Below are 144,179 nucleotides of genomic sequence, written 5' to 3'. Positions count from 1 at the left end.
GTATGTTTCCTCAACTGTCATAACAACTTAGGTTTGTTATAAAATGTATAATCCGTGGTGTGATTGATGAGCTCAGCAATAGGGGATTATCAGTTTATCCAATTTAATGAATTAATATATTTATAAATATTGTTACAAATTATAAAATAGCTTAGATGCCTTGAATTACAAGCCACAAATAATAGAACATCTAATAATGAAAAGTAGGAATTAATAATAGAAAACTGCAACATTTGAATATTATAACCTATAAGGAAACACAGTTTATTTATTTGTTTGTTTGTTTCTTTATTGGAGAAACATGGTCTCCTTATGTTGCCCAGGCTGGTCTTGAACTTCTGGGCTTTATTTAATTTTTACAATAAATGATTTGCATTTAGAAAATTAGAATTAATTACAGTTGAGTCTTGAGTAACATGAGAGTTAGGGTGCTGATCCCCCCATGCAGCTGAAAATCTGCTTTATATGAAAATCTGTTTCTTTTGACTCCTCCAAAACTCTACTAATATTCTACTGTTGACCTGGAGCCTGAGAAAAGGTGAAAGCATAAGCAGTCAATTAACACATAGCTTCTATTTTATATGTACTATATACTGTATTCTTAGAATAAAGTGAGCTGGAGAAAAGAAACTGTTATAAAGAGGAATAAATATGTTCACTATTTATTAGATGGAAGTGAATTATTATATGTAAAGGACTTCATTCTCATTGCCTTCACGTTGAGTAGGCTGATATGGAGGAGGCAGAGGAGAGATTTGTCTTGCTACCTTGCAGTGGCAAAGGAAAATAAAAATCTGTCTATTAGTGGGCTCCTAGACTGAAAACCCTTATTCAAGGATCAACTGTGTGACACAGTGACTTGTGTCACTAAAAAAGTAACTATCTTTAGAATTTGGAACTCAATAATACTTTTCTTGCACCATAAATGAATGTCAATAAGAATTAACATAACTTAGCCAGGGTGCGTCAGTACCAATAGGAGATTGTTTTTCAAAGATACCTACTGAGTGCAGAAGTCAGAAAAGCAATTCTTTGTTGAGAAGCGCAGGTTATGTTACATAGTCTTGTACCAACAAGGTCTCACAATTATCAACTTCATTCCCTCTAAGTTGAAACCAAATAAGATATATTTACTTCATTAGAACAAGATGTGTTGTTCTATCTGCTGGATAATTAGTGTGTTAATAGTAATTTTGTTACAACAAGATACTCTGTTCCTACTAGCCAAAATATTATCATTATAAATATTCAAATAGCTCAACTCTAGGCTCAACAAATTATAATAAAAGTGGAAAAAATTTACACAATAACAAAAGTGCTACTGTGATACCTAAATGTAACACAATACATTGTACAATATGAACTATATGAGCACATTATATATATTATAAATATATAATAAATTAAATTATTATATATTTATCAAAGGACTTCTATAAGTTAGATTTTGCAAGCTGCAGGAGACCAAGATGGAATACACATAGTCTGGGTCTTTAAGGTGCTCATAAAACAGTAGAGCCGTCTCTATTCAATTTCTGCATTTTTCCAACAGAATTTCCTAAATATGTTCTTTATTCATTTATCTACTTGTCCACTTAACAAATAACTGTCAGGTATCTTTAAGGTACTAAGCATCTTTCTTGTTATTATCATTGTCATTTTTTATTATTTACTACTTTATTAAGATATTAAGCATTTTTCTTGTTATTATCATCTTTTTTATTATTTACTACTTTATTTAGTGCTTACTCTGTGCCAGAACCCCTTTGGGAGCTTATAATTGTCACTTATTATGTTGTTACCATATTCAGTATGTGTCAGACATTTTATATCCAACGTGAAGAATTAAAGCTTTAAAAAGTCTGGTAGTGTCCAGGAGCGGTGGCTCACTCCTGTAATCCTAGAACTTTGGGAGGCCAAGTCGGACGGATTGCTTGAGCTCAGGAGTATGGGACCACCCTGACTAACATGGTGAAATCCCATCTCTACTAAATTCAAAAAATTATCTGGGCCTGGGTAGCGTGCATATGTAATCCCAGCTACATGGAAGGCTGAGGTAGGAGAATCTCGTGAACCCAGGAGGTGGATGTTGCAGTGATCTGCTGAGATCGTGCCACTACACTCCAGCTTGGATGACAGAATGAGACGCCGTCTCAAAAAAAAAAAAAAAAAAAAAAGGAGAATTAACAAAAGTTTGGTAGTATTTAAGGAAGGCAAACTGAATGAGTAGAAGTTTGCCAGGTAAAGAGTCAGAAGGATGATATTTAGCAGAAGGAAAATTTATCCAGACTGTTTTTAGCAGAAGGAACATCTGAAGGAACACCTGAGGAGGCTGCATCCTTGGCGGAAAGAACACCTGACAAGGCTGAATGCTCGGTGGAAAGAACACCTGACGAATAGGATACAGTAAATTCCTCTTCAAAGATTTTAGCCTGTAAACATCCTTTAAAATTCAAGAGGGGGAAGATTAAGTACAACGAGTTCTGAGTTCCCCTTCAAAGAACAAATATGTCAGTATGTTCAGCTTCTCTGTTCTTTATTCTCCATTTTAAAGTTTAACTTCCTTGTTCTTTATGCCTCCTTGCCCCTAGTTTCATTAAACAACCCCCTTCTAGCCTCTAACACCTGCTCTGTCTTTAGTCATTCTTAGTCACCTGCTCTGTCCTTAGTCATCCTTAGATACCTGCTCTATAACTGTCTTTCCCTCTGAAACTACTCACCTGGCCACCCCAGCTCATACCCCTGCCCTCTTTGAAACAGCCAATCTGAATTAGCTTAGAGTGTGCAGTCCAACCCTATCCAGTACGGGAAAGACACAACAGTAGGGACTAGCTGCATTAGGAATAAGAACCCTTTCCCCTCCCTTGTCCAGTGTGATCTTGCCCATTGCTCCATCTGAAAGACCACTCTTCTATAGAAGTAAATTTGCCTTGCTGACAAAACTTGTTGTCAGAGTGCTGACTCTTCTTTGCGGCACCAAAAATTTATTTTTCACGAATTTGGGGGCCCACCCAGCATTCCCATTCTCCTCTGGGGAAGGGTCCAGTTCTATCCCATGAGGAGGCGCACCCCGCTGCCTCGTTGCAGTGGCCATAAAGGTAAGGAATTGAGACTTACCTGATGCAATTAATAAACCTGGGCTCTCAGCAACGTGGAAAGAAACAGGCCAGCAACTTGGGGGACAGGATCTTCACATACCGTGGCAACCAGGTAACTGTGCACAGACTGAGGTAAGAAACGTCGTAGGGGTGACAAAGTGTTTCCTTGGTGGTCACAATATTCTGGAGGTTAAAAGTGTGTGTGAATGATCACAAGTACTACTGCTTGTGGTGCTGTTTGTGTGGATGATACTAGGCATTACTGCTATAAGCACTGAGTGGGTCCTATCTGCGGTTTTTTATTTGAATAAAAAACCTCTGAAGAGGAATTAACTGTATCCTCATATGGCTTAAGGTCGATCCTGCTGTGGGGTTTATACCATGATGCTAATGCTAAGAGGGACCTAAAATTCCTGGGAGGGAAGTAGTCAGAGTGATGAAGCGAAAGAAGGGTGCAAGGAGCCTCCAGCAGGTGGGGCTAAAGGATAGGAAAGAAATCTCTAGCACGCGGGATTGAGCCATAGCAAAGCCTCCAGGGAAGGAAAGGCAAGATATTCTCTAGCATGAAGGATTAAGCCTAACCAGGACCTAACATGAGAAATGCCCCAAGTAAGACAGGGAGCAAAAAGGAAGAGGATAGTAAAAAGGATATTCCCGCTGATAGTCCCCTGGGTCTCATGTTAAAATATTAGAAGGATAATGAGAGGACTAAACATAAGAAAAAGCATTAGATGAACAGTAGAAATACTGCTGTTTCACTTGGAACCAAGGTCCCACCCTCAAAACCCTCAATCTTCTGGTCAAAGTTTGCGTTGAATGAGCATGTAATGTGTCAACTTCTAATTCAATATGTTAATGATAAAAATCTGGTTTCTCAAGAAGAACTAGACTATGCTCTTTGTTGGAGACAGGGACCTGTCCTTATTCCCTTAAAGGCAACTAGGGAAGAACACAATCCAGTATCTCAAATTGGAAAGTCAGACAAGCTGACTCCAACACCTAAAGCCAGCACATGGGATCCCCTATACCATTTTCCCCCACTCAGTGCCTCTGATCCTTCCCCTCAGGGTGTTGCTGCCACCCCAGATCCCACCCCAGATCCTTCTCCTGCTCATGTTGTTCCTTCTCCTTACAACTCTAATTCTTGGGAGTTATCATCCCATGAGCCTGTCCCCTGTCAGCCTAAATACCTCTCCCTAAAGGGACTCCAGCATGAGGTACAGCAATGTAAAAAGGACATTCAGAACTTCCCTTTTCCCTCCACACCTAAGGAGTCAGCCGCAACTCTCTTCCCCTTAAAAGACATGCCACAAGGAGGAGGAGCTATTGTATTTGTGAATGCTCCCTTGACCAGTTCAGAAGTCTGAAGTTTGAAAAAGGAATTTAAGCCATTGTTAGACGACCCTTATGAGGTGGCAGAACAGATTGATCAGTTCTTGGGACCTCAGTTACACACTTGGTTTGAGTTTATGTCCATCCTAGGCATTCCCTTTTCAGAGGAGGAAAGAAGCAGGATCTGATCCATAGGGCTGCTATGGCAATTTGGGAATGTGAACACCCTCTTTGTCAAAACATTCCTACCATGGACCAAAAATTCCCCACCCAAGATCCCCAGTAGGACAATAATACAGCTCACCAAGAAAACATGCAAGACATAAGGGAAATGATAATGAAAGAAACTAGGGAATCAGCACCCCAAACTCAAAATCTCTCTAAAGCATCTGACACTTGGGAGAGAGATGAGGGATACCTAAGTTGTTCAGGATGGGATAATTTGACCCTGGACGAGGAATGTTAAAAACTCCATTTGTCACTAAAGTTGTCCATATGTTTTTATTTTTGAGATGAGTCGCTCTATCACCAGTTGGGAGGCAATGGTCGCGATCTTAGCTCCACCGCCAAACTTCACCTCGGGTTAACCATGCTCCTGCCTTAGCCTCCGAAAAGGTAGCTAAAGTTCGTTTACCATGCCGCTATTTTCAATATTTTAAAGTAGAACCAGGTTTCATTATGGATCTCGATCTCAACCTTCGCAATGGACTCAAAGTGCCAGGTGGGACTAAATTGAACTTCAATTCGAAAATTCCGTCCAGAGATTGGAAAACTGATTTCCAAGACTTCTCAGAGCAAAAGTATATGTGTGAGAGAGACAGAGAAAAGTGAAAGCAAAAGACAAAGCTTATGTTGTCTGTAACAGATGGCCAAACCTGCTCACCCCTAAAGCAGAGCTTTCAGGTGGAAACTATAAAGGGTTCCTTTAAAGGACACAGGCATACTCAGGGGATCAAGGCTGTTGTCTGCCAGGCCCTCTAAATAAGTATGGGGAGTAAAATCCAAAGGATACAGGCTGAGGGGGCAGGGAGGACTGAGTGGGCACTACAAATGGAAGAACAGTGACCACTTCAAGAGAATGTGTCCAAAAGATTAGAAAGAGGAAAAGGCATGTCATGACTTTGAGAAGAGAAGAATAAGGGTCAGGGACTCTGCTATCTTGAGTCCTACAGGAGCTGATAAGCCTAGAAGTGGGACCTAAGCATGAGATTGCCAACAGCACACTTTAATCTGATTGCAGGTAGCTCAGTCCTCTATTTTGTTTCCCCCATCTAATGGCTGTTCAGCTAAGGATCTTTTGGTCTCAGTTGAAAGGAAGGATTTAAGAAAAGCAAAATTTTGAGAAAGCACAGAAGTCAAGATACCGGGCTCAATCAGCCCATATTCGTTTGTTAAATCCCTAAAGCGGGACAGGGAGGTTTGGCAGAGCAGGCATGCAAACAAGCCCAAGAGATTTCTCCACCTCATTCAGCTTCTACTGCCAGATGAAAAATATGGCTGTCCTGGTATGCAGTCAAAGAGGGAGATCCAGGGAAACTCACCGATTCCTCCATTACATCAGCTGAGACTTGGGGAGTAGTAGGAAGAAGCCATTCTCCATTTCTAGAGGGCAGGATAGGATTTGGAAACCTATACTTGAAGTTCTTATTAGGAGATGGGCTTCTTGAGCCCTGTATGTCCCCCTTATAGCACCCCAAATGCGCAGTCAAGAAATCAGAAGGGTGGCCATACCCAAAACGATAGGACCTTAGGAGCTATTAACCGACTAGTCAAACTACCCCTCCATTTGTCCTCCAATCCTTACACCATTTCTCAGCAGGAGGATTCCATATAATCATCAGTTTTCTATTTATAGATTTACGGAAGATGCTTTGGGTATGTCTCCTGGATAGAAGATAACCAAGATATATTTTACTTTTTGGTGGGAGGTCCCCATTCAGAGATTGGAAACAGCTTAGTATTGAGAGGACAGGAAGAGCTGCCCCCCAGGGTTCCTGCAGACTCCCCAGCACTTTTCAGTCGTTGATTTTTGGTATTAGAAAAATTGTGGTAGAGAAGTATACTGCTCAATATGGTGGGGCTGAAGATATAGAAAGTGGCTGGCTCTCTACCATATTCTTAAATATTACGGTTTGGGGGTTGCTGAGTCACTAGAGCTAAGTGAACCTGAATTAATGTTTGAACCACGCCAGTACGGTATGACGACAGAAGAGTGAGACAGGCAGGGGAATCGATGGCCGCTGCACCGCGCTTCAAACCTAAACAGGAACTCTGCAGGAATTTTTTGCAGGTTGACGTAGGATACTGCTGCTTATGGATTAACTCGACTTAAGCCGGTGACTTCTATATCCAGCGCCAGGGGAGGGGCGACATCTCCTGTGGCTGGACTTTGCAGGGAAGTCGATCAGGGTTAGCTGAGAAAAAGGCTTATAACCACCCCTGTCCTTAGCCTTGCAACCCCTAAAAAAAAGCCATTCTACTTTTCGTCAACGTGGATAAGCTTTAGGGTGCTCATAGAACATAAACCGAATCCAGCAACACATCAAAAGTTTATACCATGAACCAGTGGCTTCATCCCTGGGATACAGGAGCTGGTTCCGCGCGTGCAATTCAATAAACATAATCCAGCATATGGCGAACCAAAGACAAAAACCACGGAACATCTCAATATAGATGCAGGGCCTTTGACGGTTCCGGCACTATGAAAACTCAGTAAATTGATATTGATGGAGGCATTATCTCAAAATAATAAAGACTGTTATGACAAACCCACGGCCAATATCATACTGAATGGGCAAAAACTGGAAAATTCCCTTTGAAAACTGGCACAAGACAGGGATGCCCTCTCTCACCACACGTATTCAACATAGTGTTGGAAGTTCTGGCTAGGGCAATTAGGCAAGAGAAAGAAATCAAGGGTATTCAGTTAGGAAAAGAAGACATCAAATGTCCCTGTTTGCAGACGACATGATTGTATATTTGGAAAAGCCCATTGTCTCAGCCTAAAATCTCCTTAAGCTGATAAGCAACTTCAACAAAGTCTCAGGATACAAAATCAATGTGCAAAAATCACAAGCATTCTTATACACCAGTAACAGACAAACAGAGAGCCAAATCATGAATGAACTCCCATTCACAATAGCTTCAAAGAGAATAAAATACCTAGGAATCCAACTCACAAGGGATGTAAAGGACCCCTTCAAGGAGAACTACAAACCACTGCTCAGTGAAATAAAAGAGGACACAAACAAAGGGAAGAACATACCATCCTCATGGATAGGAAGAATCAATATCGTGAAAATGGCCATAATACTCAAGGTAACTAATAGATTCAATGCTATCCACATTAAGCTACCAATGACTTTCTTCACAGAATTGGGAAAAACTGCTTTAAAGTTCATATGGAACCAAAATACCCTACATTGCCAAGACAATCCTAAGTCAGAAGAACAAAGCTGGAGGCATCACGCTACCTGACTTCAAACTATACTACAAGGCTACAATAACCAAAACAGCATGGTACTGGTACCAAAACGGAGATATAGACCAATGGAGCAGAACAGAGCCCTCAGAAATAATACCACACATCTACAGCCATCTGATCTTTGACAAACCTGAGAGAAACAAGAAATGGGGAAAGGATTCCCTATTTAATAAATGGTGCTGGGAAAATTGGCTAGCCATATGCAGAAAGCTGAAACTGGATCCTTTCCTTACTCCTTATACAAATTTCATTCAAGATGGATTAGAGACTTAAATGTTAGACCTAAAACCATAAAAAAACCGAGAAGAAAACCTAGGTAATACCATTCAGGACATAAGCATGGGCAAAGACTTCATGTCTAAAACACCAAAAGCAACGGCAGCAAAAGCCAAAATTGACAAATGGGATCTAATTAAACTAAAGAACTTCTGCACAGCAAAAGAAACTACCATCAGAGTGAACAGGCAACCTACAGAATGGGAGAAAATGTTTACAATCTACTCTTCTGACAAAGGGCCAATATCCAGAACCTATAAAGAACTCAATCAAATTTACAAGAAAAAAACAAACAACCCCATCAAAAAGTGGGCAAAGGATATGAACAGACACTTCTCAAAAGAAGACATTCATACAGCCAACATGAAAATGTGCTCATCATGAAAAAAAATGTGTTCAACATGAAAAAATGCTCATCATCACTCACCATCAGAGAAATACAAATCAAAACCACAAGAGATACCATCTCACACCAGTTAAAATGGCAATCATTAAAAAATCAGGAAACAACAGGTGCTGGAGAAGATGTGGAGAAATAGAAACACTTTTACACTGTTGGTGGGACAGTAAACTAGTTCAACCATTGTGGAAAACAGTGTGGCGATTCTTCAAGGATCTAGAACTAGAAATACCATATGACCCAGGCATCCCATTACTGGGGATATACTCACAGGATTATCAATCATGCTGCTGTAAAGACACACGACATGTATGTTTATTGCGGCACTATTCACAATAGCAAAGATTTGGAATCAACCCAAATGTCCATCAGTGAGAGACTGGATTAAGAAAATGTGGCACATATACACCATGAAATACTATGCAGCCACAAAAAAAGGATGAGTTCGTGTCCTTTGTAGGGACATGGATGCAGCTGGAAACCATCATTCTCAGCAAACTATTGTAAGAACAAGAAACCAAATATCGCATGTTCTCACTCATAGATGGGAACTGAACAATGAGATCACTTGGACACAGGAAGGGGAGCATCACACACCAGGTCCTATTGTGGGGAGGGGTAGGGGGGAAGGATAGCATTAGGAGATACCTAACGTAAATGATGAGTTAATGGGTGTAGCACACCAACATGGCAGATGTATACATATGTAACAAACCTGCATGTTGTGCACATGTACCCTAGAACTTAAAGTATGAAAAAAAAAAAAAAAAAAAAAAAAAGAAAGAACACAGAGGCCATAGGCAGCCCATGGTGGCCTTCCTGTCAAGAGTCTTAGATCCAGTTACTTGTGGGTGGCCTCAATGCATCCAATCAATTGTGACTACAGCACTAATGGTCAAAGAGAGCAGAAAGTTAAACTTTGGAGGAAAATTGACAGTAAGAACGCCCCACCAAGTTAGTTCTATCTTAAACCAGAAAGCAGGGAGGTGGCTTACTGACTCAAGAATCTTAAAGTGTGAGGCTATTCTGTTAGAAAAAGATGATTTAACATTAACCACTGATAATTCGCTTAACCCAGCAGGTTTCCTAATAGGGGATCCAAATCTAAAGAGAGAGCGCACATGTTTAGATTTAAGTGATTACCATGCAAAGGTCTAACCAGACCTAGGAGAAACCCCCTTCAGGACGGGATGACACTTATTTATAGATGGTTGCTGTGAGGTGATTGAGGCAAAAACATGCAATGGGTATTCAGTAATTGACGGAGAAACTCTTGAAGAAATAGAGGCAGGAAAATTGCCTAAGAATTGGTCTGCCGAAACTTGTGAGCTATTTGCACTCAGCCAAGCCTTAAAGTACTTGCAGAAACAGGATGGAGACACCTATACCAATTCTGAGTACGCTTTGGAGTGGCTGATACATGTGGAGAAATTTGTACTGAACGAGGTCTCATTAATAATAAACGTCAAGATCTTGTTCATAAGGAGCTAATCACCCAAGTATTGAATAACCTTCAATTGCCAGAAGAAATAGTGATTGTCCATGTCCCCAGACACCAGAAAAGTCTTTCTTTTGAAAGTCGAGGAAATAACCTAGCAGATAAGATAGCTAAACAGGCTGCCATTTCTTTTATTATTATTATTATTATTATTATTATTATTATTATACTTTAAGTTCTAGAATTTTTGTGTGCATAACATGCAGGTTGTGCATATGTATACTTGTGCTATGTTGGTGTGCTACACCCATCAACTCGTCATTTACATCAGGTGCTCTGATGCAATCCCTCCCCTCCCCGCTCTCCATGATAGGCCCCGATGTGTGATGTTCCCCTTCCCAAGTCCAAGTGATTTCATTATTCAGTTCCCACATTTGAGTGAGAATATGTGGTGTTTGGTTTTCTGTTCTTGCTATAGTTTGCTGAGAATGATGGTTTCCAGCTGCATCCATGTCCCTACAAAGGGACACAAACTCATCCTTTTTTATGGCTACATAGTATTCCATGGTGTATATTGCCACATTTTTCTTATCCAACCTGTCAGTGATGGACATTTGGGTTGATTCAAGTCTTTGCTGTGAATAGTGCATAATAAACATGCGTGTGCATGTCTTTATGCAGCAGCATGATTTATAATCCTTTGGGTATATGCCCAGTGGGATGGCTGGGTCAAATGGTATTTCTAGTTCGTCCTTGAGGTGCCACACTGTTTTCCACAATTATTGAACTGGTTTACAGTCCCACCAACAGTGTAAAGTGTTCCTATTTCTCCACATCCTCTCCAGCACCTGTTGTTTCCTGACTTTTAATGATTGCCATTCCAACAGGTGTGAGATGGTATCTCATTGTGGTTTTGATTTGCATTTCTCTGATGGCCAGTGATGATGAGCATTTTTTCATGTGTCTGTTGACTTGTATGAGATGTCTTCTTTTGAGGAGCACAATCTGTTCATATCCTTTGCCCACTCTTTGATGGGGTTGTTTGTTTTCTTGTAAATTTGTTTTTGAGTGCTTTGTAAAGTTCCTGGATAATCCAGCCCTTTGTCAGATGAGTACATTGCACCAAAAATTTTCACCCATTCTGTAGGTTGCCTGTTCCTCTGATGGTAATTTCTTTTTGCTGTGCAGAATCTCTTTAGTTTAATGAGATCTGTTTGTCAATTTTGGCTTTGTTGTCATTGCTTTAATTGAACTTTAGACATGAAGTCCTTGCCCATGCCACCTACGTCCTGAATGGTATTACCACTAAGGTTTCTTCTAGGAGTTTTAATAATTATTAGGTCCTAACATTTAAGTCTCTAATCCATCTTGAATTAATATTCATATAAGGAGTGAGGAAAGGATCCAGTTTCAGCTTTCTACTTATGGCTAGCCAATTTTCCCAGCACCATTTATTAAATGGGAATCCTTTTACATTTCTTGTTTTTCTGAGGGTTTGTCAAAGATCAGATGGCTGTAGATGTGTGAGGTATTATTTCTGAGGGCTCTGTTCTGTTCCATTGGTCTATATCTCTGTTTGGTACCAGTACCATGCTGTTTTTAGTTATTGTAGCCTTGCAGTATAGTTTGAAGTCAGGTAAGCGTGATGCCTCCAGCTTTGCTCTTTTGACTTAGGATTGTCTTGGCAATGCAGGCTCTTTTGGCTCCATATGAATTTTAAAGCAGTTTTTCCAATTCTGTGAAGAAACTCAAGATTCCTACAAAATTGACACTCTAACATCACAATTGAAAGAACTAGAGAAACAAGAGCAAACACATTCAAAGCTAGCAGAAGGCAAGAAATAGCTAAGATCAGAACGGAGACTGAAGGGAGATAGAGGGCACAAAAACCCTCCAAAATCAATGAATCTTGGGAGTTGGTTTTTGAAAAGATCAACAAAATTGATAGACAGCTAGCAAGAGATAATAAAGAAGAAAGAGGAAAGAATCAAATAGATGCAATAAAATGATAAAGAAGATATCACCACCAACCCACAGAAATACAGAAACTACCATCAGAGAATACTATAAACACCTCTATGCAAAATAAACTAGAAATCTAGAGAAGAAATGGATAATTTCCTGGACATAGACTCTCCCAAGCCCTAAACCAGGAAGAAACTGAATTCCTGAATAGACCAATAGCAGGCTCTGAAATTGGGGGCAACAATTAATAGCCACCAACCGAGAAAAAAGTCCAGGACAGATGGATTCACAGCTGAATTCTACCAGAGTACAAGGAGGGAGCTGGTACCGTGCAAGCTGAAACTATTTCAGTAATAGAAAAAGAGGAATCATCCCTAACTCATTTTATGAGGCCAACATCATCCTGATACCAAAAGCCTGGCAGAAGACACAACAAAAAGATAATTTTAGACCAATATCCCTGATGAACATCGATGCAAAATCCTCAATAAAAATACTGCCGAAAGCGGATCCAGCAGCATCAAAAACATCCACACGTGATCAAGTAGGCTTCATCCCTGGGATGCAAGGCTGGTTCAACATATGCAAGTCAATAAAAGTAAGCATATAAAACAGAGACAGAAGACAAAACCACATGATTATCTCCAATAGATGCAGAAAAAGGCCCAGCTGACAAAGTTCAGCACTTCATGCTAAAAGCAGCTCAATAAATTCGATATTGATGGGCGATATCACAAAATAATAGAGCTATTTATGACAAACCCACAGCAATATCATACTGAATAGGCAAAAACTGGAAAAATTCCCTTTGAAAACTGGCACAAGACGAGATGCCCTCTCTCACGACTTCGTATTCGCGTGTTGGAAGTTGGCATTTGGGGCAATCAGGCAAGAGAAATCAAAAGAATTATTCAGTTTAGGAAAAAGAAGAAGTCAAATTGTCCCTGTTTGCAGATGACATGATTGTATATTTAGAAACCCCATTGTCTCAGCCCAAAATCTCCTTAAGCTGATAAACAGCTTCAACAAAGTCTCAGGATACAAAATCAATGTGCAAAAATCACAAGCATTCTTATACACCAGTAACAGACAAACAGAGAGCCAAATCATGAATGAACTCCCATTCTAGCCAAGCTTCAAAGAGAATAAAATACCTAGGAATCAACTTACAAAGGGATGTAAGGACCTCTTCAGGAGAACACAAACCACTGCTCAGTGAAATAAAAGAGGACACAAATAAATGGAAGAACATGCCATGTGCTCATGGATGGGAAGAATCAATATAAATTGAAATGGCCATACATTAGAGTAGTTATAGATTCAATGCCATTCCCATGAAGCTGCCATTTCTTTTAAAACATCTATTTTTCACTGAACTCTTTACCTTCCTCCTCCTACCATAATCTCCATTTTCTCTTCCACTGAAAACAGAAACGAATAAAAATAGGTGCTAAAGAGAATTCAGAAGAAAAATGGATATTGCCAGACCAGAGGGAAATGTTCAAATCTCTTATGAGGGAAAACAACTGCATCAAGGGACCCTTTGGGGACCCCACACCATGTGTGACACAGTTCTGAAAGTTTTTGTGTGTATAGGAATTTATACTCTGGCCAAACAGGTTACAGACAGTTGCTTAGTATGTAAGAAAACTAATAAACAAACTATAAAAAGATTACCCCTTGGGAGAAGGAATCCAGGCTTAAGGCCATTTCAAAGTATCCAGATTGATTACACAGCAATGCCTCCAATAGGTCATCTAAAATATTTACTAGTGATAGTAGATCACCTTACTCACTGGGTCAAAGCTATTCCTTTTTCAAGTGTGATGGCTAATAATGTAGTTAAGTCCTTAATTGAAAATATAGTGCCCAGGTTTAGGCTAATAGAAAATATTGACTCAGACAATGGAACCCATTTCGCCTCAAACTATTATATTTGGTGCTTGTCTTGTTATACCTTCTGGAGACTTGTCAAGTCAAAGACAGCTCTCCACTTCAGAAAAGTACCTCTGTACTTCATGGCTCTCCTCAGACTGGATATTAATGAATTGGGATCATTTAGTCTGGGAAAGTTTCGATGAAGACCCCAGTGTTAACCGGGAGTCTTGCCCCCCTGACACAGAGCTTTTACGCCATAGTTGGTCCAACTACATGCAAGTGAGAGCAAGGATGGACTGCTCCAGCCAGTAGTTGTAATTCCTAAAACCACACATTCATTTCACTAAAGATACAACTGTCCCTAACTTTCAGCTAAACCAGTGCGACCCAATACAGGTTATTACCTCAAACCCTCAAAGTTCTTCTTCTCTAAGCCGAATCCCTTCTTTAACCTGGTTTTATGATATGGGGGCTGAGTTTTCAGAAACGGACCCTATTGGATCTTTTGAAATATGCTTCATCACTCCCCTAGTGCCTACACCTTCCCCTAAGCCTTCTTCCAAAAACTCTCACAATGAAACTATTGTTCCTCTTCCGTCTAATGACAAGAGCAAGGTAGCTATTGTAGAAGAAGTTAAAGACCTAAAACAAACTTTGGCAATTGAGACAGGACATCAAGATGCAAATGCCTGGTTGGAATGGATCAAATATTCTGTTCACACTTTAAGCAAAAGCAATTGATTTTGTGCACACGATAGACCAGAGGCCCAGATTGTCCCCTTTCCACTAGGATGGTCCTTCAGTCAACCAGGCATGCACTGTATCGTAGCTCTTTTCTAGGGTTCCACAGCCTAGGGTAACAAGTTGTGTCAATCTCTCTCTCTCTCTGCTATATCCTAAAGTTCAACACCCTGCAGGTCAGCCCCCGAGAGCCATCCAGCTTCCATCTCCCAACACCAAGTTCACTTCATGTCTCTCACAAGGAGGAAACTTAGCATTGTTTGGAGACCTAAAAGGATGCAGTAAGCTTAAGACTTTCCAAGAGCTTACCAATCAGTCAGCCCTTATACATGCCCAAGCAGATGTATGGCAGTATTGTGGTGGACCTTTACTGGACACTCTGCCAAGTAACTGGAGCAGCACTTGTGCTGTAGTCCAGTTGGCTATCCCTTTCACTCTGGCATTTCAAAAACCAGAAAAAGGAGAAACACAACATTGTAAAGCAAGGAAAGCCCCTTATGGGTCTTTTGCCTCCCACATTTATTTAGAGGCTATTGGAATCCCACGAGGAGTACCAGATAAATTTAAGCCTAAGATCAAATAGCTACAGGATTTGAATGTTTTAAAATAGATGTTTTAAAAGAAATGGCAGCTTCATGGGGATGGCATTGAATCTATAAATTACCTTGGGCCGTATGGCCATTTTCACGATATTGATTCTTCCTATCCATGAGCATGGTATGTTCTTCCATTTATTTGTGTCCTCTTTTATTTCACTGAGCATTGGTTTGTAGTTCTCCTTGAAGAGGTCCTTTACATCCCTTGTAAGTTGGATTCCTAGAGTATTTTATTCTCTTTGAAGCTATTGTGAATGGGAGTTCATTCATGATTTAGCTCTCTGTTTGTCTGTTACTGGTGTATAGAATGCTTGTGATTTTTTGCACATTGATTTTTGTATCCTGAGACTTTGTTGAAGTTGCTTATCAGCTTAAGGAGATTTTGGGCTGAGACAATGCAGTTTTTCTAAATATACAATCATGTCATCTACTGAAACAGGGAGACAATTTGACTTCTTCTTTTCTAAACTGAATACCCTTGGAACACCTTTCTCTTGCCCTGGTGCCTAGCCAGAACTGCTTACTATGTTGAATACGAGTATTGAGAGAGGAGCATCTCTGTCTTGTGCCAGTTTTCAAAGGGAATTTTTCAGTTTTGCCCATTCAGTATGATATTGGCTGTGGGTTTTGTCATAAATAGCTCTTATTATTTTTTGTGATCACGTTCCATCAATGCTCGAATTTATTGGCGTTTTAGCATGAAGGGGTGTTAGCGGAACTTTGTCAAAAGGCCTTTTCTGCGGCTATTAGAGATAATCGTATGGTTTTGTCTTTGGTTCTGTTTATTATGCTGGATTACGTTTATTATTTGCATATATTTGAATAGCCTTGCATCCCAGGGATGAAATTAGCGATGCGGTGGATGGCGGTGGCAACGGGTCGTTTTGCGGCGGTATTTTTGTTGAGGATTTTTTGCATGCATTGATGCAAAATATTAGTCATTTCAGGTATCAGATGATAAAATAGTTGAGATTCATCAGTAAGGTGGTTTTGGAATGGTATTCCTCTAGTCATTCATCGTCCCATCTGATTTTCAGACGTTGATGGTAAAATTGTTATTTCAAAATCTGTATTAATCTATTCCATCATTCAAATTTCTAAAATCTAAAGTCAAATATATTCTGGTTTTGTTGCATATAGAGTGTTTGTAGTATTCTCTGATGGTAGTTTGTATTTCTGTAGGGTTGGGTGGTGATATCCCTTATCATTTTTATTGCATCTATTTGGTCTTCTCTATTTTCTTCCTTATTAATCTTGCTAGCCCGGTCTATCAATTTTGTTGATCTTTTCAAAAACCAACTCCTGGATTCATTGATTTTTTGGAGGGTTTTGTGTCTCCTATCTCCCCTTCAGTTCTGCTCTGATCTTAGTTATTTCTTGCCTTCTGCTAGCTTTTGAATGTGTTTGCTCTTGTTTCTCGTTCAACAGTGTGTTGGGAGTGTCAATTTTTAGATCTTTCCAGCTTTCTCTTGTGGGCATTTGAGTGCTCATTTCCCCTACACTGCTTTAAATGTGTCCCAGGATTCTGGTATGTTGTATCTTTGTTCTCATTGGTTTCAAAGAAATCTTTTTTTCTGCCTTCATTTGTTATGTACCCAGTAGTCATTCAGGAGCAGGTTATTCGGTTTCCATGTAGTTGAGGCGGTTTTTGATTGGTTTTCATTCCTGAGTTCTAGTTTGATTGCATATGGTCACAGAGAGACACTGCGTTATAATTTCTGTTCTTGTACCTTTGCTGGGGAGTGCTTTGCTTCAGTATGTCGTCAATTTTTGGAATAAGTGTGATGTAGTGCTGAGAGAAGGGATGTATATTTTGTTGATTTGGGGTGGAGAGTTCTGTAGATGTCTAATAGGTCTGCTTGCTGCAGAGATGGAGTTCAATTCCTGGATATCCTTGTTAACTTTCTGTCGTTGAATCTGTCATAATGTTGACAGTGGGGTGTTGAGGTCTCCCATTATTGTGTATGGAGTCTAGAATCTCTTGTAAGTCTCTAGGACTTGCTTTATGAATCTAGATTGCTCCTGTATTGGAGTGCATATATATTTAGGATAGTTAGCTCTTCCTGATGAATTGATCCCTTTACCATTGTGTAATGGCCTTCTTTGTCTCTTTTGATCTTTGATGGTTTAAAGTCTCTGTTTTATCAGAGACTAGTAATATTGCAACCCCTGCTTTTTGTTCTCCATTTGCTTGGTAAATCTTCCTCCACTTCCCTTTATTTTGAGTCTATGTATGTCTCTGCATGTGAGATGGGTCTCCTGAATACAGCAAACTGATGGGTCTTGAGTCTTTATCAGTTTGCCAGTCTGTCAATCTTTTAATTGGAACATTTAGTCCATTTACATTTTAAGGTTAATATTGTTATGTGAACTTAATCCTACCATTATGATATTAACTGGTTATTTTTGCTCATTAGTTGATGCGGTTTCTTCCCACCAGCCTCGATGGTCTTTACATTTTGGCATGTTTTGCAATGAAATGGTACTGGATTTGTTCCTTTCCATGTTTAGTGCTTCCTTCAGGGTCTCTTGTAAGGCAGGCCTGGTGGTGACAAAATCTCTAAGCATTTGCTTATCTGTAAAGGATTTTATTTCTCCTTCACTTGTGAAATTTAGTTTGACTGGATATGAAATTCTGTGTTTAAATTATTTTTTCTTCTTTAAGAATGCTGAATGTGGCCCCCCTCTCTTCTGACATGAGTTTCTGCTGAGAGATCTGCTGTTAGTCTGATAGGCTTCCCTTTGTGGTGCTTGACCTTTCTCTCTGGCTGCCCTTAAGATTTTTCCTTCATTTTCTTTGGTGAATCTAGCAATTATGTGTCCTTTGGAGTTGCTCTTCTCAGGAGTATCTTTGTGAAATTCTCTGTATTTTCCTGAATTTGAATGTTAGCCTGCCCTAGTAGGTTAGGGAAGTTCTCCTGGATGATATCCTGAAGAGTGTTTTCCAACTTGGTTCCATTTTCCCCCTCACTTTCAGGTGCCCCAATCAGACGTAGATTTGGTCTTTTTACATAATCCCATACTTCTTGTTCATTTCTTTTTCTTCTTTTTTCTTTAGATTTCTCTTCTCGCTTCATTTCGTTCATTTGATCCTCAATCGCTGATACTTTCTTCCAGTTGATCGAGTCGGTTACTGAAGCTTGTGCATTTGTCACGTATTTCTCGTGTTATGGTTTTCATCTCTGTCAGTTCGTTTATGGCCTTCTCTGCATTAATTATTCTAGTTATCAATTCTTCCACTCTTTTTTCAAAATCTTTAGTTTCTTTGCGCTGGGTACGTAATTCCTCCTTTAGTTCTGAGAAGTTTGATGGACTGGAGCCTTCTTCTCTCATCTCGTCAAAGTCATTCTCCATCCAGCTTTGATCCGTTGCTGGCGATGAGCTGCGTTCCTTTGCAGGGGGAGATGCGCTCTTATTTTTTGAATTTCCAGCTTTTCTGCCCTGCTTTTTCCCCATCTTTGTGGTTTTATCTGCCTCTGGTCTTTGATGATGGTGACGTACTGATGGGGTTTTGGTGTGGGTGTCCTTCCTGTTTGTTAGTTTTCCTTCTAACAGTCAGGACTCTCAGCTCTAGGTCTGTTGGAGATTGCTTGAGGTCCACTCCAGATCCTGTTTGCCTGGGTATCAGCAGCAGAGGCTGCAGAAGATAGAATATTGCTGAATAGCGAGTGTACCTGTCTGATTCTTGCTTTGGAAGCTTCCTCTCAGGGGTGTACTCCACCGTGTGAAGTGTGGGGTGTTGATCTGCCCCTAGTTGGGGATGTCTCCCAGTTAGGCTACTCAGGGGTCAGGGACCCACTTGAGCAGGCAGTCTGTCCATTCTCAGATCTCAACCTCCATGTTGGGAGATCCACTGCTCTCTTCAAAGCTGTCAGACAGAGTCATTTGTGTCTTCAGAGGTTTCAGCTGCCTTTTTGTTGTTGTTGTTGTTGTTGTTGTTGTTTAGCTGTGCCCTATCCCCAGAGGTGGAGTCTACAGAGACTGGCAGGTTTCCTTGAACTGCTGTGAGCTCCACCCAGTTCAAGCTTCCCAGAGGCTTTGTTTACCTTCTTAAGCCTCAGCAATGGCAGGCACCCCTCCCCCAGCCTCACTGCTGCCTTGCTGGTAGATCACAGACTGCTGTGCTAGCAATGAGGGAGGCTCCATGGGCCTGGGACGCTCCCTGCCAGGTGTGGGATATAATCTGCTGGTGTGCCTATTTGCTAAGATCCTTGGTAAAGCGCAGTATTGGGGTGGGAGTTACCCAATTTTCTAGGTGTTGTGTGTCTCAGTTCCCCTGGCTAGGAAAAGCGATTCCCTTCCCCCTTGCACTTTCCAGGTGAGGCAATACCTGTCCCTGCTTCAGCTCTCGCTCAACAGGCTGCAGCAGCTGACCAGCACCGATTGTCCCACACTCCCTAGTGAGATGAACCCAGTACCTCAGTTGAAAATCCAGAAATCACCAGTCTTCTATGTTGCTGGTGCTGGGAGTTGGAGACTGGAGCTATTCGGCCATCTTGCTCTGCCCCCGGTTTAGTGATTATTGAGTTTAAAAAGCTAGGGGACAGATACCCTCTCAGGTCATTCATAAATTTTCAGATTGTGCACAAGCATTTACAATGCTCATGGGGAAGGAGTAGGAAATTGTCAGGTTAACAGAGAAGAGCAAACAGTCATGGGACAGCCCAACAGTTTTCTTTACATATTGAGTTCAATGAAACATTCATGTGGGTTACTTTCAGTAGGTAATGGGATTATAGGCATTTCTAGCTGGAGATAGAACTCTGGTTGAAGATGCAGGTTTAGAATAATTTTATTACAATTATTAGGCAAAGCCATAGATCTCAATGAGCTTTTCCATGATGTAGTAGATGTAGACTAAAAAGAAAGTCATTGACAAAACTCTGGGAATATCAAAATTTCACAAGAGTCAAAGGACTTGGTAAAGGAGACTGAGCAGTGGCTAAAGAAATGTAGGAGAGGAGTCAGAGAAAGTGATGTTGCAAATATCTTTTAAGTTTGAGAATTTCAAGCAGTAAAATTACTGAAAGGTCTACTGGATTTAACTTACAAGTTCTTTACTGGTAATCTGTTCAAAAGAATTATTTTAGAGTTATTAGGTATAGTGTTGATGTGGTTGATATTTCTGGTATCCAAGAAGAAATCTCCCGATATCCTACCTAACTTTTTGTAACTAAAGCAGCATACAAACACAGGGGTGGGAAAATGTCTAGACTGGTGAGTACACATGCCAACATTTTTCCAGAATTTTCTGCCTCATTATTCTACCACTTGAGTAAGGGGTTTAGAAATTTTAGACTATATTTGGGAATTTGTCCATTTCTTTTGCAGTTCTATTTTTGTATCATGTATTTTGAAGCATTTATGTTATTATGTACAGAAATATTTAGGACTGTTATGTTTTCTTGATTAAGTGAACCCTTTGTCACTATAAAATGAGTTTGTTTATTGCTGGTAATAGTTTTGCTATGAAATGTACTTTGGTATTAATACAACCACTCTTCCTCAGCCTTCTTTTGTCAAGTGGTAGTGTGGTATATCTTGTTTCATCTTTAACCAATTTTTGTCTTTATATTTAAAGTTTATTTATTATAGGCATTATACATGTAAGTCTTGCTTTTATATCCATTCTAACAATCTGCCTTTGAACAGTGGTTTTTAGACCAGTTTAATTTATTATGTAATTATTGATATGATAAAAGTTGTCTGTCATCATGCTGTTTGATTTCTATTAGTCCCAGATCTTCTTTGTTTTGCTTTTGTTCTTTATCTGCTTCCTTCAGACTAGTTTAGTAATTTTTATGATTTAGTTACATATCTATACATGTATAACATTTTTAGTTATTGGTCTAGTTTTATATTTCTTTATGATTTAGTCATATCTTTTTGTGGTATAAGTTTATTTGGTTATTAGGTATAACTCTTTGCTGTCTTAGTGGTTTTTTTAGGATTTATAGTGTATGGATTTACCTCATCACAACCCACCTTCAAGTAATATTATATCATATCATAGATGGTATAAGAAATTACAATTGTATATTTTCATTTCTTCACTTCCAGCCAGATTCCAGCCTGGATCTGTGGGATTGTAGCTTTCATTAAGTTTAGAATATGTTTAGCCAATTTTTCCTCAAATGTTTTATTCTGTCTCTCCTCCTATCTGTTTGGGGACTTATATATTACCTGCTGGGAGTTTGCTCGTAGTTCTCTAGTGTCTGAAATTTGTGAATCTTTTCTTTCGTGATGGCAAATCAATCTATGCTCATATCTACTCAGTGTAGCTTTCATCTCTGGCATTGTAACTTGTATCTATACAAGTGCAATTTAGTTTTTGAAAGTATCTTCTATTGCTCTACTTATCTTATTGATTTTTATTGTAGAATAGAGTTGAGTTACTTATAAACAACTTGATCCTTTTCATTTTTGCTTTTTATAGTATGAGCTAACTCCCCACACCTGAGGCAAGGCCTTTCTGACTATTCATTTTCCTGTGAAGTCTGGGTTTTCCCAGGCAAATCTATAAAAATAGACACTCTTCTTGGCACTGTGCAAGCACCAGGTGTGATTTCCTCTAATTTTATAAGCCACCCCCCACCCCCTTAGGTAGTTTTCTAGCTCACATGCAATGTTCAAAATTTTGCTGAATACTGACAGGGGGTTTACAGGGATTTCTTGCCATTGCCTCTGTACCTCTGGCTCCTCCTCAGTGTTTATTCTATAATGTCTGTCTGTTTTGGTTTTACCAGACACTAAGCTTCATCAATGTAACCAAGAGAGTCTGGTAGATCCCACCTCAGTTTTTTCTTCCTGTGTCATGTCTTGGAATCTCTGTCAAGGTAGGAAGCTGAAACTTCATAAAACCTTTCTTTTTTTTCTGTTTTTCAGGGATTATTATCTTCTTTGCCTAATGTCCAGTGTCTAAAAAATTGTTTAATGTATTTTGTGGGTTTCGATTTTATTTATTTTAGCTACAAAGAAAAATCAATACCCGTTGTTCTCTCTTGGCTGGAGGCAGACTACTCTAGAGCTTCAGCACATGCCACACACTGGATAAAATGCTTTTCTTCCCCCTTTGCTCAACTGCCTCCTTTTCAGTCTTCATTCCTCAGTGTAGCTATACATTCCTCAGGGGAATTTTCCATGAGCCTAGTATAGATCTAATTCTTAGCAATCTGTTTTGTTATAGTATCTATCTGAATTTATAATTGTCACTTTTCTGGGGCTTTGTCTTTCAGCACATTTTAAGTTAAGGAAGGGCAGAGTTTTTTTTCTTTTTTCTTTTTTTTCTGTTTAATCTGCAGAGCTTAGTATAATGCTTTCCACATGGTAGGCAATCAATATATATTTGTTCAGTGTATGAATTAGTGATTGTTGAAATATGCGGTTCTTTATGTCCCAAAAGTACTAATATATTTTATTTCTATCTCCTCCTTGAGACAGATTCAACTAGCCTATCAAAAATCTTGGATGCAGTTCTTTCTTGTGAAAAAGCAAGGGAACTTAAAAAATATCCCTGTGGGCCAGGCGCCTTGGCTCACACCTGTAATCCCATCACTTTGGGAGGCTGAGGCGGGAGGATCATGAGGTCAGGAGATCAAGACCATCTTGGCTAACACAGTGAAACCCCGTCTCTACTAAAAATGTAAAAACAAAATTAGTCAGTCGTGGTGGTGTGTGCCTGTAGTCCCGGCTACTCGGGAGGCTGAGGCAGGAGAATGGCGTGAACCCAGAAGGCGGAGCTTGCAGTTAGAGGAAATCGCACCACTGCACTCCAGCCTGGGCGACAGAGCGAGACTCTGTCAAAAAAAAAAAAAAAAAGTCCCTGTGAACAACTTACAGCAAAAATGAAACAAATGAAAAAGAAGCTTTGTGTACTACAAAAGGAACGATCAGAAGCAAAAGAAAGAAAATCACAGAGAATCAAAAAATTAAATGGAAACAAGAGCTCTGTAGGGTGAGGTATAACATACTAGTATATAGGATACTTTTTGTACTAGCTGACTTACCTTCTGAGGTTTAACTGGAGAAAAATATATCTGTCTTATAGAGTGTCAAATTCTTTTAAATAATACAAGTTTTTAACTGTGAATACTTCTCCTGATAATTAAATGCATATTTATTTTATTTTTTTTTTTTTTTGAGACGGAGTCTCGCTCTGTAGCCCAGGCTGGAGTGCAGTGGCCGGATCTCAGCTCACTGCAAGCTCCGCCTCCCGGGTTCACGCCATTCTCCGGCCTCAGCCTCCCGAGTAGCTGGGACTACAGGCGCCCGCCATCTCGCCCAGCTATTTTTTTTATTTCTTAGTAGAGACGGGGTTTCACTGTGTTCGCCAGGATGGTCTCGATCTCCTGACCTCGTGATCCGCCCATCTCGGCCTCCCAAAGTGCTGGGATTACAGGCTTGAGCCACCGCGCCCGGCCTTAAATGCATATTTATTTAAATCACAATTTTAATGGCTATATAGAAGGCCATTATTTGGAAACCCCATTATTTACTTAACAAGTTAAATTTTCTTATTTTTATTTTTTTGTGTGTTATAATAAGTGTTGCAAGGCATAACTGCATGTAAGTCTTTTTCTACCATTCTAATTATTGACTTGGAATAAATTCTTCAATGTAAAAATATTTGGTTAAGTTATAGGAAGTTTTTAAGAAGTTCTTTGCTCATTACTTCTTAATTGTTCTCACGAAAATTTATATTCATTCATAGTTCAACAAAGAGAGTGTGAAATGGCCATTCCTCTACCCCCAATAATCATTTTCTTTTAATTATACACTTGTAATCTTAATATGCATGGAGTATAAAGAAAAATATAGAGTAATTTATGATTAGCATATTCAATATCTCTCTCTCCTACATAAATAAAATTAATTCAGAGTTCATGTTAAAAATACATATTATTTTTGTTGTTTAATTAAATATTATGTTCTGTCTTATTCTAAAAGAGATTTAAAATTTGTTGATAAAATATATAATAATCAGCAAGATACATTTAAATTATTACTAAAAAAAGAAACAAAAGATATATGGGATAATAGATGTTAGATTATTTAGCCTAGTCTCAGATTTTAATATTATAATTATTTTTAGGGATACTTGCCTTATTTTATAAAGATGAATATTTATATCTAATAATTCTGTAAACCTGTTTACAAAAGTAATGTCATTTTAATTGGTTAACTCTAAATGATCTGTCCACATTGAGGAGTAATTTTGACAGTTTAATATTTTTAAAAAATACTTTTCAGCTTATAAATTTACTGGATAGCTTCCTGTATTCTTTTCCATAACAGTTGTTGAAGTTACTAGTAACAGAACGTTTTTAACTAGAAGATGTTCTTTTCTCATTATTTTTCAGGTATGTGTGTCATTTGGAAGAGAGTCTAGTAATAAAGTAAATACCTCAGAACTAGAAAAGAAAAAAAATATTCAAGAATATAGGAAATTTTTTGGAATAATAAACCAATATAGGAAGAAGTAGATCTCAAAGTGAATTCTATTTTCTAACAAAATGAATTTTAATATAAGTATATTTAATGGCAGATTGACTTTAAACCAAGAAGAAGAGAAGAAATGCCAATATATTAAATGAAAAAATTAGGCAAGAATTAGGAAGAATCGAAGAGCAACGTAAGAAAAAGTTACAAGTGAAGCAACTTGAACTGGCTCTCTGAATATACAAAATATGAAATTGAAGACTGTAAGAAGTAATTTGAATCAGGTAAATCAGTCTCTGGTAAAAATTTTATATTTTTAACTTTATTTCTACAATATTACTTTTAATATCCCTTCGATTTAGTGTGTATTATTCAGAATTATGATAATACTGCTATAATATTTAGAAACAAGCTTTCGTACGTTTCATTCATAAGTTTTCATTTATCTTGGGTATGTACGTAGGAATGGAATTGCTGGGTCATAAAGTACCTATGCATAACCTTTTCAGAAATCACCTCACAGTTTTTCAAAGTGTGTGCTATTTTACTTTCCCACCGGCAATGTATGAAAGATCTAATTTCTCTACGGCCTCACCAGGCTGGAGTCCAGTGGCGTGATCTCAGTTCAGTGCAAGCTCCGCCTCTCGGGTTCACGCCATCCTCCAGCATCAACCTCCCAAGTAGCTGAGACTACAGGCACCCACCACCACGTCCGGTTAATTTTTTTGTATTTTTTAGTAGAGACGGGGTTTCACCATGTTACCCAGGATGGTCTCAATCTCCTGACCTCGTGATCTGCCCGCCTCAGCCTCCCAAAGTGCTGGGATTACAGGCGTGAGCCACCGCATCCAGCTGTTTGTCATTTTTTATTGTGGGTACACTAGTGGGTGTTAAGTGGTATCTCCTTGTGGTTTTGATTTTGTATTTTCTTGATGGCTTGTGATGTTACGCTTTTCTTCATGCACTTATTGGACACTCATATCTTCTTCACAAAAAATGCCTATTTAAATATTTTGCCTATTTTTATGTATTTTTTCTGTTTACTGTTGAGTTGTAAAAGTTTTTTGTGCATTTTGGATACAGATTTCTAATCAAATATATATGTTGCAAAAATTTTCTCCACTTTTCTGGCTGTCCTTTTATTTTCTTCGTTATGTCCTTTGAAACACAAATGTTTCTCATTTTGATGAAGCCCAGTACATTTTCTTTTATCACTGTGCTTTTGGTGCCATATCTAAGAAACTATTGCCAAATCCAAGGCCATGAAGATTTATTGCTATTTTTTATTCTAAGAGTTTTATAGTTTTGCAATTCAGAAACATAAAATCAAATACTGCATGTTCTTACTTAAAAATGGGAAATATATAATGTGTACACATGAACAAAGAGTGTAAAATGATAAGACACTGTAGACTCAGAAGGGTGAGAGGGTGGGAGGGGAAAGGATGATGAGAAATTACTTAGTGGATTCAGTGTACATTGTTCCAGTGATAAACACACTAAAAGCCCAGACTTCACTCCTACCCAATATACCCACATAACAAAATTGCACTTGGACTCCTTAAATTTATACAATTTTTAAGAATGGTTTTAGAGTTTTGGTTCTGTGATTAATTTTATAATGTTTTATTGTGGTAAAGCATATGTAATAAGCTTTGCCATTTTAAACATAAAATTCAGATGCATTAATTACATTCAGAATGTTGTGCAATCATCAAAACTATGTATTTCCAAAAAAATTTTCACCCCAAACTGAAACTCTGTACTCATTAAGCAATAACTCCTCATTCTCCCTTTCCTCCCAAGCCCCCGGTAGGGATAAATTTTATGGTATTTTAATTAATTTAAATGTAAACAACTAAATGCAGCTGGTGGCTGTCATACTGGACCTCACAGTTCTAACACCACCAGTATCAACCCCTGGACAGATATAATCATTTCTAACTTGCTTTTGCATTTATTATTATTCTATTTATGGCAATCCGTAATCCGTTCTCCCATAAGGCTGGACTATTCCTGTAAGAACATATTTTACACCATTTCATTCCCAGCTCTGAATCCTCCAGTGGTTACCTATCACAATTAACAAAGAAATCCAAGCTGTTTATTACGGTCTGTGTTTATCTGCTCCTCGGATTGTGTGCATTCTCCTTTCCTCCTCCCAGTGCCTGTAGCCTGACTGGTCTTTGTAGTGGTCTTTGAGCTCATCAAGTGCTGTCTGCATTCAGACTTTGCACAGTGTTTCTTCTCTCTGCCCTCTAGACATTTGCTTAACTCACTCCATCATAGCTGACCTGCTCAAGTGTCATCTCCTCAAAAAGATTGTTCCAGAGCTCCCTATCTAAAGTAGCAGCCCCTGACCCCTGAATGTGATTACCCTACCTTATTTTCTTTGTATTATTATACTTTTTATTTAGAAAGTGACTCACTCTGTCACCAAGGGTGGGGTGCAGTAGCACAATCATGGATCACTGAAGCCTCAAACTCTGGGGCTCAAGCAGTCCTCCTGTCTCAGCCTCACAAGTTGCTGGGACCACAGGTGAGCACCACCACACTTGGCTAATATATTTCTTCATAGCACTTAGTACATCCATCACTTTAATGTGGAACTGTTTATGCATTTATGTTCTACCTCTGTCACTATACTGTAAACTCCATAAAGACAGACCTTCTCTCTCCAGTTCCCATAATACTACCCAGCATAAAATAGGCTGTAAGTAAACATCTGTTGAGTACATAAAAGAAGAATCTTATTCATTTCAAGGCTATAATCTATGTTAGATTTAAAGAGATAGTCTCCTGACTAAATGGAAGTGTTTATTGAAGCATGACTCTTTAAAAAAAGTGTTGCACTTAGTGGATAAGCTTTTGTATGTGCTGCTGGATTCATTTTGCCAGTCTTCTATTGAGGATTTTCACATCAATATTCATAAGGGATATTGGCCTTAAATTTTCTTTTTTTGTTGTGTCTCTGCCAGGTTTTGGTATCAGGATGATGCCAGCCTCATAAAATGAGTTAGGGAGGAGTCCCTCTTTTTCCATTGTTAGGAATAGTTTCAGAAGGAATGGTACCAGCTTCTCTTTATATCTCCAGTGTAATTCAGCTATGAATCCATCTGGTCCTGGGTTTTTTTTGGTTGGTAGGCTATTAATTACTGCCTCAATTTCAGAACTTGTTATGGGTCTATTTAGGGATTCGACTTCTTCCTGATTTTGTGGTGGGAGGGTGTATGTGCCAGGAATGTATCCATATCTTCTAGATTTTCAAGTTTATTTGCAGAGAGGTGTTTATAGTATTCTCTGAGGGTAGTTTGTATTTCTGTGGGATCAACAGGGATACCCCCTTTATCTTTTTTTTTTTTTTGAGATGGAGTCTCACTCTGTCACCCAAGCTGGAATGCAGTGGTGCAATCTCAGCTCACTGAAACCTCCACCTCTGGGGTTCAAGCAATTCTTCTGCCTCAGCCTCCCCAGTAGCTGGGACTACAGGCACGCACCACCACACCCAGTTAATTTTTGTATTTTTAGTACAGATGGGATTCACCATATTGGCCAGGCTGGTCTCGAACTCCTGACCTTGTGATCCACCCACTTTGGCCTCCCAAAGTGCTGGGATTACAGGCATGAGCCACCATACCAAGTCCCCTTTATCATTTGTTATTATGTCTACTTGATTCTTCTCTTTTTTCTCTATTAGTCTAGCTAGTGGTCCATTTATTTTGTTAATCTCCTGGATTCATTGATATTTTGAAGTGTTTTTCATGTCTCTATCTCTTTTGTTTCTACCCTGAACTTTGTTATTTCTTGTCTTCTGGTGGCTTTTGAATTTGTTTATTCTTCTCTAGTTTTTTAAATTGTGATATTAGGGGGTCGATTTTAGGTCTTTCCAGCTTTCAGTTGTGGGCATTTAGCATTATAAATTTCCCTCTTAACACTACTTCAGCTGTGTCTCAGAGATTCTGGTACATTGTCTCTTTGTTCTCACTGGTTTCAAAGAACTTTGTTATTTCTGCCTTAATTTTGTTATTTACTCCATAGTCATTCAGGGGCAGGTTGCTCAATTTCCATGTAATTGTGTGGTTTTGAGTGAATTTCTTAATCCTGAGTTCTAATTTGTACATGTACAAATTAGAGTACACCATGGAATGTTATGCAGCCATAAAAAAGAATGAGTTCATGTTCTTTGCAGGGACATGGATGAAACTGGAATGTAGAGGACTATGTGCTCGCAAACGAGATGTTCCCAATAACTCCTGCTCTTGCAAACGAAGCAGGGCGTTCCTTCCCTGCAAACAGGGAGGACAAAGGAGCCAGCTGCTAACAGCAGACCCTGGGGGCTTGTTTATGTATAAACATCTTGAAAATCCAGAAAGTCAGGGAAAGGTCAGAAAAACAACAATGTGTCTTGTGAGTTGGCAACATTCCACAAACGACTGTATAAAATAAAGCAGAGCACGCCATTCGAGGCAGCCACCATGTTTGTCTTGTCTTGTGTTGTCTTGTGTGTTCATTCCTTTGTTTAGGAAACACGCGGACCCCAACACTGTAAGCCATCATTCTCAGCAAACTAACACAGGAACAGAAAACTAAACAGTGCATGTTCTCACTCATAAATGAGAGTTGAACAATGAGAACACATGGACACAGGGAGGGGAACATCATACACAGAGGCCTGTCAGGGGTTGGAGGGGAAGAAGAGGGAGAGCATTAGGACAAATACCTCATGCATGTGGTGCTTAAAACCTAGATTACAGGTTGATAGGTGGAGCAAACCACCACAGCACATGTATACCTATGTAACAAACCTGTACATTCTGCGCATGTATCCTAGAACTTAAAGTACAATTTTAAAAACAGATATAAATATTGTATACATAAAAAAAGATGCACAATGTTTATGAATAGAAAGATTTTTTATTGTAAATAAGTCATTTCTACTCATTAAATTATGGTTGAATGCAATCCTACTCAAAATCCTATCAAGTAATTTGAAAACTGACAAGCTGGCTTAAAATTTTTTTGAAAATTTAAAAGGACAAGAAGAACCAAGAAAATTCTGAAGAAGAACAGAGCTCAAGAATGTATACCATCAGATGTTTCCATCTTTACTACAATTAAAATAAGATAGTATTAGGAGAAGGACATACAAATAGAGAAACCAAAAACAAACTCATACTTATACCATTACCTGATTTATGACAAAGGTGAAACTGCAGTGCAGTGAGGAAATAATAATCTTCTCAATAAATGGTAGTAGATAATTTGGATATCAATATGGGGGAATAAAAGAATTTGACCCCATCTTACATCATAAAGGTCAATTGTAAGTAGGTTATAAAGCTCAATCTGAAAGATTAAAATTTTTTTTTAAAAAAAGCTATAACATAGACGAATACCTTTATGACAATGAGGTAGACAAAATTTCTTAAGCAAGACTAAATAAGCATTAACTACACAGAAAAAGTGATAAATTGGACCACATTAAAATTAAGAACTTGGTATTAACAAAGTCACCATTAAAAGAAAGAAAAACAAGTTGAAGTGGGAGAAGATATCTGCAATGTTTATGTCCAATCAAAAATTTATATCCAGAATGTATAAAAATATCCTACAAATCTTTATATATTCTGGATATAAATTTTTGATTGGACATAAACCAAAAAAGTCCAGGACCAGATGGATTCACAGCTGAATTCTACCAGAGGTACAAAGAGAAGCTGGTACCATTCCTTCTGAAACTATTCCAATCAATGGAAAAAGAGGGAATCCTCCCTAACTCATTTTATGAGGCCAGCATCATCCCGATACCAAAGCCTAGCAGAGACACAACAAAAAAAGGGAAATTTAAGCCGATATCCCTGATAACATTGATGCAAAAATCCTCAATAAAATCCTGGCAAACTGAATCCAGCAGCACATCAAAAAGCTTATCCACCATGATCAAGTGGGCTTCATCTCTGGGATACAAGGCTGGTTGAACATATGCAAATCAATAAACGTAATCCAGCATATAAACAGAACCAAAGACAAAAACCACATGATTATCTCAATAGATGCAGAAAAGGCCTTTGACAAAATTCAACAGCCCTTCACGCTAAAAACTCTCAATAAATTCGGTATTGATAGAATGTATCACAAAATAATAAGAGCTATTTATGACAAACCCACAGCCAATATCATACTGAATGGGCAAAAACTGGAAAAATTCCCTTTGAAAACTGGCACAAGACAGGGATGCCCTCTCTCACGACTCGTATTCAACATAGTGTTGGAAGTTCTGGCTAGGGCAATCAGGCAAGAGAAAGAAATCAAGGGTATTCAGTTAGGAAAAGAAGAAGTCAAATGTCCCTGTTTGCAGACGACATGATTGTATATTTAGAAAACCCCATTGTCTCAGCCTAAAATCTCCTTAAGCTGATAAGCAACTTCAACAAAGTCTCAGGATACAAAATCAATGTGCAAAAATCACAAGCATTCCTATGCACCAATAACAGAAAAACAGAGAGCCAAATCCTGAGTGAACTCCCATTTACAATTGCTTCAAAGAGAATACCTAGGAATGCAACTTACAAGGGATGTGAAGGACCTCTTCAAGGACAGCTACAAACCACTGCTCAATGAAATAAAAGAGGACACAAACAAATGGAAAAACACCCCATGCTCATGAATAGGAATAATCAATATTGTGAAAATGGCCATAATGCCCAAGGTAATTTATAGATTCAATGCCATCCCCATTAAGCTACCCATGACTTTCTTCACGGAATTGGAAAAAAACTACTTTAAAGTTCATGTGGAACCAAAAAAGAGCCCACATTGCCAAGACAATCCTAAGTCAAAAGAAAAAAGCTGGAGGCATCACGCTACCTGACTTCAAACTACACTACAAGGCTACAGTAACCAAAACAGCATGGTACTGGTACCATGACAGAGATATAGACCAATGGAACAGAACAGAGCCCTCAGAAATAATACAACATATATACAACCATCTGATCTTTGACAAACCTGACAAAAACAAGAAACGGGGAAAGGATTCCCTATTTAATAAATGGTGCTGGGAAAACTGGCTAGCCATATGTAGAAAGCTGAAACTTGATCCCTTCCTTACACCTTACACAAAAATTCATTCAAGATGGATTAAAGACTTAAATGTTAGATCTAAAACCATAAAAACCCTAAGAAGAAAACCTAGGTAATACCATTCAGGACATAGGCATGGGCAGGACTTCATGTCTAAAACACCAAAAGCAATAATGGCATGGCCAAAATTGACAAATGGAAGGATCTAATTAAACTAAAGAGCTTCTGCACAACGGCTATCAGAGTGAATAGGCAACCTATAGAACAGGAGAAATTTTTGCAATCTCTCATCTGACAAAAGACTAATATCCAGAATCTATAAAGAACTTAAATTTACAAGAAAAATCAAAACAACACATCAAAAAGTAGGTGAGATATGAACAGACACTTCTCAAAAGAGAACTTGCGACACAGACACATGAAAATGCTCATCATCACTGGCCATCAGAGAGAAGTAAAATCAAAACCTACAATGGGATACCATCTCTCACACCAGTTAGAATGGCAATCATTAAAAGTCCGAGGAAACAACAGGTGCTGGAGAGGGATGTGGATTAATAGGAACACTTTTACACTGTTGGTGGGACTGTAAGTAGTTCAATCATTGTGGAGAACAGTGTGTTGATTCCTCAAGGATTTAAACTAGAAATACCATTTGACTCAGCCATCTATTACTGGATATATACACAAGGATTATAAATCATGCTGCTATAAAGATACGTGCACATGTATGTTTATTGCAGCACTATTCACAATAGCAAAGACTTGGAACCAACCCAAATGTCCATCAATGATAGACTGGATTAAGAAAATGTGGTATACACCATGGAATAGTATGCAGCCATAAAAAAGGATGAGTTCATGTCCTTTGTAGGGACATGGATGAAGGTGGAAACCATCATTCCGAGCAAACTATTGCAAGGACTGAAAACCAAACACCACATATTCTCACTCATAGGTGGGAATTGAACAATGAGAACACTTGGACACAGATTGGGGAACATCACACACCGAGGCCTGTAGTGGGATAGGGGGTGGGGGGAGAGATAGAATTAGGAGATATACCTAATGCAAATGATGAGTTAATTGGTGCAACACACCAACATGGCACATGTATACATATGTAACAAACCTGCACGTTGTGCACATGTACCCTAGAACTTAAAGTATAATAAAATAAATAAATAAATAAATAATAATCTCCTACGAATCAGTTACAGAATATATTCAAAGAGCCAATTAAGCATCAGAAAATGTGTTCATCAAGCACATGCAACTTAAAGTGACAATGGGATACCATGACACACAGACCAGATTGGTCAAAATGAAAAATACAGACAATGCCAAGTGACAGCAAAGATATGGAGCAACTAGAACTGGTGAAGGTAAAATAGCACAACCACCTTGAAAAATTCTTAGGCAGCATTTAATAAAGTTAATATATACATTTCCTAAGACCCAATAATTCCATTCTTGTTATATAGCCAACAGAAATGCATACAAGTGTACCAAATGACATGTATAAGAATGTTCATAGAAGCATTATTTGTAATAGCCAAGAGCTGGAAACAACCCAATTGTACATCAATGGTAGAATGAACGCATAAATTGTAGTGATTGTAGTGTATTCTTACAATGAAATACTATAGCGCAATGAAAATAAATAAACTGGGGATACCTGAGATAAGATGGCCGAATAGGAACAGCTCCAGTCTCCAACTCCCAGTGCCAGCGACACAGAAGAACGGTGATTTCTGCATTTTCAACTGAGGTACTGGGTTCATCTCACTGGGGAGTGCCGGAGGATCGTGCTGGTCAGCTGCTGCAGCCCGATCCGAGAGAGCTTAAGCAGGGCTGACATGTCGCCTCACCTGGGAAGCGCAGGGAAAGAATCCCTTTCCTAGCCAGGGGAACTGAGACCCGCTAACTTACCCTGGAAAATCGGAACTCCACCCCAATATTGCGCTTTAAGCAAATGACACACCAGGGAGATCATATCCACACACACCTGGCGGGAGAAGTCCCACCCCTTGGAGCCCTCCCTCGTACTAACACAGCAGTCTGTGATCTACCAAGAGCCTTGGCGAGAATCACAGGGGGCTTCCGCCATTGCTGAGGCTTAAGTAGGTGGCAAGCTGCTGGGAAGCTCCAACTGGGTGGGCCAGCATCAGGAAACCTGCCTGTCTCTGTAGACTCCACCTCTGGGGACGGGGCACAGCTACACAACAACAACAACAGCAACAACAAAGCAGCAGAAACCTCTATGACGCAAAACTCTGTCTGACAGCTTTGAGAGGCGAGTGGATCTCCCAACACGGAGGCTGAGATCTGAGGAACGGACAGACTGCCTGCTCAAGTGGGTCCCTGACCCTGGTAGCCTAACTGGGAGACATCCCCACTAGGGGCAGTCTGACACCCCACACCTCACAGGGTGGAGTACACCCCTGAGAGAGCTTTCAAAGCAAAATCAGACAGGTACTGCTCGCTGTTCAGAAATATTCCTCTTCTGCAGCCTCTGCTGCTGATACCCAGAGCAAACAGGATCTGGAGTGGACCTCAAGCAATCTCCAGCCAGACCTACAGCTGAGGTCCTGACTGTTAGAAGGAAAACTATCAAATATGGGAAGGACACCTACCTAAAACCCATCAGTACATCACCATCATCAAAGACCAGAGGCAGATAAAACCACAAGATGGGAAAAGCAGGGCAGAAGAAAGCTGGAAATTCAAAAATAAGAGCACATCTCCCCAGCAAGGGGCATGGCTCATGTCGCCAGCAGCGGATCAAAGCTGGACAGGAGAATGACTTTGGCCGAGATGAGGAGAAGAGGCACCAGTCCCATCAAATTTCTCAGAGCTAAAGGAGGTACATTATCCAGCGCCAAAGAAACTAAAATCTTGAAAAAATTGGAAGAATTGTGGCTAGAGTAATTAATGCAAGAGAAGGTCATAAGCGAGGAAATGAAAGAGATAAAAACCATGACCGCGAAAAAATAAACGACAAATGCGAGAAAGCCAGTAATGACGATCAACTGGAAGAAAAGAGTATCAGCGATTGAGGATCAAATGAATGAAATGAAGCCGAGAAAACAAAAGAAAAGAAAAGAAATGAACCACGAAACCTGCAAGAAGTATGGGATTATGTAAAGACAAAATCTACGTCTGATTAGGGTGCACAAGTGAGAGAGGAAAAATGGAACCAAGTTGGAAGACATAACAGGATATCATCAGGAGAACTTCCACAACCCTGAGTAGGGCGAACAACATTTAAAATCAGGAAATACAGAGAGAAACTTCTACAAAGATACTCCTCGAGAACTCGAGACACGCAATTGTGAATTCGCAAAGTTGAAATAGAGAAAAATCTTTAAGAACCAGAGAGAAAGGTCGGGTTACCCACAAAGGAAGCCCATCAGACTCACAGCAGATCTCGGCAGAAACTCTCAAGCCAGAAGAGGTGGGGGCCAATATTCGAAACATTCTTAAAGAGAAAGAATTTAGATTTCATATCCAATGACTAAGTTCATAAGTGAAGGGAAAATAAAATCCTTTTCAGATAAGCAAATGCTTAGAGATTTTGTCACCACTAGGCCTGCCTTACAGAGACCGAAGGAAGCACTCAACATGGAAGGAACAACTGGTACCAGTCATTGCAAAAACATGCAAAATGTAAAAAGAAGACCATGTCCAGTAGGAAGAAACTGCATCAACTAGCGAGCAAATAACCGGTTAATATCATAATGGCAGGATCAAGTTCACACACACCAACAATCTTAACCTTAAATATGGATTAAATGCTCCAATGAGGCACAGACTGGCAAACTGGATAAAGAGTCAAGACCCACATCAGTCTGCTGTATTGGGAGACCCATCTCTCCTGCATGAGAGACATACATAGACTCAAAATAAAGGGATGGAGGAAGATTTACCAAGCAAATGGAGAACAAAAAGAAGCAGGGGTTTACCAGTCTAGTCTCTGATAAAACAGACTTTAAACCATCAAAGATCAAAGAGACAAAGAAGGCCATTACATAATGGTAAAGGGATCAATTCAACAGGAAGAGCTAACTATCCTAAATATATATGCACCCAATACAGAGCACCCAGATTCATAAAAGCAGTCTTAGAGACTTACAAAGAGACTTAGACTCCCTTACAATAATGGGAGACTTCCCAGCACTCCACTGTCAACATTAGACAGATCAACAAGACAGAAAGTTAACAAAGGATATCCAGGGTGAACTCATCCTGCAGCAAGCGAAGACCTAATGAACATCTATAGAACTCTCCACCCCAATCAACCCAGAATATACATTCTTCTCAGCACCATCGTACTTACTCCAAATTGACCATATAATTGGAAGTAAAACACTCCTCTCAGTAAATGTACAAGAATTGAGAAATTATAACAAACTGTCTCTCAGACCACAGTGCAATCAAATAGAACTCAGGACTAGAAACTCAATCAAAACCGCTCAACTACATGGAAACTAGACAAGCAACCTGCTCTATAGTTATTTCACTGGGTACATAACAGAAATGAAGGCAGAAATAAAGATGTTCTTTGAAACCAGTAAGGAACAAAAGATACAACATACCAGAATCTGGGACACATTTAAAAGCAGTGTGAGGAAATTTATATACTAAATGCCCACAAGAGAAAGCAGGAAAGATAAAAATTGACACTCGAACATACATGATTAAAAGAACTAGAGAGAAGCAAGAGCAAACACATTCCAGCTAGCAAGAAGGCAAAAAATAACTAAAGATCAGAGAGCAGAACTGAAGGAGATAGAACCTAAAACCCTCCAAAAATCAATGAATCAGTTGGTTTTGAAAAAGATCAACAAATTGACAGACCACTAGCAAGACTAATAAGAAGAAAGAAGAAGTCGGCCCTTAATTAAAATGATAAAGGGATATCACCACAGACCCCCACCAAATACAAACTACCATGAGAGAATACTATATAAACACCTCTCACATGCAAATAAACTGGAAAACCTAGAAGAAATGGATAATTTCTGGACACTTACACTCTTCAAGACTAAACCAGGAAGAATTTGAGTCCCTGAATAATAGACCAATAGTAGGCTCAGAAATTGAGGCAATAATTAATAGCCTACCAACCAAAGAGTCAGGACCAGATGGATTCACAGCTGGGTCTACCAGAGGTATAAGGAGTTGGTACCATTCCTTCTGAAACTATTCCAATCAATAGAAAAGGGAATCCTCCTAACTCATTTTATGAGGCCAACATCATCCTATTGCAAAGCCTGGCAGAACACAACAAAAGAAAGGTACTAGATAATGTCCTGATGAACATCGATGCAAAAATCCTCAATAAAATACTGGCAAACCCGATTCAACAACACATCAAAAGCTTATCACCATGATCAAGTGAATGCATCCCTGGGATGAGCTGGTTCAACATTATAAATCAATAAACATAATCCAGCATATAAACAGAACAAAGACAAGAACCACATGATTATCTCAATAGATGCAGAAAAGGCTTTTGACAAAATTCAACAGCCCTTCATGCTAAAAGCTCAATAAATTATTGATGGAACATACCTCAAAATAATAAGAGCTATTTATGACAAACCACAGCCAATATCATACTGAATGGTAAAAAAACTGGAAAAATTCCCTTTGAAAACTGGCACAAGACAGGGATGACCTCTCTCACCACTCTGATTCAACGTAGTGTTGGAAGTTCTGGCCTTCAGGGCAATCAGGCAAAGAGAAAGAAATCAGGGGTATTCAGTTTAGGAAAAGAAGAAGTCAAATTGTCCCTGTTTGCAGATGACATGATTGTATATTTAAACCCATTGTCTCAGCTACAAAATCTCAGCTGATAAGCAACTTCAGCAAAGTCTCAGGATACAAAATTAATGTGTGCAAAATGCAACATTCTTATACACCAATAACAGACACAGAGCCAAATCATGAATGAACCATTCACAATTGCTTCAAGAGAATAAAATACCTAGGAATCAACTTACAAGGGATGTAAAGGACCTCTTCAAGGAGAACTACAAACCACTGCTCAGTGAAATAAAAGAGAGGACACAAACAAATGGAAGAACATACCATGTGCTCATGGATGGGAAAAGAGAATCAATATCGTGAAAATGGCCATACTGCCCAAGGTAATTTACAATTCAATGCCATCCCCATCAAGCTACAATGAGTTTCTTCACAGAATTGGAAAAACTGCTTTAAAGTTCATATGGAACCAAAAAGAAACCCGCATCTACAAGACAATCCTAAGTCAAAGAACAAAGCTGGAGCATCACGTACCTGACTTCAAACTACCTACTGCGGCTACAGTAACCAAAACAGCGTACTGTTGCAAAACAGAGATATAGACCAATGGAACAGAACAGGTCCTCAGAAATAATACCACACATCACAGCCATCTGATCTTTGACAAACCTCAGAAAAACAAGAAATGGGAAAAGGATTCCTATTTAATAAATGAATTGCTAGGAAAATTGGCTAGCCATAAGAGTAAAGCTGAAACTGGATAGCTTTCCTTACTCATATATGAGAAATTAATTCAAGATGGATTAGAGACTTAAATGTTAGACTAATACCATAAAAATCTAGAGGAAAACTTCATTAGTACCATTCAGGACATAGGCATGGGCAAAACTTCATGTCTAAAACACCAGCAGCAAAAAGCTAAAATTGACAAATGGGATCTAATTAAACTAAAGAGCTTCTGCACAGCAAAACTACCATCCAAGAGTGAACAAGCAACCTACAGAATGGGAGAAATTTTTGCAATCTACTCATCTGACAAAGGGCTAATATCCAGAACCTACAAAGAACTCAAACAAATTTACAAGAAAAAAAACAAACCGCCATAAAAATTAAGACAAAAGGATAGACGGGCATTTCTCAAAGAAGATTCGCCACAGCCAACAGACATATGAAAAAAAATGCTCATCATCACTGGCCATCAGAGAAATGCAAATCAAAACCACAATGGGGTCATCCACACCAGTTAGAATGGCGATCATTAAAAGTCAAGGAACAGGTGCTGGAGGGATGTGGAGAAATAGAACCTTTACTGTTGGTGGGATTGTAAACTAAGTTCAACCATTATGGGAGAAACAATTATGGCGATTCACATCAGGATCACAGAACTAAGATGTGCCATATATTGGCCATCCCGATACTGGGGATATACCAAAGGATTATAAATTATGCTGCTATAAAGACATGCACCGCATTATGTTTATTGCAAAGCACTATTCTAAAAAGACTTGGAATCAATGAAATGTCCATCAGTGACAGATTGGATTAAGAAAATGTGGCACATATACACCATGGAATACTATGCAGCCATAAAAAAAGGATGAGTTTGCGTCCTTTGTAGCAGGGACATGGATGCAGCTGGAAACAACAGCAAACTATCACAAGAACGAAAACCAAACTGCATGTTCTCACTCATAGGGGTGGGAACTGAACAATGAGATCACTTGGACTCAGGAGAGAACATCCGCACACGGGGCCTATCATGGGGGAGGGAGGGAGGATTGCATTGGGAGTTATACCTGATGTAAATAATGAGTTGATGGGTGCAGCAGACCAACATGGCACAAGTATACATATGTATAAACCTGCATGTTATGCATGTACCCTACAACAGAGTATAATAATAATAAATAAATTGCAAAAAAAGAAAGAAAATAAATAAACTATGGCTATATACAACAAGATGGATAAATCTTACCAACAATGCTAGACAAATGAAGCCAAACCAGAAAATGCACATATTCTATGAATCCATATATGCAAAGTTCACAATAGGTGATAGTGGCTACTCCTTTGGGAAGGAGTGAGGAAAGGACTAAGAGAATACTACAGAGGGGGCTCTGAGTGTTTGTAATTTCTATTTCCCAATCCAGGTGGGGTTTACATGAGCATGCTAACTTTGTGGAAATTCATTGAACTGTAACTAAACATACGGAATTATTTACGAATAAAATGATACATAATTCAATGGGAAGCTGGGAGGATAGGGAGGAGGTGTGGGGGCACTAAAGAAACATGAGTGACCAAATGCTTACAATTGTTACTGTTGGGTTATGGAAACCTGGGGGTTTGTGTAATATTCTTTCCATTTTGTGTACGTTTAAAATTTTCCATTATAAAAGGGACAAAAAAAAAAGAGAGAGAAAACAAACAAAAAAAGTGTTGCACTCGTTAGTAAAAATAATCTTAAGGCCAGTTACTAAAAAGTAAACCCCTACAATTTTGAATAGCTATTTGCTAATATATTGATTTGCTGCCTTCTTGGGGTTAGCTTAGCTTCCTTTTTTAACTTGCTCCCTTCCTTCCCTGTAATAAAAGTCCATTCATTTTTTAACTTGCTCCATTCCTTCCCTTTAAATAAAGTCCTGCCTAAGCCCCAGACTCTATTTACCACCTCTCCCTTAAGATTTGAGATTGTTCCTTTTTAAGTCAGTGATAATGTCTCTCCCTGTTCTCTTGGTGTAACACTTACATTACCCAGCAGCAGGCCCTCTGTTTGAGGTAGCCCATGATGTTGCTTTTCTGATTAATCTTCCCTTATCCATAAACTTACCTGTCTAGAATCAGGAGAAAGTGTGTGCCCTGGAGCTGGATTCAGAGATCCATGATTACTTAATTCCACTTATGACTCCATCATTACACTATTTTAGGAAAATAAACAGATCTTGATTCTTTCATAAGAGCGGGATTACTCAGCAAGCAAATGGGAAAATCAGCAGGCCCAAATATGCGTGCATAGCAACTACTAGTTGGAAATTTGAACACAAAAATCTTTATCTACCCCAGTCTGTGGGCCACAAATCTGGACTGAGTATAAAAAAGAATAAAACCAAATACCACATGTTCTCACTTATTAGTGGGAACTAAATATTGAGTACACATAAACATAAAGATGTGAACAATAGACACTGGGGAACATGAGAAGGGAGGGAGGCAGTAAAGGGTTGAAAAACTATGAATTGTGTGCTATGCTCACTACCTGGATGATGGATTTATTTGTATTCCAGACCTCAACATTACACAATATATTTTTGTAACAAACCTGCACTTGTACCCCCAAATTTAAAATAAAAGTTGAAAAAATAAAAAGAATAGTTGATAGGTGCTGACGAGTTGATGGGTGCAGCACACCAACATGGCACAAGTATACATATGTAACAAACCTGCACGTTATGCACATGTACCCTAGAACTTAAAGTATAATAATAATAAATAAATTTTTAAAAAAAGAATTAAAAAAAAAGGTGATTGGCTGTGTCATACAAAAATACTATGACTTATCTTAAAATTAGTCTCTGACCCATGAGGAAAAAAATCAGACATCTTTGTGCAGATCTAGTTGACATTATTAGACAACTCTACTAGAGTTCTGCCTTAGTGGTTGTCATATACGTTGTTATAGCCATCCTTGAAAAGAAAAAAACAAGACAGGAAAACTGAAGCTTCAAAATCCTTCCTGTATTTTCTAAATATCTCTCATTGTATTGCTTGCATTCCTCCAACTGATAGATTCCAGAAGCTCACATAGTTGCAAATGAAAACATGAGTAGTAAATATACCCCCAAATTATTTCAGAACTCAGCAATTATAAATTGATTTTTATTCATATAGTTATCTTTTTATTGATCCATAATTCAAATTTAGCAATAAATGAAAGATAAATCATAAATGAACACTTGGAAAAAGGTTCAATGTTGGCATTTAATAAAAATAGTTTAATATGTTCTTATTCCTTTCTCATAAAAAAACTGGATGAAGAGAAATTTTAATCTTCATAAAAATGTAAATTCCAATGTAGATCAAATATTTGGTTGTTTTGTTTGTTGTAAGCGTGACTTTGTTTGCTTCATTTAGAGAGACTATAAGATGAAAAAGTTTAGCACTAGCAAGAGAATTAAGCACTAGAATCACAGAGAATGGGATTTTGAAATGCCCCTGTGAGTTTATAGACGTTCCTAAAGTTCCATGTTTAATATTCTGAATAAAATAGGTGGCTATGCTCAGGACCTTGGAAGTTAATAGTAACTTCTTTCTTTTTCAGATACTGTGTTGACCAGTGGTCATGCCACTGCCTATTTATTTGTTGAAAATATTGTTTACACAGTAAGTTTGCCTCTGTTTATTGAGCCATTCTTAGCTCATGTGTGGCTTGTACTTCTCTGAACCCTTTATATAAGAACTCTCCTTGTTACTATTCCTTATTTTAAATCTTCACAATGTATTTGATAGATCCTTTAAAGGCCTGAATGGTTATGAAATGTTTACATTATTGTTTTTGAAGATTACATAAAATCAGAATTTTTTGACAGGTGGTTAGCTGATTACCCCATTCTTCAAATGACCATTTCACATTTACCTGCAAAGGAGAACAACACTCAGAAAGGTGATGTCTCCCAAACCATCCAAGCTAAGAGAAAGTCTTTCTCTACTATTAATGAGAAGGTCCATCATAGATTGAGAGCTCTTCTGGAAGTGAATCTGCCTGTATGTTCCCTACAAACAACCCCTAGAGAGTTAGCTACTGAGATGGCTATATTTTCAAACTTAGCTGCCTTGGTGAAAGCAGTTCTGGAGTGGAGACATGGGATTTCTCATGGAAAGTGAAAATAACTCACTAAGAATAAGGTTTTTTCATACTCTTCTGTCTTTTCACAGTATATTCTTGTCGCTGATTGTCAGAATCTGGTTTTGAGACTACAGCTTGGACTAAAGTTTTGTCTAGAATTGTTTCTTTATTCAGTATAGACATTTTCATGCTATGATTTATTTTTAAGCCTAGGGGAAACAATAAGCAATGTCTGGCTATCTTATTTCAAATTTGATATGTAAAAATTGTGGATTGATTTTTATTGGAGCAAATTTGCAATGGAAAGTCTTTAGGTGATTTATTTGTTTGGCACCTAATACAGCTCTAAGTTCACAATAGTCATCTCATTTCAAATGTAAAGCCTCACCGTAAAAACAAAAACCATATACATACCCAAATGTATAGAAAATAAAGAAAGACTAAAAAAATTTGATTTTTGTAATTTTATCACCAAAGAGACAGTCACTACTAATGCTTTGCTGGGAATCCTTTGAAACGTTGTTCTATGTCCGTGTGTGTGTGTGTGTGTGTGTGTGTGTGTGTATTTTTAAATAAGATGATGCATTATACAACAAAAGGCTTTGTTATTTAAAAAAATTAGACACATGTTCTATGCCTTAAAATGTAATTCAACAAAATTATTGTTCATGATTAAAGAGTATTAAGTTTTACAGATGTTCCGTCACTTATCTCAGCAGTCTCCTATTTTAGACATTTTGGTTATTTCCAGCATTTAAAGATTATAACTAAATTGTTATGTTTGCCTGTCATGAACTGTCATAACCTGGCTAATGTTTAAATACTCTGCTAAAAAAAAAAAAAAAACATGAGTATGAGGTGATAAGTCTATGTGGAATCAGTAATCTCCTATGATAGCAGTCCCCAACCTTTTTGGCGCCAGGGACCAGTTTCATGGAAGACAGTTACTCCATGGACAAGGGGACTTCCATGAGTCCCCTAGGAGCTGGTTTCAGGATGATCCAAAAACATTACATTTATTTTGCAGTTTATTTATATTATATATTACATCATAATATATAAGAAAATAATTATACAATTCATCATAATGCAGAGTCAGTGGGAGTCCTGAGCTTGCTTTCCTGCAACTGAACAGTCCCATCTGGGGGTGATGGGAGACAGTGAGAGATCATCAGGGATTAGATTTTCAGAAAGAGCACTCAACTTAGATCATTTTTGTGCACAGTTCTCAATAGCATTCATGCTCCTGTGAGAATCTAATGCTGCTGCTGATCTGACAGGAGGCAGAGCTTCAGGTGGGAATGCCAGTGATAGGGAATGGCTGTAAATACAGACGAAGCTTTGCTTGCCAACCTGTTGCTCACCTCCTGCTGTGGGGCATGGTTCCTAACAGGCCATGATCTGGTACCAGCTCATGGCCTGTGTTGTGGGTTGGGGCCCCCTGCCCTAAGAGACAGTGGTGATTAATCCAGGTTGGATGTGATGATGTCTTAGCCTGGGATGTTAGAGGAGAAGGCAGTGAGATGTTGTCAGAGTCTGGATTTATTTTACCTTTTTAAAATCTAACAGAACTTGCACATGGATTAGGTTGTGAGTTATGGAAGAAAGAAATAAGTCAAGATTCATGTTTTTAAGAGGACAAAGGAGGAAAAATGAACAACTCGGTAGATGCTTAAAGGAACATTGTTAAGAGGCAATATCCATTTCATATTTTAAAAAAAACTTTTTACAAAATGTACAGAACAATTGAAGTCCCAAAATGATCAATAAAAACAACTTACTGATTTTGTCCGTTCAGCTACTCTCTTAACAGATTAATGAATCCATGTTGTATATGGCCTTAGGTTGGAGCAAACACTTGCCATGAACTGAGAGGGGCCTACTGTCACCATGGGATAAATCTTAGAGGAAGGCCAGCCATGACAGCAAAAGCATGTTCATCTTCAGAGTACTTTGGGGACACTCATTACTGGAAGTCATTGTTAAAAATTCTGAGACAAGGGAGTTAGGAAGATCGAACTCCCCAGTAAGCTATGAGTCATAATAATCTTTCCATAAGGAGAGGTAACTTGGAAGCAGGGATTCTGTAGCAGGTGGAGTTTGGATGAATCTGCCAGGCCAGCTGAGAAGCCCTGTCTGAGTGACTGTCTTCCTCTTCAGTTCAGTCATCTGGCTGTCTGGGGGAGTATGCTGACCTGGCTGGTGTTTTTTGGCATCTACTCAACCATCTGGCCCGCCATTCTCATTGCCCCAAATATAAGAATACAGATAATTATGCCTAATTTGGAGTTTGCCTTCTGTGTCTTGTGACAACAATGTTTCTCTATGTGTGGGTAAACGGGCCTTCTGTGTTTTACAACTGCAATGAGGTTCAGTAGAGGCTGGTCCCCTACCTGTTTCTACCAGATCTATCAGGAGGTAAACCAAATTTTAGCACCTGGAAGATGTCACTCAGTCCACAGAAATGGCATTTTAAATTTAGTGTATTATAAAAAGTCAACTAAAATCCTCTTAGTTACCTGGCATGTCCACATTTTCATAATAAATTATGTGTTAATTGCACATAGTACTGACATGTACAGTTTGTGGCCCTTTGGAAACTGGAGTTATTTCAAGTTTTTCATAATCCAGTGATTATATTGGTTACAGTTTTGATGTTGTACTCTGATTAGTAGTTATCCTCTGCTGAGTCACCTATGGAAGATGTAAGAGCTCTATGAACCAGCATCTCTCATTGTTCATCTCTTTGAACTAGAGAGGCTGAGATTAAAGACCTTTATACTCATTTGAATGTCTCTCTATTCTTTTCTTTTATGTTACCTTTGTCTAGTGCATGAGATTGAGCCATCAACAGTGACAAACTGGATCATGGAATTTCACAGTATCAAGTTTGGATATAAAGGAGCTTGGCAATCTTGTGGTCCACAACACCTCAATTTACCAAGGAAGCTGTGCAAGCTCAGGTCTCCAGGTTCATCCCAGGAACCCACAGTGTTCCTGTCCTTAGATCCCCAAAACAGGCTGCGGGACCCTGTGCTTTAGAGACCTCTGCAATGGCCCTCCCTAGCTGGGTGTGTTCCTCTGCACAGAGTGAAAAGTTGTGATGCACACAGCCAGTCTTCCCACTTTTAATCTGTTCTCTGGTCTCCCAGGAACCCGAGTCTCTTTCTCAAACAGGAAATGCCCACTGCCCAGGCCTGCCTGGGCCTCCTTCCAGATCCAGGCCAGTTTGCACAATCCTGGGCCCTAGGGGCAGCTGTTTGCAAGGGACGTGCACTGAGTAGATTGATGTTTGCACTGGTGTTTCCACACACGTTAGAAGAGGATGTTCATGCTGGGACATGGAACCCAGGTGGGAAGGGAAGAACAGTGTGTCAGACTTTAATTGGTGTTTCTGACCCAGGAATACATATTTTAGGGGCAGGCCTGTGCATGGCACAGCTGTCTGCTATCTCTGCCTCACTCTGCAGAAGTAAACAAAATCCCCCAGGTTCACCCAAGTCTAGACCGTGTCCAGCTGCTGTTTCTTGTGAGGTACATATTGAAGGTAGTTAATACAAATTGTTGAACCAATGAATTGGTCTGTCTTGTGCACCAGTCTATGAGGTCTCAAAGGACTGGATCAAGGTCTGTTTTGCTCATTACTGTATTTCCACACACAGGAGACATACTTAATAAATATGTGCTGAATAAAAGTGAAAGAAGAATAATAAGTCAAGAGTTATAAATCCAGGAACACTCTAAAAAATCCAGGCCAGACACTTTTGACCAGATAGTGTAGTTAACTAGAGCAGTATCCTCCATATGTGTGTTCAGAGCCTGCTCTGAGGGACTAGGCAAATGCAAGTGAAATGCAAGTTTGCCAAAAGGTTTCACACACCTGTAGGTACATTCAGGGTTACATGAAGACTGCCTGATTTCAGGACTTATTTCCTTTATTTGCGTAATGCTTGTCCTCAGTCCTTAAGATGTCCCCTTCAGCATTTCTGAGAGTCCCCAGGGAGTGTCTCACTTGTGATTAAGAAAAAATCTAACTTTATTAATGCTCTCACTGCCTTGTAGACACCACATTTATCCTCCAAGGATCACTTACTCTCCTAGGTCCTGTTCCTCCATTCATACCGTTCTTCAGCAAACCCCCACTGCTGCTTCACTGACCACAAAGGACTTTACCACACTCTATGCATTTCTGAAAATTTCACAGCAATAAAGCTCGGTGGTCTATGGCAAACTCTCTGCTGTGGTTACCTCTCTCTCCCTTGTAACTTTTAATCTGAGGTGTTAAAAACAGTGCACTCTGTGTGTGTGTGCCTTAATATTTATAGTGTTCACTGAATGTTTTTTCAGTTTTTACCTGTGGCTCTCACTTTGCCTAGGACCCACACACGCATCTATGGAATTTGGCTGGGAACAGATATGAGTCACAGTCACAAAGTTACACTCAGAATCCATATTCTCCTCTGGAAAGAAACTGGGGGGCTCCTTATGACTCCCACCTTCCATCCTTAGGATGCGTTCTCTCCCAGAGGACTCTATAGCCCTCCTTCAATTAGACTGCTGTCAGGGTATCTCACAATTTATTCAAAATGCCTAGTGGCCCAAGCAGGAGACAAAGCTCAAGCTCTTTCCTAGAGGCTCTTCAGGTTCCAGGAAAACAGGCTGGCTTCACAAATTCCCCAGACATGCTTGGACAGGCCCAGATTCAAGCTGAAACTCTGCTATCTTGATACACAAGAAAATCTTCAAATGAACTCAGCTGTAACAAACCTTCAAACCACATAAAGCCATCCCAACCTTTGGCAATAAACACAGCCAACAGCAACAGAGGCCATGAGGTGACAGCAAGAGCAACTTAAAGGCCATGAAAGGGAATACAGAAGCCAAATACCTCACAGGATACTCTGCCAAGAACAAGAAGGAGTTTGAGCTTCTGACAATTCTGCTGAAATTCCTCCACGATACTCTTCAAACTAAGAACACAGGTTACTTGACATTATACAAATATATAGAAAGACAGGATATATAAATCATTAAAATAGTTGTGTTTGGATGATGAAATTGTGATGCTTTTTCTAAATAAGGTTTAATTTGTATATTTTGCTACTCTGTTTTCACAATTAAATGGCAAGGGAAAAAATGAAAAAAAAAAAAGAGTCTTTATCTTCTGTAAAGAACCTCATGATATGGTCTGTGAAACCCAACCAGACAACATATTAGAAAGTTCCAGTCGAAGTTTTTGAAATCAAAGAAGCCATGTGCATCCTTCCTGTCTTGAAAATATTCCACATTTGTGGGATCTTAAAAGGAACCCTGTTTTTCCATTTCTCTCTTCTTAAGCTTAGATCTAAGTTAAAATCTCAGATTCTGTCTATCCTGATTAATGCCAACTAAGTCTTCAGCTATGGAAAATATGCGACAATGTTTTTCTTTAGGGGACTATGTGTTTTTTCCCCCAGTAACATACCTGTGAGATTAAAGTTTCCCCATAAAGGATCATCAAGGCAAATACTTAAAGGTAGAATATGACTAAATATTTTTAGCTCACTGTCTTTCCCAAAGTTGCCTGCTGACGGAGATTTGGAGAGATGAGGAAAACTTGATCCAAAATTAGATTTGGAAATGTGTTTATATTTTCCTCATGCTTTTCCCAATAGTTTTGACTTTAGTACTGGTAGAGGGAATGCCATGTTACTTGACCTCTGTATGAAAGTCAGGAGACCTAGCAGGGTTTATGCACAGGCAGTTATATAACCTTTGGCAAATCACTTTACCTGCATTAATATCCCAATCAGCAAAGTTAGAATACCACTCACCCTAATTACCTTAGAGGAATGTGGAAACGATATAACAACCTGTGGAAAATCTAAAACAGGTATGCTCTTCTTTTTCCTGGAGTGATTAATTAATTATATTCTTTCTTCATGAATAGAAAGATTGCTGTGATTTAAACTCCAAATTCTTTTTGCCATATAATTTTAACATTTTATAGGTTCTAAATTGGATGTTTCTCAGCAAGGTCCATTGACCACCTGCATCCAGATCATCTGGATTGCTTGTTAAAATGACAACCCCTCCACCTGCAGGCAATCTCTCTCCCTCTCTCTGTCTCTCTCTCTCTCTCTCTCTCTCACACACACACACACACACACACACACACACACACACACACAATGAATAGGAACCTCTGGGTGTGGCACGCCAGCACCTAAATTTTAATAAATCTCCAGGTGATTGTTTCCTTTAAACTTTGAGAACCACTGCTCCAAAACACCTAAAATATGATGACTCCACTAGAATGTTTTAGCTCTATGGTACACTGAAGATAGTCACAGCTGAGAATGTCTCTGGAGGAGGAGAGATTAAGAGTGGGAATAGGCCTAGGGTCAGGAGAGGACTTGTTTTCACGTTAAGGTTTGTGGTCTGGGGCCATGTTTGGTTGCCCAACCATCCATTCTTCTTCACCCTTTCCTAATTGTTCCTGTATGTGCTGTGACTTTCCCCCTTACTCCTGGGGAAAACTTAATCCCATCCCCTCTTCTGTAGTGATTGATTAATGAAGCCTAGAGACATGGGGAGACACTTGTCAGGGGCTTCTGGGATAGCAGCAAGTGTGCTCCTAAAAGAAATCCATCAAAGAGATAGCTTTCTCATCCGAATGCTGTGGTTGCTGCTGTGATGCTGGGAATGGTTTGGCCAAAGGAGGAAAACCACCCTCAGAATCCTACTGCTTGCATGAATGATAAACTATAAAGACAAAAAGGCAAAAAACCCAAAAGTGTCTTTCTTACTGCTTTATTATTTGACAAGTAAATAAAACCCAAAAGTCTCTGCATGATTGTTAGATCCTATATAAAGCCAGCTTCAAAGCCCAACCCAAATGGGGCACTCAGTGTCTCCTGTGTGTGGTCTGGCATTGTGGGTAGCTCTTGTCAAGGAAGCTTCTCTTCACCCAAGTGAGGCTGTCAAGATGTTTCCTTAGCTTCATAAGCTCCTGGTCAGCCAAGGAAGTAAATGCTTTTTAAGAACAAAATCTTTAGTATAGCATGTTTAGCTGTTTTACTACACCTGAAGTTACAGATTGGTTTACGAACCTTGTAAAGAATTATTTAGTGTTGCAATTATCAGGTTTTTAGGTAATAGCATCCCAGAAAATGCCTAATAATCATATCTTAAGCTTATTTGAATTAATATCTAACACAGTATTTCATAGACTCAGTCCAGTTTTCCTCAAGTATCATATTTCAGAAACCTGAGCCCTGTCTGGTGAGGAGCAGTCAGCCTCATCAAGGAGGAAGTCCCATCAGCAGAGGCTTGCCGTTCTGTTTGAAATGACATTGTGGCATATTTTTGTACAGTTTTCTTGAATATTGAAGTTGGCTGAATTATTTGTTGAAGTGCAATTTCCATTCTGCCTTTTAAACTTGTACATTTTGCGGAATAGTAAGACTCACTAACAACAAGTGACATGCTGTTTTTCTGGATGATATTCTCATCTGAATACAAAGCACGATGAGATGAGCAAAGTTAACCTGGCACAGACTTCCTGGTTTCTCCCATACCTGTGACTCTTGTACCTGCACCCTGCAGTCCCCCATTCACGTGTATTTCTCTCCTTGAAGGCTCCTCATATCAATCCCTGTCTGAAGCAATTTCTAGAACAACAACAACAAAAAAAACTATAACAAAAAGCCATCTTCACTGATAATAAAAAAGTCAGAAACATTAACTTGACCAGTGCTAGAGAGGTGCGTTCTCACAGCCTGTAAATATTTGGGTTCTATAATCAGAAAACTCAGGCATCCATCGACAACAGTTCTGTCACAGAATTACTTTTGTCATTGTCATATGTAATGCCAACTGGTTTTTGTTTTTCTTTTCTAATTAACAATTAAAAAGAAGGTACGTGTGTGTGTATATATATATATATGTATAGGGTGTGTGTGTGTGTGTATATATATGTATATATAAAGTTGGAAGTGGTTTCAGATTCTTTTTATAGGCAGTGATGGGCACGGCACCCCCCTTTATCATAACTGGCTCTGGATTCTCTTGAATCCTTTGGATTAAAGTGACCCAAATCCAGTTTTTCCTATTCAGTTAAAATTATAACTGTGAAAGTAGGATTTGAACTAAATTAACCTAATGCCTAAATTATTTATGAAGTTAAGTCTATTGTTCATAATAGGTATACTTGTGTTATTTCTGAGCCTCAGCTTTTCAGGTGTATGAAGGAGATAATATCTATCTTTGGATTTTATATGGAAATTAAAGAAAATAAGGCATGTAAATAGGAGTTTATTGTTTATTGAACAATTACTATGTGTCAGACAATATATTTATGAAAATATGTTTTTACTATATGCAATTACATGCATAAGTTTATCATCAGCTTATTCAGTAATCTGGAACCTCAGGAAACTGAGGCTTAAAGAGGAAGAATCAGGTCCTTAACCAGGGAGGGAGCAGAGTAGCTGGGATTTCCCCTGCAGTCAGTCAAACTCCAAGCTGTGAGTTTCCTCACTTTGTGACTCTGGATAGCACCTACAGTGTTAATGAACCAGGCATCTGAGAAACGGTTAACTCTCTTTAACATTTTGCACTTAATAAATTTAATCTGAAGTGACTTACCCTGCAATGCAATCTAATTTTAAAAATACAAATGTAGAGTTATAAGGAATAAGCAGACTTTGTGTTTGAGCTGCAATCTTTTGTCCACAAGCCCAATCTTTCCTATGGTAAAGCAGGTTTCAAACAGCAGTGTTTAATTTTTATGTACATTATGAAAAGTCAAACGGTATTTCTGGTTCTAGATCCTTGAGGAATTGCCACACTGTCTTCTACAATGGTTGAACTAATTTACACTCCCACCAACAGTGTAAAAACGTTCTTATTTCTGCACAGCCTCTCCAGCACCTGTTGTTTCCAGACTTTTTAATGATCACCATTTTAACTAGTGTGAGATGGTATCTCATTGTGGTTTTGATTTGCATTTCTCTAATGACCAGTGATGATGAGATTTTTTTTTCATGTTTCTTGCCTGCATAAATGTCTTCTTTTAAGAAGTGTCTGTTTGTATCCTTTGTCCACTTTTTGGTGGAATTGTTTGATTTTTTTCTTGTAAATTTGTTTAGGCTCCTTGTAGATTCTGGATATTAGACCTTTGTCAGATGGGTAGATTGCAAAAATTTTCTCCCATTCTGTAGGTTACCTGTTCACTCTGATTTTAGTTTCTTTTGCTGTGTAGAAACTCCTTAGTTTAATTAAATCCCATTTGTCAATTTTGGCTTTTGTTACAATTGCTTTTGGTGTTTTAGTCATGAAGTATTTGCCCATGCCTATTTCCTGAATGGTATTGGCTAGGTTTTCTTCTAGGGTTTTTATAGATTTAGATTTTATATTTAAGTCTTTAATACATCTTGAGTTAATTTTTTTATAATGTGCGAGGAAGGTGTCCAGTTTCAGTTTTCTGCATATGGCTAGCCAGTTTTCCCAGCACCATTTATTAAATAGGGAATCCTTTCCCCATTGCTTGCTTTTCTCAGGTTTCTCGAATATCAGATGTTTATAGATGGGTGGTGTTATCTCTGAGACCTCTGTTCTGTTCCATTGGTCTATACATCTGTTTTGGTACCAGTACTATGCTATTTTGGTTACTGCAGATTTGTAGTATAGTTTGAAGTCAGGTAGTGTGATGCCATCAGATTTGTTCTTTTTTCTTAGGATTGCCTTGGCTATAAGGGGTCTTTTTTGGTTCCACATGAAATTAAAAGTAGTTTTTTCTGACTCTGTGGAGAAAGTCAATGGTAGCTTGATGGGAATAGCATTGAATCTATAAATTACTTTGGACTGTGTGGCCATTTTTATTGATTCTTCCTATCCATGAGCATGGAATATTTTTCCATTTGTTTGCATCCTCTCTTATTTCCTTGAGCAGTGATTTGTATTCTCCTTGAAGAGTTCCTTCACATCCCTTGCAAATTGTATTCCTAGGTACTTTATTTTCTATGTAGCAATTGTGAATGGGAGTTCATTCATGATTTGGATCTCTGCTTGTCTATTGTTGTTACTTAGGAATGCTTGTGATTTTAGCACATTGATTTTACATCCTGAGACTTTGCTGAAGTTGCTTATAAGCTTAAGAAGTTTTGGGGCTGAGACGATGGGGTTTTCTAAATATAAAATCATGTCGTCTGCAAACAGAGACAATTTGGTTTCCTCTCTTCCTATTTGAGTACAGTTTATTTCTTTCTCTTGCCTGATTGCTCTGGCCAGAACGTCCAATACTGTGTTGAATAGTAGCAATGAGAGAGGGCATTCTTGTCTTGTGCTGGTTTTCAAAGGGAATGCTTCCAGCTTTTACCCATTCAGTATGATATTGGCTATGTGCTTATAATAAATAGCTCTTATTATTTTGATATATGTTCCACCAAGGGTGCTAAATTTTATCAAAGACCTTTTCTGGATCTATTGAGATAATCATGTGGTTTTTGTCATTGGTTCTGTTTATATGATGGATTACATTTATTGACTTGCCTATGTTGAGACAGCCTTGCATCCCAGGGATGAAGCTGACTTGAATGTGATAGATAGGCTTTTTGATGTGCTACTGGATTCAGTTTGTCTGTATTTTATTGAGGATTTTCATGTAAATGTTAATCAGGGATATTGGCCTGAATTTTTCTTTTTCTGTTGTGTCTCTGTCAGGTTTTGGAATTGGGATGATGCTGGCCTCATAAAATGAGTTAGAGAGGAGTCCCTCTTTTTCTACTGTTTGGAATAGTTTCAGAAGGAATGGTACCAGCTCCTCTTCGTACCTCTGGTAGAATTCAGCTGTGAATCCATCTGGTCCTGAGCTTTTTTTGGTTGGTAGGCTATTAATTACAGCCTCAATTTCAGAACTCGTTATTGGTCTATTCAGTGATTCAACTTCTCCTTGGTTTCATCTTCGGAGGGTGTATGAGTACTGGAATTTGTCCATTTCTTCTAGATTTTCTAGTTGATTTGCATAGAGCTGTTGCAGCATTTTCTGATGGTAGTTTGTATTTCTGTGGCATCAGTGGTGATATCCCCTTTATCATTTTTTATTGTGTCTTTTTGTTTCTTCTCTCTTCTTCTTTATTAGGCTGGCTAGTGGTCTATTTATTTTGTTAATCTTTTAAAAAACAGATCCTGTATTTATTGATTTTTGAAGGGATTTTCAAGTCTATAAATCTTTCAGTTCTGCTTTGATCTTAGTTATTTCTTGTCTTCTGCTAGCTTTTGAATTTGTTTGCTCTTGCTTCTCTAGTTCTTTTAATTGTGATGTTAGGGTGTTGATTTTAGATCATTTACACTTTCTGATGTGGGCATTTAGTGCTACAAATTTCCCTCAAAACAGTGCATTAGCTGTGCCCCAGAGATTCTGGTACATTGTCTCTTTGTTCTCATTGTTTTCAAAGAACATTGTTATTTCTGCCTTAATTTCATTTACCCAGTATTCAGGAGCAGGATGTTCAGTTTCCATGTAGTTTTGCGATTTTGAGTGAGTTTCTTAATCCTGAGTCCTAATTTGATTGCACTGCAGTCTGAGAGGCTGTTTCTTATGATTTCCATTCTTTTGCATGTGCTGAAGAGTGTTTTGCTTCCAATTACGTGGTCAATTTTAAAATATGTGCTATGTGGTGCTAAGAAGAATGTATATTTTGTTGATTTGGGGTGGAGGGTTCTGTAGATGTCTATTAAGTCTCCTTGGTCCAGAGCTGAGTTTAAGTCCTGAATATCCTTGTTAATTTTCTGTCTCATTGATCTGTCTAATATTGACAGTGGAGTATTAAAGTCTCCCACTGTTATTGTGTGGGAGTCTAAGTCTCTTTGTAGGTCTCTACGAACTTGCTTTATGAATCTGGGTGCTCCTGTATTGGGTGCATATATATTTAGAATAGTTAGCTCTTCTTATTGCATTGATCACTTTACCATTACGTAATGACCTTCTTTGTCTTCTTTGATCTTTGTTGGTTTAAAGGTTTAAAGTCTGTTTTATAACAGACTAGCATTGCAACCCCTCCTTTTTTTGCTTTCCATTTGCTTGGTACATATTCCTCCAACCTTTTATTTTTAGCTTATATGCGTCTTTGCATATGAGATGTGTCTCCTGAATGCAGCACACAGATGGGTCTTACTCTATCCAATTTGCCAGTCTGTGTCTTTTAATTGGGACATTTAGCCCATTTACATTTAAGGTTAAAGTGGGTATGTGTGAATTTGATCCTGTCATCATGATGCTAACTGGTTATTTTGCACATTGGTTGATGCAGTTTCTTCATAATGTCATTGGTCTTTATATTTTGGTGTGTTTTTGCAGTGGCTGGTACTGGTTTTTCCTTTCCATATTTAGTGCTTCCTTCAGGAGCTCTTGTAAGGCAGGCCTGGTGGTAATAAAATCCCTCAGCATTTGCTTGTCTAAAAAGGATTTTATTTCTCCTTGACTTATGAAATGTAATTTGGCTGGATATGAAATTCTGGGTTGAAAATTCTTTTCCTTAAGAAAGTTGAATATTGGCTCGCATTTTCTTCTGGCTTGTAGGGTTTCTGAAGAATGATCTGGTGTTAGTCTGATGGGCTTTTCTTTGTAGGTCACCAACCTTTCTCTCTCGTTGCCATTAACATTTTTTCCTTTGTTTCAACCTTGAAGATTCTGACAATTATGTATCTTGAGGTTGCTATTCTCAAGGAGTATCTTAGTGGCGTTCTCTGTATTTCCTGAATTTGGATGTTGGCCTGTCTTGCTAGGTGGGGAAGTTCTCCTGGATAGTATCCTGAAGTGTGTTTTCCAACTTGGTTCCATTCTTCCCATTGCTTTCAGGGACCCCAATCAATTGTAAGTTTGGTCTAGTCCCACATTTATTACAGATTTTTTGTTCCTTTTCAATCTTGTTTCTCTAATCTTGTCTTCACATCTTATTTCAGTAAATTGATCTTCAATCCCTGATATCCTTTCTTCTGCTTCATCGATTCAGTTATTGATACTTGTGTATGCTTCACAATGTTCTTGTGCTGTGTTTTTCAACTCCATTAGGTCATTTATGTTCTTTTCTAAACTGGTTATTGTAGTTAGCAGTTCCTGTAACTTTTTGTCAAAGTTCTTGGCTTCCTTGCATTGGGGTAGAACATGCTCCTTTAACTCAGAGGAGTTTGTTATCACTCATCTTCTGAAGCTTTCTTCTGTCAGTTCATCAAACTCATTCTCTGTCCAGTTTTTTGCCCTTACTAGCGAGGAGTTGTGATCATTTGAAGGAGAAGAGGCATTCTGTTTTTGGAATTTTCAGCATTTTTGTGCTGGTTTTTCCTCATCTTCATGAATTTATCTACCTTTGATGTTGGAGGCTGATGACCTTTGGATGGAGTTTCTGTGTGGGGGTTTCTTTTGTTGATGTTGATGTTATTGCTTTCTGTTTGCTAGTTTTTCTTCTAACAGTCAGATCCCTCTTCTCCTGGAGTGCAGTTTGCTGGAGTTCCACTCTAGATTCTATCTGCCTGGGTACCACCAGTAGAGGCTGCAGAACAGCAAAGATGGCTGCCCACCTCTTCCTCTAGAAGCTTCATCTCAGAGGGACACCGGCCTGATGCCAGTGGAAGCTCTCCTGTATGAGGTGTCTGTCAACCCCTGTTGGGAGGTCTCTCCCAGTCAGGAGGCACGGGGGTCAGTGATCCACTTGAGGAGTCAGTCTGTCCCTTAGCAGAGCTCAAGTGTTGTACTGGTAGAACTCTACTTGTAAAAATCTGCTGCTCTCCTCAGAGCCGGCAAGCAGGAATGTTTAAGACTGCTGAAGGTGTGCCCACAGCAACCCCCTTCCCCAAGATGCTCTGTCCCAGTAAGAGGGGAGTTTTATCTATAAGCTCCTGACTCGGGCTGCTGCCTTTCTTTCAGAGATGCCCTTCCAGGTGAAGAGGAATCTAGAGAGGCAGTCTGCCACAGCTGCTTTGCTGCACTGTGTTGAGTTCTGCCCGGTCGGAACCTCTAGGCCTTTTTAGCACTGTCAGGGGAAAGCTCAGTAATGGTGGATGTACCTCAGTAATGGTGGATGCCCCTCCCCCAACCAAACTGGAACATCCTAGGTCAACTTCAGACTGCTGTGCTAGCAGCCAGAATTTCATGCCAGTAGTTCTTAGCTTGCTGGGTTCTGTGGGAGTGGGACCTGCTGAGGGAGACCACTTGTCTCTCTGGCCTCAGCCCTCTTTCCAGGGGAGTGAACGGTTCTGTCTCAATGAGATTCCAGGCGCCACTGGGGTAAGAAAAAAAAAAAAAAAAACAAACTCCTGCAGTTAGCTCAGTGTCTGCCTGAACAGCTGCCCAGTGTTGTGCTTGAAACCCAGGGTCCTGGTGGTGTAGGCACACTAGGGAATCTCCTGGTCTGCAAATTACAAAAACTGTGGGAAAAATGTAGTGTCTGGGCCAGATAGCACAGTCCATCATGGCTTCCCTTGGCTGGGAAAGGGCGCACCCCTCCACCCACTCCTTGTACTTCCTGGGTGAGGTGATGCCCTAACCTGCTCCTGCTCACCCTCTGTAGGCTGCACCTACTGCCTAACCAATTACAATGAGATAACAGGGTACCTCAGTTGGAAATGCAGAAATCACCCACCTTCTGAGTTGATCTCGCTGGGAGCTGCAGACCTAAGATGTTTCTATTCGGCAATCTTGCCAGCCCATATTTGAACTTTGAGTTACCAGCTGTCATAAGTGTTTGGCATTTCTTTGGCTAAAGGCAAAAAAGAGAAATCTAGGTTGCTTTTGTCTGTGCTCCTATGTGTTCTTAGAGTCACAATACTTCTGTAATGATTGTGGCCTGATTTCATTGAAAGATGGAAACTGAAACAAGGTCATATTTAAATGTGCAAATATTTTTCAGTGTCCTCAGATGATAAACCCTATCACTTTGCTCAGCAGTAGTGAAGACATCTCTTGTGCAGGGTGCAGTGGCATCTTGTCATCTTCTGCTTGCTCTGCATTCATTTCCCTTTCTTCTGGTCACATCCTTAATCCCTTAAGGATGTGATCCCTTGCCCTTTTTTGAACACACATTCAAATGGTGCTGGTTCCACCTCTATGCCACCTCTGGGGTCTGGATCTGTGGCCCAACACTAGTCAACCAGGTTTTTCCATAGGCTTTACATGGCTTTGCTGGTTGGTCATTGTAGGGTCAAATTTACAAAGAAAAGGGTAGTCAGCTCAGGTACATTGACAACAGCTGGCCAGCTAGCTGACCCAGAGCACTTTTTATGGAGTCCTATTTGGAAAAAGGAGTCAGGCTGGCAGGACCAAGGAAAAGCAAAAAAAGAAAGCAGATAAGCTGTAAGTCTGCTTTTCGTCATGGTCCAGAACATGTAGCCCTCGTGCACCCAACTTATCACCAGGTACTTGCAAGTTAGCTCACTTGCAACCTTGGTATTATCAGTACCACACAAAGCCCTCTTCAGCACACAGCAGAAACACTATCCTATAAAATCTCCAGCAAGCCCTTGCTTTATTGCAGTTTCTTTCTCTCATGCTGATGTGATCATTGCTTTCTTACAATATATTTTCATACTTTCTCTAATAAATCTGCCTTTCTTTATCTACAACTGACTTGGTAAATTCTTTTGCCCCTGCACCACCAGCCCAAGTATTTGTTGGCCTTATCTGCAACACTTTTTTATATTCCTGGCAAGGATCCATAATATCTAAGTAGGCTCTGTGAACATCCATCCTGTATGACTCATTTGGTGAAGTTCCAAAGCTTGCATAGCTAATTTATAGTGTTGGAGGTCAGGAGAGTGGTTATGCCTGGGTTGAGGAATAATGAGCAAGAAATGGAAAGGGCATGAGGAGACAGTTTCTGACTTTTTAAAAATAGAAGTGCTGTCCACATGTATTCATTTTTTGAAAATGGAACACCACTTGAGATGCACACATTTGATCTGTGCACTTTATGGGTATTCTACTTCTAAAAAGTTTTCACTAAAAATAACCTATAAGATTGTAAAAAAAAAAATTTCTCAGCCTAACTTTTATTAATACTAAGTTCAGACAGGAGGAAGGCAAGACAACAAATCTAAGTACTACATGTCTTCCATATGAAGGCCCTGAGACAGCAGCTTATTTCACATTCACCCTGTGAGTCCTTTAGGTTATAATCACATCTAAGTTTTGATTTGTTTATTGAAAATTCCCAGTTTGGTTTTTTTAGATTGTTTTCTTTAACAGATCAATAATAATTAAATCAATATGTTTTTGACTCTCAATGGAATACTGTTGAATAAATTTTTCAGTGGGCTGCTTATGCAATAAATAATCCAGAAATTTATTTCAACATACTGACTTGGATATTACTGCCATTTGGGTGATATTTAAAAAAATTTTTTTAATAAAAAAATTAAGGACAAAATTCTTCAGACCAGTTTAAGTGATGAGTGATAGAGGAGAAAAACTAATGAAATATCAGTAAGGAAATCTAGAAAAGAATTATGCTTCTGGAGCAAAAGACAAAGAATTTCTAGAAGAAATGAATGGGCAGAAGTAAGTGCTGCCAGGAGAGTGACCAATGTGAAGGTTAAGGGGAAGTCACGCATTTGGGAAGGAGGATGCCAAAGTGACAATGACAACATGCTGCAAGAAAAGAGCTAAGGTGCACAAAAACTTACACCAAGGCTCAGATAATTGTCCTTTTAAAGAAAAGCACCAATCCACCAGTTGACCTCAAGCAAGTGTGAACAGGGTTACGATGAAAGCACATCTCAAAATTTTTTCTAAGAACAGGGCATGTAAATGACGAGTTGATGGGTGCTGACGAGTTGATGGGTGCAGCACACCAACATGGCACTAGTATACATATGTAACAAACCTGCACGCTATGCACATGTACCCTAGAACTTAAAGTATAATAATAATAATAATAAATAAATAAATAAAAACCAAAAAAGCAGGAAAAAAAAGAACAGGGCAATTATTGCTTAAAGATTTCTATAGCCACAAAATAGAGAAAATTAAGTGATTTAGAAAAACACTAGGGGATTTTCCATGCAAGCTTTTATCTAGAGGATTTTTCATCCTTTCAATATAAAGATTTAGTTTTTCATTAATTTTAATAAATCATTTAAATTATACATATGACAAAGGATGAGCAAACAAATTTAACAGCAACTAAAAGACATTAATCTGTATTAGGATGTGGAGAAAAAGATCAGGGCTGAAGCAACAACAAAAATAGTAAAACAAATTACTGTCTGAAGGTAGCATGCAAATAAAATTTAAGTATTCGTGGAGAATGCAAAAAGCTAATAACTTCCAAATATATGTCACTAGCACAACACTTTATAGTTGCCTACAACTCAATTTACTTTGAAAGTGGAGATACATCTCTTTTATATTTTGTATTTCTTTAAATACCTAATAGAATACTTGGCACACAAATACTAGGTAGAAAAAAACTGTACACCAATTAAATTTTTAATATAATTTCTATATCAACTTTAGGATTGTATTGTAATGAAATATTTTTCCAGTGATTCACTGGAAAAAAAAATGAATGCTGTAGATATTTTTCCCCAGATATGTATTTGTACTTACGTCCTAATGACCAACAGACTACCCTCACAATTGATTCATTTTTAACTCAAGTGTCTAAGAGACAGAAATGCATGTTAGGAATTTAGATGACATATTACACAATAATTGTTTTCTTTATTCTTGTGGGACATACTGATTTTGAGCATAAGTCTGTGGAGTAGAAATGAGAAAATATTTGGAAACTTTCTTTTTCTTAGTTGGAGCCTTTTATTGCTAAAAGTGAATATTCCATAGAGCTTAGGAAAGATCTATGTTTTTAGCATTTAAAAACAGAGGTGCATTTAAGTTCTGTGGCAATAGAAGATATTGGTTTAAAATGACATGGCAGATGTCATGAAATTTGTTTTAGAGCATTACTCCCAGGTTAAGTTATGTGTGCCAAATTACAAGCTAAAATACATTTTTACAAATCAGCAAAGCTCTGAATTGAGAGACTATGATGATAAAAGAGTGTCATGTTCTGTGATGGGCCATAAGTGCTCTATTGAGCTGTGGATGAGGAAATGAACCTCACATTGCCCTAGAAACATGCTGTGTCTCTTCCTCAGTGGATTTAGCAAAGCCAAAGATGGTCCCTGAGATTTACTTTGTTTAATAGAAGCGTGTTTTAATACATGTTGTTCATTCGTTTCACTCATTTTTAGAGTGATCTGTGGTTTTCCTCAACAGGTATTTGATGTTTCTTTAGGGCGATGTTCTGTCAGTCAAAAATGATAAGGTTGAAAGTTCATTATATTCTGAATGTGGTAGAAATCAAGTTGCTTCTTAGATCTGAGCCATTTGATTCCTGCTTTCATCCCTATTAACTTACAGTATATAAATATCATTAGGAGACTCTGTGAGGTGGGTTTGGACTGATGTTGGAAGGTTTATGCTACAGTTCCTGCCTCTGCATTTAAGTGTATAAGTGTTTTACAGGGATGGCCAATGTGTCCCATTCTGAGAAAAGAAGAGAAAACAGGCCAAACAAGGTTTTCTTTTGTCTGATAATTTTAAAAATTCCAACGTAATATATTTAACAGATTTGTTGTACTGAATTGTTTTTGTGTATGTGTGTAGTTTGCCTGATTTTGAGACTTCATAGTCTTTTAAAAAGATGGAGGTGTGTGACCTTCAGAGCCTTTTTCTCATTTTTATTAGTAGTGTTTTCAGCTTGAGTACTTTCCATGCAGAGCCTATCTTGCATACCACCTACTAATCTCTTTGATTATGAGACATTTAATTTGGCTTTGGGGTGGAATTTTCTTGATGCCTATGAAAAATAAGTTAAAAGACAATGGCAACAACAAGTGGAAACTTTTACCACTCTCTTTCTCTCTCACTCTCCCATTCTCTCTCTCTGTCACACACACACACACACACACACACACACACACACACACACACACACACAGGTTAGTCATCTTTTTTTCTTCTGCCTGTGTCACACAGGTATTCTAGGACACTGTGCATACAGAGTGCAATGCTCTCTCATCCATGCCTTGGAGCTGCCCCCTGTATCCCCCTCCTCTGTAGTGGCCTAGTTGATGACACTGGTGACTGTCTGGGGTCACAGGTTGGATCTTACCTTTGTGTGAAGCACAGAGATTTTGTTCATATGTTTATTTTTTGCATCAATATGAGGACCGAATGATTTTAGAACTCCTGATAGAAAATATTCTTCAAAGAATATCCAGGGCTGAAAGCATAAAAAGTTAGCACAAGTGTTAAGGGGATGGTAATATTAGATAGACCCAAGTTTGGGACTGTTTTCATAAAACATATTGGACATGACATGTCAATAAAATTTGGTTTTAGCATAAATCTGGAGGAGTTTATTACTGACAACTATGGCTGCATGCATGCATTGGTTCCCAGTCTGAATGCTGGAGCTCCATAGAGTCAGGACAGCTTAAGACGTCCTGCCAGTGTGTCCTGGCAATTCTGTAATACAGGAGCTATTCTTTCTGCTCCTTGTGTTGTGACATACCACAACACATGTAATGCCCTGAGCCTGGGTATGTCTGACAAATTGAGGATATAGGGCCTAATTTGTTTAGAGTTTTGCCAGGTTGAACACATAAAGGTGTCTTGTGTACTCCCCTGAATATATACTATGGTTATGTTGAGAATTACCATAGTGAGGGACTGGGTACTTCCTGTAGATCACATGGTAATGGAAGCCTCCCACAGGAGGCACCATCTTGGCAGAGATCTGAGTGAGGAGCAGACCTGGTGCTGCCCATGCCAGGAGAGGCCAAGCTGAGCCAAGGACACAGAATGTGGTATGTTTTGAGGACAAGGTCACAGCCAGCCAGGCAGGCAGGAAAAAGCAGGTGGCAGGGAGACTGGCAGAAAGGAGAGAAGAGGGGTGCACAGCAGCTGGACCATGGGGATCTTTGTAAAAGAGCAAGAGACTTGACTTTTCCTGGAGATGGGATGGAGAGCCTATGGGGAGCTTTAGCAGGAAAATGACATCCTCTGATGTTCAATGTTCACTTTAAAAGCTGACCCTGACTGTCTAGGAAATAGATGGTACAGGGGAAGGAGTGGAGGCAGGGAGGCCAGTTCGGTGATGACTTGCAGTTGAGGGTCAGATGGACACAAGGAACACGGCTGTCTTTAGGATGCTAGCACCTGTGCAGGGATTGGAGTAGAAGCCGTCAACTGAAGAATCACGAGGTTCAAAATTTGGGAAGAGCTTGATTTCCCATAAAGGGTTACAGACTGAAGGTTGGCCATCCTGCTGGCTGGGAGGCATAGCTGAGAGGAAACACTTGGAGGGAATGGAAGGCAAGTCAGAAATTCACGCTGAGTGGGGTGGCCAAATATACATATTTAATGAGCTATAATGAGCTATAGGAGGAGTTACAAATATTTCTGAGAGGGGAAACCTGTTCATGAACAATTCTTAATGCCTCTTCATGGATTGCATGTTTTTAAAAATGGCAGCATTAGTGTAATCTGAGGTGGAGTTTTCAACCCTCTGATGTCAAAAGGTAAAGTGAAGGACACCAAAACCCCCACTGCATCCTTTGAGAGTCCGCCAAAACACACCCAGAGATATTGGTCACTGTTTAGAAAGAAATGCATTGTGTGACTGGTGAGCTGTCACTTGTAAGCAATGAAGAGGAAGGGGAGTCTGCTAGCAGCCTCAGATGATTACCTAAAGATGAAAAAGAAATGAGTCATCTATTTCTTGTTTTCCAGAGCTAGTCTCTGTTTACTCCTTAGGAAAGAGTTTTGGCTAAAGGTTGATAAAGAAGGGGCATACTGAGGCATGCTTGACCTCCCATCTGACGTGGCCGATAACTGAGCTTTTAAGGTTTATCTGGAATCCTCTTGGCCAAGAGAGGGGTCTTTTCAGTTGATTAGGGGCTTAAGATTTTATTTGTATTTCTCAAAGATTAGGGAAAAAGAAGAATCAAAGCCACCTGCTAGAGTTTTGCCTAAGCAGGAAATTGGGGAGGTAGTAGAGCTGTTGGCCAAGACGGAAATCACTTAGAAAGGAGGGGGCTTGTAGGGAAACCACACCTCCATTCCAGCCATATCAGTTGCTAATGTAGGTGACACAGAGAAACAACAGAGCACCCATGAGTGTCTTCATGGAGTTTGGATCATGATGGGTAAAAAGACTATGTGTTTAGTATAAGAGAATGTCTAAGGCATGCCTCATCTCAGAAGCCAGGGGGTGGTATAATTATTGCTGAAATTATACCAGGGGTTGGTTGGTATAATTAGTGCTGAAATTAGTGCTGAACTGTGGGGTGGCTTCATTGCTCCAGTGAGGAAGGAAGTGCTGAAGGGAAACAGGTGGAAGAGGCGAAGCAACTGGATAAGTTTGTGTAAGTATACTCCAGGATGTTCCCACAAGAATAAAATCCCCTAAGGATGCTTTTTCTCAAAATGCATCTCCACTGTTAAGTGATATGCCTCTGTATTTTGTAAACTGTTTATCCCCTCTGGCATGATTTGAAGACTAATTTTATCTTTACTTCAAGGTACCAACCTTAAAAGGACTTGTCCTACTAAGGAATAGTGAGGGCCCATGAAATCCAATAAAATGTGATGGACAGTTTAGATTCCCAATCTTCTATTTATGAATGAGCTCTGTGTTGCTTATTAACTGAGCATCAGGATACAGCAGCTTTTGCTTTATTGAGTAATGATACATGACTGGTTGCTCACATAGCACAGCTGCAGTGTGCTGGAGGAATAGCAACAACATTCTTTGCAAACAGTCCAATTATTACATTTATCATTTTAAACTGTTACATTTTAAGCAAAATAGAAAAATGGTCAGGAATATGGTAAAATAATTAATGTATATGAGGTAAAGCCAGACTAGGATTGCTGGGCTAAAAATTGAAGCCATTTTATACAAATTGTAGGGCTTGCAATTCATTAAAATAAAAATTATTAAAATGAGAGCAAATCATAATATTAGCAAATTATGAAGTAGAAAGTAAAGCCATTGTCTGCTAAGCATATAGGTCTGCAGGAGGATTGTTTGAGCCCACTTCTGGGCTGTAGAATGTCACACTGAAAGGGTATCTCCACTAAGCTCGACATCAATATGATGAACTCCTGGGAACAGGGAACCACCAGGTTGCTTAAGGAGGGGTGAACAAGCTCAGGTCAGAAACAGATCCGATCAAAACTCCCATGCTGATTGGTAGTTGAATCACACCTGTGAATAGCCACTTCCCTCCAGACCTGGATTCAAATCTTGCCTGAGCCCTTTACTATATGACATTGGGTTGAACCCCTGAGCCTTATTTTCTTCATCTGTGAAATGGGAATAATTAGTATCTCTATCAGAAGGGTTTTGAAATAATCTATGTGGGAGTACCCAGGAAGAGGTGTGGATAGAAGAGAGTGGAAACTGAAACAAAGACCCACCTCTCACTTACGCCTGGGGGCAGTGCATCATTGATGAAAGTAGGAAGTACTAGGGAAAGGGAGGAGAAAGTGAGGTTTGATTTTAGACTAAATTTGTATGTGTTTATGATTTGGAAAACTTTTTTTGGAAGTTTGGAGTGATTGCAGGGTGTGCTGGTGAATCCTCCTGTGCACCCAGAAGTGTGTGTGTATAAATGAATCACTACTCTAGGATACACATCCCATTCTGGCAAACATGTAGAACCTGTGCCTATCAGCAAGCTTTGGGGAATGTGCTTTCTTCATATTTGTGTCTCTGAGAAATAACCAAGAGGTTGATGTGCAAAAACTGTTCAAAGACTGCTGGTGGAAGGAAGGCATGGTAGTAGTGGTTGTAACATTATTCATTTTATAAAAGAAATAAATCGCTGATAAGAAACTTCATCAAAGTCTCAGGATACAAAATTAATGTGCAAAAATCACAAGCATTCTTATACACCAGTAACAGACAAACAGAGAACCAAATCATGAATGAACTTCCATTCACAATTGCTTCAAAGAGAATGAAATACCTAGGAATCCAACTTACTAGGGAATGTAAAGGACCTCTTCAAGGAGAACTACAAACCACTGCTCAGTGAAATAAAAGAGGGCACAAACAAATGGAAGAACACACCATGCTCATGGATAGGAAGAATCAATATCATGAAAATGGCCATACTGCCCAAGGTAATTTACAGATTCAATGCCATCCCCATCAAGCTACCAATGAGTTTCTTCACAGAATTGGAAAAAACTGCTTTAAAGTTCATATGGAACCAAAAAAGAGCCTGCATTGCCAAGACAATCCTAAGTCAAAAGAACAAAGCTGGAGGCATCACGCTACCTGACTTCAAACTATACTACAAGGCTACAATAACCAAAACAGCATAGTACTGGTACCAAAACAGAGATATAGACCAATGGAACAGAACAGAGTCCTCAGAAATAATACCACACATCTACAGCCATCTGATCTTTGACAAACCTCAGAAAAACAAGAAATGGGGAAAGGATTCCACATTTAATAAATGGTGCTGGGAAAATTGGCTAGCCATAAGTAGAAAGCTGAAACTAGATCCTTTCCTTACTCCTTATACAAAAATTAATTCAAGATGGATTAGAGACTTAAATGTTAGACCTAATACCATAAAAACCCTAGAAGAAAACCTAGGTAATACCATTCAGGACATAGGCATGGGCAAGGACTTCATGTCTAAAACACCAAAGGCAAGGACAACAAAAGCCAAAATTGACAAATGGGACCTAATTAAACTAAAGAGCTTCTGCACAGCAAAAGAAACTACCATCAGAGTGAACAGGTAACCTACAGAATGGGAGAAAATCTTTGCAATCTACTCATCTGACAAAGGGCTAATATCAAGAACCTACAAAGAACTCAAACAAATTTACAAGAAAAAAACAAACAACCCCATCAAAAAGTGGGCAAAGGATATGAATAGACATTTCTCAAAAGAAGACATTCATACAGCCAACAGACACATGAAAAAATGCTCATCATCACTGGCCATCAGATAAATGCAAATCAAAACCACAATGGGATACCATCTCACACCAGTTAGAATGGCAATCATTAAAAAGTCAGGAAACAACAGGTGCTGGAGAGGATGTGGAGAAATAGGAACACTTTTACACTGTTGGTGGGGTTGTAAACTAGTTCAACCATTATGGAAAAGAGTATGGCGATTCCTCAAGGATCTAGAACTAGAAGTACCATATGACCCAGCCATCCCATTACTGGGTATATATCCAAAGGATTATAAATCATGTTGCTATAAAGACACATGCACACGTATGTTTATTGCGGCACTATTCACAATAGCAAAGACTTGGAATCAACCCAAATGTCCATCAGTGACAGACTGGATTAAGAAAATGTGGCACATATACACCATGGAATACTATGCAGCCATTAAAAAGGATGAGTTCATGTCCTTTGTAGGGACATGGATGCAGCTGGAAACCATCATTCTCAGCAAACTATTGCAAGAACAGAAAACCAAACACCGCATATTCTCACTCACAGGTGGGAACTGAACAGTGAGATCACTTGGACTCAGGAATGGGAACATCACACACCGGGGCCTATCACGGGGAGGGGGGAGGGGGGAGGGGGGAGGGATTGCATTGGGAGTTATACCTGATGTAAATGACGAGTTGATGGGTGCTAACGAGTTGATGGGTGCAGCATGCCAACATGGCACAGGTATACATATGTAACAAACCTGCACGTTATGCACATGTACCCTAGAACTTAAAGTATAATAATAATAAAAAATCAATCAACGTTAAAAGTAGATAGAATTATTTAAACTTTTAAATGTGGACATTTTTTCCATTTTCATTACAGTTTTCATTGGGATTACAATGATATATTTATTAAATCTTTTCTCCCCCAAGAACATCATTCTATTAAAAACAACAACAACAACAAAAAAAAACACTGATGTTTGGTGCGTAAAGGCAGTAAAAAGAGTAACAGCAAGAGGGAGGGAGGGACGGAAGGAGAGAAGGAGAAAGAGAATGAATTTTGGGGGGCTACAAGCTGCTGCTAAATTTCAGTTGCAGTTGTCAGAGTTGAAGAAAACATTAGGGGAAATGTCTCATTAAGCAGCTCCCTGGATTTTTCTGCCCTGGGAAGGCTGCCTGAGGGATGGATCATGGCCAGCCTGCAGGGGTCAGATTCCTGGTACAGTGTTCTAGCCTCTTATCTTATTGGCTCCAGCTAAGTGATTTTATAGCCAGAACTGTTTTAAGATCAGTGCAAGGCACTGTACAGATATTTGTGGGTGGAGAAGTAGAATTTGAGGAAGGAAGAAGCAAATGCTCAGTTTTGAAGGTTTCGTTCCATGGCTTCTTGGGTTTCTGGTGAAATGGAACGTGTGGAAGTAGGAGCACAGCTAACTATGCTAGGCAGGGCAGCGCTGTGAGGCAGGTTCTACTGCTGTCTTGGTTTTACAGAGGGGGAAAGCGAGGCACAGAGGGGTTAATTAACCTTTTAAGTGTTGCAGTCTAAGGCACAGAAGCACAGTTCCAAGCAAGGTCCATCTGAATCTTAAGTCCTCCCTCTTTGCCACCATGCTCCACTGCTGAGACCATCCCTGTGAGTCCTGCCACTCTCCTCCCCCAGTCTATTTGCACTGCTATTCAGTGAGGCCAAGAAAGCCAATGGCCGTGTCCCCAAGAGGACATCTCTTCCCTCCTGTGAGCCATTCTCATACATCTCAATTCTGAGATACAGCTTGAAAAGCCCCTCAGCAAATCCACTGCATGGAAGGCAAAACAACCTTGATCCACAGCAATGACCACAAGCAAGGGAAGCCTGGCTATAAGCACAGTCATAATGTTATTCAAGGTTGGTGATTCAAAGCCTTCCGTGTCTACCTGAACATCCTGAGCTCCTGCTGACATCACCAGTGGAGGTCCTCCGCTGATTGATGTAAATCATTTTTAAACCCAGCAGTGCATTGATGACTGTTAATTCCATGCTCCACAAACTTGCCCTGAAATGCCTCTAATAGGGTAAGAGAAAGAGAAGACGCCCCAGTATGTATCCTATGGCATTACATCTCAACAATGATATTTATTTAAAGACTCTGCTTTTAGGTAAAATAAATTATTCAAATGTATTCTGAAAATGTTATTGGTTTTAATATAAAATGATATGTTCTCTAAATCTTTGGGTGAGATTGAAGATCCAGGAAGATGTATCTTGATCTTCTTGATCATTTGGCTTAAAGCAACTATCCAAAGGTAGTACTTTAATTTAGGATCCATGAATCTTCAGGTCATACTACCATTTTTAAAAGTATTCTGAATGCCCCAATAAGTGGTAGATAGGAACTTTTCAGTGAGATAAAATAGCTCATATTCAGGATATGTTCGTGTGTATACACATTCTGTGACTTCTATTCTGTACATTTTCATTAATTCCATGTAGAAAAGTAGAGGCTGGGGACCCTGTCCCTCCCAGAGTCACCGCCGTTAGGCCCTGTGGGTGACCACTTGTCTTTAGCACCTGTGGGGCTCACCATTGGTGTGGGAGGAGTCTTTATCAACAGCAGCAACAATGACTGGATGTCTCCAGTTTATGATTCCTGCCATCTGGGAGGCTACAGAAAAGCCTGAGTGCCAAGATGTTCTCAGGACTGCCAGCTCTGAAATTTCTTTTCTCAGTGATAAGGATAAGATAAGCAAATGGCCTGGACAGTTCCACTCTGTGTAATAGAGGTGGCCTCATTCCCTCCCCAGCCCTGTAGAAAGAGCTGAGGCTCTGAAGCACAACTTAGGCTGAGAATCACCCGCTTCTTCCTGGGGCCCTGACTCAGGCAGGCACCCAGTTCAGCAGTTTGATATGCAGCTATGTGAACAACACTTTTCATGAGCGATCATCACCCCTTTTCTCTTGTCTATTTGGGCACTAAATTGCTGGTGAACATCCTTCATGATCAAAGAGCAATATCTGAGTGTGTCCTGAGTGATGTTCTGTGGAGATAAGAAGCATGGCTTGCCACCTCATTGTAAGAGAAAGTTTATCTGCATCAATTAATTAAAATAGAAGGCAGTCAATGGGCATTGGGCACAAGGGAATGATGGTTGTATTGGAGCATGATGAAGAGATGTCAGCTTTCTCTTAGCACCAACATCACTATTAACACTTGCTGTCTGTCACCGATCAGCAATCTGTTCCCAGTGTAATCTTAGAGTTCCATAGCACAGCTCAACCCTTCTACCTCTCTGAGAAGAGTGGTGTGTAGGCCTTCTGACAGCAGGAGAAAGTTGCACTCTTTGAGAGTCAGTTTCTTCTCAAAACTCATTCAGAAATCAACACATGTCACACGTTGGCCTCTTCCAAGATGTTTAAATAAGAATTGTGGTTATGGTTCATAGTGTAAAAAGTCAGTTAGTTATAGGTAATACATATGGCACTTACCATGTACCAAGAACTTATATAGTTTGTTACATTTAGTAATTAATTTAAGTCTCACAGTATCCCTACAAGGTTTATTTTCCTCATTTTACAGAGGACAAAACTGAGGCACAGTAGTTAAGAAATGACTCAAAGGCAAAGGTGGGATTGGAGTCCCAACAGTGTAAACATGCTTGATTTGGATTGAATGGTTGTGTCATTCCCCATATCCCAATGTTACAGCCCTAACCACCAATGTGATGGTATTGAGATTGGAACTTTGGGCAGATAATTAGGGTTAGCTGAGGTCAGGAGGGTGGAGCCCTTATTATGGGATTAGTGCCCTTCTAAGAAAGGATAGTAGAGGGCTCACACATGCTCTCTCTCTCCATGCACAAGAAAGAGCACACAGTGAGATGGAAAGAGGCCCTCACCAGAACCTGACCATGCTAGCACCCTAATTGCAGACTTCCAGCCTCCAGGACTGTGAAAATATGACTATCTGTGGTTTAAGTCACCAAGTCTCTGGTATGTTTTATGGCAGCCCATATGGTAACCCAAATGATGCTTTTCACCACTGTGTGGTCCAGCCTTTTATGGAAGCTCTCAGCTCCTCAGCCTTGCAAAAAAATACTTGCTGGTCACTCTGGTCCTTTCAGATGCCCTTTCTTAGTGGTGCCTCCACCAGACCCTTGACTTCATCCTTTTCTGTCACAGGAGGGGTAAGTAAAGTACCTCCTCCCTATGCATCTGTTGTGGGAAGTGTGGGTAACTCACAGATGATGCCACAGGGCATGTGTTCAGGTACTACAGCCAACAGCGAATGAATGAAATGAAATGGTATTTATCCATTCCAGGGCTTTGCTCTGCAGGGCCAAGAAAACAGCTCTATCTGTGCCTCAACTCAGTCCTGGGTCCTTGCACCTTACAAATGCAGAGGCTGACATGCCATAACCATGGGGAGGGAATCCATCTTTTAAGGGCTCCTCACTCAGGTGGTGACAAGGCAAGGTAGTCATCTGTCCTATCTTTATCAGTATCTGTCCTAAATATTGTGCTCTGACAGTGATGCTAATATTCTGAATTATCAGGGGTTTTGTGGTGGTTAGACCTCTAATTTTTCTTTTCAGGAAGAGGAATAACTTCTGTGTCAGCACAGTGTCTCAGGAGGGTTGCAATCTAGAAATCTAGAGGATTGCAATCCAGAAATAGTGATTGTAAAAATTGCCTATAAACACACAATATAAACAATATGCCACAGACACACAGGCCCCGAGCATAGTTTCCGGAAGCTGTGGTCTTACCTCTGCCAGAGGAGAGTCACGTTGGGAACTCTGGGTGGCATCTGGGTGCCTTTGCAACCCTTCCTCTGGCTCCTGCCAGACAATTGTCCCCAAAACAGAGAAGATAGAGACTTCACATTGTCTTCAGTATTTAATTATGTTGTTTCTAAAAATAAAAGACAGTACAGGCTGCTTATCTTTAAACCACACAGTACCAGTTTTAACCTGTTTTATTCTCACCTTGAAATAGAGTCACATGTTTCAGCAGCAATATGCTGTTTCCCTGCCTCAATTTCTTACATCACACCCTGTGGAGAATGGTGTAGAAAATGCCCTGTTTTTACATCCGGATAAGAGCTTCAGGAAGTTACTGAAGAGTGAAATGCAAGGGGTCATTCTGGATGACCCAAAATAACTATTTGGTTAGACCAACCATTTGGTCTCTAAATTTGGATGCTAAAGAGAAAGACAGAAAATTCAAATAATCACTATCTGTAGAAGAAAAATTAGTTAATAATTTGACAGGTTTAAGGGTCTTGCCTTTCTCTCACAGAACTTTACTTCCAAATACCCTGTTTGGGAAAATTGGAAAATGTCTTCTCCTTACCTCCTGGGGGAAAAATAAGAGTTTAAATGTTGCCACCAACTCAAACAAAACACACCTCATTATTTGTGTTCTGGAGGGAGAGGGAGACCTTTTTTTGCTCCAAAATTTCCTTTCTGGAGCTTCTTCTTTTAAGTAAAAACATTGTGTTTAAAGACTACTCAGGTGCAGTATTGAGAAGTAGGGAAAGAATAGAAGGAGGAGTTGAATCTGTAATTGACTGTGAACAATCAGTTGAGATAATTCACTGCCTCCAGATCAGCCTTCTTTCTGAAGCTTGTAACCTTGGGCTGTCCTGTGAGTCATTAGAGAGCAACCCCTGTCATGTAGGTTTAGTCTTAAATAGCTCATAGGTGGTGGGAAAGTTCATCAGAGTAGTTCCATCTCATGCAAAACCCCATTTCCCCGTGAGCCGCTAGAGTGGCTCACATCAGAAAGATGCCATACCAAATGCTGGCGAGGACCTGAAGCAACTGGAATGCATGTGCATTTACTTTGTCCTCAGCCACTTGGGAGAACTCTTTGGCTGTTTCTTATAAAGCTAATCATAATCTTTCCAAATAACAGAGCAATCCCACTTCCAGTTGTTTACATTTAAAAAAATTGGAAACATGTCCACAAAAAAAGACTTGTAGAAGCTTGTTCATAGCAGCCTTATTCTTAATAACAGGTCACAAATATGGCCTGGCTTCACATCCTATGCTTGAGAAAAACTGTGTATAGGTTAAGGCATTTCAAATTAGAAGAGTGAACTATTCTTCATTTTTCCAAATATCCCAAAATAGAAATACTTACAATAAATTCTTCTAGAGAGGTAGCTCACATATCTATGAGCAAATCAGTCACAAAGATGGCATTATTTATGTAGGTAAAATAGAAAATACTAATCAATTTTTGCTTTTATGTTCTCAAACATGTTATTTCCAAGATATCTTGTGTACAAAGTAAATGCAGTGGCTAATTTCCAAGATCATGTAAATTTTAATTTTATCCATGAGCAAAAGGAGGGGCTGCTTGAAAAACAGAATAATGATTGTTGTTTTGGGTGGTCCCAATTTCTCCTGCAAATAGGTGGCAACTTCCTTGAAAATTGAGACTCTGGGCTGGGCACGGTGGCTCACATCTGTAATCCTAGCACTTTGGGAGGCTCAGGAGGGTGGATCACCTGAGGTCAGGAGTTCAAGACCAGCCAGGCCAACATGGTGAAACCCTGTCTCTAGTAAAATACAAAATTTAGCCAGGTGTAATGTCTGGTCCCTGTAATCCCAGCTACTCTGGAGGCTGAGAAGGGAGAATTGCTTGAACCCAGGAGATGGTGGTTGTAGTGAGCTGAGATCATACCACTGCACTCCAGCCTGGGCGGCTGAGCAAGACTCCATCTCAAAAAAAAAAAAAAAAAAAAAAAAAATTTGAGACTCTGAGCTTAGCCTTACTTTGGGCAAACACAATTATTTTGGGTTCCCAAGGTTGATAATTGAGACTTTAATTCAATCATTCCAGGAAAAGACATCAGATTTCATTTTTATCTCACCATTTTTTCCCACACTCATTAAGAATTTTTCTTGTCTGACAGTCAAGGATGTCTTTTGTGAAAGTCTTCATTTTGGCATTATTTTGACAACCAGTGATATCTAATGCAAAGAGAGAGGGGAGAAAGAATATTACAGCCACATTTTCTTGTTTTTTTTTCACCCATTCACTAAGTTTTTTAATTGCTCATAAAAATTAAATCATTTTAATTTCTTAAATGTTTTGATTGACCACTACTTCCATTTTCTTTGGTAAAACCATGTTCTGAAAATAGCAGAGTCAGAATCCTTTGGAAAAAAAGGGATTATAGACAGAAAATCTGTTTTCTTAATCTAATGGATATACTGTATGAAATATTAGTTCCGTTATTTTCTCTTTCAGCTGATATGCCCAATTGTGACACAACATATTCCCTTCCTGAATTTGTTCAGTTTTGCAGAGATAAATTAGTTTTAAATAAACATGGATTAGTCTTGCCCACAGAAACAAGCTTCTGCCCACCCCCTGGCATCACAGCCCCCAAACTCAGCTATTTCCAGGAGTCCACAGCATCTCATCTCTGGACTCAGCCAGAAAGACACCTACTGAAGTCCAGAGGCACATTTCTGAAAGGCATTTTTGTCTTGTTTCATTGAGGGGAGAGGGGAAGAGAGTTCATATTGACTGTCACCTGCAATATTTGCCTAAAGTACATATATGCTCAATATGTAATATCTTTTTAATATTTAAAGTACACTCACCCCTCTGCTCAAAAACAAGAATTTGGTGAGTTTATTTGGGCATTTTTTCTTTGATCATGAGGCCCATATTATGTCTCACATTATACTCCAAGCCAAAAATATTTGTTGAGGCAAGTAAATTAAAAGGCTTCTCCCAAGGAGGAAAGGCATGTTGTAAATTATTTTCCTCTGAGAAGGCTACGGTGCTTCATGTGATTTATCTTTCTGAATTTGCAGCTTTAGAAAACATGTTTTTTCTTCCCATACACTGAAGAAAAATATTAATCCTGACTGTCCCCAACCACCCATCATTGGATATAAGTTGTCAAATATCTGCTGAGGTGCAATATGCTATGATATGCACCTTAAAGTTCCCAGAATAGGTTTACAGTAGTGAGAGGGAACTGGGGAGCAGCTTCATTTTGAGGAGCAGGCTTTCATTTGAGGAGCAGCTGAAGGTCTTATTTTGTGATGGCAACACACGGTGATATTAGGGAGCTTCCAAGGTGATGCTGCTATTCTTTCATCTTGCCGTCTGCCAGTCTTTCTTTCTTTTTTTTTTTTTTTTTTTTTTGTTGAGATAGAGTCTCTCACTGTCACCAAGGCTGGAGTACAATGGCACGAACTCAGTTCACTGCAACTTCCACCTCTTGGGTTCATGCAATTCTCCTGCCTCAATCTCTGGAGTAGCTGGGATTCCAGGCACACATCACCATACCTTGCTAATCTTTTGTATTTTTAGTAGAGATGGGTTTCACTATGTTGATCAGTTTGGTCTCAAATTCCTGACCTTGTGATCCGCCCACCTCAGCCTCCCAAACTGCTGGGATTACAGGTGTGAGCCACCACACCCAGCCACCTTTGGTCAATCTTACGGATATTTTGTTTTGTTTTAAATTTTCATGGCCATCACTCTTTTGAAAGAGCTTTAAATTCCAGTGCAAGGCAGGCCTACCTTTTCATATATATTTTTGTGAGCACTTAAGAAGCTGAGCTGCTCCATCTTTCTGCACCTTCTCTATTTTTTTGCCCAGTTTCTCACTTGCATTTCAGGACCTGGAATCCTGAAAGAAAGAGAACCAGAATGAGGTAATTCAGTCACTTTTTTCATGAAGTCAACTTTCTGGATGCAGATCCATTATTATTACACTAATTAAGTCCAGATTTGGAACTCCATAAAATGCCTACACTATTATCCTTTTAACCAGAATTTTCATGAGGAACCAAACTAACCTATCTTTTATGAAAATAATTGATTGGTTATATGTGATACCTAGCTAATGAATATTTGTCTTAGAAGTATGAAGTTTAAATTACTCAGGACTGTTTTAAAATCCCTTACTTTATGTTCACAGAAAATGTTTGCCTATGACAGCTTCTTAGGTAAGCTACTATGTACCAGTTCTCATTTAGCAGAAATTTGTTAGTATTCCTTTATAAAAATAATATAAACTCCAGACCACTGAATACAGAGAACCCTATTTTCATTTATCTAACTGTATCTCCTGTATTTTACCATGCTTCAAACAATACAGTCCCCAATTCTAGAATGACTTTCTTTTCCTTCCTTCCTTATTTTATTTTATTTTATTTTATTTTTGATGGAGTCTCACTCTGTCACCCAGGCTTGAATATAGTGGCATAATCTCAGTTCATTGCAACCTCCGCCTCCCAGGTTCCAGTGATTCTCCTGCCTCAGCCTTTTGAGCAGCTGGGATTATGGGCATGTGACACCACATCTGGCTAATTTTTGTATTCTTTAGTAGAGAAGGGGTTTCACCACATTGGCCAGGCTGGTCTCGAACTCCTGCCTCCCAGAGTACTTGGGGGCGGGGGGAGGGGGCAGGGATTACAGGGGTGAGCCACTGCGCCTGGCCTTTATTTTCTTCTTATAATCCCAGATAGGCAGTTAAATGGAAATAAGAGGTAATGAGCTATTTCTATATATAAATAGGCCTTGATTTTTTTTAACTTTCTAACTAAACTAATTTATTTTGAAGTACATTCACATTTTCATCCACATTTAGAATTAAACACTTTGACTGGCTATATTTGCATGCAAAAAGAGTCCAGGAAAAAAGTTTCCGAAACAAAAAGATGGAAGGTAAAAATCCCAAATCAATCTATTTCTTTTAAAAGTCCCTAACAACCTGGAGACCCTCTTAGGTATATCTGAAGAGTCACAAGTCTCATACTCATGTGTCAGTAGCCAACAAGCCCACTTTGTCCATTCTGTGATCATCTGTCCTCTTGACGTGGGGGTTAGAGGAAGCAAGCCCTGGACCACTGGGGGATAAGCCAGTTACAGATAATGGGGCTTACAAAGTTGTGATGCAGAACACACAAAATCCTGACTCCTGGTGAGACTTAAGTGACATGGCAGTGGCTAATCCTTAATCCTTAACAACTCACTTTATAACCTATAAATATTAATATTAATTTTAGGCCACTCTCATGTAGACTTTAAACAAGAAAGATTTTAGAATCATTTTTTTTTCCCCTAATTCAGGTCTTATGAGATAAAAAATGCTTGAGAACAGTTTTAAATCATCAGCACCTCTTCTACTCAAGTGCTACATGCAGAAAGAAGGTGAATCATCCCCAGCATTGCAATGCAGTGTTCCCTAATAGCAGCAAAGTCTCCAGGCTAGCTCACAGGGGCTAGCCTAGTGGAAAAATTAATAAATTGCTGAGTAACTCTAAGATATGAATGCAGTTTCATCCACTGAGACCATGCACAATGCCTGGGAGCATAGAGATGCTCAGACCATTGCTCCCTGAGGCCTTGTATTGAATAAGTGGAAACTGGCAGCTTCTATGGTGGGTCGGGTTCTCTTTTTTTCTTGGTCTGTAGCCACGCTGTAGATTTTCAGGGCCCAGACTTCCTATTTCAGCTTCCTCAGAAACCTCCTTTTTTCCCAGATTAGGAGACAACAATGGGTGCTTTTCTTCCCCTGTGCAGGGGAAAGGGTGCAGAGGTAAGGAGAGGAAGGATGATGGTAGGAAGAGGTATCCTGGAAGAAAGACAAATGCTAGTTATTAAGGAGTAGCCAGAATGTTCTCCTGGTACCTGTGCAAGCTGGTGGCTCATAGCAGGTGGGGAACACACTCAGTAGCCTTGTCAGTTTAGCTCCAGAAGTCCATAAGATAAAAGGCAGTGTTTGAGTTCCCAAATATTTCATAATAAACAGGGTATATTTTAACACCCTTTTTGGCTGTCTCTTTTCCAACAAAAGACATTTTCTCATTTATTGTTTAAATTAAAATTCCACAGGCTCTGCTTTGACCTGCAGTATTTAATCTATCCTGAGTCACAGAATACTATTTGATGGAATTAAGGTATTATGTGTTAAAGCCTGTGTGGTCTTCTCTTGTTTACTTTGGGGGAAAGGATTCCAGGCACATATACAGTGTCTCAGTGCTAATACTCCATGATGGATTAACTCACAATGTCAGGAGATAACTCATATTACCTTAACATGCTTTCTTTTATTGAAAGTGGAGGGTGGGTAGGGGTAGGATGAGATTCTGCAGAAGTGGCCCATGTCTTCAGAATGTTCTCCTGACAATTTTTTTTTTTTTTTTTTTTTTTTTTTGAGATAGAGTCTCCCACTGTCACCCATGCTGGAGTGCAGTGGCACAATCTCGGCTGACTACAACCTCCGCCTCCCAGGTTCAAGTGATTCTCATGCCTCAGCCTCCCAAGTAGCTGGGACTATAGGCGTGCACCAACACACCCAGCTAAGTTTTGTATTTTTAGTAGAGATGGGATTTCACAGTGTTGGCCAGGATGGTCTTGATCTCTTGACCTTGCAATCTGCCCACCTTGGCCTCCCCAAAGTGCTAGGATTACAGGCATAAGCCACTGGCGCCTGGTCCTCCTGACACTTTTTATTTTGGGGCAAAGGTGCTCAGTTTTTGTTCTCATTCTATCTTTGAGTTCTGTTACCCAGCAGGATTCTCACATGTGTTTATGTTGAAATTAAACCAATGCAAAGGTTTTTACCCTGAGGTGTTACTAAATCATGAACCTATTCTCTTTACAGTTTTTTCCTCCTATATAATCTATATCTTGTTAAATGTCTCTTCTTCTCCTAGATTGTTTTCAATAGTAGGTCAATTTTAGCTTTGTTCATTCTCAATTTTGGAAAAACCATGAGATTAGCCAATTATTCGAATATTGTAAGGTATTGATCAGTTTAATCAGAAAAGAAAAGGTACAGGAACACTTCCTACGGTTCCAGAACAGTGAACTTCCCAGGCTGAGGGTTATTTCATAAGTTGTAGTATGCCATCAGAGCCTATATGTGTGGTCCCGAATGATGAGTCATCACCAGAGGAAGATGAAAAATCTGTGTTCTGTATTTGTGTTGACACCACATTTCAGGCCAAAGGCTTTGCATCCAGACCATACACTCTAGCATCCTAAGTCCATGGCTGCTGTGGCAATGGCTCTTTTCACACGAAAAAGGGAGGGAGAAAACTGGCTAACTCCTAGACTCTCTTACTGCCATCAGACCAGGGACCAGGGAACCAGTGTCTCTTCTCTAGGGTGAGGATTTAAAGCATCTTCTGGGTTTTCAGATTCTGCCAAGAAAAGCTTTAGGGGAAGACGCTGGGTCTTTGTGAACCCCAACCTGTCTTTGAATGACTGGGTTCCTCAGTATATCTACAGACTTCAGTAGATCTACAGACTTCTAGTTCTTTTTGGGGTGGTGGTGACTCTTGATGTTTATTGTCCGGGTCTGGTCTGCAGCACTTGGGATGCCTCCAGGGTATGGAGATGGATTACAAGTCATGCAAGGAGACTGTACATGCTATACCACTTCTGAAGCCTCAACCTCTATCAAAGGGCATTTCGGTATGGCCTGAGATGAGAGTAACCTCTCTTTTAAGCTGTGTCAAGTTCTTATGTCATGTTCTTTTTGTTTTTCCCTCATAATACAAGGCCAAGCACATCTGCAAAAAGGCATTGCTGGAGGAGGTTCAAGAGCTGGAAACCAAGTCTCCAGTCCTGGCAAAAGCAGTGCTGTGGAACAGCAATGGAAAGAGGTAGGGAGCTTCATCCCGATACTTAGAGAACACAAATTCTCCTTGTCCCTTTCCCTGTTTTTCTTTCTATTTATACACTTTTTCCCCCATCTTGCTTTTCGATGGGAGCACAACATGCTGAGTTTTAAGCATTTTGGTTATTCTCAGATTTAAGTTGCACTCTTTCAGTGGCCGCATGAAATCTGATTTTTCTGGGTCACTGGGTCTGTCCCTGGGTAAGACTGTGGGTTTTATTGGGTTTAGAAGTGAGCAAAACTACCCATGTGCACAAAATCAATGTCATAGCATTATTATCTTAAGGTGGAAAGGTCCAGGTTTAGCAGGATTCCACAAAGGAGTTAAAGCCAGGCCTTTGGATTTCAGATCCAATTATTGTTCCCAAGAATGAGTATCTCACATGAAGGTTTGCATGTGAAATAATTCATGTTATTATTCATTTAAATCTTGTTAATCCCACTTGAGCATATCTAGGGGTTGCTTTTAATTAATTAATATTTTCTGCTGAGGTTGAGAAGGATGGTGTGAACTTTTGGAACAAATATTGCTGCTTACATTGCTAATTGCTCATGAACATCAGTCTGCCTGCCCTTTCCTGCATATAACAGCTAAACTTGTGCAGTTTTTGTTTCATCACATGTGTTAAGATGCTGTTAGAGTGCACTTTGTCAAAATCTCTATACCACCACAGAAAATTTCCCTGGGCCTGAGAGCGATTTTCAGAGTACTAGAAAGCCATTACTGTATTAAGGATATGGAACGTCTAGAATATTCTGAGTATGATTCTATAAAGGCTTAGAAAGAAATTTGTAACTAACTTCTAATGAAACAAATATGTAGAAGTCAAACACTTATAGAGATTATCACCTTGTGTATGGTTTTATATTTTGTTTATTTGTACCATCTTTTAACACAATAAAGATAAAGCAATTTTTTTGTTGTTAAAGAGAATCCAAAAATTTTGAGAGGCTTTACAAATATAATTTCAATGGATAGTTTAGGAAGAAGACTATGACATATAGTTGAAGTTGTGGGGTTTTGATTATTTTAAGTAAGTACGTTTATTAAGCATTCATTTTATAGCCCCTATGCTAGCCACTAAAATATCATCAGTCAACAACACAAAAAGCACTGTATACAATAAGCTTAAAATTGTGAATATGTGGGGATAGCAGGCTGATTTTACTGCAGGTGTATATACAACCACTATATGTGACTAAGGCAGTCACAGGAATGTTCTATCTTTCACATGGTTTAAGCACTGGGCTCAGAACCTACTAGAGTTTTAAGGGCCTACAACGTTATTTGAGACCTGAAGAAAATATATTTATAGGCTCCAAAAATTGGGCAGCAGGAAACCTCTGCATAATGAAATAAAGAAATACTTAAAACATTGTAAAATGAGTATCAGTTGTAATAACTGTGAAGCTTAGGAAGCACGATAAGTTTATCATATTTAGAAACAACTTATAGGCTTTCTTTTATCTCAAGAGTTCTCAAGTACACACAATGTTTGCTGAGCAAGCATAAGTAATTTCTAAGTAAAATGAGAATTTCAGAGCAAAGTTCTAAAACTCCTTGAAAACATTCTACAAGAAAACATTACATAAGTCTGAAATCAGCTGTTGGTCAGCTGGGTTCTTATCAGAAGACTCTGGAAAGTAACGTCTTCCAAGTACATTTATGCTGTTAGCAGAATCCATTGCCTTTCTTGCATTTATAGAACTGAGGTAACCATTCCTTACTAGCTCTCAGCTGTAGGACAGGGGACACTTTTAGTTCCTAGAGGCTTTTATAAGGACTTTGCATGTATCCCTGCATCTTCAAGCTACCAAAGATGAGTTTAATCCATCTCATACTTAGAATTGATCTGACTTCCCCTTCTGATGCATGTCTCTTATTTTCTCTTCTGCCACATCTTCCACTGGCTTTCTATCTTCCTCTTCTGCTTTTGAAGGCTCATGTGATTACATTGGATCTGCCCAGATAATCAGATAATGCAGGATAATTTACTTATTTTAAAGTCAGCTGACAAGTAACCTTAATTCAATCTGCAAAGTCCCTTCACAACAGAACCTACATTCGTGTTTCATTGAATTACCTGGGGATAGGGAACTGGGGGTTTCTTGAGAATTCTGCCTACTACAAGAAGGTATTCTGGGCTCCTCTCTTTTATATAGAGTGTTGTTTCTTTCTCATATTTTAAAATTCCTCCTCTTAGGTCCTTAATCATTGAAAATACTTATCTCATACTCTTTGTTTGCATTTCTGTTTTCTAAGACCCTTGTAGGGTTGTCTAAATGTTTTTATCTGTTAATTTGTCATCATAGGGATTGGTTCCTTTCATGTTTTCTTATTTTGGATTGTAAACTTATGTTTCAGCCTGGGTTGAGGACATGTCCCTTTAAGAGAGGTTTTGTGTTTACTCTACCACCTTTGTTGATTTACTGACTCCTTACGTTAATTTAATGTTTGGAATTTATCAAACCAGGCACATAGTGTAAATTCAAACCCTCAATCTATTTGAATGCAAGTCTGTTTGGCTATACATTTTAATAGTATACTTTTTCCCTCCTTTCCATAGTATAGAACAAATTGGACACACTTTATTATTGTCTCCCAATGCTTTGGTTTTGGGTTTTGTGATTTGTGTGCATGTGCGTTTGTGTTTTTGTTGTTGTTATTAAATGTTCTACCCTTCCACTAAAAGTGTACCCCTTTGAAAGTCTCAGTCATATGAACACTGTCTGATCAGTTTCAACCTTCCATTCATTAGAAGCATGAAGTCTTTTTATTTTGAACATTAAAACCAAAGTTCATGCATTATTGAGACAGGCTAACTTCTCTAAGGCAGCCTGTTTGAGATTTACGTTTTAAGGTTTCCATTATATTTCTGACTCCTAAAGATTTTCCTCACTGTCTTGTGGACTCAGGTATTCATTTTAGGTAATTTTAATTAGGATAGTTTTTAGGTTGTCTAGTTTGCCTTATTGCTGGAAACAGAAATTCTTTCAGTGATTTATTTTTCAAACAACTTCTTAGTGACCTCTACAACTACAATTCCACTCAAGTCAGGAATGACTTTCACATTGCCAAGACAGTAAATATTTTGTCTTCATCTTAGGCAATATTTCATCAAAATTGTTTTCATTGAGACATTCTGGTTGGAAACACATTCTAATATTTTAATTTTTTAAAATTTTATAACAATGTGCTTAGCTTGGCTGTCCTATTCTTTCTTCCTTTATTTAACTTTTATTTTTTCAGGACTACATGTGCAGGTCTGTTATATAGGTAAACTAGTGTCATGGTGATTTGTTGCACAGATTATTGTATCACCTCATGTATTAAGCCTAGTACCCTCTTTTTTCCTGATCCTCCCTCTCATCCCACTCTCCACCCTCTGATAAGTCCAAGTGCTTCTTGTTCCCCTTTATGTGTCTCTCTGTTAACATTTAGCTCCCGCTTATATGTGAGAACATGTGGTATTTGGCTTTCTGTTTCTGCATTTGTTTGCTAAGTAATACAATCTCCAGCTCCATTCCTGTTTCTGCAAAGGACATAATTTCATTCTTCTTTATGTCTGCATAGTATTCCATAGTCTTAATATTCCGACAATTTTTAGTTTTCCCATAGCTTTATTGTATCTTAAATTGTATAAAAATTCCTTGAGCATTTGCCTTTCTCAATCCACAATTTTTACCAGATTTCAGTATTTAAAATATTTTGTATCCAATATGACAATAACTACTGAAGTGATCTCCCTGACTCTACTCTTCTGTTGTCTTTAAAGGCATTGTCCACGCTGCAGTCAAAGTGATTACTTTTTGATTATTATTTTGTATCCAATATGACAATGGCTACTGAAGTGATCTCCCTGACTCTGCTCCTCTGTTGTCTTTCAAGGCATTGTCCACACTGCAGTCAAAGTGATTATTTTTTGAAGCAGAGTTTCACTCTTGTAGCCCAGACTGGAGTATAGTAGCACAATCTCAGTTCACTGCAACTTCCACCTCTGGGGTTCAAGTGATTTTCCTGCCTCAGCCTCCTGAGTAGCTGAGATTACAGGTGCCCAACACCATTTCCAGCTAATTTTTGTATTTTCAGTAGATACAGCATTTCACCATGTTGGCCAGGTTGGTCTTGAACTCCTGATCTCAGGTGATCCACCTGCCTCAGCCTCCCAAAGTGCTGGGATTACAGACATGAACCACCATGCCTGGCCCAAAGTGATCTTATGGATACATGAGGTAGAAAGAAATTATGTAGGCAAATAATGAGGGTTAAAGAGTCCTTGACAGAACTTCCCTTCTAACAGAAAGCAGCCCAGAAAATTATTTTCTTTTCTAACAAAGAGCAGCCTGAGAAATTGAGCTGCAGACATAGATAAGCAAGCTGGAAGCTTGCATGTGGGAATTGTGGCAGCTATGCCAAGAGAAAAGGGCTACCTGGGGGGCATGCATGTTCAGCATGGAGGCTCCATCCTCTCTTTTTATTACCATGTTTACAGGAACAAAGAAATGGGCAGCATGGCACAGCTCAGGCAGAGAACCTGCCTGCATAATAAAAGATTAGGATGGGACAACCAGAAATTCACCTTCTATGCAAATAGCACACCTGATCTAACCAGTTTTTCATGTTCTGTGTAAATCAGACACTGCCTTCTCACCAGCTGATCTTTAAAACCCTCTGTATTTTGCCATGGACAGGCAACCCATTTTTCCAGGACAACTCTCTGCAGCAGACAGCTATTCTCTTTATTTGCCTATTAAACTTCTACTCTTACCCTCCCTCTTTGTGTGTCTGCATCCTAGTTTTCCATGGCCATAAGACAAGGAATCTTGGGTGTTACTCCAGATGTGGCTGTTTCATTGTGGGGCTCATCCAGAATCCAAGGTAGATTCATCAAAAGAGTTAAGTATAGGAGTGGACCTAACTCTCTTCTTGTATTTTGAGGCCTTCTGTCCTCAATTTTAAATTGTAAAATCAGACTTAAAACTGGGGCATTTGATGACCAGTTAAGAGACCATTATGATTGTCACCACTCTCAAGACTCAGGTGACAGACTTGCTGGGGACTACTGAGCAAATCCCCCAGTGCCTTCAAGGGTGCTGGAAATGTTGGCTCTGTTTTGAACTGGGGGACTTTCACAAAGAGCCTAGCTGTCATGTGGGGCTGAAAGAGATCCAGAGGTAATTGAAAGTTTCTGGCCAAGGCTACATCCCAAGGTTACCTGAAGGCTTCTGGACTGTTACTCTTCCTGCATCTTACTGCCCACTGGGCATCAGCAACAGAATCTCCAATTTTTTGCATCAAATATTTTTTCTTTCCTCTCCATGACCACCGCGTCTCCTGTTCACTCTCTATATGTAATGCTGCAATAATTTTTACAGTTAAGGGAAATAATCCTGTTAGGCAAGATCAGCAAATGCCATGGTAACTGGGAATATAGCTTAAGGGATTGCCACTTTTGTGATTTTTCTAGGAACAGAGGGTCTTCCCTCCCCCAACCAGTGAACATCTTTTTATCTATGCCTTTTGTCTGGAAAGCACATGGTATTTCAAGACCTACTACAGCATCACCTAGTGGAATAGGAATCTTCTCCAAGAGGTACCTTGTCAGGCCTTTGCTGAAATACTGTACTTTCCCAATTCTACTCCCGTTATGCACCCCTCAACTATAAACCAAGTATTGGGCCCCATCTGTGAATGGGAAAACTCAATAATGAGAAGGAAGATCTCTCCCAAAACCAAATTTTGTGTCAATAATTTCCCATCAGCAGAAAAACTGCACTGACATTCAGTTCCTGTGGTTTTTAAGGCACCTATTATACCTCCAATTAGAAAGATACTTAACTAATAAGGGAATTTTATGTAGTATGGATGTTAACCAGAACCAATGCATAAGAATAAATACTTTAATCTGGTGTATAATAACAAAATGTAGAATGCAACCCAGTAATCCCCTTCCATTAAGAGGCCTTGCCCACATAAAACTGTTACATAATCTGCCCTGAGAGCCATCTATTGGGAAGTCATGCAGATCATAGAAGTCTAGAAAGTCAAAGGGAAATCACCAAGAGAGGACTAAAGTTTTATTGGTGAGTGTGACTAATCCCATTGCTTAACTCCTCCGGATCCATGGCTGAGGGTGATGGTGGCATTCACCTTTCATGGACGCTGGGGCTCAGGGAACCAAGGAAGGAAACAGTTGAAGGGATGCCCCCATTGTTGTCCCCTTCAGCTTGGGTCATTCCAAAAGAAAGGAAGGAGACTAAAATGGAATGCCTTTTTCTCACTTGTCTTTCTAGATGGGTACCAGACTATCTTCAGCTTGCATTCCTCTGGAGTTCATTCTGAAGCACTGGGATTTGTATGACCCCAAGACTTTGAAGAAAAAGTGGCTCATTTTCTGTTGCACAAGGGTGTGGCCTTCTTACCATCTTGAACTACTTGGCTTTGAAGGGAAGCCTCAATTTTAATACTATCCAAAAATTATATCATTTTGGCAGATGAGAGAGCAAATGGTTCCAGGTTTTCTATTCACAGGTTTTCTTTGCCCCATGAGACAACCCAGATTTTTGCAATTATTGGACAATTGACCCAGCTGGTTTAGCAGCCATATCAGGCAGGCCCAAAGGGAATAACTCTCCAAAACTAGAAATGCAACTACTAGGAGAACCACCTGAGAAAGCTATCGAGTGTCCCAGCCCTTCCTGTCCCCCTTACTCAGGACCCCCTCCAACGACATCATAGGCTCCTCCACTTCCACCATCTTCAAAACTCCCCACTCCTCCAGCTTTGCTCTTGCTCATATAGGAAATGGCCAATGAAGGTGATATCACTAGGGTTCAAGTTCCCTCCTCATTTCAGGACCGTAGGCAAATAAAGGGAGACTTAGGCCAATTTTCTGATGACCCTAATAGGTATATAGAAGCCGTCCAAATTTTAATTCAGGTGTTTGACTTCTCATAGAGGTATGTTATGCTGCTCCTAAGCCAAGCTCTAACTGCTGCTGAAAAACAGGCAGCTCTGCAGGCACCAGAGAAATTCAAAGATGAGCACTATGTCTCCTACAGTAGGCCAAAAAGCAGAAGAGAAAATAGGTAAGACAAAATAAAAAAAAAAAAGGGAAACGCTAAGGCTAGGCATGGTGGCTCACACCTGTAATCCCAGCATTTTGGGAGGCCAAGGAGAATGGATGATGAGGTCAAGAGATTGAGACCATCCTGGCCAACTGGTGAAACCCTGTCTCTACTAAAAATACAAAAAGTTAGCCAGGTGTGGTAGTGGGTGCCTGTAGTCCCAGCTACTCAGGAGGCTGAGGCAGGAGAATCACTTGAGCCTGGGAGTTGGAGGTTGTAGTGAGCCAAGATTGTGCCACTGCACTCCAGTCTGGAGACAGAGTGAGACTCTGTCTCAAAAAAAAAAAAAAAAAAAAAAAAGAAACACCATTCCCAATAGAAAGAGAGGAAGTACCTCTTGACAACCCTGATTAGAACCCCAGTAACTCCACAGATGAATGGAAAAGAAAACACTCTTTAATGTGCATATTGGAGGGCCTATGAAAAAATTAGTGCCAAACCTCTTAGTTACTCTAAAATGTCCATGATAGACAAAAACCCAGATGAGAATCCCACAACCTTTATGGCAAGGCTGAGAGAGGCACTAATAAAACACACCTCCTTATTTCCTGAATCAGTCGAGGGGCAGCTAATTTTAAAGGACAAATTTATTACACAGGAAGCTTCTGATATTAGAAAGAAACTGTAGAAGCAGGTATAGGACCAGATACCACCTTGGAAAACCTCTTGAGGATGGCCCCCTTGGTATTTTATAATAGGGACCAGGAGGAGGCCCAGGAGAAAGAGGAAAAACACAGAGAAGGACAGAGGCTGTAGTAGCTGCTTTACAGGCTTGCAAAATCCAGGATCCCCAAGGTGCATCTGCTAGTTGATACCAATGTGGCAAGTCAGGGGCATTTTAAGAATTGCCCAGGCAGCAAGAAGAAGCCACCTTGACCCTGTCCAGCCTGTGGCAGCAGCCACTGGAAATCTAACTGCCCCCAGAGACGGAGTTCACCAGGTCTAAAACTGGTTTCATAAAAAGTCCAACAGGACTGATGGGTCCCAGGGCTCAGACCCCCAGCTCCAGTGGCTAAAACTGCCATTATTGCTCAGGAGCCCTGGTGATACTGGAACTTGAAGGAAGGAGGCTGGACTTCCTTCTGAACACTGGACTAGCAGTGTGTGGTGAAATGCAGAGTCCTCTGGACCTCTGAAGCAGAGAGCTATTTTCTTTCTTTTGCCTATTAAACTTCTGTTCTCACCCTCACTCTTTGTTCTATGTCCATGTCCTAGTTTTCCATAGCTGTGAGACAATGAACCTCCAGTGTTACTCCAGACAATGAAGCTGTTTTATTATGAAAGCATACTTCTGATTATGTAGTTCTGGCTTTAAATGTTTTAAATGGCTTTCCATTAGAATGAAATTTAAAAGTCCTTTATGGCCTGAAAGCCTACACCAGTTGACTCCTAACTTCATCTGTGAGCATCTTATTTCTTTTCTTACTATACCATAATGACTGTGTCAGCTAGAGTTGATTGTTACATAAGTCACAGAAATGAATACTGTGCAATTTAACCAAAAAGGGGGAATTTATTGCCTATTTATGTTTATTGTTGAGAAAAAAAAGTCTGTCTCATAATTCTGGAAAGACAGAAATAAGCCTGGTTTTAAGAGTTAGATGAACAAGAATTAGCCAATAGCCTTCATTTTACTACCATTGGACTAACATAGGTATGACCATTTTCTGCTCTTTTGAGTACATGTTTAAGATTGAAACAACTAAAAGAAACTATTAGTGTCTTGGCATGGGTCACATGTTCACCCATGGGACAAGAGGGTATGAAATGTTGGAGGTACAATTCACTGATAGAAAAAAATTGCTATTTAGGAAAGACATGAAAGGAATTCTGAGTAAGTAAAAACAACAGAAATTGTTTCTAAGGATTACTTATTAGCTGATGTGTTACTTTTTCAGAGATGCCTGCTGTAGACTGTTAATCTCAGTGGTTACATTTTAAAATTCTGTCAAAGCACATTTTACTTTTCATCATAATATTAATATGTGTATGATTATTTGATCTGTATTTCCTTCACTTTAAGTTTCATAAATGCAAGAATAACATCTATTTTGTTTTTTTTGTTTTTTTTTTTTCTGAGATGAGTCTCGCTCTTTCCCCCAGGCTGGAGTGCAGTGGCATGATCTTCGCTCACTGCAAGCTCTGCTTCCTGGGTTCATGCCATTCTCCTGACTCAGCCTCCCAAGTAGCCGGGACTACAAGTGCCCACCACCGTGAATGGCTAATTTTTTGTATATTTAGTAGAGATGGGGTTTCACCATGATAGTCAGGATGGTCTTGATTTCCAATCTGCCTGCCTCAGCCTCCCAAAGTCGTGGGATTACAGGTGTGAACCACCACACCCGGGTGACATCTATTTAGATTTTGGAATATTTTTGCATCTATTATTTTACCTAGGCATAAAAGGCACATGTGATAGAATACTGTAAAATAAAGTTAATTATGAAAAATTTTACTGATGCAGTCAATTAAATGATGTTAAGATATTTAAAATAATTTTATAATCAAATAGAAAAATGTGCATGTTAAAAATAAAAAGAATTGAAAATTCTATAATTGGTATAGGCAATTATATAGAGGAAAACAAAACCAGAAACTAGGCACTAAAAGGCTTGAAAAATACTTTATCTCTTTTTCATTTATGAAGCTTAGTTTTGATAGATATGGAATTCTTGGTTGGCCAGGCACAGTGGTTCATGCCAGTAATCCCAGCACTTTGGGAGGCCAAGGCGGGTGGATCATGAGGTCAGGAGATTGAGACCACCCTGGCTAACACAGTGAAACGCTATCTCTACTAAAAATACAAAAAATTAGCCTGGCATGGTGGCAGGTGCCTGTAGTCCCAGCTACTCAGGAGGCTGAGGCAGAAGAATAGCATGAACTCAGGAGGTAGAGTTTGCAGTGAGCTGAGATCACACCACTGCACTCCAGCCTGGGTGACAGAGTGAGATGCTGTCTCAAAAAAAAAAAAAAAAAGAATTACTGGCTGAGATTTATTTTGTTTCAGGCTAAAAGCAGGAGGACCCCGATCCCTCTGATGTGTAAGGTTTTTGCTGAGAAATCTGCTATTAGTCTGACAGATTTCTTTTATAGGCTACCTGATACTCTGTCTCACAGCTCTTAAAATTCTTTCCTTCATATTGACTTTTTTCAGACAAACAAGTGCTGAGGTAATTTGCCACTAACGAACCAGCACTACAAGAAATTCTAAAGGGAGTTCTAAATTTTAAAACAAAAGCTTGATATACACCAGAATACAACTTCCTTAAAGCATAAATCTCACAGGGTACTGGGGGAACTCACCCCCAATAATTCAATGTTATTTCACATAGGTTCTTTTCTACTTCCCTTAGTGTCAGCCAGTCTGAGAAATAAAGGGAAAGAGTACAAAAGAGAGAAATTTTAAAGCTGGGTGTCCAGGGAAGACATCACATGTCAGCAGGTTCCATGATGCCCCCCAAGCTGCAAAACCAGTAAGTTTTTATTGGTGATTTTCAAAGGGGAGGGAGTGTACGAATAGGGTGTGGGTCACAGAGATCACATGCTTCACAAGGTAATAAAATATCACAAGGCAAATGGAGGCAGGGCGAGATCACAGGACTGGGGCAAAATTAAAATTGCTAATGAAGTTTCAGGCATGTATTGTCATTGATAACATGCTATCAGGAGACAAAGAGTTTGAGAGCAGACAACCAGTCTGACCAAAATTTATTAGGCAGGAATTTCCTCATCCTAATAAGCCTGGGAGCACTACAGGAGACCAGGGCTTATTTCATCCCTTATCTACAACCATAAAAGACAGATATTCACACAGCAGCCATTTCAGTGACCTCCCCCTAGGAACGCATTCTCTTTCTCAGGGCTGTTCCTTGCTGAGAGAAAGAATTCAGCGATATTTCTCCCATTTGCTTTTGAAAGAAGAGAAATAGGCTCTGTTCCTCCTGGCTCTCAGGCAGCCAGACCTAATGGCTGTCTCCCTTGTTCCCTGAACATCGCTGTTATCCTGTTCTTTTTTCAAGGTGCCCAGATTTCATATTGTTTAAACAATTTGTGCAGTTAACGCAATCATCACAAGGTCCTGAGGTGACATACATCCACTTATGAAGATGACAGGATTAAGAGATTAAAGACAGGCATAGGAAATCACAAGAGTATTGATTGGGAAAGTGATAAATGTCCATGAAATCTTCACAATTTATGTTTAGAGACTGCAATAAAGACAGGCGTAAGAAATTATAAAAGTATTAATTTGGGGAACTAATAAATGTCCATGAAATCTTCATAATTTATGTTCTTCTGCCATGGCTTCAGCCAGTCCCTCCGTTCAGGGTCCCTGATTTCCTGCAACAATAGGGCCTATAAAACAATAACACAATGAAAAAAACAAAGTGTCTAGGTAACACTAACAGGATTAATTGAATACTTCACATCTTAACATTAACATTGAATGTAAATGGCCTAAATGCTCCATCTAAAATAAATATAGAATGACAGAATATATAAAAACCCATCAACCACATATCTGCTGTCTTCAAGAGAGTCACCTAACACATAAGGACTCATGAAACTTAAGGTAAAAAGGTGGAAAAAGATTTTCCACAAAAACAAAAACCAAAAGCAAGCAGAGGTAGCTATTCTTATATCAAACAAAACAAACCTTAAAGGAACAAAAGTCTGCTGCTTTAAGGTCTGTATTCTTTTTTATATTTAAAAAAAGACAAAGAAGGATACTATATAATGATAAAAGGATTAATCCAACAGGAGGGTCAGTATCTTTTTTTGTTTTAAAAAAAGACAAAGAAGGATACTATACAATGATAAAAGGATTAGTCCAACAAGAAGAGATTACAATCCTAATTTATAGGCATCTAACACTGGAGCTCCCTGATTTATAAAACAATTCCTACTATACCTAAGAACTGAGATAAACAGCAACACAGCAATAATGGGTGACTTCAATACTTTACTGACAGCGCTAGACAAGTCATCAAGACAGAAAGTAAAGAAGAAGCAATGAACTTAAATTACACTCTAAAACAAATAAACTTAACAGACATTTACAAAACATTCTTCCTCAAAACTGCAGAATATACATTAATCTCATCAGGACATGGAGAATTCTTTAAGATATACCATGTAATAGGCCACAAAAAAACAAGTCTGAATAAATTTAGAAAAGTCAGCCAGGTGCAGTGGCTCAGCCAAGGTGGGCAGATCACAAGCTCAGGAGTTCGAGAACAGCACAGCCATCAAGGTGAAACGCCATCTGTACTAAAACTACAAATATTAGCCAGGCACAGTGGCAGGCACCTGTAATCCCAGCTGCTTGGGAGGCTGAGGCAGGAGAATTGCTTGAACCTGTGTGGCAGAGGTTGCAGTGAGCCTAGATCATGCCACTGCACTCCAGCCTGGGCAACAGGGTGAGACTCCATCTCAAAAAAAAAAAAAAGAAAAAAAAAAGTAGAAAAATCACAATGAAATAAAACTGGAAATTAATTTCAAAAAGGAACCCTCAAAATTATAAAAATAAATGGAAATTAAATAATCTTCTCCTGAGTGATGTTTGAGTTAAAAATGAAATCAAGATGGAAATTTAACAGTTCTTTAAAATGAATGATAATAGTGACACAACTTGTCTAAACATCTGGAATACAGCAAAAGTGGTGCTAAGAGGAAACTTTATAGCATTAAATCTCTACATAAAAAGTCTGAAAGAGCACAAATAGACAACTAAGATCACAGTTCAAGAAACTAGAGAAACAAGAACTAAATACACCCAAACAAAGCAGAAAACAAGAAATAAGAATAGAAGTGAATTAAATAGAAACAAAAAAATATAAAAGATAAATGAAACAAAAAGCTGTTTTTTGAAAAGATAAACAAAATTGATAGACCATTTGAAGATTTGCCATGAAAAGAAAAGAGAAAATCTAAATAAGCTCAGTCAGAAATAAAACTGGAGATATTACAACAAATATCACATAAATTTTAAAACATTATTTAAGGCTACCATGAACACCTTTACATGTACAAACTAGAAAATCTACAGAAAACTGACAGAATCCTGGAAATACACAACTCTTTTAAATCAGTAAGAAATAGGAACCCTGAAAAGCCCAATAACAAGCAGCGAGATGGAATCAGTAATAAAAAGAAAGTTGCCAATAATGAAAAAGGCTAAAACCGAAGGGATTCACTGCTGAATTTGATTACACATCCAAAGAGGAATCGGTACTATTTCTACTAAAACTATTCCAAAAGACAGAGAAAGAGGAAATCCTCCCTAAATTATTCTGTGTAGCCAGTATCATCCTAATAGTAAAATCAGGAAAGGCTATAACAAAAACAGACAACTACAGAACAATGTCCCTAATGAACACAGATGCAAAACTTCTCAGCAATATACAGCTAACTGAATTCAACACACCTCAAAAAGATAATACATCATGACAAAGTAGGTTTTATCCTAGGGATGCAGGGATGGTTTAACATATGTAAGTCTGCCAGGCATGGTGTTTCATGCCTGTAATCTCAGTACTTTGGGAGGCCGAAGTGGGTAGATCACGAAGTCAAGAGATTGAGACCATCCCGGGCAACATGGCGAAACCCTATATCTACTAAAAATACAAAACTAAGCTGGGTGTGTTGGTGAGTGCCTGTAGTCCCAGCTACTTGGGAGGCTGAGGCAGGAGAATCACTTGAACCTGGGAGGTGGAGGTTGCAGTGAGCCAAGATCGTGCCATTGCACTCCAGCCTGGGTAACAAAAGCAAAACTTTGTCTCAAAAAAAAAAAAAAAAAAAAAGAAACAAACAAAACATGCAAGTCAATAGATGTGATACATCACATAAACAGAATTTTTTTTTAAAGTATGATCATCTCAAAAATTCAGAATAAGCATGTGATGAAATTCAGGATTATTTTATGATATACTTCAAACAAATAAAAGCCATTTATGACAAACTCACAACTAACATCATACTAAATAAGAAAATTTGAAAGCATTCCCCCTGAGAACTGCAACAAGACAAGGATGCCCACTTTTATCACTTATATTCAGCATAGTAGTGGAAGTCCTGGCCAGAGCAATCAAACAAGAGAAATACATAAAGGGCATCCAACCTGGAAAAGAGGAATCAAACTGTTTCTGTTCACTGATGGTATGATCTTATACCTAGAAAACTTGAAAGACTCATCTAAAAAGCTTCCAGATTTTATAAACAAATTCAGGAAAGTCTCAGGATACAAAATCAATGTACACAAATTAGTAGCACTGCTATACACCAAAAACAATGAAGCTGAGAATCAAATTAAGAACTCAATCTGTTTTACAATAGCTGCAAAAATAATTTTAAAAATAAAATACTTAGAGGCCTGGCATGGTGGCTCATGCCTGTAATCCTAGCACTTTGGGAGGCCGATGTGGGCAGATCAAGATGTCAGGAGATCGAAACCATCCTGGCTAACATGGTGAAACTCTGTCTCTACTTAAAATACAAAAAATTAGCTGAGTGTGGTGGTGGGTGCCTGTAGTCCCAGCTACTCGGGAGGCTGAGGCAGGAGAATGGTGTGAACCCGGGAGGTGGAGCTTGCAGTGAGTAGAGATCGTGCCACTACACTCCAGCCTGGGCGACAGAGTGAGACTCCATCTTAAAAAAATTAAAATAAAAGAACTCTACAAGGAAAATTACAAAACACTGTTGAACGAAATAATAAATGACACTAACAAATGGAAACACATGTCATGTACATAGATGGTGACATGGTTAGGTTTGTGTCCTCACCCAAATCTCATTTTTAATTATAATTCCCATAATCCCCATTTGTCAAGAAAGAGACCAGGTGGAGGTAATTAGATCATGGGGGTGATGTCCCCCATGCTGTTTTTGTGATAGTAAATTCTCATGAATCTGATGGTTTTATAAGTGCTTGGTAGCTCCTTTTGTGTCCATTCTCCCTCCTTCTGTGAAGTGAAGAGGGCGCCTTGTTTGTTTTGCTTCCCCTTTAACTTCCACTGTAATTGTAAGTTTCTTGAGGCCTCCCAAGTCCTGTTGATCTGTGAGTCAATTAAACCTCTTTCCATTATAAATTACCCAGTCGTGGGCACTTCTTTATAGCGTATGAAAACAGGCTAATACAGATATAAAAAAAATTATTGAGAAAATGACCATACTGTGCAAAGCAATCTATAGATTCAATGTAATTTTTATCAAAATACCATAACTCTTCTTCTCAGAACTGGAAAAAAAAACTATTCTAAAATTCATGTGGAACTCATTAAGAACCTGCAGAGCCAAAGCCATACTAAGCAAAAAGAACAAATCCGGGGTCATCACATTACCTGATTTCAAATTATAATACAAGGCTATAATTACCAAAGCAGCATGGTACTGGTATAAAAATAGGCATGCAGACCCATAGAACAGAATAGAGAATCCTAAAATAAAGACAAATACAACCAACTGGTCTTTGACACAGCATATAAGAACATAAATTGAAAAAAGGACACCATATTCAACAAATAGTGCTTGAAACCCAGCAAACCACACGTAGAAGAATGAAGCTAAATCTTCATCTCTCACCTCATACAAAAATCAACTTCTGATGGATCAAAGTCTGAAATCTAAGACTAGAAACCATATAAATTCTAGAAGATAACATCAGAAAACCTCTTCCAGACACTGGCTTAGAAAAAGAATTTATGACTTAGATCTCATAAGCAAATAAAAAATAAATAAATGGAACCTAATTTAAAAGTTTCACAGCAAACAACAACAACAACAATAATAATAATCAGAGCAAAGGGACAACCCACAGATAGAAAATCAATAACAATAATAATAACAATAAAAATAATAATTAAAGGGACAACCATGGATAGAAAATATTGGCAAACTATGCATATGAGAAAAGACTAACATCCAAAAACTACAAGAAACTCAGACAAATTGGCCAGACAAAAACAAATAATCCCATCAAATGTAGGGAAAGGACATGAACAGACAATTTTTAAAAGAAGATACACAAACAGCCAACGAACATGAAAAAATGCTGAACATCACTAATTATCAGGGAAATGCAAATTAGAATCACAGTAAGATACCATCTTACTCCTGCATGAATGGCCATAATTAAAAAGTTAAAAAAATGATAAATATTGGCGTGGATGTGATAAAAAGGAAACACTTTACACTGCTGGTGAGAACATAATTTAGTACAACCACTATGGAAAGCAGTATGGATATTCCTTAAAGAACTAAAAGTAGAACTACCATTCAATTTAGCAATCCTGCCTCTAGGTATCTACTACCCCCCCCAAAACTAAGTCATTACATGAAAAAGGCACATGAACATGCATGTTTAGAGCAGCACAATTCACAATTACAAAGATACATAACTAACCTAAGTGCCCATCATCCAAGGAGCAGATAAAGAAAATGTGATATATATGCACCATGAAACACTACTCCCCCATAAAAAGAAGCAAAATGATGTCCTTTGCAGCAACTTAAATGGAGTTAGAGGAAATTATTCTAAGTGAAGTAACTCAGGAATAAAAAAACAAATATTGTAGGTTTTCACTTAGAAGGGGGAGCTAAGCTATGAGGATGCAAATGCCTAAAAATAAAATAATAGACTCATTCTAATATCTGGAATCTACAAGGAACTCAAATCAGCAAGAAAAAAGTCAATAATTGCATCAAAAGGTATGCAAAGTACACGAATAGACAATTATCAAAAGAAGATACAAAAGGAGTCAAAAACATATGAAAAATGCTAAACATCACTAATTCTAACCCAAGAGAGAAGGTTGGGACGCAGATGAGAAATAAAAAACATATTGGGTACAGTGTACACTGCTCAGGTGATGGGTGCACTAAAATCTAAGAAATCAACACTAGAAAGCTTATTCATGTGATCAAAAACCACCTGTACTTCAAAACCCATTGAAATAAAAATAAAAATATTTAAATAAATATAAAAGGTTTGAAAATATACCAATATATGAAAAATATTTGTGGATAATTTTCCATGTATTTCAAACTTTTAATAATGAGTATACATCATTTTATAGATCATGGCCAGGGAAGCAATATATGAGTACAATTTTTCATCTTCATGTAAATGTAGAGATACATAAAAATTAGTTAATATTAGCCGAAGGAGGTTTATAAACACCTATATTCTATTGAGATGACTGAGTCTCAAGAAACTTCAATTTTCTTTTGCTCTTTCTTAGTAATGAATGCATTCATTGTATGGAAATGTATCCCCCGGTCTTGAAAGAAAAAGCCAATGATAAAGGTTGGAATCTTGTGTTTATTCATTAGTTGTCACAGAGAATGGGGCATTGAAGCAAATTAACAACATAAAAATGTTTGTTATGGGATATTTTTTTCTATTTATTTTAAAGTTGTTTAGATTTAAACTTTGTATTTTTTGTTTTTCTTTTATTGACACATAATGTTTTACATATGTATGGGATACATGTGAGTATTTGTTACATGCATAGAATGTGTAATGATCAAGTCAAGGTATATAGGATATCATTTTGAATATATATAATTTCCATGTGATGAGAACATTTCAAGATCTCTCCTTTAGCTACTTTAAAATATACAATATATTGTCAACACAAGTTGCCCTAGTCTTCTCCTGTACATTAAAACTTACTTCTTTTCCATGTAAGTGTACGTTTTTGCCCATTCACCAGCCTCTCTTTATTTCCCCCTCCCACTCTTCCATACTTCCCAGCCTCTGATATCTATCATTCTATTCTCTATCTCCGTGGGACCAAGTTTTTAGCTCTTATGTATGAGTTGAGGACATGTGGTATTTGTCTTCCTGTGCCTGGCTTATTTCACTCAACATAGTCACCTCCAGTTGCACCCATGTTGCTGCAAATGACATAATTTCATTCTTTGTTATGGCTGAATAGTATTCCATTGTGTGCGTGTACCACATTTTCTGTATCCATTGGTTCGTTGAATAAATAGTGGTTGATTTTATGTCTTTTCGATTGTGAATAATGCTGTGATACACATGTGAGTGCATGTATCCCTTTGATATACTGATTTAGTTTCCTTTGAGTAAATACCCAATAGTGGGGTCCTGAATCATCTGGAAGTTCTATTTTTACTTTTTGGAGAAATATCTATACTGTTTTCTATACTGGTTGTACTAACTTACATTCCCAACAAGAGCATATAAGCATTATTTTTCTTAATATTCTCAACAGCACCTATTATTTTTTGTTTTTTAATCTTAGCCATTCTAACAGGGTAAGATGATGTCTCATTGTGCTTTTGATTAGAATTTCCCAGAGCATATTAAGCATTTTTTCACGGGCCTGTTTTCCATTAGCGTGTCATCATTTGAGAAACATCCATTCATGTCCTTTGACCACTTTTTAATTAGATCTTTTTTTAATTGTTGAGTTGAGTTCCTTATATATTCTAAATATTGGTTGTCAGTTGAATACTTTGCAATATATTCCCCTATGCAACATTTTGTCTCTTAACTGTTTTGATTATTTCCTTTGCTGTGCAGAAGCTTTTCAGTTTATTATAGTTTCATTTTGTCAATTTTGCTTACAGTTGGTTGTGGTTTTGAGGTCTTAACCAAAAAATCTTTGCCTGGACCAATGTTCTGATTTTTTAAACGTTTTCTTCTTGTAGTTTTATACTTTTAGGTCTTATGTTTAAGTCATTCATCCATCTTGGGTTGGCTTTTGTGTATGGTCAGAGATATAGTTTCATTATTTGCATATGGATATTCAATTTTTCCTACACCATTTATTGAAGAGGGTATTCCTTCCCCAGAGTACATTCTAGCTGCCTTTGTTGAAAACTAATTGGCTATTAAAACATAAGTGTAATACTGGGTTCTCTATTTTGTTTCATTTGTTTTGGATCACTTTGGCTATTATGGTTCTTTTTTGGTTTCATACAAATGTTAGCTTTCTGTTTTTTATTTCTATAAAAATAGTGTTATTTTGACAGCAATTGCATTGACTCTAGATTTATTTGGGCGGTGTAGTCGTTTTAATGATAATAATTCTTTCTATCCATGAGCATGAGATTTCTTTGAATTTGTTTATGACCTCTTCAATTTCTTTCATGAGTGTTCTGTAGTTTTCTTTGTAAAGATTTTTCACGTCTTTGGTTGAATTTACACCTGGGCAATTTATATAGCTATTGTAAACAGGATTGCCTTCTTGCTTCATTTTTTTGACTATTTTATTATCAATGTATAGAAACAGTACTGATTTTTGTGTGTTGATTTTGTATTCTCCAAATTTACTGAATTTGCTTATGAGTTCTTTTTTTGTTTTTTGATGGAGTCTTTCTCTTTAGCCCAGGTTGGAGTGCAATGGCATAATCTCAGCTCATTGTAACATCTGCCTCCTGGGCTTAAGTAATTCTCCTGCCTCAGCCTCCCGACTAGCTGGGACTATGAGATTGTGCCACCACGCCCGGCTAATTTTTGCATTTTTGGTAGATACAGGGTCTCACCATGTTGGCCAGGTTGGTCTCGAACTCCCAGCCTCAGGTGATCCACCCACCTTGGCCCCTCAAAGTGCCGAAATTAAAGGCATGAGCCACAGTACCTGGCCTTGTTTAGGAGTCTTTTGTTGCAGTCTTTTCAGGTTTTTCTATAAAGTTACGTCATCTTCAAAGTGAACAATTTGACGTCCTTTTGCAAGTCAATTTGGATGTTTGTTATTTTTTTCTCTTGGCAGATTACTGATTAGGACTTTCACGTTCAATAAGATTTGTGAAGTAAATACTCTTGTTTTGTTCTGTGTCTTAGAGAAAAAGCTTTCAGCTTTTGTCTGTTCAGTATATTGTTAGCTTTGGGTTTGTCACATATGACCTTTACTACTTTACAGAATGATCTTTCTATGTCTAGTTTGTTGAGAGTTTTTAATAAAAATAGAAGTTGAATTTTATCAATTACTTTTTCTACATCTATTGACCTAGTTATATGGGTTTTGTCCATCATTCTACTGAGGCAATATATTTAGTGTATGGATATGTGTATGTGACCATCCTTTCATTTTTGGTACAAATTTCACTTGATCATGGTGTATTACCTTTTGATGTGCTTTCGTATTTGGTTTGCTAACATTTTATTAAGGATTGTTGCATCTATGTTTATTACAGATATTGGCCTGTAGTTTTGTGTTGTTGTTTGTGGATCCTTGTCTGGTTTGGTATTGGGGCCTCTCAGAATGAATAAAGCATTCTTTTCTCTTATGTGTTTTTGAAATAGTTTGAGGGGAATTGGTGTTCATTTTTTTTTTATAAATTTGGAAGAATTCAGCAGTTAATTGATCTGATTTTGTCTCTTTTTTTGTTGGGAGACTTTTTTTTACTGACTCAGTCTCATTATTCATTGATCAGTTCAGTTTTTCTACTTCTGATTCAGTCTGGATAGGTTATGTGTTTATAGAAATTCAATCATTTCCTCTATATTTTCCTGTTTGTTAGCATTTATAATATTCTCTGATTATCTTTGGTATTTCTGTGATATCAGTTGTAATGCCTATTTTTTAATTATGCTGATTTGGTTCTTATCTCTTTTCTTGATCAGTCAAGCTAACACTTTAGCAATATTGGTTATATTATTGAATAACATATTTATCATTTCATTGATTCTTTGTATTTCTTTCTTCACTCCCTCTTTAGTTCTTCTCCAATCTTTATTATTTCTTTCATTGTGCAAATTTTGGGTTTGGTTTATTCTTGCTTTTTCATTTCCTGAGGTGCATTGTTAGATTGTTTATTTGATATATTTCTGCTTTCTGATGTAGATGTTTATTGCTATAGCCTATCTGTTCCCAATGCTTTTGCTGTATACTACAGATTTTGATTTAACACTTTAAAAAATGACCATTTTAACTATTAATTGACCTAGTGGTCATTCAAGATTAGGTTATTTAATTTTCATGTATTCATATAGTTTCCAAAGATTTTCTTGGTGTTGATTTTTAGTTGTATTTTATGGTGGTTTGACATATTTGCTATAATTTTTAAAATTTGTTGTCATTTGTAGCCTTTTTTTTTAAATGTTGACATTTGTAGTCTGTTATGGAGAATGTGCTAACAAAAACAATGCTTATTCTGCTGTTGTTGGATAAAATGTTTTGTAAATATCCATTGAAATCATTTGGTCTAAATTCAAGTTTAAATCCAGTGTTTGTTTTTTGATTTATTGTTTCAGTAATCTTTTTCATGCTGAGGTGAAGTGTTGGAGTCTCCCACAATTATTGTGTTGCAGTTGATTTCTCTCTTTAGATGTAGTAGTATTTACTTTATGAATCTGGGTACTTCAGTGTTTGGTGAATATATATATTTAGAATTGTTATATTCTGTTGTTGGATTGATTAATGAGTTTCTTTTCTTTTTCTAACTTAAATTCTTGTTTGTGTGACATAAGTATAGCTACTTCTGCTTACTTTTGGTTTCTTGTTGCATTAAATATCATTTTTCGTGCTTTTACTTTCTCGTCTATATTTGTCTTAATAGATGAAGTGCATTTCTTGTAGGCAGCCTATAGTCAGATCATGTTCTCTAACTTCATTCACGCAGTTTATTATTTTAAGTGAATAATTTAATCCATTTACATTCAATGTTGTTATTGATGTCTAAGGTATTGTTTCTGTTATATTGTAAATTCCTTTCATATTCTTTGTTTCTCACTTTTTCTCTTATTTGGTCATTGCTCTTTGTTAGTTTTTTGTTGTGGCACCATGAGTCCTTGCTCTTCCTCATTTGCATCTCTGCTTTACCAATGGTTTTTTACTTTTATGTGTTTTCATAAATGTTATCCTTTTGGTTCCAAGTTTATAATTCGTTTTATAAATAATTTTCATCTTAATTTATTTGTTGACTCCATGGTCATTAATGTTGTTTAAATTTCATGTATTTGTATAGTTTCCAGACTTTCCCTTGGTATATCAAAATTTCTAGTTTTACTCTACTGTGGTCTGAGAAGATACTTAATCTGATTTCAGTATTTTAAAATTTGTTGAGACTTATTTTGTGGCCTAAAATATGGTCTATCTTGAACAATAATCCATGTGCTGATTAGAAGGATGTATATTCTGCAGTTGTTGAGTAGAATGTTCTGTAAATATCTGTTAAGTCACTTGGAATAAAGTCCAGTTTAAGTCCAATGTTTATTTATTGATTTTCTGTTAGATAATTTGTCTAATACTCTGAATGGAGTATTGAATTTCCCAAGTATTATTATATTGCTGCCTATCTCTCTGTTTGTGACTAAATATTGGTTTTGTAAATCTGGGTGATCCAGTGTTTTATAAATATATATTTATAATTATAGCTTCTTGATGAATTGACCCCCTTATCATTATATAATAACCCTTTTGCTTTTTTAAAAACTCTTTTTGACTTAAAGTCTCATTTACTTGATATAAGTGTAGCTTCTCTTTTTTCCTTTCAGTTTCCATTTGCATGGAATATCTTTTTCCACTCCCTTACAGGTAACATGAGTTTCTTACAAGCAGCATATAGCTGGAAAATGTTTTTAAATTTATTAAGCCAGTCTATCTATTTTAAATGAACATTTAATCTATCTACAATAAAGGTTTACATTGATATGTAAGGTTTTGTTCCTGTTATGTTATTGTTTTCTATTTTATGAATTCTTTGAATTTTTTGTTTTTTTGACAGTCATTGTGGTTTGGTGGAATTCTATAGTAGAATCTTTTTATTCATTACTCTTCCTCCTTCATGTAATTGCTTTACCAGTGAGTTTTACACTTTCATGTGTTTTCCTGGTTTTAAATGTTGTCCTTTTGCTTCCATGTTTAGGACTCAGTTGAGCATTTCTTGTAGGGTCAGTCTGGTGGTGACAAATTTCTTCAGAATTTACTTGTCTGGAAATACTTTATTTCTACTTTATTTATGAAATTTAGTCTTGCTGAATGTAGAATTCTTCACTGACTTTTTTTTTTTTCTTTCAGCGTTTTGAAAATGCCATCCCATTCTTTTCTGACCTTTAAGGTTTCTGCTGAGAAGCCCACTTTTAGTCTGATGGGGTCTCCTTCCTAGGTGACTAGATGCACTTTTCTTCCTGATTTTAGAATCTTTGCTTTCATATTGATTTTAGACAGTCAGATTATAATGTGCTGTGGTGAAGTCCTTTTTGCATTGCATTTGTTAGGGATCACTGTGCCTTCCATATCTGAATGTCTAAACCTTTTGCTAAATGTAGAAAGATTTTATCTATTATTTCATTAAATGGATTCTTTGGGCCTTCTCTTAACCCTTAAGAACACTGATAATTTATAAATTGGTTTGCCTTATGTAGTCCCAAATGTCTTAAAGAGTTTCACTTATTTTTAAAAATTTATTTTGCAAAATTTAGTCTGGATTATTTCAAAAGACCTATGTTCAAGTCATAGAACTTTTTTCTTTGGTATAGCCTATTTTTGAAGGTTTTTAATGTGCTTTGTATTTCCTCCTGTTGGGGTAAAGCCTCAACACCACCCATAGGTACCCAAAGTTCGGTGGCAACAAAGGAACGAGAAGAGACAAGTTGAGAGTGAAAGGTGGGGAGCCAGGGGGCCAGTGAAAAGTGTGGAGGCTGTAAAGGCTCAGAGCTTTGATCTTCACGCTATTAATTAAGTATAATCACTCAGATCTGAGAAGCAGATGTTCAGGGGTGAAAGGGGAAAAGGGAGACAATAAGCCATACATGTAATCTATAGCAGTGGCGGTTTAAGTGAATCTCCTTTGTGCTCAAACAGCATATCTTTAGTTAGCTGGTGGGAGCAGGCTTAACTAGGAACCCGCACATCTAGCCACATTCCAATGCTTCAGAGGAGTGTCTTTCTCCTTGAGCACAGTGTTTATAGATAAGAGAGCAGGTTGTACTCAGAGCATGGGAACATAATGGCGATAAGAAGGCTTTCTTCCTCAGAGGCCTCTTATGGCTTTCCATAATTTACTGTCCCATATTTTTATGGCCAGTTTATGTAGGCACCCCACAAGCCTTTTCCCCAACATGCCCCCCTTTTTTCTTTTTTAAAACCACCATTGCTATTAAGGCTTGTTTGCCCTGCCTGGTCTTTCTCCAGAAGCGTCTTCCGCATCTGCAGACTAAAAGCAAACAGCATAAACAGATACACATTAAAGCAAAATTCGCAATAGTTGATTCTCCAATGGTCTTAATCCACTTAAAAGGATTTACATTTGAAAGTTCATCAGCAGCTCCAGTGAGAACGTCAGTCCCAAGCGGGACAGTTACATGAGCCTGAGATGTTTCAAAAACCTGCTCCTTTATTTTGGCTATATCTAATGTTAAATTTCCATTCCTTCCAGATGACATCTAACTTTTTCCCATGATGTTCAGTAGCATTATATATATGGGGAGTTATGCAGAAATCAGGAGCATTCCAATCACATTGCATTTGCAATCGATGCTCTAAGCTCATTATACCATCCCTCATCCAAATAACAGTCTATCTAAGATCATTTCTTTGATTTGCCAGTTGTTGGTCTATTTGGGTTTGAGAATTCCACAATTTTAAGGATTTCTTTTTACCAATAATCTACATATTCTGCAGTTTGAACAGAGGAGTGTAAAGCAATTCCAGTAGTCACAGCAGTAGCTGTGACTGCAATAAGGCCCATAATAACTGCTAGAAGGGTAAAAATAAATCTTTTTATTCTGGTAAAAAGTCCACTTAACATTTCTGTGATGATATGAATGGAAGGAGAGGCTTCCCAAGGTTTATTGAGAGAAACCGGTATCCAAACTCCTTCTCTGGACCTTACCAGCAACACAGATGTTTTCACACCAAACGTGGAATCAATACAGGTGAAAAGGTGACAGTTTTGACAAGTAATAGTTTGAGAATTAGGTTGAATATCAATATTTCCAACAATCAACATAAAAGGAGGTTTGACACAGCTTTGAATGGGTACTGTTTGGTTGGAAGAAAACCAATACACAAATTGAAGTCTCTCACCTTCTCCATTAAGATAATATTTTCCTTCCCAAACCCGAATATGAGATTGGGCCATCATTAATTTCTATAATTTGGGATGTTTAGGACCTATTACTGGATTAATCATTTTTGGATATAGGCTGGCCATACCAAAATTGATCCAAATTATGGGAAAACAAGCACAATTTTCAGTGTAAGTAGTGTCATCTCTTTGATAGTATAGAATCTGTTCTAGTTTTGTTTTGCATCTGTTATTCTGATTGGTACAATTAACTGTAAAAGTGCCCTTAGGGGACCAATCAATGATGATGCCATAGGAATTATTTTGCAGTACCACAGCATGATCAGTAATGTAATCCTCCCAAATTAATATTTCTAAATTCTCTGACCATTGTTGAGATTGTTGGCACCTCTCTTTTTTGGGCTTAAACTGTTCCAATTGAACCAAACTCTGCCTCTCTCTTCTCCTCTGACTCAGCCTCATCATCTGTCTGAAAAGGCTCCAGTGCTGCCTGCACCAATGACCAAACTGACCAAATAGGCAAAGGAATTTCCTTTCCCTCTCTATGTGCTTTTTAAAAGTCCTTTCCAACTTTTTCCCAATCTTTTAATTTCAAAGTTCCCTGTTCAGGGAACCAAGGGCAAAATTGTTCCACAGCATGAAACAAATCTGTAAGATTTTCTGTATCAACTGAACCACCACACTTCAAGAGCTGCCACAGAAAGCTCAAATACATGGCATACTTTCAGTTTGTCTCATTTGTGTCCCTGGCTTTGTCTGAGTGCCCCACTTACCTGCAGAGCTTAAAACTTTTTCATCCTTGGAAGTCCTTGGTCTGTCAGTCCTCCATTTCACATGCTCAACCATTCCTTCACTGGTACTTCAAGCCCCATGTTGGGGGCCAGAGTGATGGGGTCCAGCCTCAACAGCATGTATGGGTACCCAAGGTTTGGTGGTGACAAAGGAATGAAAAAAGACAAGTTAAGAGTGAAAGGTGGGGAGCTAGGGGGCCATTGCCAAATGTGGAGGCTGCAGAGGCTCAGAACTCTAGTCTTTACACTATTTGTTGAATACAGTCATTTAGATCTGAGAAGCAGATGTTCAAGAGTGAAACGGGAAAAGGGAGACAGCACGTCATACACGTAATCTGTAGCAGTGGCAGTTTAAGTGAACCTCCTTTGTGCTCAAACAGCATATCTTTAGTTAGCTGGTGGGAGCAGGCTTAACTAGGAGCCTGCATATCCAGCCACATTCCAGTGCTTCAGAGGAGTGTCTTTCTCCTTGAGCACAGGGTTTAAAAGAGAGCAGGTTGTACTCAGAGCATGGGAACATAATGGCGATAAGAAGGCTTTCTTCCTCAGAGGCCTCTTGTGGCTTTCCACAACTTATTGTCCATATTTTTAAGGTCAGTTTATGCAGGCACCCCATAAGCCTTTTTCCCAACACCTCCAATAAATTTTTTTCTTTCAGAATTTTTGGGTTTTCTTTCCAAGATATCTCTTTCCTTTCTCATTTTTAACCTGAATTGATTTTCTGAGTTTCTTTTATTGGTTTTCAGATATCTCTTGCATCTAAGCTTCTTTACAATTAATGTTTTGTATTTTTTGGGGGATGATGAATATGTTTATTATCATGATAGTGGTGATGGTTTTATGGGTATACATGTGTCAAATCTTAACCAAATTTTATATTACAAACATGTACAATTTATTGTATGGCAATTATACATCAATCAGGATGTTAAAATAGCGCCACAAACTCTTTTCTGTTTCAGTAAGAGATGGATTTTAATTCTCTTCTCACTGAGTCTGGGTTGGCCTCAGTGCATCATTTGACCATTAGAATATAGCAGATACTGGGACTTCTGAACATAGGTCTTAAGAGGTCTTGCATCTTTGGCACAGCTGTCTGGGAACACTCTCTGAAAGCTCTGAGCTGCCACTTAAGAAGTCTGGCTACCTTGAGACTGTGATGCTAGAGAGGCCATGTGTAGATACTCCAGGTGAAGCTCCCAGATGAGCTCAGCCTTCTCCATCAAAGTGCCAGATATGTGAGTGACCAGCTCAGACCAGCCCAAATGTCATCTGAATACCACAGGCTAACCTTTGTTATGTGGCAAAAAATATATTATCACGTGGAAAGAATATATTACCCCAATTGAACCCTGTTTGATTTCCTGACCTCTGAAATTGTGGGATATATTATAATGCAACATCTGTTATTTAAAGCCATTGGACAGTTTTGGGGCAGTTTATTATGCAGCAGTAGATAACAAGAAATGAAATTGGCACATGGAAGTCAGGAGTGCTTTTCTAACAAAAACATGTGGCCTTGACATTGGTACTGGGCAGTGGGCAGAAGCTGGAAGAGCCACGAAGAGACCAATAGTGAAAGGCTGAAGGACAATGATGAAAATGTTATTAGAGCTGGAGAACATATGACACATTATGTGGTGGTAAGAAGTTTTGTGAACCTGTTGACTTTAAATCAATCTTTTGGATATTTTCTCTGATATTTTGAGGATTTATTTTTGGTTAAGATCTTTTGTTAAAGAATTATTATGTTCCTTTAGGGATGTCATATTTCCTTGCTTTCTTACATTTCTTCTGTCTGTACATTGATTTCTGTGCATCTGATATAAGTCACTTTTTATTTTTGAATTTACTTTCCTTGAGGGTGAGGATTTTTTTCCTGAAGATGTGACTCTAATGTTGGTTGGGTAGGGTTTTTTTGGCTTTGCATTCAATCATGAAATCTCTGTGTGATTTCTTTGGCTGTAAATATCATATCATTAGTGGTATCTGTGATTTCCTCAGTGTGTTACAGTGTGGTTATTGCTAGAGGCTACAGTGAAGTTGTGATGGCTACACTGAAATGCTGTGTGGGCTCATCTCTAGGTTTCAGTGGTAGCACTGGTGGACTAAGCTTATCTATCCTTTTGCCATAGGGTGACATATGCTGTCACCTGTGTTAGTGACTCCAGGCAGGCCACCAGCAGCATAGCTTACTCAGATGCCAGTTGTAATTGTAGTGTACTGGGAGGGCGAATGGACTCTCAAACTTCTGGACAGCCAAAGTGGCATGGACAATGGAGGTAGCAGTGGTGGTGAAATGCTTTTCCAAGTCTCAAGTGCTCTTCTGAGTCCCAATTGTGTTGGCAATGGTTGCAATGGGCTGTGTAGGCCAGCCTCTAGGCTAGTTGGTGGCACTTGTAGGTAAAGGCCAGCAGAAGTGGTAGTAGTAGAGTGTTTCTGCCCACCCTCAGTGCCCCCCAAAGACACAATTGGTTGTCCTAGGTGGTGGATTACGTTGAGGAACCTCCCCAGGACCCTGGATCCTCCACTTTGTATCAAGGAAGGGCTGATGCTGGGTGGAGCTGAACTGCACTCAGGTTTCCCCACTGATGAGTGCCTGCACAGAGGTAATTGGTAGGAGTGAGGCAATCCTCAGGGGGCTGGTGAAATGCTTGGGTAAGGGGCAACTGTCACTGCTATGAGGTACTGCCACAGGGAGGGTGGTGGTGGTCTCAGCAGCCACAGCTTTGACTGGTGGGTGGGGAACTTTTATCCCTCTCATACCTAGTCCTACTGGGGCTTGCTCCCTCCTCCCATCTGTCACAGAAAACCTAGCTATTCTGTCAGAACAGAGAAATTTATGCTGTTCTTTAGTTCAACCCTGGGTCACAGGAGCCCCTCCCCAGCTCAAGACCAAGCCACTGTGACAACTGTCATCCTGCTCAAGTCCTGGGGATAATGCCCACTTTCAGTGCTGTTGGCTGCAGTCCATATCATGCTTGCTTCTCAGTCTTGGTTGTGTTAGCCCCCTCCCTGCTCATGCCCCAGTTCCGTGAGCAGCAGCTTGAGTTTCCTTAATGCCTAGGACTAGCAACCCTGGTAGCTAGGACTGTGAACACTGTTAAGATCGAGGATTAAGAATGGCATCTTGCTATAGCTGCTTAGCCTTCAGGAAGGGAGTGGAACCAATGGCATGTTCCCTCCCTTCAGTAGTTCCTTCTCTCAGTCGCCTGACTGCTTCCTGTGCTAGATTCAGTGATTGGGAGGGTCAAAGTGCTCTCCTGTGATCTAGATTGTATGATTCCCCAGTGAGAAAATGGACCACAGAAAAGCTGTTGCTTACTTTCTCCTGTATTATAGAGTCACTTCTGATTTCCAGTCAGTCTTGGGCACACAGGCTGCCTTTTTTCCCCCTTTCTAGTTTCTGAAGTTTCCTGTCACTTTTCTGTTGAACTCTTGTGTTCTCTCTTTGATAATGTTACTCAATGTGTGATGGTCTATATGCTATTATGGTACTACATGGATGAGGCTGGCTTGAAATACTCCTAGTCAGTCATCTTTAAAAAATTATATGATTTTGAATCATGCCACCTTGCTGAGCTCATGTATTAGTTCTGGTGGGTTTTTAAAAATTCCTTAGAATTTTTTTTTTTTTTTTTTTTTTAGACGGAGTCTCACTCTGTCACCCAGGCTGGAGTGCAGTGGTGCGATCCCAGCTCACTGCAAGCTCTGCCTCCCAGGTTCACGCCATTCTCTTGCCTCAGCTTCCTGAGTAGCTGGGACTAAAGGTGCCCACCACCATGTCTGGCTAATTTTTTGTATTTTTCGTAGAGATGGGGAGAAATTTTTATTTGCATGATAATGTCATCTGTAAAGTTTCCAATCCCCATGTGGAGGCCATTAATTTATTTTTGTTACATGATATCTTTGGCTAAGACCTCAAGTATAATGTTGAATAGAAGTGGTAGAAACAGACATTCTTGTCTTTTTCTGAAGTAATGTTCCCAAACCCAGGCTTTAACCATTACATGTGACATTAGCTGCACATTTTATAGATGCCATATAGCAGGCCTAGAAAGTTTTCTTGTATTTCTAGACTGCTTTGGGGTTTTATTACAAATAAATGTTGGTTTTGTTAAATGTTCTTGCGTATATCAAATAACTTTTTTTTGTATTTTGTTGTATTTCTGTGTTACACTGAGTAATTTTTGGATGTTTAGCCTAATTTGTATTTTTGAGATAACTCCTTTTGGTAATGGTTAAACTACTAAGTAATTATAGAAATCAACTGTTCTCACATAAAACAAATAACTATAAAGAGTGTGGAATAGCTTTATTAGAAAGTTTGACTAGATACACAAATGAACAGCAATTATGAGCACTAAACAAGGTTTAAAGCTTGAAAAAAGTATCAATAACTTGATAAAACCTTAAGTGTTACAGGTAATATCTAAGTATTAAGAAATGACAGACGAAAGTATCAAAGTATACCCAATAAGCAATATCTAATCACATGCGAATTTCCTCTAAGATTATTTTAAGTAACTATTGGAGTAAATAGAAAATTTAAACTGTGATTACCTTTATAGAACCTGAGATTTACTAAGAAAGCATTTTGACTGAAGGCAAAGAATCAAAAATTATTTAATTAATTCTACCAGTACTGTCTTAAGTTCACAGAAAAATCATGATTTTTGGCTATACACATATATTTTTAATTAAAGAGGAGGATTATTACTCAAGAAATTTGTACAAAATATAAACATACTTTTAAGTTTTAAAAAAATATGTATATTCTACTAATATTACCATGTAGCATATGAAGGTTATGGTATTCTAACTATAGAATCTTAAGATTTTTTAATGAGATACTGTTTTGCCAGAAAATATCTATGTGCAGTGTGGCTATATGATGTAGAACAAAAAAATTTTATATATATACACATTATATATATACACACATTTTATATATATATATATATATATATTCCCAAGTATTATTTAATGCAGAGAACTGAAAATCTTCAAAAGTTTCAAAAATCCTCAACATGTCCAATGCAACTGATAGAAAAAATATTTCCGCAGGACCAGAAATAAACTAGAAAACTAGAAGCGTTTACAGGAGTAATAATACTGAAAAGCCGCTGCTCCCTTCAGGTCTTGGTTGATTGCAAGGACCTCAAACTTGTGTGGATTGCCCAATTTACCCCCTTGAAATAAACAAAGAAAAAGTACTGACTGAATTTATCCCAAATGTGAGAAGCAAATCATAAAATATAAAACACACAAGAAAATAAGCTACCAGTATAAATAATGTGAAAAAAATTATTTGTATAAATTTTAGTCATTTTAAATATACTTAAAATATTTAACTAAAGACAATGGGTAAAATAGAAAATTTTAAAAAATGATTTGAAAAGACTAAGAAATTGTAAACTAAACAAGCATATTTGGAAAGGAGCCAAAGAGAAATTTAAAAAATGAATAAGTTTAATACACAATATTTGGGTTAAATATTACGTTAAACTCACATGATAAAAAGATTAGTAAACTGAAATATTGAGCAGAATGAATATCATCAAATAGGGACAAAGTATAAAAATAAAAATATAATTATAGATATAGGAAGAATGAGAAGTAAAAATACATTTATATAATCCAATAGAATATATAAAACTATAGAATATAGAAATAGAATATATAAACATTTCCACCAGCAATAAATGACAGCTTTTGTTACTCTACATCCTCACTAGCAGTTAGTGTAGTCAGTGTTTTAGATTTTAGCTGTTCTAATATGGGTGTAGCAGTATGTCATTGTTATTTTAAATTTCAGTTTCCTAAGGACACATGATGCTGAGCATCTTTCCATATGCTTATTTGTCATGCTTTTAAGCTCTTTAGTGAGACCTCACAACTTTTACATTCGTATTTGTTTGAATCCTTTGCCATTTTATAATTGGGTTGTTTATTTTTTTATTCTTGAGTTTTAAATGTTTTTAATTTTTTTTTTTGTGCATATTTTGGATACCAGTCTCTTATCAGTTAAGTGTTTTGCAATTATTTTCTCCCATTATGTGCCTTTTCCTTCTATTCTTTTAACAGTGTCTTTTGCAGTTCAGAAATGTTATTTTTAATATAGTTCATTTCAGTAGTTTTTGCTTTCATGGACCATGTTTTTGGTTGTTGGTGTATCAAATGAGCCAAACCCAAGGTAATTGAGATTCTGCTTTATGTTATCTTCTAAGAGTTTTGTAGTTTTCCCCTTTACATATGTCTATAATCCATTTTTAGAATTTTTGTAAAAATTGCAAGGTCTGGGCTTAGGGGTTTTTAAAATTTTTTTTATTTTTCCTATTGCATGTGGATGTCCAGTTGTTCCAGTACCATTTGTTGAAAAATTACCTTTTCTCAATTGAATTGCATTTCCTCTATTCTCAAAGATAAGCTGACTTATTTGTGTGGGTCAATTTCCGAGCTTTCTCTTTTGTTCCATTGATCTGTCTCTCTGTTCTTTTACCAGTACCACATTGCTTGATTACTATAGCTTTACAGGAGTTCTTGAAGCTGGGTAGTGTCACTTCTATAGCATTTCTTTTTAAATATTTTCTTTGCTATTCTGAGTCTTTCATCTTTCAATATAAATTTTAGAATCAGTTTGTCAAAATTCACAAATTAACTTGCTGGAATTTTGAGTGGGGCTGCATTGAATATGTAGATAAAGTGGAGAACATTTTAACAATGCTGAATCTTTCTATTCTTAAACGTGGATTATCTCTTCCCTTACTTAGATCTTCTTTGATGTTTTTAATCACAGTTTTTTAGATTTCTTCATATATATCTTCTATTTATTTTATTAGATTTGTACCTAAATATTTCATTGCTATTTCACCTGAAATCCTCACAATCATTTTCTGTTGTCAGTGACTAGTCATAGGTCTTAAAATGCTACTCAATGAATATGATAAAATTAAAATGTATACTGAAATGACATTTTTGATTAATTCAGTAATAAGACAAAACACAGAATAATTTTCTCATATAGATTCCACTCAACTGAAAAGATTACTGTATATTTGTTTATACACTAACATCATCTTATAAATAAAATAACACTAAAATGATACATTATGATAAAGATTTTAAAAAGATATTTAAACTTTTTTTTCAAATAACGTATTAGTTTCATGCAAAGTAGCTCCTAAATTTTTATAAATGGTTTGTTTCTTTTAGCATATTCCTTTTTTCTTCAGAGGTCTCTTTTAAGCCCATAGACTTTATAATCAGTCTTTTGTTTTGGGTTTATTTAATAGTAATATTTTCCCCACATTATTTGTGATTACACAGACACATTAGGCTTACAATATTTTGAATAGTCTAAGGTGAAAGCCAATGTAATGAGGATAAACTTGATCTGTGTTATCTGTCTCCTGAGGTGCCCAAGAACTTGATCGTCATTCCCAGCAGCTTCTGGTTGACATTTCTCAGAGTGAGAACTGAGGTGTACATTCAGATTCATGAGCTTTTAATGTATCAGGTAGAATGCAGTTCTCTTGTGCATTCTGACCCACCCATAGATGAGCTCTCTGTTTTTTTTTTATTTTAGACTATTACTTTCATGTCTGTACCATATTATTGCAAGTTTTATGATTTGTCATAGTGGACAGATTCATCAAATAAAAATATAGGACATAAAATTAACTCTAAAATTTAAATAAACAACAAATAACTTTGGGGTGCACACGTATTCTGTTGGCTAGTATCAGTTGTTAGATTCTGTAGATAAATTTTCCAAAGAAATAATGAGAATATTTATACTTTAGTTATCAATTCTAATCCATGATATCATGCTGTTTTCTTGTCCTGCCTCAGCACCAATGCCCTGAAGAGCATTGTTGAAGACTCCATCTGATGATTCAGAGCAAGTATTTTTTAGTGTGTTATTGTTATTAGCAGAAAGAGGGACATAAAATACATGGGGTGAGCTGAATATATCTTAGGTAAGAGAGAAAAATATTCAAATTCTTATGTTATCTGATTATTTTTTATCTTTTTTGGTGTGTGGCTTATAATGTATTATATTAATAAAAGTATATAAACATGTAATTTACAAATAGTTGCCAATATTATTAATGTATGTTTAAGTATTGTATTACTGGTTTTGTCAAAAGAAAATGGGGATACGTAGGGAAAAGAAAGAGAGATCAGACTGTTACTGTGCCTATGTAGAAAAGGAAGACATAAGAAACTCCATTTTGTTTACCTGGCTAGTTGATGATACTCGATTGAGGTGTCTCCATCTTCATGGAGGTGCTTTTCTTTCCATCTCCAGTGGGTTCATTGTAGAACTTTAAATGTCTAGTGAGTATCCAAACAGGAAGCTGATTTTCTCCTGGTGAAACACAAGCAAAACCTCTCCCCCATGTTATCACCTTCCCTATTTCCCATGTTTTATTTTTATTATCTTTCTACCAAATTAGTTTTCCTTCATTCCTTCATGTGGGCTGTTCCTTTTATCAGTAAGATGTTGTTCTGCAGAGGTAGAGGTCTGATTTCCATAAATGTTAAAAAATTTTAAAATACAGAGTGCTAGATTAAGTTGCATCTGGGGAGTGTTACACTCCTTACTGTCTTTTCTTCTTCTTCTTCTTTTTTTTTTTTTTTTTTTTTGTTTAACCAATTGAGTTTTGAGGTTCTATTAGTTCTTTCAATTATGGCCTATCCTTGGGAATTATAGGGAATTCCTGATGTATGTGTAATTTTCCACTGATTTAAGAATTTTGAACCCTCAACATATAGAGACTATTAAGTTCTTAAGTTAAGAGTATCCTGATGCTTTTCTTGATTCCATCATGACAGCAGAGCAAAATTTTGCTGAGGGTGCAGACAAATGCTGAAGAACTATCAGTTATTGGTTCTGGAAGTAACATAAATGTGTTTCTTTACTAACTTAAGCTTTTGGACAAAGATAAACAATAATTTTAACAACAAAATGTGTTTCTTCTAAACTCATAGATATCAGTAGGTTGTAGAGCAATGTTATACAGTATGGTGATAATTGACAATGAAATATAACTGGATCCACTTTTATCTCAGAAGAAGCTGAGTCATTGTGGTAGTTTTTCATTTTTTTCTGTGTTGTAAAGCGACATCATTTGAGTCACTGGATTAAATAAATTTGATAACACAATGATGCCTACATCCTGGCAAATAACATTAGTAGCAAAATTGTTCAGTGAAATCATGCAAGGTGTTCTGATGTTGTGGATTTCCTGAGACAATTTGAGGAAAAGTATATTTTAAATTGGAGACCAAAGTATTTTTCAAGGCATAAGAGGGTATTCCTCTTATGTAGGATCTTAAATAGCATCTCCAAAAAAAGGATCATGATGTGATCATTTTGATGTAACTTTATGGTTTTCATAAAGTTATTGCAAGTAGTGTTTAATGTTTATCCTCTTGAAAAGTCAATGATAGACATCAGAAATATGCTGATGTGTTGAAAAGAATTTACATAAAGAATCTCTTATATGGAAACGAAACTGGGAAAGACCCAGGTCATTTTTAGGTGGTACAGCTAAGAGGGTTTTGGTAAGTACAATAATGCCCTCCAAAGGTGTTTATGTTCTACTTCTCAGATACTGGGATTATATTATAACTCATGGCAATAGGCATATAAAGTTGTACATAAGATCAAGATTGCTAATCTTCTTATGAAAAATGGGGATATTATCATGAATTAGAATGGTGAGTTCAGTGTAATAACAAGGGTCCAGAAATATGAAAGCGATACAGAGAATAAAAAGTGTCAAAATGATGGCACCTTAGAAAGATTTTTTCAACTGTTTGCTCTGGTAATTTTCTCCATATTATCAAAAAATTCCACCCAGTTGCATAAACTGTACATATAATTGAATAATTTTATATGTTAATAGTATCAACGTGCTAAATATAAAATGAGAGAATATAAAACAAAATCTAAAAGGGGAAGTCCAGGTACAATGAGAGTATAGATAGTGTGTATCCTATAAGGTCATCATCGTGGATGACTTGGTGAGACAAATATTAATACATATATGTTTTATTAATATTATTGCATACACAATTTAATGCAGAAAATAATGTAGAGACTGAATTATCAAGAAGTCATATGAGATAGTCTGGATTTATTTAGAATAAGAGGATAATGTAAAAATGAAGATGATTTGTGATGATATTGACTACCAAATAATAAACACTAATGAGATGAAGTCTTTCTTTTCCAGATATACAAAACGTTTCCTCTTTGCCATTTAGAAGAACATACTTTCCACTTATGTTATCATTAAAAGATGCCTTTTATTTCCAAGCTGGCATTGGAATAAGCCAGCACTTACTTTTTTTCCCCCCCTACATTTTCACATTCTCTCTCAATAACAAGGCTAAGCCCCATGGCCTGATCACCTGTCACTTGGCCTTTATTCACATAGTGATGCTTCTCATAGTAATGTGTTTGTTGTGTCTGGATGTATTTGAGTCACTGCATTTTTGGAATGACTTCAAATATAAAATGTAATTCTACCTGAGCAGAGTGACAAGGGGGCCTCTCCATCTGTACCTCCTGCCTCCTGAGCACTCTCCAGGCCATCACCATCAATCCTAGCACCTCCTGGTTGTCAAGAGTTAAACATAAATCCACAAATTACATTATCCATGTTTTCTTCTTTTTTTGGTTCCTCAATTTATTTTCCAGAAGTAACATAATCATGTACACAGTCGCTTTTTTCAAGTGACACAGACCAATCAACTCACAAATACTGACAAGTAAATACTGCTCATTTTCCTAGATAATGTCTATAATCAGGGGACTAATTTTTATTCCGGCATTTTCCCTGAATGCTTACTTTGTAGAAATTATGTTGCTCTCAAGTGTGTGCATGGTGACACTCTAGTTTAAGCACCAGAGGTGATCCCAGCACCTTCACAGTCCCAGCCTCTGCTCCAGTTCCTCTCCAGAGAAAAGGGCCAACTATACATCCTGCTGCTGGTGAGTTGCTTTGTTGTCACAGGTTCAGTGGACATCATTATTTTATCCTCCTTAACCATGTGGTGGGCTTTTAACTCAGTTATCCTGGATATCTAGAGGTTTGTAGTCCATCTTTATGCTTTCATTTGTTCTTTGGTACAAATAAATTTGTCTTTTGGTACAAATCAATTGATAAAAGAATAATCAATATTCTGCAAAAATAAACTAAAAGAGGCATCAATTTTTAATAAGAACATAACAGAAAAATAATCCTCTGAAAAAATAGATTTTTCCTCCCTCAGTTAAATTATTGAAGTAGCATGGGATTTTCATCTGACTTAAGTAAAATGTGTAAAATTGTAATTTCATATCTAAATACTTTTGAATTTGATGCTACCAAGAATTATTTGGTTTCTTTAGTTTAAAGTTCACCAGGTTTTGATATTCCCAAATCAAGTCTCTTACTCTTTCATTTTTACACACAAAAAGCATTTCTTTCTTCTTGAAGTGTACTCTTAAGAAGCTGCCATTCATAACCAAATCACTTAGTGTTTTTTCTTTTGAAAATATTTTATTCTTTTTTTGACTAAGGTATTTTAGCTAAGTATCTAATTATTGGTTTAATGATAACTTTACTCACCTCTATTAGTATTCATTTCTCTGGCTGTGGCTCTACAAAGCTGTGTTCGCTCATCTTTGCAAGTTACGTATTTTTCTTTTGCTGATTTTTAGTGTTTTCCTCATTTTTGGTATTATGCAGATTAACTATGTTTTTTATATATTATTTTTCTCTTCGTTGACGCACTGAATTTCTGAATTCATGTTTTCAATTGTAGACACTTATAAATTACCAACTCTTTGACTATAGCTATTTATTTTAAAATATATTTTAAGGAAACAGTTAATTTCTCATTCTTTTACCTCTACTCTTCAAATATGTATAATTATACTTGTGTTTTCCATTATGTTTTCTCCTTTTACTGTATTGGACTATAATAATTGTGCTAATTTCTGTTCACTAATCTCATCAGCTTAGATAAAACTTTAATTTTTAACCTATATGTTGATTATTACATTAATTGTATTTTTAAATATCTATCTTCTACACAGCTGTTTTCCAAATATAACTTCTTAAGCTTATAGCTTCTTGTTCTTTCCATGTTATTTTTTTCTTTTTTTATTGTATTGAATTTCTTCTGACACTCATTCTAGTAACTTATTTCTCTGTGTGCAATGTAAGTTATAATTTGGTTCTCAGATTTGAGATATCTGCAGTCAGTTTAAGGTGGTTTTTTTTTTTTTTTCATTTGCTTTATGGCAAGTCGGACAACCTGCATTGATTTGGCATCATTGTGTTCACCCATATCTAAGAGCAGCACTTGCTTCTTAGCTTGATGAGTTGTTTCTGGATTGTTTCTTTATTTTACTTATATACCTGGGAGATGTTCATATTTTCCCTTCAACTCTATTCAGCATTTTAAGAATTCTTATGACTTTCTGAGAATTTTAGCTCTCTTTATTAAATGTTTTTAATATGTATAATATTTTCCTAAAAAGCCCAAATATAAACAGTGTACACATGGGGAAAACTATATAAATCTATATAAAATAATATATATATATTTATATATAAAATATATATAAATATATATTTTGGTTGCAGACAATAGCATCTCATAAAAAATCCCAAGTTACTTCATTTAAAAGATAACTCTCCTCCAATATACTATGAGGTAACAAAAATTTGTAGTGTGTAACTTTTTAATACTAGAAAACTGATTTTACATTTTGCACAAATTTTTGAAATGAGTACTTCCCTGTTTTTCTATAGAATTAATGTTGTCAAAATTGCTTATTTGAATTTAGGTTTTTGGCTTTCATCACATGCTTCCTCATCAACATTTCCCTCAATCCATAAATGCAATCTCAGTTTGAATCTTCCATTTAACCCAGAAGTTAATTTTTAAAACCTTAATAAAATTTGAATGTAGCTAGATATTATTGGTTGGCTACATATTAGTGAATAATTTGTATTACTTAAGAATGCTCAGAAAATATGATATGCTGAATTTCCACTGTCATAAATTCAATAACATATTTTAGGCCTAAACCTTTCCATTTCAAATCCTTGGGTCTGGTATTTAAAAATAATAGTTATTCTTTGTTTTCTGGCCAAAAATGCTGCCCATTTATTTTTATTCCTAATTAGTCAGACTTTCTAACAAGTTTATTTAACATTATGTTTATTTGCTTGTTGTATACCAAAACCATTAATTTCTAGAATTTGAATGTCACCTAATATGAGCGAAAAAATGTGTCAGACACTAGGGAAGAAGGTGGATGGAGAAAGGGAAGATGTTGATCAGAAACTACCCAAATTTCATTTACAAGAGGAATAAGATTGAATGATCTAGTGCAAAAAATAATAAGTATGATTAATAATGTACTGTATATGCCAAAATTGCTAAAAGTAGATTTAAAAATTGATTTACACAATATTTTACATATTTATAAGGCACATGCAATATGTTTTTACATGTATAGAATTTGTAATGATCAAGTCAGGGTATCTGTGGTATCCATCACTTTGAGCATTTATCAATTCTATATGTCAGGAACATTTCAAGTTATCTCTTCTAGCAATGAAATATAAAATACCTTATAGTTAACTATGGCCAACCTACAGTGCAACTAAACACTAGATTTTATTCCTTTCCAACTGTGGGTTTGTACTCATCTACGACCCTCTTTTCATCCCCTTTCTCACGTACACACTGTGCCAGGCCTCAGGAATATACTATTCTACTCTTTGTCTCTATAAAAATAATCTTTTTAGTTTCCACATATGAATGAGTGTGTGCAAAGTTTTTCTTTCTGTTTCTTATTTCACTTAACATAATGACCTCTGGTTCTACTCATATTCTTTATATGGCCCAATAGTATTCCACTGTACATATATATATATGTGTGTGTGTGTGTGTGTGTGTGTATATATATATATATATATACATGCACATACATACACATTTGTCCAATTATTCATTGGTGGAAACTTTGATTTTATATAAATGTTATTGTGAATAGTGCTGCAATAAACACACAAGTAGGGATAACTTTTAATATAGTGATTCCTCTTTCTTTAAAGAAATACCCAGTAGTGGGATTCCTAGATCATCCATTGTATAATTTGAAGATTTGTTGATACTCCATACAAATTTTAAGATTGTTTTGTCTATTTCTGTGAAAAATGGCATTAATATTTTCATAGGGATTGCATTTAATCTGTAGCTTGCTCTGGGTAGTATGGTCATTTTGATGGTGTTAATTTTTTCAGTCTATGAAGATGAGATGTCTTTCCATTTGTTTGTGTCCTTTAAAATTTCTTTCATCAGAGTTTTACAGTATTTTTGTAGATGTAATTCACCTTCTAGATTAAATGTATTCCCTAAATATTTTATTTTTTTAGCTATTGTAGATGAAATTACTTGTTGATTTTTCACTTAATTCATTATTAGTATATGGAAATGTTATGGATTTTTATGTGTTGGTTTTATATCTAAAACTGTACCGAACTTAGAGGTTTTCTTTGTTGAGTCTTTACGTTTTTCTAGATATAAGATGGTGACATCTACCAAAAAAAAGACAATTTGACAATTTTCTTATGGACGAATATTACTTCTTTCTCTTACCTGATTGCTCTGGCTGGGACTTCCAGTACTATGATGAATAGTAGTGAAAATGGGTGTCCTTGTCTTCTTCCCGTGCTTAGAGGAAAGGCTGTGAGCTCTTCACCATTCAGCATACTGTTAGTGGACTTTGTTATATATGACCTTTACCATGTTGAGTTGTTTCTTCTATGATATGCCTAGTTTGCTGAGAGTTTTTATTGTGAAGACCTGTTGAATTTTATCAAATGCTTTTTCTGCACTTTTGGAAATAATTATATAATTTTTGTCCTTCATTTTGTTGATGTGAAGTAAAACATGTATTAATTTGCATATGTTGAACCATCATTGCATCCCAGAGATAGATCCCACTTCATCATACTGTATTATTTTTTGATGTGCTATTGAATTTGGTTTTCTAGTTTTTTTGAGTATTTTTGTATCTATGTATATCAGGAATATTGGCCTATGGTTCCTTTCTATCAGGAGAACCCGCTCCCAATGTTTAACGTGGGTTCTTTTCTATTTCCTAAGTGTCTTGGCTGGTTTGAGAAATAAAGGGAAGGGCACAAGAGAGAGAAATTTAAAGCTGGGTGTCTGGGGGAGACATCACATGTCGGCAGGATCCGTGATGTTCCCAGAGTCAAAAAACCAGCAAGTTTTTATTAGAGATTTTCAAAAGGGGAGGGAGTGCACAAACAGGGTGTGGGTCACAGAGATCACATACTTCACAAGGTAATAAAATATCACAAAGCAAATGGAAGCAGGGCGAGATCACAGGACCACCGCATGGGGCAAAATTAAAATTACTAATGAAGTTTTGGGCACGCATTGTCATTGATAACATCTTTTATTTTTATTTTATTATTATTATACTTTAAGTTCTAGGGTACATGTGCATAATGTGCAGGTTTGTTACATATGTATACTTGTGCCATGTTGGTGTGCTGCACCCATCAACTTGTCATTTACATCAGGTATAACTCCCAATGCAATCCCTCCCCACTACCCCCTCCCCATGATAGGCCCCGGTGTGTGATGTTCCCCTTCCTGAGTCCAAGTGATCTCATTGTTCAGTTCCCACCTATGAGTGAGAACATGCGGTGTTTGGTTTTCTGTTCTTGTGATAGTTTGCTAAGAATGATGGTTTCCAGCTGCATCCATGTCCCTACAAAGGACACAAACTCATCCTTTTTTATGGCTGCATAGTATTCCATGGTGTATATGTGCCACATTTTCTTAATCCAGTCTGTCACTGATGGACATTTGGGTTGATTCCAAGTCTTTGCTATTGTGAATAGTGCCGCAATAAACATACGTGTGCATGTGTCTTTATAGCAGCATGATTTATAATCCTTTGGGTATATCCCCAGTAATGGGATGGCTGGGTCATATGGTACTTCTAGTTCTAGATCCTTGAGGAATCGCCATACTGTTTTCCATAATGGTTGAACTAGTTTACAATCCCACCAACAGTGTAAAAGTGTTCCTATTTCTCCACATCCTCTCCAGCACCTGTTGTTTCCTGACTTTTTAATGATTGCCATTCTAACTGGTATGAGATGATATCTCATTGTGGTTTTGATTTGCATTTCTCTGATGGCCAGTGATGATGAGCATTTTTTCATGTGTCTGTTGGCTGTATGAATGTCTTCTTTTGAGAAATGTCTATTCATATCCTTTGCCCACTTTTTGATGGGGTTGTTTTTTTCTTGTAAATTTGTTTGAGTTCTTTGTAGGTTCTGGATATTAGCCCTTTGTCAGATGAGCAGATTGCAAAAATTTTCTCCCATTCTGTAGGTTGCCTGTTCACTCTGGTGGTAGTTTCTTTTGCTGTGCAGAAGCTCTTTAGTTTAATTAGATCCCATTTGTCAATTTTGGCTTTTGTTGCTGTTGCTTTTGGTGTTTTAGACATGAAGGCCTTGCCCATGCCTATGTCCTGAATGGTATTACCTAGGTTATCTTTTAGGGTTTTTATGGTATTAGGTCTAACATTTAAGTCTCTAATCCATCTTGAATTAATTTTTGTATAAGGAGTAAGGAAAGGATCCAGTTTCAGCTTTCTACTTATGGCTAGCCAATTTTCCCAGCAAATAAATGGTGCATTGATAACATCTTATCAGGAAACAGGGTTCAAGAGCAGACAACCTGTCTGACCAAAATTTATTAGGCAGGAATTTTCCTCCTCCTAATAAGCCTGGGAGCGCTACAGGAGACAAGGGCATATTTCATCCCTTTGGCTTCAACCGTTAAAGGTGGCACGCCTTAAAGGGGCCATCTAGAAGCCTACCTTCAGGGCACATTCTCTTTCTCGGGGATGTTCCTTGCTGAGAAAAAGAATTCAGCGATATTTCTCCTATTTGCTTTTGAAAGAGGAGAAATATGGCTCTGTTCTGTCCGGCTCACCAGTGGCCAGAAGTCTTATCTCTTTTGTTTCCTGAACATTGCTGTTATCCTGTTCTTTTTTCAAGATGCCCAGATTTCATATTGTTCAAACACACATGCTCTACAAAGAATTTGTGCAGTTAACGCAATCATCACAGGGTCCTGATGTGACATTCATCCTCCTCAGCTTACGAAGAAGATGACAGGATTAAGAGATTAAAGACAGGCATAGGAAATCACGAGGGTATTGATTAGGGAAGTGATAAGTGTCCATGAAATCTTCACAATTTATGTTTAGAGACTGCAGTAAAGACAGGCGTAAGAAATTATAAAAGTATTAATTTGGGGAACTAATAAATGTCCATGAAATCTTCACAATTTATGTTCTTCTGCCGCAGCTTCAGCTGGTCCCTCCGTTCAGGGTCCCTGACTTCCTGCAACACTTTCAGTCTTCTGTTCTTGTCTGATTTTGATATCAAGGTAATGCTGACCTAATAAGATGAGTTAGAGAGAATTTCTTCCCCTTCATTGTTTTGATATGGTTTGAGAACTGGTGTTAACTTTTCTTTGACAGTTTGGTAGAATTTGACAGTGAAGTCATCCAGCCCTGGACTTTTCTTTGTTGGGAGACTTTTTATTACTGACTCAATCTCATTACACATTATTTATCTACTCAGGTTTTCTATTTTTTTGTTGATTCAATTTTGGTAGGTTTGTCCAGGAATTTATTCATTTCCTCTAGGTTTTCTAGTTTGTTAGTATAGTTGTGCACTGTTTCTGCAGTATTCCATCAGTTTTGGTGCAATTGTGTTTTGATTTTTGTTTCAACAACTTTAAAAAATGTCTTTTTAAAATTTTTATCTTGACCCAATCGTCATTCCAGAGCATGTTGTTTAATTTCCATGTATTTGTACAGTTTCAAAAGTTTCTCATGTTATTGAAATCTCATTTTCATTGTGGCCTGAAAACATATTTGATATGGTTTTGATTAAAAATTTGTTGAGACTTGTGTCCTGACATATGATCTATCTTAGAGAATGTTTCATGTGCTTTTAAGAAAAATATGCATTCTGTCATTGTTGGATGAAGTGTTCTGTAAATGTCTGTTAGATCCATTCGGTCTAATTTTCAGTTTAAATCTAATGTTACTTAATATTCTGTCAAGATGATATGTATAATGATGAAAGTGTGGTACTGAAGTTTTCAACTATTATGTATTGAAGTCTATCTCTTTAGATCTAATAATATTTCCTTTATATATTTGGATGGTCTGGTGTTGGGTGCCCATATATTTAAAACTGTTAAATTCTCTTGCTGAATTCATTCCTTTATCATTGCATACTGTCCTTCTTCTTTTACTGGTTTTGAATTAAAGTCTATCTTATGTTATATAAGTATAATTACTTCTACATGCTTTTGGTTTCTGTTCATAAGAAATTTTTTTCAAATCCTGCTTTAGGGATGTCAGATATTTTTAGTTATTCTTGTACTTTTCTGAAAATTGTAGCTGCCTGCTTAGACTTTTTAAAATATATATTTTTCCAAAAAGCACAAACATAAATTCATTACTACTTATGAAAACATTTCCCATGTATTGTTTTGTGGCACATCAGCATCTCATGAGAATTCTCAAGTGGAACACACTCTCATTCCCCAGTATATCACAAGATAAAAATAATTTATAGAGTGTATTTTTATTTTATGTTTTACACAAATTGCTGAATTAATAATACTCTGTTACAAAGAATAATACCTACAGAGGGCCAGAAATTACCATTTTTTCCATAGCATTAAGCTATATTGGTAGAATTATTTATTTGTATTAAGGTTTTTGGCTGGAATCACAATGTTTCCTCATTAGACTTTTCCTGAATCCATAAAAATAATACATTTGAATTTCTCACTGAATCTAGAAGTTAATGAAGAAGATCTTAATGAAATGACTATGTGGCTAAATATTATTTGTTGCTTACACTTTAATGGTTTCTATTATCATTTTCAGTGGCCAAAATGTACGACCTGCTGGGTTTCTGCCATTATGAGGTAAAAGACATTTTTTAAACCTTAAGTTTTTCCATTTAATATACTTTGAAATTTGAAAGTAATGTACAGTTTCTCTTTATTGGTCAAAGAGGCTGCCTATTTATTTATATGCCTTACTCAAGCTTTCTAATAAAGTTATATAACATTATTCATGTATATTTTTTGTTGTATGCCAAAGCAGTTGCTTTTTATGAAAATTTTAATATAAATATATAAATAAAAATGTGTGAACTTTATTCTTTCCAAGGAATCTTTGGGTTATTAAATTTAAATTCTAAGGTATTAACCTTATAAATAATACCTTAGAATTATACCTAGCATATTGTATATGCTAAGTGCTGGCAACTCTTATTCACAAAATTGTCTTTTATTCAAACAATTATTCAAATACAGTATTATTTTGTATTTTTATTAAAATTTATTATTTGACCTTCCTCAATTTTGCTAAAAAATTGGAGGTAGGCATATTCCACCTTTATAAATTCCAAAGTGAAATGGCAGTTTCACTAATTTCCTTTAGATACAGTAACTCATTTTTATCAAACAGTAAATACATGTTTTAAACAGCAGTTATATTCTCTATCCTATAACACAGAAAATTTTAAGTCATTCATTAACTGGGCTAAAGCCTTATTCTGTATTATTACTCCAGAGTTTTTTTGTTTTTCACTTGAGATGGAGTTTTACTCTTGTCACCCAGGCTGGAGTACAGTTGCATGATCTTGGCTCACTGCAACCTGCGCCTTCTGGGCTCAATTGATTCTCCTTCCTCAGCCTCCTGAGTAGCTGGAATTACAGGTGTCTATCACCATGCCTGGCAATTTTTTTTTTTTTTTTTTTTTTTTTTTTAGTAGAGACTGGGTTTCACCATGTTGGGCAGGCTGCTCTAACTCCTGACCTTAGGTGATCCACTCACCTCAGTCTCCCAAAGTGCTGGGATTACAGGCATTAGCCACTAAGCCCGGCCACTCCAGAGTTTTTCATGTCAACTGCCGAGAAAATTCATTTTTTTGGGGCCAGGTGTGATGGTTCACACCTGTAATCCCAGCACTTTGGGAGACCAAGGTGGGTGAATCACCTGAGGTTGGGAGTTCGAGATCAGCCTGACCAATATAGAGAAACCCCGTCTCTACTAAAAATACAAAATTAGCTGGGCTTGGTGGTACATGCATGTAATCCCAGCTACTCGGGAGGCTGAGGCAGGAGAATCGCTTGAACCCAGGAGGTGGAGGCTGCGGTGAGCTGAGCTTGTGCCACTGCACTCCAGCCTAGGCAACAAGAGCAAAACTCTGCCTCAAAAAAAAAAAAAAAAAAAACAACCAAAAAACAAAAAACAAAATTTTTATGGAATACTACAAAATAGAAACAAATGTTTCGATAGGTACAAACTATAAAAGTTAACTAAAAATAGATTATATAGACATATATGAAGAAACAAAATTTATAAATAATTACATGTTAAGAGAATATTAATTAAAATGTTTTGACATAAAGCTCAGTGACAAATTGCTTAAATGGTAAATTACATCAGCTTTTAATGAAGAATTAATACAAATTATATACAAAAACTCCCAGCAATATAAGAAAAGGTAACAATTCCCAATTCATCTATTAGTTAGTATTAGCACAATAAAAAAGCATACAAAAGAATCACAAGTAAAAAAACCATGAACCAATATGTTATATGAATATAGACACATAAATTATCAAAACTACTAATAAACTGAATCCAACAACATATAAAAAGGATTATATACTATGACAAAGTAAGATATTTTCAAAAATGCAATGTTGGCAAAATATTCAAAATTTAACCAAAGTATTGCATAATATACTTTAATAAAGGGGAAATGATTATTTTAACAGACATAGAAAAAGACTTAAGAAATCCAATATCAATTTGGAATAAGACTCACAGCTAACTACTAATATAGACATCTCAGTCCTGCTTAAAATCATCTATTAAAACCTAGAGCTGACATACATAATAGTAAAAGAATGACAGCATTATTTATAAGCTTGGAAACAAGACAAGAATTTCGTATTAAACCAATTTAATCAACATTGTACTAGAGGTATTATCCAAGAAAATTATACTAGAAAAATAAGCAAAATTATCCAGATTAGACCAAAAAAAATTTTATTACACAATACATGCTCTTCTACATAAAAATGTGTAACAAATTCACTAAAAACTTAATAAAGTTAACACCAGAAGTACAAGACAAACATATTTACACTAAAATATTTTAAATGATGAAATAAAATATTTTAAATAATGAAATAAATTGAAGAAAAACTGAATAGATTGAGAGCCAGTCAATGTTTTGGGATAACAATATTTCGTATTTAGATAAAAATAACAAAAACATTTACAGATTCAATTCAAATTCCCAACTACCTTTTACAATAGAAACCGACAAGCTCTTTATAAAATATTAATGTCCAAAGAAAATCAAATATACACAACAAAATTTGAAAAATAATTCAATGGCTTATACTAAAAATATCCATTCTTATTACAATGTTACAGTAAATAAACAGTATAGTGCTATTATGAAGATAAATCTGGCCAGGCACAGTGGTTCATGCTTGTAATCCCAGCACTTTGGGAGGCCGAGGCGGGTTAATCATCTGAGGTCAGGAGTTCAAGACCAGCCTGGCCAACATGGTGAAACCTCTTCTCTACTAAAATGACAAAAAATTAGCTGGGCATGGTGGCGAACACCTATAATCCCAGTTACTCAGGAGGCTGAGGCAGGAGAATTGTTTGAACTTGGGAGGCAGAGGTTGGAGTGAGCTGAGATCATGCCACTGCACTCCAGCCTAGGCGACACAGCAAACTCCATCTCATAAAAAAAATAAAAAATAAAAAAAAAGATAAATCTAAGTACACGAGTAGAATAAAACTGAAGGTCCATTAATAATCATATTAATTTGGTAAACTTATTTTGTCAAAGATGCCAAGACATTTCAATAGGAAATAGACATTTTTGGTGACTGGCAAGATGGCCGAATAGGAAAAGCTCCAGTCTGCAGTTCCCAGTAAGAGCAACGCAGAAGGCAGCTGCTTTCTGCATTTTTAACTGAGTTATCCGGCTCATCTCATTGGGACTGGTTAGACAGTGGATACAGCCCACAGAGTGTGAGTAGCAGGGTGGGGCATCACCTCACCCAGGAAGTGCAAGGGGTTGGGGAACTCCCTCCCCTAGCCAAGGGAAGCCCTGAGGAACTGTGCTGTGAGGAACGGTGCACTCCAGCCCAGATAGCACACTTTTCCCACAGTCTTCACAACCCTCAGACCAGGAGAATCCCTCCAGTGCCTATACCACCAGGGCCCTAGGTTTCAAGAACAAAACTGGGTGGCTGTTTGGGAAGACACTGAGCTAGCTGCAGGAGTATTTTTTCATCCCCCAGTGGCACCTGGAACACCAGCAAGACAGCACCGTTTATTCCCCTGGAAAGGGGTCTGAAGCCAGGAAGCTAAGTGATCTTTCTTAGCGGATCCCACCCCCACAAAGTCCAGGAAGTTAAGATCCACTGGCTTGAAATTCTCTCTGCCAGCACAGCAGTCTGAAGTCAACCTGGGATGCTCAAGCTTGGTGGGGAGAGGGGTATCTGTCATTACTGAGACTTGAGTAGGCGGTTTTCTCCTCACAGTATAAGCTGCCAGTAAGTTCGAACTGGGTGGAGGCCACTACAGCTTGGCAAAGCTGCTGTAGCCAGACTGCCTCTCTAGATTCCTCCTTTCTGGGCAGGGCATCTCTGAAAAAAAGGCAGCAGCCCCAGTCAGGGGCTTATAGGTCAACTTCCCATCTCCCTGGGTCAGAGCACCTAGGGGACGGGAGGCTGTAGGAGCAACTTTAGCAGACTTAAACGTGCCTGTTTGCTGGCTCTGAAGAGAGCAGCTTATCTCCCAGCACAGCACTCGAGCTCTCCTTAAGGGATTCTCTGACTCCCATACCTCCTGACTGGGAGACACCTCCCAGTAAAGGTCAATGGACACCTCACACAGGAGATCTGTGGCTGGCATCTGGCAGGTGCCCCTCTGGGAAGCAGCTTCCAGAGGAAGGAACAGGCAGCAATTTTTGCTGTTCTGCAGCCTGTGCTGGTGACGCAGGCAAACAGGGTCTAAAGTGGACCTCCAGTAAACTCCAGCAGACCTGCCGCAGAGGGGCCTGTTAGAAGGAAAACAAACAGAAAGGAATAGTATCAACATCAACCAAAAGAACATCCACACAGAAACTCCATGCAAAGCTCACCAACGTCAAAGACCAAAGAAAGCTAAATCCACAAAGATGAGGAAAAACAGCGCAAAAAGGCTGCAAATTCCAAAAGCCAGATCGACTCTTCTCCTCCAAAAAAAACACAGCTCCTCACCAGCAAGGGAACAAAACTGGATGGAGAATGAGCTTGACAGACTGGCAGAAGGCTTCAGAAGGTGTGTAATAACAAACTCCTCTGCACTAAAGGAGGATGTTCTAACCCAATGCAAGGAAGCTTAGAACTTTGAAAAAAAAGGTTGGAATAATTGCTAACTAGAATAAACAGTTTAGAGACAAACATAAATGACTCCATCTTGCTCGGAGCTCCAATCACTCCGAGCTCTATGTTACACCAAGCACCTTTTTCTCTGAGCTCCATATGCTCCAACCTAAACCTTGATAAGGACTCCACCTTGATCAGAGCTCTAACTGCTGTGAGCTCCATCTGCCCTGAGCTCCTTCTTGCTCATAGCTCCATCTGATCTGAGCTTCATGTTGCTCGGAGCTCCATGTGATCCGCCCCATCTTGCTCCAAGCACCATCTGCTCCGAGCATCATCTACTCCAAATTAAATCTTGACCGAGTGCCATATTGCTTGGAGCTCCATCTGCTCCGAGTTCCATCTCAGTCGAAGTGCCATCACACTCAGAGCTCCATCTGCTCCAAACTGCATTTCGCTCAGAGCTCCATCTGCTCCGAGTTCCATCTCACTCAGAGCTCTATCTTGCTCAAAGTTTCATCTGCTTATGAGCTCCATCTGGCTTGTAGCTCCATCTGTTCAGAGCTCCAACTGCTCTGAGCTCCCTCATACTCCAGGCAACATCTGCTTCAACCTCTCTCTTGCTTTGAGCTCCATCTGCTCTGAGCTCCATTTCACTCGGAGCTCAAATAACTGCAAGCTCCACATGCTCCAAGCTCCATCTTGCTCAGAGCATCATCTTCTTAGAGCTCCAACTGCTCCAAGTTCCATCTTGCTCAGAGCTCTATCCACTCCAAGTGCTATATCTTGCTAAGAGGCCCAATCACTTCGAGCTCTGTCTTGCCTTTAACACCATCTTCAAGGTTCTCCATCTTGCTTGGAGCTCCATCTGCTCTGAGCTCCCTCTTGCTGAGCAGCATCTGCTCGGAGCTCTGTCTTGCTCTGAGCAACATCTGCTCCGAGCTCTATCTTGCTCAGACCTCCATCTGCTCTGAGCTCCATCTTGCTTGGAGGTCTAATCCCTTTGAGCTGCATCTTGCTCTGAGCACCATCTTCTCAGAGCACCATCTGCTATCTTGCTCTGAGCACCATCTTCTCAGAGCACCGTCTGCTCGGAGCTCTGTCTACTCAGAGCTCCATTTGATCCAAGCTCCATCTTGCTCAGAACTCCTATCATTCCAACCTCCATCCTGCTCTGAGCACCATCTACTCCCAGCTCCATCTTGCTTCAAGCTCCAATCACTCTGAGCTCCATCTTGCCCTGAGCACCATCTGCTCAGAGATCCATCTTCTTTGGAGCTCCATTCACCTTGAGCTCCATCTTGCTCTGAGCTCCATGTTACAGTGAGCAACATCTTCTCCAAGCTTCATCTTGTTCAGAGCTCCATCTGCTCTGAGCTCCAGCTTGCTCAGAGCTCCAATCACTCTGAGCTCCATCTTGCCCTGGGCACCATCTGCTCAGAGATCCATCTTCTTTGGAGCTCCAATAACTTTGAGCTCCATTTTGCCCTGAGCACCAGCTGCATGGAGGTATATCTTGCTCTGAGGACCACCCGGTCAGAAAACCATCTTCTTCGGAGCTCCAATCACTTTGAGCTCCATTTTGCCCTGAGCGGCAGCTGCCCGAAGCTCCATCTTGCTCTGAGGACCAACTGCTCAGAGGTCCATTTCACTGTGAGCAACATCTCTGAGTTCCATCTTGCTTGGAGATCCATCTGCTCTGAGTTCCAGCTTGCTAAGAGCTCCAATCACTCTGAGCTCCGTCTTGCTCTGAGCACCATCTGCTTGGAGCTCCGTTTTATTCTAAGCAACATCATTTCTGAGTTCCATCTGCTTGGAGCTCCAGCTTGCTCAGAGCTCTAATCACTCTGAGCTCCATCTTACTGTGAGCATCATCTGCTTGGAGCTCCATCTTACTCTCTAAGCAACATTTTTTCTAAGCTCCATCTGCCCTGAGCTCCAGCTTGCTTGGAGCTCCAATCACTCTCAGTTCCATCTTGCTCCGATCACCATCTGCTTGGAGCTTCATCTTACTCTCTAAGCAACATCTTTCCTAAGCTCCATCTGCTCTGAGGTTCAGCTTGCTTGGAGTTCCAATTACTCTGGGCTCCATCTTGCTCTGAGTACCAACTGCTCGGAGCTCCATCTTACTCTAAGAAATATCTTTTCTGAGCTCCATTTGCTCCGAGCTCCAGCTTGCTCTGAGCCCCAGTCACACTGAGTTCCATCTTGCTCTGAGCACCATCTGCTTGGAGCTCCATCTTTAAGCAGTATCTTTTCCGAGCTCCAGTTTGCTCAGTGCTCCAATCACTCTGAGCTCCATCTTCCTCTGATCACCATCTGCTTGGAGTTCCATCTTACTCTCTAAGCAACATCTTTTTCGAGCTCCATCTGTTCTGAGCTCCAGCTTGCTTAGAGCTCCAATCACTCTGAGCTTCATCTTGCTCTGAGCACCATCTGCTCGGAGCTCCATCTTACTCTCTAAGCAACATCTTTTCGAAGCTCCATCTTCTCGGAGCTCCAATCACTCTGAGCTCCATTTTGCTTGGATCACCATCTGCTTGGAACTCCATCTTACTCTAAGCAACATCTTTTCTGAGCTCTAGCTTGCTAGATTTCTAATCACTCTGAGCTCCATCTTGCTCTGAGCACCATTTGCTCAGAGCTCCATCTTATTCTAAGCAACATCTTTTTTGGGCACCAGATTGTTCAGAGCTCCAATCACTCTGAGCACCATCTTGCTCTGAGCACAATCTGCTCCAAGCTCCATCTTGCTCAGACCTCCAATGGCTCAGAACAATGTTGGGAGTGCCAATCACTCTGAGCTCAAGCTTGCTCTGAGAATCATCTTCTCTGAGCTCCATCTCACACTGAAAAACACCTGCTGCAAGCTCCATCTTGCTTGGAGCTCCTTCTTGTTCCAAGCTCTATCTACTCCAAGCTCCATCTTGCCCAGAGCTCCATCTGCTCCAAGCTCCATCTTGCTGGGAGCTCCAATCACTCCAAGCACCATCTTGATGTGAGCACCATCTGCATAGACATTCATCTTACTTGGAGCTCCATCTAGTCAGAGATCCATCTACTCTGGGCTCCATCTTGCTGGGAGTTCCAATCACTCCAACCTCCATCTTTTTGGAGCCCCAATCACTTCCTGCTCCATTGTGCTCTGAGCGCTATCTGGTCAGAGCTCATCTTACTTTGAACAACATGTGCTCTGAGCTCCACCTTGCTTGGAGCTGTAATCACTATGGGCTCCATTTGCTCTGAGCTCCAACTAACACCGAGCAACATCTCCTCCAAACTCCATCTTGCTTAGAGCTCCTTTTCTGCTCTACCTGCTCTGAGCTGCATCTTGCTCAGAGCTCCCATCACTCAGAGCAATGTTTAGAGTACCAATCACTCCGAGCTCCTTCTTGCTCTTCTGAACACCATTTGCTCTGAGCTCCATCTTATACCAGCAACATCTGCTCCAAGTTCTATTTTGCTTGGAGCTCCTTCTTGCTCAGAGGTCTGTCTGATCTGAACTCCATCTTGTTCTGAGCTCCAATCACTGCAAGCTCCATCTTGCTCTGAGCGCCATCTGTTTGAGGCTGCATCTGCTCCAAGCTCCATCTTGCTTAGAGCGCCCATCACTCTGACCTCCATTTTGCCCTGAGTACCATCTGCTCAGAGCTCCATCTACTCAGAATTCCATTTGCTCCAAGTTCCATCTTTCTCAGAGCTCCAATCACTCCAAACTCCATCTTTCTCTGAGCATCCTCTGCTCAGAGCTCCATTTGCTCAGAGCTCCAATCACTCTGAGCTCCATCTTGCTCTGAGCACCATCTGCTCTGAGCTCCATCTGAAATCAAGCAACATTTGCTCCAAGCTCCATCTTGCTTAGAGCTCCTTCTTGCTCAGAACTTCATCTGCTCCAAGCTCCATCTTGCTCAGAGATCCATCTGCTCCGAGCTCCATCTTGCTGAGAGCTCCAATCACTTCTAGCTTCGTTTTGCTCTGAGCACTACCTGCTCAAGCTCCATCTTACTGTGAGCAACATGTTTTCTGAGCTACATCTTGCTCAGAGCTGCATCTGCCCCATTGTGCTCGAAGCTCCAATCACTGCGAGCTCAATCTTGCTCCAAGTACCAACTGCTCAGAGCTCCAATCCTTTAGAGCAATGTTTTTAAGTTCCAATCACTCCAAGCACCATGTTGCTCTGAGCTCCCGTCTTACACCGAGTAACATCTGCTCCAAGTTCCATCTTGCTTGGAACTTATTTTTGTTCAGAGCGCTATCTGCTCTGAGCTCCATCTTCCCTGAGCTCCATCTTGCTTGGAGCTCTAATCACGCTGAGCTCCATCTTGCTCTGAGCACCATCTGCTCTGAGCTGCATCTAAAACCGAGCAACATCTGCTCCAAGCTCCATCTTGCTTAGAGCTCCTTCTTGCTCAGAGATTCATCTTGCTCAGAGTCCCAATTGCTCAGAGCAATGTTCACAGTTCCAATCACTCCAAGCTCCATCTTGCTCTGAGCTCCATCTTACACCAAGCAACATCTGCTCCAAGCTCCATCTTGCTTGGAGGTACTTCCTGCTCAAAGCTCTATCTCCTCCTAGCTCCATCTTGCTCAGAGCTCCAATCACTCCAAGCTCTATCGTGCTCTCAGCACCATCTGCACAGAGCTTCATCTTTCTTGGAATTCTAATCATTCTATGCTCCATCTTGCTGTGAGCACCATCTGCTTGGACCTCCATCTTGGTCTGAGTACCATCTGCTTGGATCTCCATCTTACTGTGAGCAACATCTTCTGTGAGCTCCATCTGTTCCGACCTCCAATCACTCTGACAGGCTCCATCTTGCTAGGAGCACCATATGCTCAGAGCTCATCTTACTTTGAGCACCATCTACTCCGAGCTTCATCCTGCTCAGAGCTCCATCTATTCTGAGCTCCATCTCGCTCTGGGCACAATCTGCTCAGAGCTCCATCTGTTCTGAGCTCCATCTTGCTCATAGTTCTAAGCACTCTGAGCTCCAGTTTGCTCTGAGCACCATCTGCTCTAAGCCTCATCTGCTCGGACAGAGTTCCATTTGCTCCAAGCTCTGTCTTGCTCAGCGCTTCAAGTACTCTGACCTCCATCTTGCTCTGAGCACCATCTGCTCAAACCTACTTCTTGGAGCTCCAGTCACTGAGCTCCATCTTGCTCTGAGCACCATCTGCTTTGAGCTCAATCTTCTCTGAGCTCCATCTTGCTAAGAGCTCCAATCACTTCGAGCTCCATTTTGCTCTGAGCGCCATCTATTCGGTGTTACATCTTGTTCTAGGCACCATCTGCTTGGAGCTCCATCTTAATGTGAGCAACATCTTCTCTGAGCTCCACCTTACGGAGAGCTCCATCTACTCTGAGGTCTAGCTTGCTTGGAGTTCCAATCATTCTGAGCTCTCTCTTGCTCTGAGTACCATCTGCTTGGAACTCCGTCTTACCCTGAGCAACATCTGCTACGAGTTCCATGTTGCTCAAACCTCCATCTTCTCCAAGATCCATCTTGCTCAGAGCTGTATCTAAAATCAAGCAATATTTGCACCAAAGTCCCATTTTGCTTAGAGCTCCTTACTGCTCAGCCTTCCATCTGCTCTGAGGACCATCTTGTTCAGAGATCCATCTTGCTCAGAGCTCCAACTGCTCAAAGGAATGTTCGGAGTTCCAGTGAGTCCAAGCTTTATCTTGCTCTGAGCTCCATCTTACACAGAGAAACATCGGCTCCAAGCTCCACCTTGCTTGGAGCTCCTTCTTGTCTGAACTCTGTCTTCTCTGAGTTCCAATCACCCCATGCTCCATCTTGCTTTGAACTCCATCTGCTCAGAGCTCCATCTGCACCAAGCTCCATTTTGCTGGGACCTCCAATCACTCTAACCTCCATCTCACTCTGAGCACCATCTGCTCTGAGCTCCACCTTGCTCGGAGCTCCAATCACTCCGAGCTCCATCTTGCTCTAAGCACCATCTGCTCTGAGCTCCATCTTGCTCTGAGACCATATGCTTGGAGCTCCATCTTACTCTGACAACATCTGCTCCTAGCTTCATATTGCTCAGAGCTCCATCTCTCCTCTGGAGCTCCATCTGCTCTGAGCTCCAACATGCTTGGAGCTCATCTTGCTCAGAGGTCCATCTTGCTGTGAGCACCATCTGCTCCATGTGTTTACTGCAGCACTATTCACAACAGGAAAGACATGGAACCAATCTATATGTCCATCAGTGATAGACTGGAAAAAGAAAATGTGCTACATATACACCATGGAATACTATGCAGCCATAAAAAGGTATAAGATCAAGTCCTCTGCGGAGACATGGATGAAGCTGGAAGCCATGACCCTCAGCAAACTAACACAGGAACAGAAAACCAAACACTGCATATTCTCACTCATAAGTGGGAGCTGAACAATAAGAACACATTTTACTACTATTACATCCTCTGAAGATGGTCTGTTTCTCTTAACAAAGGATATCTATACTTTGTAATTTTTTTCTCTCTCTAAAGGATTGTGGCTTCTCCTGTCTGTGCCATTTTAGGGTACAGGCTGACTACCTCACCTTGAAATGACCCACTCCATGTCCACACATGGTTGGTCCCTCCTATAAACTGTTTGTTACCACCCGTGGGTCCATTTGAGGGGAGGTGACCTCACAGAGTACTGCACCAGGAAAATCACCAACTGAAAGAATTGCCGAAACAATGTGTGTGTCTGGTTATTTCAAAGAATAAATATAAGTCAGTTGAAGGTGATAAAGTCGGTAACATCTTGAGGTGATAAAATGTCAGTAACATCTTAGATGACCAAGACTAATCCTGTGGGGCCCAAGAACATATTACAATATGGATTATCCCAGCAAAAGTATCACCCATCAGACAACAGCAAAAGACACTCAGGCTCAAATGTTAAATGTCCTCTCTTGATGTGTGAAAGCACACGACCAACAGGAGGCAAAAACATCAGGGAGACAAAGGTTTTGCTGCATATCTGTGGGCTTCAGTCTCCAGTGAGATACTCAGAGCCTACATCTCCTCTGTTACCACTGCTGCTTTTATTGTACAGCACATTTCCATATATGTTTAATTCTATTTTTTGAATTCTATACTTCATTGTTCTCTCAGTCATGAATCAACATTTCACTTTCAATTTCCAAGTATTTACAATACATGAAAATAAAAGTTATTTTATTTTTTATTTTTTGAGATGGAGTCTCCCTCTGTCACCCAGGCTGCAGTGCAGCGGCACAATGTCAGCTCACTGCAAGCTAGGCCTCCCAGGTTCATGCCATTCTCCTGCCTCAGCATCCCGAGTAGCTGAGACTATAGGCACCAGCCACCATGCCTGGCCATTTTTTTGTATTTTTAGTAGAGATGGGGTTTCACCGTGTTAGCTAGGATAGTCTCGATCTCACCCTGTGATCTAGGCTTGCCTTGGCCTCCCAAAGTGCTGGGATTACAACCGTGAGCCACCACGCCTGGCCTGAAAAGTTATTTTTTATATTCAGACTTTCATGGATATTTTTATTTATTCTTCTTTACAACGAATTTTCTAATCTCCAGAGCACAATGAGATAGTAGCTATATTGCAGTAAAGCTCAATTTATCAACAGATTAAATAATCATTGACCTCTTCATACTGTTAAATATACTTTTCTAAAATTGTGGTTTATTTTTTATTTGTACAAATCCATTTAATATTTTATACATTTTTACAGCAATTCTAATTTGGTTAAATTTTTAAAATATACTATGCTGCAGAATCCTGACAACGTCTTTTTACATCTATGATGATGAACACATGGCATTCTCATCAACTCTATGAATGTGCTTAATAGTATTAGTGGATTCCCTAATGCTGAACCTCACTTGCACTCCTGCCACAAAGGATGTCTGGTCATGCTACAATATCCTAATGTGTTGATACAATGGCTTCTAATATTTGTAAATTGTACTTTTACATCCATATGTCCTATTTGTCTGTGGTATTCTGCATGTCTCAATCCAGTTAATGATCTTATATCACCCTTATGTATCCTTCCAAAATTTTGGGGGTAATGTTTAACTGCTTTATAACTCTTACACAGTTTAAGTGACATTTGTTTACCTTTCTTTTTTCTTTTTTCTTTTTTTTTGAGATGGCATCTCGCTCTGTCCCCCAGACTGGAGTGCAATGGCATGATCTCGGCTCACTGCAACCTCCGCCTCTGGGATTGAAGCTAGTCTCCTGCCTCAGTCTCCCGAGTAGCTGGGATTACAGGCACACACCACCACGCCTGGCTAATTTTTGTATTTTTAGTAAAGACAGGGTTTCACCATGTGGACCAGGCTGGTCTCAAGCTCTGGACCTCAGGTGATCTGCCTGCCTCGGCCTCCCAAAGTGCCAGGATTACAGGCATGAGCCACCGTGCCTGGCCTACTGAAACTTTTTATACTGGAACTTACTTGTGTATTAGAGCGCTCTTTTGATAAATATCTCTCTGATTTCTATTATTTCATTAACATTTACCCCTGTTGAGATACAGATTCTAAATTGATGAACCACCTGACTGGTACTATGTTCGTAATATCGTTAATCACAGTAAAAGTAGGTATTCTTTTAGAAAATCAAGGTTGAAAGCTTAAACACACACACACACACACACACACACACACACACACACACACACAAAGGGAACAAAATAAAACTTAACACTGATCCTCTCCATCCATTAATGGCATAAACACAGAAAGATAACCAAACAGACTAAATGAGGGAGCCAGGTAATCACACCAAAATTATATAAACACATTTTTTAGAAACACACCAAAGGCACCCAGGTTGAGAAACTTGGATAGTCACATGCAAAGGACTAAAGAAAGACCCTTATGTTGCACAAGACACAAACATCAACACAAAATAAACTGAACACCTAAGTATAATCCTGAAACCAAAAAAAGCTCCTAGGAAAAAACATAGGGTGAGTGTCTATTTTGGGGAAACCTGAATCTGTGCACACCAGTTGCAAAAAGAAAAAATTAAGGAGAATATAACGATAAATAATACGATAGCTTCGCCATCTCTCTTATTTCCCAATGGGACACAGAAATCACTGTTAACAAAAGCAAATATAAACATGTTAGACAAAGGACAACTTTAAAATTCCTAAACAAGGAGAAAACAATGAACCCAAAGAAAAGGCATCCTGCAGATTGGGATAAAATTACGGAAAATCATGTATCTGAAAGGAACTGTTATCTAACATACACAAGAAACTAAAGGTACTAAGTGGGCAAAAAGACAAAACAACTAAAAACTATATTTATCCAAACAATCTGCTACTGGAATAAAAATACAAAGGCTACCCAATGGACGGAATGAGGGAGTCCCATATGCCACCCAAATGTATATACAGGGAACACATTTTTCAAAATAACAAAAAAAGGCACAACGGGAAAAGGAAAGTCTGTTCAATAAACGATTCTGAGCAAACTGGATAACCACATGAAAAACAGTGAAATAGGACAAAAGTCAATGTAAATTACACTGAAGACCTAAACTAAATCTTGAAACCACTTACTTCTCTTAGGAAAACACAGAGTGAGAGTATACTTTAGAAGACTAATCTACGCACACAAGTTGCAAAATGTAAAATACAAAAAGAAAAATAAAAGAAAAATTAGAAGGAAAAAACCCATAGACAATGCCATGGTTTGGCAATCTTTTTCACTGTTTTTAATTGCACACAAAAGTCACCACTAATATATAAACATGTGGGACTACGGAAAACATTGGCTCTTATGTAGTGAAAAGGAAACAACGAACCAGAAGAGAAAGCATCTCACAGATTGAAAGAAAACTAGGGAAAATCCTATCTTTGAAAGGGGTCATTATAAAACATGTGTAAGAAACTAACAGTACCATGTGAGGGAAAAACAAAAAGAAACAAAAACAAATACCCAAGTTAAGTCTGGGCAAATGACCTGAATAGATATGTCTGAAAAGTAGATATGAAATTGACTCACAGGTAAAACAAAAGCTTCTCCAAAGCTCTAATCCTCACAAGAATGTCAAGGAAAACCACACTGAGATACCACTTCCATCCACATAGAATGAATGTTACCGAAAACAAAAAAATAAATAAACGAGTAAAAGTTTGAAAAGGAAACCACCAGTATAGACTTGCAGAAACTCTTCTCATACACTACTGGTGGGAATGTCTATTTGTACACAGACTAGGAAAAACAGCTGGAAGCTCCTCAAACAAAGTAAAAACACCATTTCATCTAGCCACCCACCACTGGCTGTACATTTACAGCCAATGAAATTCCTATGTGGAAGAGCTACCCGCCTTGCCCTGTATACTGTAGTACTCATAATAGCCAAGATAGGAAATACACCTACCTTTTCATCCATTGATGAAGGGATGAGGAAACTGCAATGTTTATCCAGAATGGAATATTCTTCAACCATAGAAATGGGTGAAACCTAGTCATTTGCAGCCATGTGGAAAAACCTGGGGGGACATTATGTTAAATGAAATGAGCCAGGCAGAGAAAGGCATATACTGCATAATCTCACGCATATGGAATCTAAAACACACACATGTGGAATCTAAAATACTTGATCTCATAGAAGTACAAAGTTCAACAGTGGTTACCAGAGGCTGGGGAGAAGAGGGGGCCTGGGCAGGGATTGGTGATGGGTACAAAGTTACACTTAGAAAACTGAGATCAATCCAGCCCTTCTCTTCTATAGCAGGGTGACTAGGGTTAATATTGTAGCGAATTTTTCAAATAGCTGGAAAGGATGCTGAATATCCTCTCCACAGACAAGTAACACTTAGAGGACTTCATAGACGCTAAATACTGTGATTTGATCAATATGCTAGGTGTACCTATATCAAAATGGCTCCTGCACCCTCTAGTTATATACATACACTCTAGGGCGATTTCTTTAAAAAAAAAAAAAAAAGATGCCAATGATGCTAAAATTCACATGGAACCATGAAACATCCTGAATTTCTAAAACAATCCTGGAAATACAAAGCACATGGGATGCATCACTGTCCTCCATTTCAAAATATATTGAAAAGCTAGTTATCTAAACAATAGATGACTGGCATTAAGTAAGAAACCCAAACCAACAGACAGAATAAGGGAGCTCAATCACAAACCCAAATTCCTAGGTAGTGTACACATTTTGTAAAAGAACACCAAAAAACACAATGAAGAAAGGGGAATCTGTTTAATAAATTGTTTTGAAAATTGGATATTCCTATGTAAAATAATAAAATAGGACCCCTGTTGTATAAAAGCCACAACAATCAACTCAAATGAATTAGAAACTCATACACAAAACTTGAAAGCATCAAGCTCCTCCAATGAGAAGACATACGGTGTGGGTATATTTAGGTCACCGTGGATCTGTGTTCACAGTATGCCAAAACAAAATAAAAATACAGGGGGAAAACTCGTGGGTGATGGATTAGTTTGGTTATAATTTGATTTTCTTCATCAGTCACCTACATCACAGGGAACCAAGAAAATAGACACATGTGGGACTCATCACACTCTAGAGTTTGTGCCCAAGCAGATTAAAAAAAAAAAATGAAAAAAAATGAAAAATTATCCTGAAGTTTACAAGAAAGGTTTCAGCAAACACACATCTGAAAAAAGATTGTCTTCAAAATGTCTAAGCAACTAACATTACTTACTAGCAAAAACACAAAAGAGAAACTAATAACCAAACAAAATGGGGCAAAATAACCTGAATAGACATTTCTGCAAAGAAGACATAATATTGAAAACAAGTTTTTAAAACTTGGATAACATCACAAATGATGAGAAAGATGTAAATCAAAACAGCACACATATCATCTCACTATAATTCAAATGGATGTTACCAAAGCGATAAAATATATTAAAAGAGACAAAAATGCTGGTGTAAATTTCCAGAAAGGAACTCATTTGATAAGAATGTTAATTAGTGTACATACTACAGAAACCAGTGGGAGGTTCCTCCAAAAATTAAACCTACAACTACCACTTCAGTGGTAGTTCTAACAATTCAACTACTAGAATTCACTAATAATTCCACTACTAAGTACACTTTCAGTGCAAAAGAAATCAGTCCATGCAAGAGATATCTGCCATCCTATGTGGACTGCAGCACTATTCACAATTGCCAAGATAAAGGATAAACTTACCTGTCCATCCACAGATGAAGGGATAAAGTAACTGTGGTGGATGTACACGAATAGAATATTCTTCAGCCAGAAAAACAGAATGAAATTTCATCATTTGGAGCCACACTGTTGAACCTGGAGGACATCATGGTAAATGACCTAAGCCAGGCAGAGAAAGAAAAACTTTGCCACATCTCACTCACGTAGAATCCAAAATAAAAGGCTTTATTGCATAGATCTAGAGAACACAATAGTGGTTACTAGCTATTGGGGGGAAGAGGGGGCATGGGCAGGGATCAGAAATAGGTGCAAAGTTACACTTAGATGAATGAGATGTTCCTCTCTGTTCCACAGTACAGTGACTAGAGGTTAACACAACATTATACCTTTTTCACAAAATCTGAAAAAAAAGACTCCAAATGTTTTCACCACAAAGAAATTAACAACTGTTTGTGATAATACAGACTCTTGCAAATGCAAGATTCCAAATTGTTTTCACCACAAAGAAATGAACAACTGTTTGTGATAACAGAGACTCTAAATATCCTGATTTTACCATTCCTCTGTGTCTGCATTAACCAAAACGCCCCATTCTAACTTCCCCCATTGTATAACTTTACTATGTGACCAACCTTTTGAAAAATATGTAAATACGCAAGGCTAAAATTCATGTGGACCACAAAACACCCTGAATTTCCAAAGCAATCCTGAGAAATACAAACTACATCGGTTGTGTCACACTTCCTGATTTTACATTTCATTGAAAAGCTAAGGACCCCATTACACACAGAGCAGTGGAACAGATTAGAGAACCCAGACATAAACCTGCACCCCAAACACCATCTGATCTTCAACAAAATCCACAAAAATAAGCTTTGGAGAAAGGATTCCCTCCTCTCAATAGATGGTGCTGGGATAAATGGCTAGCCAGTTGCAGAAGAAAAACTGGCAGTGGGCCCCTGTGTCTCACTGTGTACCGAAACTAACTCAAGATGAATGAAAGATGTAAATGCAAGACCGCAAACTATGAAAAGCCTGCAAGAGAACCTAGGAAATACCCTTCTTGACAGAGGATTTGGCAGAGCATGGATATGCCTAAGTCCCCAAAAGCAAGTGCAACTAAAACAATTATTGACAAGTGGGGCCTAATGTACAAAAGAGCTGCTGCACAGCAGAAGAAATTACCAACAGAGTAAACGGACAGCCTACACAGTGGGAGAAAATGTTTCCACATATGCATCTGATGAAGTCTAATATCGAGAATGTACCTCAAATATGTTAAGTAAATAAATCAGCAAAACAAAAACTCAATGAAGAAAAAGGGCAAGGGGCATGAAAACACGCCATCTCAAAAGGTTTACAGCTACCAACGGACAGGACAACATTTCTCTACCTCAGTAATTATCAGAAAAATGCAAAGCAAAAGGTCCATGAGATAGCATTTTACATTTGTCAGAATGAAAATTATGACACAGTCCACAAGAATGAATGCCAGTGAGGCACAGGAGGAAAGGGATGCTGGTCGGCTGTTGGTGGAAATGCAAACTAGTTTGGACACCATGGACAGCAATGTGGGGATTTCTCAAATAACTTCATTGACATCACTAATCCTCACAAAAATGTCCATGAAAACCACACTATGATTCCGTCTCATTCCACTCAGAATGAATACTACCAAAAACAAACAAAATGTTTGAAGGTGATAGCCAGTATAAATTTACAGAAGGGTAACCTCTTACACGCTATTGGTGGGTTTGTAAATTAGTATATACACTATGAAAAAACAGCTAGAGATTCCTGAACAAATTCACAGTACAACTACCATGTCAGCTAGCAGCCCCACCAGTGGTTCCACATTTAAAGCAGTTGAAATCCCTAGGTTGAAGAGAGCTATCTGCCTTCCCAGGGGTACTAAAGCACTTGTAACTGTGGCCAAGGTACAGAACCAACCTACCTGTGCATACACAGCTGCAGGGATGAGGAAACTGCTGTACAGATACACCACAGAATATGTCTCAGCCACAAAGCTTTGGAAAATCCTGCCATCTGCAGCCACATGAAGAAACCTGGAGAACATCAAGTCCAATGAATGAGCCTGGTTGAGAAAGACGGATGCCATGTGATCTCAGGGATGTAGACTGAAAAAAGCTTTATCTCCTAGAAGTAGAAAGTTCAATAGGGGTTACCAGAGGCTGCTGCGGAGGTAGAGGCGGTCTGGGAAGGAATCAGTGATGGGTACAAAGTCACTCTCAGATGAGAGTGATCAAATCTGGTCTTCTATTCCACAGCAGGGTGATTAGCCTTAACACAAATGTATCATATGTTTCAAAGTAGCTAGAAGGAAAGATTCTGAACCTTGTTACCACTCAAAAAATATTAACTATATGAGGTGAAGAGATGCTAAATAACCCGATTTTATCATTACTCAACATATATGTATCAAAATCTTCCTTGTACCCTCTAATTATATACATTTAGTATATAGCAAATAGTGTTTTAAGAAATATAAAGAAACAATGCCAAAATTTATGCAGAAATGTGAAACACCCTGAATTTCCAAAGCTATCCTGAGAAATACAAACCATACAGGATGCATCACATTCCCTGAGTTCTAATTAAATGAAAATCCCTAGTTAACCAACCCATATGTTACTGGCATACACAGAGAAACACAGACCAATAAGCAAAATGAGGACACTCAATAATAAATTTATATAGAGTGAACAAATAACAAATGTATATAGAGTGAACACATTTTTCAAAACACCACCAAAATGACACAATGGAAAAGGTTTCAAAAACTAGATATCCATATGCAAAAGAATAATACAAGACTCTTATGGTACTAAATACACAATAATCAACTCAAAAGGATTAATGATTATACACAAAACTTGCAACCATAAAGTTACTATAAAGACAACCTCAGGTGTGCATATACTTAGGGATGTGCATATACTCGGATGTATGCTCACTTTTTGCTCATGTATGCAAAAAGTAACAAAAATACAAGGGAAAAAATAATTGACAATGGACTGCTTTGCTGATTTTGTTTTTCCTTGATTAGTAAACAACAGCACAGCTAACCAAGAAATTATACACATTTGGGACCACGTCAAACCAAAGAGTTTGGGCCCAACAAAGGAAACAATGAACACAATGAAAAAGTATACTAAAAATTATAAGAAAAGTTTGGGCAGACAGAAGACAGGTGATTTCTGCATTTTCAACTGAGGTACTGGGTTCACCTCACTAGGGAGTGTGGGACAATCAGTGCTGGTCAGCTGCTGCAGCCAGAGCAGCGAGAGCTGAAGCAGGGTGAGGCATCACCTCACCTGGGAAGCTCAAGGGGGAAGGGAATCCCTTTTCCTAGCCAGGGGAACTGAGACACACAACACCTGGAAAATCGCGTAACTCCCATCCCAATACTGCACTCTACCAAGGATCTTAGCAAACAGGCACACCAGGAGATTATATCCCACACCTGGCCGGGAGGGTCCCACGCCCACGGAGCCTCCCTCATTGCCAGTACAGCAGTCTGCAATCTCGCGGCAAGGCAGCAGCAAGGCTGGGGGAGGGGCGC

The 144,179-nt window shown here is 38.5% G+C and overlaps 1 protein-coding gene and 3 long non-coding RNA genes across 10 annotated transcripts in view; 2 read left to right on the top strand and 2 right to left on the bottom strand.

Moving 5' to 3' along the window:
* Positions 1-2,942, top strand: part of LOC116272655 (putative ankyrin repeat domain-containing protein 30B-like) — a 15,187-nt gene extending 12,245 nt beyond the window's left edge. For 2 of the 3 annotated variants that reach the window (XM_031661407.1, XM_031661405.1), the window contains one exon: positions 2,300-2,942. In XM_031661407.1, coding sequence (XP_031517267.1) covers positions 2,300-2,315 — 16 coding nt within the window. In that variant the 3' untranslated portion in view covers positions 2,316-2,942. The remainder of the gene's footprint in view (positions 1-2,299) is intronic. The other variant, XM_031661406.1, reaches the window with a different exon arrangement.
* Positions 2,943-23,634: 20,692 nt separating this feature from the next.
* On the top strand, positions 23,635-45,917 carry LOC116272654. Its single transcript, XR_004181283.1, has 3 exons — positions 23,635-24,930; positions 41,820-41,881; positions 45,175-45,917. It is a non-coding gene; the product is annotated as an uncharacterized LOC116272654 (long non-coding RNA).
* Positions 45,918-56,724: 10,807 nt separating this feature from the next.
* On the bottom strand, positions 56,725-108,518 carry LOC103887427. 2 transcript variants are annotated; one of them, XR_002524238.2, is made up of 7 exons: positions 104,861-108,518; positions 74,849-74,957; positions 73,176-73,275; positions 71,062-71,206; positions 68,233-68,362; positions 61,496-61,606; positions 56,725-57,082 (listed from the first exon to the last, which is right to left on the bottom strand). It is a non-coding gene; the product is annotated as an uncharacterized LOC103887427 (long non-coding RNA). The 2 variants fall into 2 exon arrangements; XR_002524239.2 differs by lacking the exon at positions 68,233-68,362.
* A 658-nt stretch (positions 108,519-109,176) lies between these two features.
* Positions 109,177-143,817, bottom strand: LOC108587573. 4 transcript variants are annotated; one of them, XR_004181287.1, is made up of 4 exons: positions 140,618-143,817; positions 138,814-138,925; positions 113,124-115,508; positions 109,177-110,070 (listed from the first exon to the last, which is right to left on the bottom strand). It is a non-coding gene; the product is annotated as an uncharacterized LOC108587573 (long non-coding RNA). The 4 variants fall into 4 exon arrangements; XR_004181285.1 differs by having other exon boundaries at positions 109,177-115,508; XR_004181286.1 differs by having other exon boundaries at positions 109,177-113,252.
* Positions 143,818-144,179: the final 362 nt, after the last annotated feature.

The sequence above is a fragment of the Papio anubis genome, unplaced genomic scaffold (assembly GCF_008728515.1).
Source record: "Papio anubis isolate 15944 unplaced genomic scaffold, Panubis1.0 scaffold146, whole genome shotgun sequence".
NCBI classification, from domain to species: Eukaryota; Metazoa; Chordata; class Mammalia; order Primates; family Cercopithecidae; genus Papio; species Papio anubis.
The sequence above is the reverse complement of the archived record's forward strand: the minus strand, read 5'-3'. Positions and strand labels throughout refer to the sequence as shown.